This window comes from Chanodichthys erythropterus, chromosome 23 (genome assembly GCF_024489055.1).
Source record: "Chanodichthys erythropterus isolate Z2021 chromosome 23, ASM2448905v1, whole genome shotgun sequence".
NCBI classification, from domain to species: domain Eukaryota; kingdom Metazoa; phylum Chordata; class Actinopteri; order Cypriniformes; family Xenocyprididae; genus Chanodichthys; species Chanodichthys erythropterus.
This window is the reverse complement of record NC_090243.1, coordinates 10,339,361-10,483,539: the sequence shown is the minus strand read 5'-3', so window position 1 is coordinate 10,483,539 and position 144,179 is coordinate 10,339,361. Positions and strand designations below refer to the sequence as shown.

The window sequence follows — 144,179 nt, the reverse complement described above, 5'->3', positions numbered from 1 at the left end:
GCTCTGTTATCATGAGTAATCTCAAGAGTGAACCTGATCTGGAAGATTCTACTTACAAAAGAAAGAATGTGATAGACATATTTCACACAAAATAAAAACAATATGAGGATTAAGCTCAAGCTTAATGCAAAATGTCATAGAAATAAAGGGTAAAGTCAAAATCTTCAAATATCTGACAAAACACTGAACTATACTGATGCTAGTGTTCTTTAAATTGGCTGCAGAGTCTGCAAAATGAATTCTTAAAAGTTTCAATCTTTCTGATATTTTGCCAGAAAGCAGTAGTTCTCTGGTTAATAATGATTTATTGTTTATATACAGAAGATGAAGTGTATTCATTTAATTTTCAAGGCTTAAAAAAGAGAGTGATGGCAGCAGCACATTCTTGGACTTTAAATTTGATATTGGTGTGGATTATTGCTGATACAACTGGGAAAACTCCAGGTAATATTCCCTTAATACATGACTTAACATAACACTTTCACTTCTGTAGGCCAGTGCAGCTTCTCTAGAACATTTTTCACATGATTCCCTGGTTTAATTGAGCAATTCATCGTCTCAGACACCATGAAGTCATTACATGCTTTAAAATAAGACCTCAAGTCAAAAGTGCTGAGCTAAAAGAAACTGAGCACAGCGTTTTTATTAGACAGCATTTTTTATCTGTGTGACTAACATTTGACATATTTAGTAAAAACAACTTTTAAACAGCCTGTAGTCTGTTTAAAAGTCATACAAAACTGTCTGAAAACCAAAACATTGGCCTGATTAATTGCCTGATGTTTATCGGTCACACAAGAAACCAGCATTTCAGCCCTGTTTTTGAACTATGACCTAAATATTTTCAGGTTAATTTGTAGATCTCAAGATGTATCGACTCAAGAAACAAGAACAGATCGTGCCCTCCCATGAAAATGATACTTGCGTATTTGATCCATTTAAACAGATTTATATAGAACTTAAACTTTCAGAGTGACTGAAGATTAGACAAGACAAAATATCTGACATCTTGACTTCTAAAAGCATTTTTGTTCACCTCGGGTGTGAGAGAAATCACTTTTTGCACATGTAAACACTTACATTTTCCTCTTTGCCACAAATCTAGATGTCCAAGTAACCTGCATGTTCTCAGAAGACTGTGTCCTACCATGTGTCTTTGACGCAGTTGGAGATGAGATCGTATACTGGTTCAGACAGGATGTTCTGATCCACAGTTATAAACACGGGAGCGGCCTGTTAGATCGGCCTGATCAACACTACAATGGCAGGACGTCACTATTCACTGAAGTGATTTCCTCTGGTAATGCATCACTTCATATTCAGAAGAGCGGCCCACAGGACAGGGGGAAGTACAGGTGTCTTGTTACCAGCAGTCGAGAAACCAGTGAGCACTTCATCATAGTCAAGGTAGAAGGTAGGCTATCACAAATTTATGGTTAAGAGTTTTGCAATCATAAAGAAACAATATAGCTGCGAGCAGCAGTTATCGGGGTTCAAACACTTTAAAAGTGCCCTAGATTCAAAAATTGAATTTACCTTGGCATAGTTAAATAACAAGAGTTCAGTACATGGAAATGACATACAGTGAGTCTCAAACTCCATTGTTTCCTCCTTCTTATATAAGTCTCATTTGTTTAAAAGACCTCAGAAGAACAGGCGAATCTCAACATAACACCGACTGTTACGTAACAGTCAGGGTGTACGCCCCCAATATTTGCATATGCCAGCCCATGTACCCAACATTATGAAAGGCATTAGACAAGGGCAGCCAGTATTAACGTCTGGATCTGTGCACAGGTGAATCATCAGACTAGGTAAGCAAGCAAGAACAATAGCGAAAAATGGCAGATGGAGCAATAATAACTGACATGATCCATGATATCATGATATTTTTAGTGATATTTGTAAATTGTCTTTCTAAATGTTTCATTAGCATGTTGTTAATGTACTGTTAAATGTGGTTAAAGTTACCATTGTTTCTTACTGTATTCACGGAGACAAGAGCCGTCACTATTTTCATTTTTAAACACTTGCAGTCTGTATAATTCATAAACACAACTTCATTCTTTATAAATCTCTCCAACAGTGTAGCATTAGCCGTTAGCCACGGAGCATAGCCTCAAACTCATTCAGAATCAATGTAAACATCAAAATAAACACTGTACTTACGCGATTAGACATGCTGCATGACGAACACTTTGTAAAGATCCATTAAGGGTTATATTAGCTGTTTGAACTTTTTTTTAAATGTTGTTTAAGGCAAGCGCGAGCTCTTGGGGCGTGGAGCACGAGAATTAAAGGGCCACACACCCTGAATCGGCTCATTTCTAATGATGCCCCAAAATAGGCAGTTCAAAAAATTAATAAAAAAAATCTATGGGGTATTTTGAGCTGAAACTTCACAGACACATTCAGGGGACACCTTAGACTTACATTACATCTTTTAAAAAAAATTCTAGGGCACCTTTAAGGCCTATTAGCACATGCGTAAAAAGGGTATAATGTTTTAATTAGCAAGCCTGTAACCACCTTGATCATAGATGGAAAAGACCAATTACAGCCAATACTGGCAATTTCCCATAGGAAATTAATGGTTTATAAAGATTTTTAATGGTTATCGAGGTTGAGCCAAAAACCTAGGACTAGTTCACCAAAGTTAGTTTTTTAAATAATTTCCAATATTTAACAAATTATTTGATGGACAGCGGCAGTCCTAGAGGCAAAGTTGCTTAGAATGAAGAGTTCTACCATGTGGTCTGAATGTTGTGGGCGTGTTAAAAAAAAAATTTGCGCATGAAAAACGCTGTAGCCGTTTTCTTTCAAATTTCTCACAGGCCTTAGGGCCATGAGTCAAACAGGCCCAGCGAGTTTCGTTCCGATCGGCCTCCGTTCGCCTTGTCTGATAGCTGCTCAATCTTCATAGGCCGATGGTGGCCATGTTTTTTGAGATACGTAGTCAATTGGACTAACAGTTAAGAAGTTACAGCCGTTTTCAAGTTTTTTTCCTGTTACAGCACCACCAAGTGGCCAGTCATCGCGTCCTTTTTCACACGACCACAGAATGAGCTCTTACATAGGTGTGCTGTGAATTGAAATTACAACTTTTTTTGTTAATTGCTGACATTCAAACTCTGGTTTATTTCCAACTGGGCCAAAAACCTAGGACTAGTTCGCAAAAGCAGGTTTTTTAAAAAAAAATCCAAATTACTCCAAAATTTCGACAGAATGGCGGCGATCGAATCCGCACAACACGCTTGAACCCCTAATTATTTTACCATTACTTAACTGTGACAAGTTATAAACAGAACGTAAGTGCAACTTTTCACAACTTTTATCCAAACTGCCATAGACTCCCTGTCAGCTATATTAGACAACATGTGGTCTGTGCCTTTAAAAAAGCTTTAAAAAAAAAAAGCACATCATACGAGACTTAAAAATGATAACGACACCATAAACAACAACAATAGCAACAACAACAAATAACTCTGTCATTCCAGCCCCTATCTGCTCAGTGAGCCTAGAGACGACACGTCTCAGTGGTTTTGAGGAAGTCATATGCTCCACCCGAGACGTCTATCCTGCTCCTCGTGTAACCTTGTTCACAGAGCCAGCCGTTCTGCCTGACGCCCTCAAAACCTTCACACGCAAAACGTCTGACGAACAAGGCCGGTACTCGGTGGAGAGCAAGATCAGGAAGCTGGAAGATCTGACCTACATCTGCCTCGTCCAATCATTCTACAGGTCTCAGACATGGAAGACATCACTGCAGGAGAAAGGTTTGATCTCACCGAGTAAACTCATAATTGTCTGGACAAGTTACATTGCATTTCATCATCATCATTATTACAAGACATTGCATCACCAAATATTTCCATCACCGACCAAACAATTACATGCAGACGAGAGAGCATAGTGTACCACAATGTTTCTCCCACCTTACTGACCTTTCAAATGGCACCTAGTTAGTATTTTAACCAATTTTCAATTGAACAGAAATATTTAGCGTTGAAAGTCAGGACTTCAACATCCCTTGCAAGGCCCCATGGAAACTGCAGAACTTCACACTGACATGGTCCTTCACCAAAGGACACAAGTCCTCAACCATCTACACATATGACAGCCTCACACAGCTGAGCTCCAGCGTTTGGAAGGAGAAGGTGCAACTGGTGACCCCCAGGGGTCAAGGTGGGGACGGCTCACTGCAGCTACGCAACCCGCTGAGCCTGGAGCACACTGGTACCTACACCTGCATCCTCTCTGCTCTCCAAACCAAACATGAGGTCCGTACAAGGGTCAACATCATACCAATGACTGGTGAGAGCATGTTATACCCTGTAAACCACCATCATGAACTTACACCACATTTATAATTTTAATAATTAAATTTCACAAATAACATTATTTTTTCTTTATAAAACATTTATTACAATCTGCTTACTCCCCACTGATGGCAAGGTTTAGGTTTTTTTTTTAAATCATACAAATCATACGAATGAAATCATATGAATTGACATGATATCACCACGTTGTAGTTCAATTTTCCTTATGAGATTGGGTCGTGAAATGTGATTCGGTAAAGAGATAATTCACCCAAAAATGAAAATTCTGTAATTTATAACTACTCACCTTCAAGTTGTTCCAAATCTGTACGAGTTTCCTTCTGTTGAACACAAAAGAAGACATTTTGAAGAATTTCGGAAACCATTGACTTCCATAGTATTTTTTCCATACTATGGACGTATATTATTTTGAAGAAACTAATAGTTTAATGATTTATCACTAAAACATACATTACAAATGCACTGCATAAGAAAAAAAAAAAAACAATGAGCTACTCGAATCTGTAAATAACAATGATTTTACCTCAGCACCATATCTCTTGAACACAGTCTTTGGTGGATGATTATTTCAGCTAACTAAACAGCAAGATGGGATGTTGAAATTTTATTAATCTTTCTTGAAGACTAAATAATCTTTATTTTCAACTAAGAACGTATTTTCTTCCCATTTCCTTGACTATACAAACAAGTTGTTTCTGGCCCGCAGCTAAAAGACTGTCCGAGAGCTCCACCCAGTGGTGGATTCCTGCTGCTGTCATCACAGTCCTTGCAGTCACTATAGTCGCAGCAATCATAGGGACTATAAAATGTAAAGGTAGGCATTACCAGAATCTCCAAAATATTTATTTGAAATATCTGTATTTATACCTAAAATATTTGTCCAACTATTATATCTTATATCTCCGAACCAGTTGGCTGTTCAAAATCAAATCAAACCCAAGTAGAGGCTGCAGAGATGCAACCAATCAGAGGTTTGTTTGTGGTCAGTTACATTGGCCTAATAATAAATATACTCTTTACTGCATCACATTCACAGATCTCTCTATTTTTACAGTGACCGATGCAAACAGTGGAGCTCCATCTGAGGATACCTGCTTAACGGAAGAAATCGCCAACAGACCTGTATGAGAATATATGGAGGAAAAATATGTTTACAGTAGTATAGACGGGACTCTATTGCAATTTGAACCACCTTCCAGGTCTTCCTTTAAATCCTGAAAAGTGATCGATTTGCTGTCAGGATAAAAGAAAAGACAGGAAGTATTTATATTTTATTGTATTTATAACTATTCTTATTCTTCCTATTGTTATTATTATTGTTGTTGTTGTTGTTGTTAGGGAAATACTTGTTAGGGTCCAAATACTTGCAGAAATCATGACATAAAAACAATCCAGTTTTTTTTTGTATTTTTTTTTTTTTTTACTAATTGTATTAACTTGGGGTTTGTTTTAAAATTTGTGCTTCTCTCCAAAAATGTTTCAAATTGCATGCATGCTGTCTGTTGACCATGGTACTTTTAACACAATTTTCTCTCAAATAAAAACTATTTTTGTATGTCTCCATCTGCATGATTGATAAACGCTAACATTCGGCCATGATTTATATACCATTGACCTGTCCTAAAACGTTAGCACGCTGTGATCGATGGTTTGGAGATTGCGTGTTTCTCTGTTCGAGAGCGCATTTTCTGTTCACATCTGCGACAAAACAGTTGATTATTTATGAACAAAAACTCATTGAAAGAAAATATCCCAAGCTAAAAGATGATATATTGTGAAGCAGCCCTTATCAAAAGTGCGGAGGGCGATTTCTGTCTTTTCAAAACTGCAGGGGTCCTGACCCCCCTGTCCCCCGTGCCAACGGCACGCCTGAACCTAATAATAATAAACTCTGACTTGTACCGCCTGACTGCTGCAGATTAATTTCGGTGTTGATAGTGTTGTTGTCATAGATACGCATAATTCTGAGTCCGAGGACGTGAACAGCTCCAAGGTTGCCATCTCTTAATTACGGTAATGGCGAGAAAGCAACATAAGCTCCTTGTTTTGATTCAGGAGGAACTGCTGTTTTTTTGCGGCACACTGTGACTGTCGTCTGTCTACAACTCAGCAACAACATCATGGATCATGCTGATGATGTGTGATGTCTGCTCGAGCAGAGTGCAAAGAGGTATGGAAATAAATATGTTGACAGGCCTATAATTGCATTCAGACCAAATGCATTTTTGACATTTTTTGGTCCTGAGACTTCCACAGAAGAGATATACATTTTTTAATCTTTAGACCACTTCTATTATTGATAGCTATCAGGATGTGAAGAGAGTTTCAACTAGTATAACAAAAAGTGTTTCTGAAAACACTGCCCATCCACTTTAGGCATTCGGACGTAAACACGGAAGTGCTGAACTGCATTCACTGTGTCAGCTGCATCCAAGACTGACATGGTAGAGAAGAAATTGTTGAATAAAGTCATTATTTTTGTTTTGTTTTTCTGCATAAAAAAAGTATTCTCGTCACTTTATAATATTAAGGTTGAACCACTGTAGTCACGTTGACTATTTTAACAATGTCTTTATAACTTTTCTGTAATAAAGACTCTGTACTTTGCTTTCTATGGGGGTTAAAAAAAAACTTGCATTTCATAAAAAATATCTTAATTTGTGTTCTTAAGATGAACGAAGGTCTTACAGGTTTGGAACAACATGAGGGTGAGTAATTAATGACAGATATTTCATTTTTGGGTGAACTAACGCTTTAAGCCTTGTAGTGAATGTTTTAGTGTGCAGTAGGATAACCATATTCATCCGCACAGTCACAGAGCTGAAGCACTACCAAAACTATGTTCTGCAAAATGCATGCAGTTTTGTTTTTTGACTGCTAGAGGGCCTGTTATGGTGTACCTTTATCAACTTTAACTCATTTAAACTTTTATGTGAAAGTCTCTTATGTAAGGAATAATTGACGACGGCCATTGAATTCTTAGAAAATAATGCACACCCAAGGTGGTAATGCAGCCATGACACAAAGCGGACATTTTTCTGGTTTTTGACCTTAAAACACTTTTGTGTGTGGGACTAATTTCTTATATATCTCATCCCAAGCCTCTTTTGCTAATTCTAAAACGTCATTTCAGAGCTACTAACGGAGTCTTAAAGGATTAGTTCACCCAAAAATGAAAATTATGTCATTAATGACTCACCCTCATGTCGTTCCAAACCCGTAAGACCTCCGTTCATCTTCATAACACAGTTTAAGATATTTTAGATTTAGTCCGAGAGCTTTCTGTCCCCCCATTGAAAATAAATGTACGGTATACTGCCCATGTCCAGAAAGGTAATAAAAACAAAGTAGTCCATGTGACATAAGTGGGTTAGTTAGAATTTGTTGAAGCATCGAAAATACATTTTGGTCCAAAAATAACAAAAACTACAACTTTATTCAGCATTGTATTCTCTTCCGGAATCCTTTCCATTGAATTGATTCCATTGAATTGATTCCATTGAATCCTTTCATCTGTCGCCGTTGGTAATGCACTTTTACGTCGCCGTGGTTGTTTTTGGCGATTAGGACATCCGCGACATGCACACTTATGCAACATTTTAAAAAATATAGCAATACCAAAATACAAACAATGTAGAATAGCTTGAATACAACGTGCGTCTCCCTCAGTCTGTAAACGAAGCTCGGACGCACCGGATAACACGTCAGCAGCATCTTACAGAGCAGAAGGGGGCGGTAAACAAGTACCAATAAGCTGGATGCCAACCGCTGTAAAACAGGAAAGAAGAAGAAGCGGAGTCATGAACGCGGATTGACAACAGACCTGGAAGAGAATACAATGCTGAATAAAGTCGTAGTTTTTGTTATTTTTGGACCAAAATGTATTTTCGATGCTTCAAAATGTCGCGGATGTCCTAATCGCCAAAAACAACCACGGCGACATAAAAGTGCATTACCAACACCGACAGATGAAAGGATTCAATGGAATCAATTAAATGGAATCAATTCAATGGAAAGGATTCCGGAAGAGAAGACAATGCTGAATAAAGTCATAGTTTTTGTTATTTTTGGACCAAAATGTATTTTCAATGCTTCAACAAATTCCAACTAACCCACTGATGTCACATGGACTACTTTGATGATGTTTTTATTACCTTTCTGGACATGGACAGTCTACCGTACATACATTTTCAATGGAGGGACAGAAAGCTCTTGGACTACTGGCACAATCCGTCTTTATATTCGGTCTCTTTGTATTCCTCACGTTGTTTGTCATTCAGTGCTTCTGTTTTGTGCTGTAGACGATGTGGATCAACTTGTCATATGGCATTCTGGATTTTTGTGTTCGCGTACGGTGGCTCTGAATTGTCAAAACGTCTCTCAAAATGCGTGCCACAGATGCAAAAAACTCAGAAAATCGAACCTGATCCGAATATTTTTTTTTGACGGACGAAAGTTTCGGAGGCAGTGTGCAAACGTGATTGACATAACGTGAGGTCGAATTTATTTTTTAACGTGCGAAAATTTCGCATGCGAATTTCGGACTCAGTGTGCAAAGGCCTTTATCTAAAATATCTTAAACTGTGTTACGAAGATGAACGGAGGTCTTACGGGTTTGGAGCGACATGAGTGTGAGTCATTAATGACATAATTTTCATTTTTGGGTGAACTAACCCTTTAATAGCAGTATAATACCGTTGAGACGGTAATTAACACATCTGAGAGAGAGAGAGAGAGAGAGAGAGAGAGAGAGAGAGAGAGAAAACAAGCAGCATATGTGAATTAGCCTAACGTTACCTGAGTCTGTTGTGTGTCGATCACGGCAGCACTGTCTCTACTAATAACGAAACTGTTTATATAACACAAACGCACAGTTATTACCTCGCTGTTGAGTCATGTATCTTTTAAGTTGCTAAACTTAAACTTCTGATTAATTCGTCAGAGCAGCGCTGACAAAATGTTTCTGTGCGAGAGTGTGTCCATTTGAAAGAGAGAAAGCGCGCGAGAGAGTATACGCTTTCAGGACACAATAAAACGTATTTTGTGGCAAAAACCATGACAATAATTTATCGTTTTCATCCTGTTCCAATCATTTGGCGAAGTGATATGCAACTGTAATGCGGTTAAGACCTGCTAGAACTACTTCAGCCGTGCGTTTCCCTGAAAATAATAGAGTGCCCCAGGGATGACGCGTTTTTGTTGGCCAACCCGGAAGTTAGCGGCGCACGGGTTCCCTCGATTGAAAGCCTATGCATTTTTCCCATAGACTTTTGGAAAATCGCAGAAAAAAAGCTCTGTGTCTAACAAAGGGTTATGACACTTTCACGTTTTGTCTATCAAGATAATCTTTACAAGTAAACAACAACATTTATAGATTTTGAAGCCTAAATAAAGTCGTCAGATATAAAAGGCTAACAGTAGGCTATAAACGGACTACAGCACACCATGGTCGCGGATCAACGTCGTCACCACCAAACTTCTTCAAACTGTATTTAAAAAACAACGTTATTTAAAAACATGCTCGCTGATTATGATCTGTGCTGTTATGAATACTTTTCCACTTTTTCATGAGAAATGCCGTCCAGATGTCCCGTTTTTAATGATGATGTCTAAAGTCCCCGCCAAAGGAAGTAGTCCCTTTTAGCAATTTGTTAGCAACCGCCGATTTTAAAACACAGTAAAAGTTTTAAAAAACATAAGCGGGTTATAACTGGTGTGTTTTATGTCATAGATCAAAACGTGAAAGTATTTTGAAGCTTTGTTAACCACAGACCTTATTTCAGGCGATTTAGCAAAAACCCATTAAAAAAACCCATAGATTTGACAGCGTTGGAACCGGAAGTCCTGAAATGCTAAGTCGCTTCCGGGTTTTGCCTACAAAAATGCGTCATCCCTGGGGCACTCACTTGTGATTTTTTTAAACTTTTACTGCGTCTTCAAATCGGCGGTTGCTAACAAAGTGCTAAAAGGGACTACTTCCTTTGGCGGGGACTTTAGACGTCATCATTAAAAACGGGACATTTGGACAGCATTTCTCATGAAAAAGTGGATAAGTATTCATACACAGCACAGATCATAATCAGTGAGCATGTTTTCAAATAGTGTTGTTTTCTAAATAAAGTTTGAGGAAGTTTGGTGGTGACTACTTTGATCCGCGACCATGGTGTGCTGTAGTCCGTTTATAGCCTACTGTTATCTTTTTATATCTGACGACTTTATTTAGGCTTCAGAATCTATAAATGTTGTGTTAACTTGTAAAGATTATCTTGATAGAAAAAGCGTGTAAGTGTCATAACCCTTTGTTAAACACAGAGCTTATTTTCTGCGATTTTCCAAAAGTCTATGGGAAAAATGCATAGGCTTTCAGTCGAGGGAACCCGAAAGTATTTTATTTATCTGCAATAAAAAAGTTTCTTGTGCTAATATCTCAAATGCTGAGATGTTTTCAGCAATAAAAAACAAAGTCATTTTAAATTTCTAATTCCATTACCTGTGTATACTGCACCATTATTTAAATAATTTCATTATGCTCTAGCCATCAAGGTAGAGGAATTACAACTTTAATGGGACATAGGCCTCCAGAAGCCAGTAGGAGGCAGCAAATTATTATAATCATGATTGTGGTAGTTTACATTTTATTTAATGTTTCATACATATATTATGCCAGATTCCTCAAATCTTTCCCTGGAAGGCCAAAGCTTAGAGCTCCAGAGTTTAGCTCCAACCCTCATCAAACACACCTGAGCAAGCTAAGCTCTTGTGGAACACTAGAAAATCAGGTATGTGAGTTTGATCAGTCTTTGAGCTAAACACTGCAGGACCGAATTTGAGGAACTCTGCACTACATATATCATTTATTGGTTATAGTGTGTGACATTGCTGGGGTTTTGGGATTTAATGTGTACAGGTCAAAGGTCTAGATTCTTGATCAGGAATCTCTTTTTGAGCGTTTTGGATTAACAAATGGGAGGTAACGTGTGACGTAACTCGTAAACCCTGTTTATCAGCAACTCAGAGAGTTTCTGGCAATGATGTGAAATCAAAAGAAAAAACAAGCGACAGACTATACATGACACACAAATAGTTTTATATTATGTGATTATGAAGCTGGTGATCTTGCTGTGGATTCTGCCTGTAACTTTAGGAGGTAAGAAACTAAAATATCATACATATATACAGATCTATATGTGTCTCATCTCACTAACTCAACTTTGTACGGTCACATTAGCACCTCTGTCAAAGATTAAATATATTTGTAATTAAATGTTTAATTGTAACTTTAATTGTAAATGTTTAACTTTTTATCATATGAATGTAAAGAACTAAACTGGATGATTGTTTTTTTTTTTTTTTTCTCAAAGATAAATGTTTCTAAAGACATTTTAGATTAAATAATTTTTTAATTATACTAATTTTATAATCCTTCATTAAGAACAGTATGTATTAAGTTAGACTTTCAGCTGAAAGTGAACACATCAGTATAGCCTTACTCAGATTTGAACTTTGATACAAAAGTAAATGATTACAGACTTATTGGAACCACATGTTCTGTTGACCCCAAAGGCATTTCGCAAAAGGCTATTTCAGCTTAATTCTCCGTGGCCTTACTGAAGGTTGTTTTATTCATGATTTTATTTACATAAAAGGACTTACAACACACATGACAGTGTTTGAACATACCTACCTCTACCTGTATAGTTTTGACACTTTTCTGACACTGCAATTTGGTGTTTCTACAGACATCTATGTCACCTGTATCTACTCTGAGGAATGTGTGTTACCTTGCACAGCCACCCACCTCGACATTATCCACTGGTACAAGGATAGTAAAGCAGTGCATTCATTCTTCCACGATAAAGACCAGTTGGACCATCAGTCCGAGGACTACAAGGGAAGAACATCCCTGTTCCCGGAATCTGAAATCAAAAATGGAAATGTATCACTCTTACTAAAAAACATCAGTGTTCAAGATGAAGGCAGATACAGGTGCTACGCTGCTGATGAAACAAAAAATGATGAGAAGTATGTGTCTGTGTCTGTAGAAGGTGAGAGTGAGAATTTCTGAAACTCTTAAAAACCTTTACAAATCCATAACTTTTTAAAGAAAGTATATCTCTGACTTTTCTTTCCTATGAGTCTAAATGAGATGCTACCTATATAGTGGAAAAAGCATTCAAATTTGATCTATGAATCAACACTAAAAAATGCTGGGTTAAAAACAACCCAAGTTGGGTTAATGATGGACAAACCCAGCAGGTTAGGTTAAAGGGCATCTATTATGCCCTCTTTCACAAGATGTTATATAACACTCTGGTCTGGTCAAGTTTTGGCTTAAAATACCCCACAAATTTGCCACTATTTGGGGATGCGCAAAAACGTGCCTTTTACTATATTACTATATTGCTGGCTAAAAAAAATGAATCCAAAATTGGTTGAAAAAAATGGCTGAGTGAAAACAACCCAATCCCTGGGTTTGTCCATATTAAACCCAGCCTTTTTTAGAGTGAATATGCTCTTATTTAGAAAGAGAAACTAATACTGTGTTGCTATTTTTTTTTAGCTCCAGCTAAATCAGTGGATATCACTTTAAAAGGTGATACAGTTATCTGTACCACCAGTGGAGTTTATCCAAAACCACTCATCTCGTGGTCCTCAGATCCACCAGCAAAGGAGCCATTGAATACTTTTCAGCAAACAGAAGAAAAACTGTTTAATGTGACAAGCGAACTTAAAGTGGGGAACATCAGTAATACCTACAAATATACCTGCTCGATAACCACTAAAGACATTACACAGACAGCTACTCTGGAAAAGCAAGGTAAATTCTCATTCAAGCATTTGATTGGTCAAAATTCTGTGTAGTGCATGATGAGTCATCAATGTTTACGCTCATTATGCAAGCCTCAGTCACTTCAAGAGGTATAACATTTCTACTCTATAGAAAGCTGTTTATGTAAAGCAAACAAGTCAAGTCACATTTATTTACTGTATATAACGCTTTATGCAATACAGATTGTTTCAAAGCAGCTTTACGGTGATAACAGAAAGATGATTCAATAATGCAAACAGTTCATTTCGGCTGTACAGAAGCTCTAAAAAGAAAATAGTGTCAGTTGAAGTCAGTTCAGTGTTTATTCTGTTGTAGAGATCATCAATTATTACATTAGTTCATTCATCCCTAAAGCAGTTATGCAGAAAACGGTGAGGTCAACGTCCAGCTCAGTTCAGTTCTCATCCAATAGTGTCAGTGCAGTCAAATCAATAATATTGTTGAATGTTAAATTTCAAGCAATCAAACAAACACCAAAGATATAAATATAAACCAGATAATAATGTGTTGAATATGGCCACTTGAGATATCATTCAAAGAGATTTAACCCTAATTTCTTTTCCATACAGCTTCGGAAATTGAAGGTATTAATGGCATTATAATACCCGTTATTGTTATTGTTGCCATTGTTATTGTTATTGGCACTGGCATTGGCATTTTTGTTGTGAGGAAGAAAAAGAAATCACAAAAGGTGAGCTACTTTATCGTGTTCTTCTATTGTTATATTAGGATTTTATTTATACATTTTAAACATTATACATTTTATATATATAAACCATATCCACTGATTTCTTGTCATTCAAATTAAACTGTATTCCTCTTAAAATTTGAAACTCAGAACTGTTAGTGCGAAAACTGAGCTGCCATGTGCCTTCACACAGGAATGTTCCGAGGATTCAGAAGAGATGAAGAACTTGAATAGAATCTCAGAAAATGGTAAAAAAAAAACAGAAATGTGACTTCTCATCAAGTCCAGTGTCCTATGGATTAACAAACTCTTACTTTCGCCACATGAACAGTTTTGTGGATGGCAAAACGACAAGAAATTCCAGCACCTTATCTTTATTGTTCATATGTATTATTCAGGACTTATTACATGAGGACTAGTAAAAGCCTGAAGATAAATAAGACTATTGAAGGCAAATGCCAAGGCATGCCAAAGAGAAACCAGTGAGTGCAATGAGACAGAGAGAAAAAAAAGCTTACGAAACAAGTTTAATTTCCAAGCTTTGGATTTGGTTTCAGTCTGAAGACTGAAAATCATTGAAGCAGTCACTGCCCAGACTCAATGCTCCTTCTAAACTCACTGCCAGCTTGACCTTCAAGCTTAGATTTTTTAGACGATGTTTTCTGTATACTGAAGGACTTTTTCTTCTATCTTTCCCATTTTTAACATATTTTACATCACAGAAGTGGATGGATCAGATTTTAGTCATTCTGTTCTCTCAGGTTCGACTCTGTGACGTGAACACGAAACCAGTTTTAGCAGATTCCACAGGAAAACTTCTGAAACCATTTTCTTAAGAGAACAAAATTTGAAAAACTTTAAAGACAGTCCGTCTATAGCAAGCTATAGTTGCTGTGACTGAAGCAAAAAATATGTAAAGCAAGTTTTTTTTTTTTTTTTGCTTGTTTTTTTTAGGTGCTACTCTTTTACCATGGCAACCATCAACATTCCAACACTACAATGATTGTGATATTTAAGCTGTCTATTCACCTGTTGATTAATGAAGGGGCTTCATGTGGGGCAATGTTTTTCTGTTGCACTTTTACGTGGTGTAAACCTGTTTGTTCAGATTGCATTATTTAATTTAATGAAGATAAACTCCGCTGTGAAGAATGTAAATAAAATTGATGTGTAATGAAATTCTCCATTTGCCTCATTCCATAACAGGGCTCAGCAAGTCACTTTATAAAGCACAAAACTATGAGAAACTATGAGTCACATACACTTAAGACTCAAATGATAAAGGAAATCATACCTTTAACCTGAAACAGAGACACGCCTCTAGCTATAAAGCAACAAAAACACAAAGATAACAACACAGTGTTTCGAACTCTCCATCATACGATTAATGTTAAAAATAAATCAGAATTAGGTGATGGAAAAATTAATCTTCTTAAACTGAATGAAATATTTTTTTTTCAACAAGTCTAGGAAAAAAGTTAAGAGTTTATACCCACAGGAAATTGTTTTACAGAAGCTTTTGACTCTTTAAGAAAATCTGTTGTTTGTGGTTACTGATGTATCAGTATGCACTGAATCACACTGACAAACTGTGAGAATCTAAGAGTATGTTTAAACAGAACTGAAGATTAACACATGTCTATTGAAGAAACGTTCACACTCACATGTCAGAATATCTGTCAAAGAGCCAATGTGTGGCATCTAGAACACAAACACGTGGCTGCTGATTGGCTGACAAAGTATGTAAGTATGTAACAAATCAGGTTCTGCCAAAACAGAAAGTTAAAGGCTACACTGAAACTTGCATTAGTATACCTGCTCTTGTTCTCATTTATGTGCACATTATGTTGTTTTCTACAATGGAAAAGTGCACTTATGAATTATACAGAAATAACCCTTAACCCTAATAAAACACTTACTTTCTGCTGTAAAACATCATTCTTATCAAATTGAAACTTAGAGAATGACCACTAAGCCTTTTCTCTGTTGCCCAAGATGTCTCACCCTTAACCCAATTTTGTAATCAGTGTCAAAACATATTTAGAAACAGAGGAACATGCCCATTTGGTCAGGACACCTCTGATAGACATTCTACGATGATGTGGATAAAGCCATAAGGGGGGACAATCCTTGTTTATTGAAAAACAAAAAGGGGAAAAAGATTAAAATAGTGTCTCAAAATCTTTAAAAAGTTCGTACAGTGCCCTCTGGTGGACAAAGATGGACATTTTTAAAATTCTACACCATGTTAATAGCTGAATAATTCAGTCTAAAATAATTTCAAATGAATGTAATCCAAAATGGAAGCAGATTAATGTTCTGTCCACAGTTAATTCATTCATAAGCACATGAAGGTAAAAAAACATACAAAGTGTACAGATTAAAAGTGACAATACACAGATAAAATAAGTTATTTTCATTTCATTAAGCATGTATTTCATGGTGTGTACATGAGAACGTGTGCATATCACAGAGAGAGGTTGGCGGTGACGTCTCCCTTTAGTTTGCCGCTGCTGAGACTGTGTATCATGGCGATCATTTGCGTGTGTTTGCTCAGCTCTTCCTCCATCTTCTCCAGCTTGGCCCCCAGCTGGGACTTCTGCAGCTCCAGAGAGGAAGCCTACAAAATGAGTGCAAAAACAGAAAACACACTGGATCATTATGTGGCCTACATGATGTTTATATAGCAGGTATAAAATATTTAAAGCTAAATTATGACGGTTTTGTTTAGTAATGACAGTATGAAATCGAGACTGAGAGGAAAGGTTTGAATGAGTGTTGACGGCACCTTGATGCTGCTGTCCTTCCTGGCTTGCTCTGTCTTATTAAGCTCTTTCTTGAGAATGGAAATATTCTCCTCCATCTCATGAATCTGCTCTTCTTGTCTTCTCACCTCATTCTGAAGACCTGATGTAGCACAGCAAGACACTCAACTCTATACTTTACACCAAACACACAAGTGTGTAAAACTGAAACAGCACAAAGTTCATAAAACCCATGTGACAAACTACTGCTGCTCAAACATTTTTTCTCACCTGCTATATTTTTGTCTTTCTCCAACACATCTGTCTTTAGGCCCTTTATCTGCTGTTCTTTTTCTGCAATGTCTGCAAGAGTCCTGAGCAGATAGAAGACCAAAGATTTGAAGGTCATTCAATCATTTTCAAGTTATTCATTTTCTATCAACAGTCAAGTTTCTTATTATTGTTTATTATTATTATGAATAATATTATTTCTGACTAATTCAGGGTTGGCAACCCAACTCCAATAAATAATAATTATTGTTATTAATATAATAATAATAATCAATTATTGTTTTTATTATTGTAAAACTAATTATTATTATTATTATTATTATATTGTTATCATTGTTATTATTATTAATATTTCTGACAGTGTTGGCCTACTCCAACTCCAATAAATAACAACAATTATTATAATTAAAACAATAATAATTGTTATTAATACAATAATAATACATTTTTGTTTTTTATTGTTAATATAATAATAATTACTATTATTATTTGTTTTTTATAGTTAAAACTATAACAACAACTATTAATTATAATAATATTAATTATTATTATATTGTCTAGTATAATAATAATAATAATTATTAATAATTATTATTTATTTATTTATTTATTTATTATTTTTATTATTGGAGTTGGGCTATGCTTCATAATATAATAATTTTACATACTAATAATAATAACATTATTAACTAATTTAAGGGTGGCATAAAGCATAGTCTAACTTTAATAATAATAACTAATAAAACAATAATAACTAATAAAAACTTTTTATTAATAATAATAATAATAATAATAATAGCAATATTAAAAAATATTATTATTAAGATTACGATTATTATTATTATTATTAAATTTGGGTTATGCTTAATGTTTAATGAGTAAAAAATGCCTGACATTCAAACCACCCTTTCAAACACTGACCTCTCCTGTTGGAGTTTTAATCCCTCGTTGGTCTTTCTCAGCCCCTCTGCCTGCTGGGTAAGAGAGATATGGGCACCCTGCAGTTCCTTCAGCATCCCTTCACTCTTGTCATACCTAAAATAAAAAAAAAGGACAAGGACAAGGAGAAAGTAGAAGTTGCTTATCTATAACAAATCATTTGACAGATCCATTCCTGAAGGGCTAAAAAGTATTATTCGAGTGTGAGAGAGAGGGACACTGACCTACTGAGCAGCTGGTTATAGGTGCCCTTCAGCTCCTGATGCTGGTCAGCGACTGCCTGCAGACGGCCGTTGTGCTCCAGGAGCTGCTGGCTGTCAGATTTCAGCCTCTCAACCTCCAACAGCTGATCCTTCAACTCCGTCTGCAGATCCTCTTTCCTCCGCTCTGTGTCTTTCAGAAGAGAGGCTAATTTACGTGCCTAGAATGGGGAAAAAAAGTTAATTAAAAAATTAAATTAAAATGTAAATTTGCTCATACAGTATATTCGGTTAAAATAAACGTGCAACTCAAAAAAACATGCATAATTAAAAGTGGTGTAGAATGTGGTCAGCATTGTAGAAAGAAAAAAAAAAACATCTTTTTGTGAAACCTCAGCTTCCGCCTGAGCTCTCTGACAGCGGTATTGGGCAATAAGTCGATCAGCCTGTGACAGTGCGAGTGCTTTGGCCTCCAAAAGGTCCTGCAGACGGCTCTCTTTACACTACATAGACAACAGTACATACAATTATCTGCATAAGTTACATACTGTATACACAGGAAATTTCTACATAACTTGGTCACTTACCGCTAGTGCAGAGAGCTTCTGCTCATACACATCAATGATCTCTGACATGTGTACATCTTTCACTTTTTCCTGTAACTGTAACACCACATTAGAAACAAAACATGAGTTTGATTCAAATGCCTTTGACGATGTTTGGTTCATTAAATCAAGCAAGCCACCCACTTACTGGCACGTTTCTATTGTCAGTTCGGAAACACATGCAACTAAACCCACGGTGGAACATCTGCGGATATTGTGGTCACAGATCTAATATGTCTTTACCAGTTTCACATATCCAGACAAATGCAGTCACCTCTACTCCGTTCTGAAGCTTCTCAATGAGGCTGTCGATACTGTGGTAAGCAGAATCAGAGGGTTCGGCATGCGTCATGGGAAAACTCTTAACAACGAAGGACACATCTTCACTAGCAGAACTGCTTCGGATCGACAACTCGCCGTCCCTCTGACGATATGCATTATTGGCAGCAATACTATCCCCTAGACTTAAACAAGAGCGACAGAGGAACATTAATATTCCAGAATTTAGTGTCAGTGTTCTAAATACACTACTGCTCAAATTTTATTTTAAGAAAATAAAAATAGCTTTATTCAGGTAGGATGCATTACATTAATCAAAAGCGACTACATATAAACAATGTTACAAAAGTTTCCTATTTCTATTCATCAGTGAATCCTGAAAAAAAATGCATAATGGTTTTCAAATCAGCATATTAGAATGAGTTCTGAAGGATCATGTGACACCACAACCCTATACGGAAACACTGAAGCTCAAGTCGCCATTGGCTAGTTTTTTATTTTACTTGCCAGACTTTTTACATGGAATGCAAGAACAATGCAAGTGAAAAAAATTCTACATAAATATAATATAAATATAAAACATACATTTCAAACACTATTAAAGTCAAGTATACAGTCTAATAAAATAACAAATAATCAAAGTACAATACTGTATCAGTGTATAAATTAAATATAGATGAATCCTTGTTAAAGTAACAAAACTTATTCAGTCAAGAGCATTTAGTGATTTTTTGCAGCGAGTCTGTTGTTTGATTAACATTTAAAAAAAAACACTGTCACTTTAAGACATAATGCAAGGATCCAATATACTGATACTGTACACATGCATTTTCTTTCTTGACTGTTTACGTTTACTTAAGATATAACCGACTATGTTTATTATGATACTCGCCAAGACGGGCATTTTGATAATTTTCATTAAAATTGTCTGTTCACGTGCAAGAATACGAGAAAGAGAGCTCAATTCAGTACTCACCTGCTATCAGATGTAGCTTTCTGGGCGCGTGCTTCGGAAATGCAGTTTGCGTTCGTAAAACTTCTCAAATAGTGTGCACGAGTTATCTTTCGCATCTTCTTGTGCTTCTTTAAATTGCCAAGGCTTAAAAATGCGTGGAAATGATAAACTTTCATGGCGACACAGCACTGGCCCAATCGGGACAATCACAGTTCTGTCACCGAGCCCTGCATGTGCTCTCTTTCACGTTGAGTGTGCGTGTGTGAGAGAAAAGTGACAGAGGGCGCTCTCAGCCAAGCAACGGTGCATAAAGCTCAGCAGGCATTGAGCATAAGAGCCTTCTTTCAAAAACATTAAAATATCTTAATAATCCCACTTTTAACTGATAGTGTACAATTTGGTTGCTAAAGGATCTGAAGATTTACAATAGCAACCTTTGTGTGTAACTTTAATTTAATTTAATTTATTATTTATCTATTATATTCATTTATATAACTTATTCATTATTATTATTCATTTACATCATTTAACTATTTTATTCATCTATATCATTAATTTATTCATTATTATTCATTTACATCATTTATAATTTATTCATATTATTATTATTATTATTATTATTATTCATTTATGTCATTTATGTTTTATTTTTTTATATTTTGTATTACTCATTTCTTTTCTGTTGTTTAAATCTTAAGACTGTGTGGTCTAAAGGGATGTTTGTCATCATAGGAGATAAGAGAATGTCTCCATTTCAAGGTTTTAACGTCACAGGACGATGGTGTGAAGCTGTAATTTTCCATTGTTTTCCCCTTGGTATAACAACACTTGTTGGAAATGTACTGGTCAGACAAAGTCTGAGCATTGATCCATACACAAGACTATTCAATGAACTATGGTCTTTTATCATCATTACTTTGTCTCCTGCTTCTGCTCTTCTCTGGCTTTACAGTCAACTCATAGGCTGATAGAAGGCTATTAATAGAGTTCTTGAGGTACCAGACAAGACTTTCTGTTGACAGGTTTGCTGGGTTGCATACACCAGACAAATAGGTATCATTTGACAAGATCTGGCATCCAGGACTAGATTTTATATTTCTGACATGAAGATTTCATCAAATCTAACATTGCAAAACAACATTAATATATATTCTGATGAAAATATAGTACTTGCACGTGTAAAAACTTCCCACCACAATGCAAGGGGCATCGTCGGCGGTCACCAACGCGTGGTTTGTAAGAACTTCTCAGTGGTTTTTAGCATGTTCCTATGATGTTTTTATCCCAATGACTGCTAGGTGGTTGCTAAGGGGTTCTGGATGGTTGCTAGGGTATTCTCAATTTGTTCAGACTTCTAACCCTAAGTATGAGCGATAGTAATGAAAAATTTAGTAAAATGAAATTTATAAATGAAACTAACATTTTACAATAAGTTTCATTAGTTAACATTAGTACTAACAAGAACAATGAACTGCACTTCTGCAGCATTTTTTAATCTTTGTTAATGTTAATTTCAGCATTTACTAATACATTATTCAAATCAAGTGTTAGTTAATACATTAACTAATGTTAACAAATGAACCTTATTGTAATGAAACTCTTATTATACTTAAGTCGTTAAGGTGGCAGTCACTATATTTTGCACTTCATAAAGTGGACTGATCGTTTTGACAACTCAAAAAGGTTGTTCACACTGTGGCGATGTGTTCTGTTTACTCACATGACAGAGGGGAAGTCAGGGAGTGGGGCCGCTTCAAATAGTATGCGAAGCGCTACCTGCACATGCTCTCTGCGGCTCGAGGTCAGAGCTAATGAGAGAGGTGTCACCATGCGCTTGTCCTGCATGCAATGCCAAAGAGGTTGTGTAAGAAAGAGATATAAAAAATATACAGTGATCAGAAACGAGGGAGGGCAGAATAAGTCTCGCACCTGTAAGATCCTGTAGATGGAAGTTTCCATGTCTGGCATCTGCTGCTTGAGGTGGCTCATCAGTTCCAGAGTCTTCAACACCACCTCAGAGCACAGCTGACTAGAGATACACACGTCGACAACTTTAAAAATCAATAACACCAGAAATATAGTATGTTTAATGAAAAAAAAAAAAGTTTAACATTTTTCACTTTCACTCCAAAAAAGTACACTAGAGTTTAAGAATTTACGAATAAGACTAAGAATAAGATTACTGGTATGAGCACGTACAAAGGCAGGAAGTGCTGACGTCAGAAGTTTTCTTTGGGCCAGTCATAAAGCTTGTTGATTATGTGAACAGCACATTTGCGTACTAAAAAAGTCAATCTGGTACTTTATGGTAATTTACTGGGTTTAATCAAGTGTGCTGCACACATTCAGAAAAGTGAAGTCAAAACATTTCAATCTCCCCTTGTGGCTGGCTGGAGTATAGGTCAAAAACCCCGCCCCTCGCCATGCAATCCAATGGGATACAAGCCAAACTAAAAAACAAAATCCCGATTACACTTAAAATAATTTTTATAAAGATAGTTTCTGTCATTTTAGGTAGTCCTTATCATGCTAACATGTTTTCAAGTGTTAGTTTTTCCATTTAGACTCAGGCTCTAAATGATGTTGCTTAAATATTTTGGCTTCAATTTTCTACAGTGGAAGAAAGTGGAGACGCATCGTGCATCTTTTTTCTTTTAATTATAGTCTGAGTTTCATGTATGAAAGGGGCCATTTTCTTAAAGACCTTTTAATCTTCAAGCTAATGTCTAAAGGCTTGAAATTAAATATATATTCTGCAAAACAAATGTATTTCTTGAAAAAACTAAAAACTAACAATAATGATAAAAACAAAAAAGCGTATTTCACCTTTGACGCAGTATCTTATTTTATTTGGCAAGGATTCATTAAATTGATCAAGTGACAGTAAAGACATTTACAATGATATAAAAAAAATTTGTTTAATCTATTTATCATAGAATCCTGAAAAAAAAAAATTCCACAAAAAAACATCAGCACAATTATTTTTTCAGCATTGGTAATACTAAGAAATGTTTCTTGAGCAGCAAATCAGCATATTAGAATGATTTCTGAAAAATTTAGCGTTGCCAACACACATAAATTACATTTTAAAATATATTAAAACATTATGTCACAATATTACTGTTCTGACTATTTTGATCAAATAAATGCAGCCCTGATGAGCATAGGAGACTTCTTACAAAAATATTTAAAAGATTAAAACATTTTGAACAGTAGTGTAAGTGTCAATATTTTCTCACAAATGGTATTCCTTCTAGAATATTTAATTACCTGAGATGGTGGTTGGATGTAGTGCAGGTGGACCCAGCAAGGTCCTGAAAGTAGGATAGCAGAAGCTCCACCTGCGAGACACACACTTCAGGACTGAGCCGCAGGGATACCAGCATCTTCAGAGCATCATCGCCACAAAGCAGTGAAAGAGTCAAGGATATCTCTACTACTGCATGCAGCACAATCAGACTGTTACAATACAACTATAACATTACTGGTCAATTCATATATAAACCAGGATGATAAATTAGCAGATATCTGCCATTTTAAGATTTTATATTGGTGAATAACTGTCCGCATATTGTTATTTCTGTGTTGACAAGTCCAGATTTTAAGTCCTGACAGCAGATTTTTGGTTGTAATTATTCAGCTGACTACATTTTCTAATTTATTTACAAATTGTCTATACATTTTCATTTAATATCAGTCATTTTTAGCATGTCACATCACAATATTTGCCATTGGCATTGACTACTAATGGAAATAGAAGGCTTGATCTGTGATGTGTGTTGAAGTGTGATTATTTGTGCTTAATAAGTAAGGATATCTAGCAGAAAGTCAACGACACGGCCTGCACGCAGACAGTGTTTCTTTAGCAGGTGGTCTCCTTCAGTGGAGTCTGGAGACTGCAGCAAAACCAACACTTCCTGTAGTAGCAGCTCCACAAACGACTGAGCTGAGCTGCACAGAGCGGAATCAATCGCCTCCTGGACGAACACAAGCAAAAATTAATGGATTAATAAGATGGAAATTCTCTAACATGATAACAGGTCCCAGTCAAACTATTTGAATTATGCATGGAATCCTATTTTATTATAGAAAAATAAGAATGAAATTAATAGAAAAATATCATTTATATACAAAAAATATATAAAAAAATATTTTAATTCTTTTAAATGAATGTCATGCAAAAATGTAATTAAAAATAATGGCTAAATTATATATGTTCCAATTACCATCAGTCTATTCTTTGTATTAGGGATGCACAATTTTTTTATTTATCAGTAATGGTCAAAATTGGATATTTGATTGTGCAAGACATCTAAAGGAGTTTTCTTTGTAAAGGTTCTTTTTAAAGCTGTTTTGTAACAATAAACTGGATTAAAACACCAGCATACTTCAAAAAGCTCAGTCAGCAGGGACAGAGCCTGCATGTAGCACTGATCTGGACCATCCAGAGGTGAAGTGACCCAGTGGACAAGTGCTAAACTTGGTTCAGACCCTCGAGCCTGGACACCTTTTCTAGTACCAGGCTGTATTCGAGGGGCTGGGGGTCGAAGCACCGTCTCACAGACGAGCTTACGCAGGACAGGAACTGAGCACAGAGAAACCAGCAACTCCATAACCTGCAGAGAAAGAACTTATTATTATCTTCACCAATTAGGACTAGAATTTATGACTCTCATTAACCCCTTTCACACATGCAGTCTTTATTGGCAAATTAAATACAAGTTAATCAATTATGGCACTTTGGTGGCAATGGCAGCTGTAACATTACCATTATGGTAATGTACCAGTATGACGCTATGTGTGAACAAAGAATAAGATTACTGGTATGAGCACGTACAAAGGCAGGAAGTGCTGACAACAGAAGTTTTCTTTGGGCCAGTCATAAAGCTTGTTGATTATGTGAACAGCACATTTGTGTAATAAAAAAGTCAATCTTGTACTTTATGCTAATTTACTGGGTTTAATCAAGTGTGCTGCACACATTCTGAAAAATGAAGTCAAAATATTTCAATCTCCCCTGGTGGCTGGCTGGAGAATAGGTCATAAACCCTGCCCCTCGCCGTGTAATCCAATGGGATACAAGCCAAACTAAAAAACAAAATCCAATAATTTTTTATTTTCCAATAAGTTTGATTTGTTGGTTATTTGATTTTATAAAAACAGAGTGTAACATCATGATTGAGAGCTATGCTTGCGATTCAGTCTGCGGGAACGGGACTATGGGTGGGACCTCGATAACGCGGCAGCACCTCAGGCTCACTACTGTGCAGACTCAGGCTCTAAATGATGTTGCTTGGATATTTCGGCTTCAATTTTCTACAGTGGAAGGAAGTGGAGACGTATCATGCATCTTTTTTCTTTTATTTATAGTCTGTGAGTTTAATGTATGAAAGGGGCTATTTTCTTAAAGACCTTTTAATCTTCAAGCTAATGTCTAATGGCTTGAAATTAAATATATATTCTGCAAAACAAATGTATTTCTTGACAAAACTAAAAATTAACAATAATGATAAAAACAAAAAAGCGTATTTCACCTTTGACGCAGTATCAGGATCTTTGCTGTGTAAGAGCCCGAGAACCTCAGACAGACAGACTGATAGGTGTTTATACCTAACATGAGGGAAAAAAAAAAAGTTCAGACAGCGCTACTAGAAAGCCATTTCAAACAGCGCCATCAAACTTAACGCATACTTGGTCAGGTAATCAGCAATTTTGGGGTTTTTCAGGAGATCCACTAACAAGTCCACAGCATAATTCCTGGTTAACGTGCCATCTCCGTTGACTGTGATATTAAAAATTAGCTGAAAGGTCTGATGGATGTTCTCTGCATTGAACAGCTGCAAAAGAAAAAAACACCAAAGTAATACAACCTCAATACCACACATGGAAACAAGTTTCCATCCACAAGACAAGATGACGAAAAAGATAGATGAGCTAACCAACAACAGCTTTCTGTGTCTCGAAGAGTTGAGAATCTTGACCTACCTTCTGCCCAACCTCTTCATTAAGAGTCAAACTTGATAAAATGGAGAGCGCAAAGACAACCACAGTCAAACAGTTATGACCCAGGAAATTAATCAAGGCTCTGTAGAAAGCCTTCACATTACTCTGCAAAAAAAAAAAAGTAGACATAATATTCATCCGCAGGTTAGTTCACTAAAAAAAAAAATATATAAAAGTTCATTTTGAGAGTTTATATGCAGAGCTAATGTCTATTCTTACCTGAGATTTGATGTGTGACTGCACTGAAATGTCGTGTCGACAGAGGTTGGCCATCAGGCCCAGGCATGCCTTTACAATGTCATCATTACTTGACTGGCTAAAGACAACCATAAAAGCATTACATTTCAATAAAATAAAATCATTCTGAAGGATTTCAGTATTTTTTTTTTTTTTTTTGTTAATAAATACTTAAAAACAAGTAAAAAGGAACAACCTGTTTATTTTAGTATAACTGCTCTAGGGTGTCAACCTCACAATTCTGTGAATTTTTGCATGTGTAAACATTTTTGTGCTATAGTTTATTGCATCCTGCACCTCATAAAGGGTGCTACTAGACAGCCCACTGTGATTAAAAGCAAAAACTATGCTTCAGTTCAGGGTTGTGGTTTTCCACTACACAAGCCCTCGCATGCCTGTTTCCTCTTAACAAGACACCAAATAGCGTTTAACAGACAGACTTGTGACCACTTGTCAATATCATAATTTTATTTGTGGCCCTTACTGACAGCACATCACTCAAACATGAATAGCTTGTTGCCTGAAAAAATGATCAAAGTACCAGAGAAAGTATTGGTGTATTATTATAAAAACGCATCGTGCTAAAAATGCATTGCTTTTTTCTGGAATTGTCTATTTCACCACTAGTTTTATTATCCCCAAACTTTTGTAGTGTAGTAATATACACCATCTATACCTTTATAAACATGAAGACTACTATACTAAAAAGTGTCCAAGCCATCTACATAACAAACATCAAAGTACAAAGCAGAAAAGTGAATGTTGTGGTTCTTACACGTGATGCATCAGAAAGCTGATGAGTTCATGGATGTGAGAGGCACAATGCAGAGTCCTCACGTTGTAGGTCAGTCGCTGCAGCACATTCAGACACTGTGGAGACCGTTAAAGACATTATTCACATGACCAAATAATCTACAGTGGGTACGGAAAATATTCAGACCCCCTTAAATTTTTATATATTGCAGCTATTTGCTAAAATCATTTCCTCATTAATGTACACACAGCACCCCATACTGACAGAAAAACATAGAATTTTTGACATTTTTGCAGATTTATTAAAAAAGAAAAATGTAAATATCACATGGTCCTAAGTATTCAGACCCTTTGCTGCGACACTCATATATTTAACTCCGGTGCTGTCGATTTCTTCTGATCATCCTTGAGATGGTTCTACACCTTCATTTGAGTCCAGCTGTGTTTGATTATACTGACTGGACTTGATTCAAGAAAGCCACACACCTGTCTATATAAGACCTTACAGCTCACAGTGCAAGTCAGAGCAAATGAGAATCATGAGGTCAAAGGAACTGCTTAAAGAGCTCAGAGACAGAATTGTGGCAAGGCAAAAAAATTTCTGCTGCACTTAAGGTTCCTAAGAGCACAGTGGCCTCCATAATCCTTAAATGAAAGACGTTTGGGACGACCAGAACCCTTCCTAGAGCTGGCCGTCCGGCCAAACTGAGCTATCGGGGGAGAAGAGCCTTGGTGAGAGAGGTAAAGAAGAACTTAAAGATCCCTGTGGCTGAGCTTCAGAGATGCAGTCGGGAGATGGGAGAAAGTTGTAGAAAGTCAACCATCACTGCAGCCCTCCACCAATCAGGGCTTTATGGCAGAGTGGCCCGACGGAAGCCTCTCCTCAGTGCAAGACACATGAAAGCCCGCATGGAGTTGGCTAAAAAACACCTGAAGGACTCCAAAATGGTGAAAAATAAGATTGTCTATTCTAATGAGACCAAGATAGAACTTTTTGGCCTTAATTCTAAGCGGTATGTGTGGAGAAAACCATCACCTGTCCAATACAGTCTCAACAGTGAAGCATGGTGGTGGCAGCATCATGCTGTGGGGGTGTTTTTCAGCTGCAGGGACAGGACAACTGGTTGCAATCGAGGGAAAGATGAATGCGGCCAAGTACAGGGATATCCTGGACGAAAACCTTCTCCAGAGTGCTCAGGACCTCAGACTGGGCCGAAGGTTTAACTTCCAACAAGACAACGACCCTAAGCACACAGCTAAAATAATGAAGGAGTGGCTTCACAACAACTCTGTGAATGTTCTTGAATGGCCCAGTCAGAACCCTGACTTAAACACAATTGAGCATCTCTGGAGAGACCTAAAAATGGCTGTCCAACAACGTTTACAATCCACCCTGACAGAACTGGAGAGGATCTGCAAGGAGAAATGGCAGAGGATCCCCAAATCCATGTGTGAAAAACTTGTTGCATCTTTCCCAAAAAGACTCATGGCTGTATTAGATCAAAAGGGTGCTTCTACTAAATACTGAGCAAAGGGTCTGAATACTTAGGACCATGTGATATTTCAGTTTTTCTTTTTTAATAAATCTGCAAAAATGTCAACAATTCTGTGTTTTTCAAGTTCAATCTCAAGTCCATTTGGATAACTTCAATTAAACAACATGAAATAAAACCACTTTGGAAAAGATCTGCGCAATTCACCGCTCAAAAGTTTGAGTTTTTGCTGAAAGAAACGAATACTTTTCAATACTATTCTGCAAGGATGCATTAAACTGATCAAAAGTGAAATCAATGATATTTACATTGTTACAAAAGATTTCTATTTAACATTTTATTTATCAAAAAAAAAACTTGTTTTCAACATTTATAACGATAAGAAATATTTCTTGAGCAGCAAATCAACATATTAAAATGATTTCTGAAGGATCATGTGACACTGATGACTGGAGAAATGATGCTGAAAATTGAGCTTTGACATAACAGGAATAAACAACATTTTAAAATGTATTAAAATAGAGAAAACCGTTATTTTAAATTATAACACCATTTATAATAACATATTACAGTTTTTACTGTCTGTACTTTGATCAAATAAATTCAGCCATGGTGAGCATAAGAGACTTATTTCAAAAACATTTTAAAAAAATCTTACTGACCCCAAATTTTTGAATGGTAGTGCAAGTCACATTAAATAAGTTTTTATTGACCCTTTATAAAAATTTGCACATCAAAAGTCATGATTGGTCTTCACCAGACCTCATCAGTACTCTCACCTGCAGCACAAGAGGCTCTTCTGGTGTGGTTCTGTTGCAGTGAATTATGGCTGCCAGAGTGCCAGTGAAGTTGTAACTGCTGTGAAGAGCCTCTTTGGCCTCACCATCAGAAGCTACTGGGCCATTAAAAAAGTACATGCACAGGTAAACAGTGGTGATGTGTTTGTGACTATCTACCAACTGTATAACTATGTTAAAGAGTTTAGTACCAAACTGTGCCAGCAGGGATATAATGGTCCCCGTCAGTGTGTGATTGGTGTTGGGGTCTCCAGCTACCTCCATGAGTCCACTCAGACACTCGCTGGGCAGCACCTGACCTGAAAACAGCACTCCACTACATTTCAGCCCACAAACATCCTGCAAAATTAAAAAGAGAGCAATCAAAATATACATGCCCTTTTTCAGTTATTTGTTATTACAGAATTGAGACTGCATTCACACAGAGCAATCTATAGAAAATCAAATATCTTTTTAGAGCACGGGTTTTAAAACTGTGGCCACAAGAAACTGCTAGGGTCTGTGGGCGTATAAAAAAAAAATTAACTAACAGTACAGTACTAAAATGAGCACAATAGAAACTAATATATATATATAATTAAACTAGAAGCAAATTATATTATTAAAATAATAATTTGTGTCCTTCCAAAACACTAAAGGTGATTAATGACAGCCTCAGCCGCCATTCACTTTCATTGTATGGAAATCATGAATGAAAGTGAATGTTGTCTGAGACTGTCATTCCCTATTATCTCCTTTTGTGAATTAAAAGGAGAATTCATGTGGTTGAACATAATGTGGGTGACTAATTGATGACAAAATTGGATAGATTACACAAATAAAAAATATTTGTTTTGAATAATAGCATAGAAAAATGTTCTCACTCACTTCAATGTGTTTCTGCAGCTGTGATGCATTTAAAGCGCTTTTGTTATTTCTGTACTGACGGATGGCCAACAGAAGAGACTTCAAACAAGTCGAAACATCCATCTTTATCCACAAGGACGGTCAGTGGCGGCCTTAAACAAAAATTACCAAATAACTACGTTATCTGAATTGTTTAGGTTTTGTAAACATACAGTAGGCTATGCTAGTTGATAACAGACGATGTTACTGAGATTAAATAACGGATTTATCTTAATCTCTCCCATACAGCATTTTCATCAAACATTAACGTATCTTATATTTTAAAATGACATTTTATAGTATTTTATTTTTGGTAGTATTTACTCAAAAGTTTAGTTCCTCACAGCACCTTCCACTTCAACAGTAACTTCCTCCCGCTAACACTTCGAATCGCCGGAAGAGTTCATTCTCCGAAAGGGGTAGGGGGGAATGCTGGCGACATTTACAAATGTCTAAATATTTACGTTTAAAATATAGGGTTAAACATTTCACGAATTAGCACAAAGCTAAATAAATAAACTATTGGCTTATTTTTCTCTTAATGTTTATATTAATCTCGTTTTCAAAAGTTCTTAGGAAAGCTTTCAACCCCCCAATCAAGAAAGAATGGTTAAGTCGCACTGACGCAACTACGTTCATTGACCCGTGTACGTCATATTTGGATATTGAATTTACAGTGGTTGAACAATGAAACTGAAACGCCTGGTTTTAGACCACAACAATTTATTAGTATTGTATAGAGCCTCTTTTTGAGGCCAGTACAGCATCAATTCGGTTTGGGAACGACAGATACAAGTCCTTTACAGTGGCCAGAGGGATTTTGAGCCATTCCACAACAGTGGCCAGGGGTGCGTTTCAGAAAGGAGGTTAAGTGAACCATGGTAACTTACTCTGTGAATCTAACCTGGTCGCGAGCAGGGTTTCTTCGGTAAACCCAGAGTTTCTTTCGGTCTCCTTCCTCTTTTTAAAGCGCAAGCGATGTTTAAATAACGTCACTTCATTCATTCACGCTTTATTTTTGTCTTATTTAAAGTACAAATATCGTAAAACCCTTAAATCAAGATGAATGTTTTATTTCATACTATGAAAATGTTATTTAGTCTTGTTTCCTGGGGTAGGGTCTAAATTTAGTTCATTTTACTTAAAACAAGATTATTAGGAGTGTCTATTACTAAGTACGAATTTACAGTAGCTCCGCCCACCTATGTCACATTAGGTTGAAAATAATAGAAATAGAGAAAGTGGAAGTAAATTGCATAAAGAGTAGTTTAATAATGATAAAATAATTTATACTCTGTTATTATTGCATTCTGTTAATGTACAAGAATACTGAGGTGCAAATAGTATAGGAATGACAAATAGTATGGGAATGTAGTATAAAGTATAAATAGCATCTAATTACTATTTACACTTATTGCAAAGAACTACTATTTTTAGCTTGCATGGTAAATAGAACATAATTTGCAAAATAAAAAAATGCACTTAAATTATTTTATTTTTATTATTATTGTTTATTATTTATATATTAATTTATTTGCATGTGGGATACTAAATGAATAGTAGTTCAATAACTTACCGTTCTGCCAGTTTCCACCTCTGATATTATAACAGTGATAAGAATTAAACTTGCATTGTCTCGGAAGTATGCAGATGTCTTTTTGTCGGGTGCTGTTGTCATGGTGAATCATAAAGTCAGAACTCTGTTGATCATGGCTTTTCATAGTCGTGGTGCACACGCTTAACTCATGCTGCGTTCCACTCTACTTTTAGACACGCACTCACAAACTTCCCTTATCACTTCCCCTCGGGTAATTTCTGCCACCATTTTGAAGTGCGTTCCACTTCGTGAAGTTTATATGGACAGACCCTCACTCCATTCATTTTGACAGAGTCTACTTCATACACTATACTGCCAAAATAGACGCCTGCCTTTACGTGCACATGATATAATGACATCCCATTCTTACTGCGTAAGGTTTAATATGGGGTTGGCCCACCCTTTGCAGCTACTACAGCTTCAACTGTAATAGTCAGACAGTAATGTTGACGAGAAGGCCTGGCTCACAGTCTCCGCTCTAATTCATCCCAAAGGTGTTCTGTTGGTTTGAGGTCAGGACTCTGTGCAGGCCAATCAAGTTCCTCCACACCAAACTCGCTCATCCATGTCTTTATGGACCTTGCTTTGTGCACTGGTGCGCAGTCAGAGTTGATTGAACCTCCTTATTGTAACGGGCCCCAGGTCACTATGATGCTGGTGGTGGACAACGTTTTATGACTTGCTCCCCTTTTGGCTCAAAATTTGTCCACAAGTTATGAGATAATATTGAAAATATCTAAATAAAAGACATCTCCATGGTATTGATGTCAAAATTGTGGCCAGTGAAAATACTGAGTGGCTAGGAACTTTGGAAAACCACTAGCCACAGTGGATGGTGAGCACAAAAAGTTAATGTCAACTACTACTACTAGCCTACTCCAGTTGGTTGTGGTTCATCCTACATGGCGGTATGCCGACATTACCCTGGATACCGTCAGTACACCACAAAGACTTGCTGTCCAGGTAACAGTCCTCTTTTGAACTCCTGGCTACACATATAGGTGTGAAACCCTAAATTTACACTATGTTTCAGTTTCATTGTCCAACCCCTGTATTTGGATGCTACATTTGCAGTCATCAGTATTTGAGATCCTCAAACAAACTTGACTTTAAGAAAGACAACTGTCTACAAATGAGAGCCAGGCACAACCAAACACTTTTTTGACTTTCTCAGTTTGTGTAAATTCATTTGGGGTTCAGAGTATTTATTTTGTCCCACATTCATTTCCCACATCTAGTACAATTATGTTGTTTTGTTTCATTAATACAGTGTATATATTTTTCTTCATTTACCATGAAAGAACGGAATTGAAATGTGACAACATGCAATATTTGTCAATATAATACAATTATTAATTATTATCCATTCAACTTTCGAAATGGGAAGGCATTCATTTGCAATTTAAGTTGAACTTAATTTAGGCCTAAATGTGCTTCTCATTTTCATGCATGTTTCTGTTAGATGCATTTTAAATTATATTTGAAAATCTAGCTGGCCATCAGCATTGTCATTGTTAGATTGCCTGCTTAGATAGGCATTTAGATAGGTTGGTTGTTTCACATATGCATTTGTTGGAATTGTGGTACATGTAGATAGTGGCTTCATACACTCTTTAGATTAGTTTACTGCCTGTGAGTCATGTAACATTTGCAGGTGCTATTTGAGGTGGCATTGAGTATTGGGAAACTTAACCTTATTTTCCTTTGTCTTTCCCTTTAGAAATCATACACTCACATAAATAAATGTTTGGATGTGCAATAAATACTATGAAACCTGATCTGACTAGACTGGATCTGTTCTCACTGACAGTTGCCAGCTGCTTACTCATTCCTGACCTCTCTCTCTCTCATTTTCACTATGGTTAAATAAACGTTCAGTGCTATATTTCAAAGATTTTTGAATTTTGGCACAATTTTTCTCTATATAGTGTTGATATGGCAACTAGTAAATACACTAAGGCCTGATTTCACAGACAGGGCTTAGATTAAGTCAGGATTAGGCCTTAGTTCATTTAGGATATTTAAGTATATTTTATAAATGTACACTAGAAAAAAATATTACTGGTGTACACAACAATGGCACTGACATATTTTAATATATGTCAGTGTAAGTTGCTTTCAGTTAAAACAGCTCAAACATGCATTTTAGTCTAGGACTAGTTTAAGCCGGAGGTAAGTTTGTCATGCTGACATGTGTGAAAACTTTTAAACCACGTGAGTTACAACTGGCCCTGCGTTAGGATGTATGTTCACCAGGCACGTGCACACATAGACAAAAAAGGGGCTTGAGCACCTGCCCTTTTTCTTTCTCGAGAGAAAGTGCCCTTTTTTTTCTAGGGTGCTTTTTTTTTAATAAATTAATATTCCTCTTTGCGCACAGCTTCCCTGTCAAACAAATATATTTACTGAATAAAACAAATTAAAAAAATACTATATCAGGTCGGCATTGTCGAGTTCAGATGCCCTCACTCCGCGACGCGCCATTCATGCCCGCACGCTCGCGCGCCCCGCCCTTCCTCACCCCACCTCGAGTTTGCTGCTGGCTGAAAACTTGTGACAGCTATTCCCGTGAAAATGCAACTGCTGTCTGGCGATGAGAAGCGAAAAAGAAAAAAAGCTCTAGATGGATGCATCCCGTGCATTTCTTTCAGGTAGGCTAGCCTATGTTCACAAACCTGAAATTTTGGCTATTTATGGTTATTTTTACATGTAACGCTGCATTAATAGTTTGACCACCATCAACGCATCTGCCTGATTTGATACTAATTTATGTTATATTATAATTTCAATTATTTTACTGTGCTATGCATTGCGTTTTGAACCATGGTGAAGATAACTGTAGGGCTGTCAATACCAGAAGAGGATCATTCCATGGACGCACATGAACCGCATTATTAGACAGTTTTCTAAGGATGCATGGTTTATTAAAACTATTTAAAAATCATAATACAGCATTAGCTACATAATTATATTCTTAAATCTACGCACATGATAATACATCAACAAAAGTTTAAACCCTCGCTCTGTCTTTGCATGTTTGGTGTCCACATATTCTTGTTGAAGAAATTACAGTGGCTGTAGCATTTCTATCACAAAGAAGTGGCCGAATATTATTTTTTGCTAATAACATATTTTGAATCATGGTTGGCTTTGATCGTGTATTTGATTGTGCTGTGCTGTCTAACAACAAAAATCAGCACGCTTTTGGTGCCCTCTGCCGGCATTTGTTATAATATATAATGCATTAACAGTTCAGGAAAACAAATTATTGACGTGTTTAAATATGCAGATTAGCTTGTTTTGGTTAATTTAGAATAAATCTACAGATGCAAACAGATGGAGGGTAGTAGGCTTAAAACAAACACCATCTAAATGTGTAGGTTAGGGTTGAGTTTTCTTTCCATTAGAGTAAAAGACATGGCAGCAAAAATGGACCACAATCTTAAAACTGTCCACTTCATGAAAGAAGTATTAATACCAAAAAAAAAAAAAAATTAAAATGATTTATTGATTTAAACAAATTATTAGTGAAACTATGTCCCTCTCCTAGATGCAGTCATTTATTCTAAATATATAGCTTGAAAATAGTTGCTGTTGCCTTCTCTTGTGATAAACCTAGTGAATACTAAAGAAGACCATGGTCTCTATATGTGAATTAATTATTTTGTAGAAATCTGTGGAGTATAAAACAATTGCATGAGTGTAAGGGAAGTCAGGAGTTGTCTTAATATATTTAAGGGTTTATTTTTTTTTTTTAATAAATATAAGTGCCCTTTTTTTTCCACTTGAGCCCCTGCCCCCCAAAATGTCTGTGCACGTCCCTGATGTTCACCAATACATGAGGGTGTGGTTTCTACACACTGTCAGTAAATAAATTTGTGTTCATTAATAGCAGTGTTATTGTGCTTGGTTTTAGTTGGTTAAATATAAGCATTTAGATCATACCCACACCAACAAATATTATGCCCTATAATTATCTAATCTCAGATCAATTAAATAAAACTGAAGTTATCTGTGGCTAGTAGCATTTTTTTCTTTAATATTGGTTGTAAACTTAAGTCAGTTATGGTTTCATAAAATGTTATCAGTTAAATAAAATCTGAAAAGCTCAGACTAGTTCTTAAGACAGTCTTAACATGGCCGTGCTTATGTAACTGGCCCTTGCTCTTTTTAAATAAAGTCTTTTTTAATTTATGATAAATTAAGCACTATGAGAAATATATGGCAAACAAGTTGAGATATTTAAACTTATTTATTAAGACACCAACCAAACTTAACATTAGGATGTAACATCAGTTAACACTTTATACGGAACAGTGCAGTGGAAACTGTTCTTATGTGGGCCTATCTATTTTAAGTGGTAAAGATATATTTACATGTGAAAACCTCAAGACAGCACATTCATTTGGAACAAAACATTTACACAGCATTATAGACTGTTCGACAAAAATAACGATTTTACTTATAACCTGTACATATAATAAACATAAATATCTAACAAACATTAGATGTTTATCTTACAAACATTTTTACAAGATTTCTTTACAAAAAAAAAAAAAAAAACATTTTCATAATCAAAAATCTCCTTCTTATGGAAGCCCGTTTCCACCACTAAATAAAAAAAATAACAGTAATTACTTTTTATCTCCAAATTCAGACTTTTTATATCGCAATTGCTAATTTATATCTCACAATTCTGACTTTTTTCTCACAACTGCAAGTTATAGTCACAATTCTGAGAAATAAACTTGCAATTGCGTGATAAAAAGTCAGAATTCTGACTTTATGACTCGTAATTGTGAGAAAAAAAGTCCGAATTCTGACTTTATATCATGCAATTGCATGTTTATATCTCAGAATTCTGACTTTTTTCTCACAATTGCAAGTTTTAAAGTCAGAATTGTGAGGAAAAAAGTCAGAATTCGGACTTTATAACTCACAATTCTGAGATAAAAAAAGTCACAATTACTGTTTTTATTTTTTTATTTAGTGGCGGAAATGGGCTTCCATACCTTCTTGTGCTATTATCAGGTCATCAAACACAAAATATGAACCAAATATTTCTCTCCCAACCAGATTAGTATTACAGTATAAATATCAAGACTTTATTGGCCAAGAACATTAACTTAAGTCTGTGGCTACATTGAAAATTTGAGTTTAAAAACTAAACAAGCTTTAGAATTTCTACAATGTTGTGAAATAAATAATATTTAATATTTTGCAACATTTCTAGATGTTGTAACACCGTGTGAAATCCTCAATATACAGTATATTAAAACTTTATTAAATTAAAACAAAATTTAGCACATAAGACATTCTGGAAACAATGTTAATTTTTCAATTCAACTTTTCACTCAAATTATTATGATCCAAAATCCACAACATAACAGCACTGAAATTCACATCCAGCGTTTTAGGCATTTACCATGCAGAAAATCATACGGTAAAGTGGGATCCATGTAATGCGAATGTTAAGAAAGTTCTTAGCTATAGCTTTTGTTTTGGCTGATCCAGTTATCCAGTCCATATGTCACATTGTGACTAAATCAGTCTGGCAGAACAACAACATAGTCCGCTGAGCACTCAACATCTGAGAGAGAGAAAAGGTTTACAGTTAGTTTGGGTAAGGGAACAGTTTTGGTCCTAATTCAAAGATGATTCCTGATTCCTAAAATATCTTAATGTAATTATCTGATGAGGTTTTGACATTGTAATGACCAGTGTTGGAGAAAGATCATTTTAAAAGTAATGCAATACAATATTGCGTTACTCCCTAAAACAACTTGCATTACTTATTTGAAAGAGTAACTTAGATATTTTGTTGTAAATGTAAAAGTAATGCATTACTTTACTAGTTACTTGAGAGAAAGTAATCTGATTACCTAACTCATGTTACTTGTAATGCGTTACCCCAACACTTGACATTAATGACAAGGTAATGTCTCATGATTGCCAATCTCTTATATTGTAATCTCGAAACTCACTTTCATAATCATTTTCCTCATCAGGCACTAGTGGTTCTGGACATCGCAAAGGCTGTTCTTGCAGTGTTTTTCTTTTCAGCGAACGGTGTAAGTGTGTTGCAAGTCCTTGATTCTTTTTCTTGTAATGGCGAATAAGATCCTTCAGCGTTACGAAAAACTTCTCCTCTACACCTGAGCTAGCCTGAAACAAATTTTTATATTTAATGGCTTGTACATTTTTTTTTATTTACATATTTCTTCTTATCATTTGATGCTAAATTTGTTATGCCAATTATTAGTTTAGTTTGTATTGTTTCAAAGTGTAAAGTGAAAAGGATCCTACCTGTAAAGTGAAGGATCCAGAGTGGGTTTGAAGGATCCTATATGTATAGACCACTTTTTGCTTGCTGTAAAAATGCATAAATAAAGTAATTAAAGTCACAATGAAATCAAAATTGACCATTCTTTTTATAAATATCATTTAACCATGCACATCATTAAAAAAAATTCATGTGCCCTGGGGGGTATTCAAGAAAGCAAGGTTAATTTACCATCATATATACCCTGAACTCTCAGTTGATTAACCCAAAACTTGTTTACTTGAGGTATGCCAGTTCCAAAACCACGGTTTGGAGTTCAGTCAACCCAGAGTGGAACAGTGACCACACCGAGACATTCTCATACAAGCACGGAAACAGATGCTAAGAAGAAGCGCACCATTCTTTCTTCTTCTTTTGTTTAATTCCGATTTACATTCTTAGAGCTTATCACCATGCACCTACAGGGCAGTTGTGCAATCATTTATATCTTATATTTAAACTTTTTTTTTTAACTGTGAACAATAATTATATTGTTTGTTGTATGCTAATTATTAATTTAAAACGAAAGATTGATTGAACTAAAAAAAACAGTCTGTGCTTGCAAAATTAATACGGCTGTATACGTTGTCATTTTGCTTCCACATTCCTTGTAAGGTGAGATGTATCACATATGTATTTTTATTATAGAAATCGATATTATATATAAAACATCCCATTGCAAAACAAATAAGCAATCATTCTTACATGCTGATTTGATAGTCAGTTATTATCAATGTTGAAAACAGTTGTGTTGCTTACTATTTTTTTGGAACCTGTGATACTTTTTTCAGGATTCATTGATGAATAAAAGGTTAAAAAGAAAAGCATTTATTCAAAATATAAATCTTTTTTAACAATATAAATCTTTACTATCACTTTTTATCAAGTTAACACAATTGTGATGAATAAAAGTATTAATTTATTTAAAAAAAAGAAAAGAAAAAAATTACTGACCCCAAACTTTTGAACGCTAGTGTATATTTTTACCAAAGATTTCTATTTTAAATAAGTGCTGACATTTTTAAACTTTTTATTTAAAAAATCCTGAAAAAGTATCACAGGTTATAAAATAATATGAAAGCAGCACAACTTTCTGAAGGATCATGTGACACTGAAGACTGGAGTAATGATGCGGACAATTCAGCTTTGCATCACAGAAATAAAGTATATTTTAAAGTATATTAAAATAGAAAACCATAATTTTAAATTGTAATAATATTCCACAATATTATTGTTTTTCTGTATTTATTATGAAGCAGCCTTAATTAGCATAAGAGACTTCATTCAAAAACATTAAAAATAGAAATGTTTCCAAACCTTTGACTGGTAGTGTATATATATATATATATATATATATATATACACACACACACACACATATATATATATATATGACCCGGACCACAAAACCACAAGCGCACAGGTATATTTTACATTTGAAGCAATAGCTAACAATACATTGTATGGGTCAAAATTATCCACTTTTATTTTATGCCAAAAATCATTAGGATATTAATTAAAGATCATATTCCAAGAACATATTTTGTAAATTGTAAATATATCAAAATTTATTTTTGTGAGTGGATATGCATTGCTAAGGACTTCATTTGGACAACTTTAAAGGCCATTTTCTCAATAATTAGATTTTTTTGCACCCTCAGATTCCAGATTTTCAAATAGTTGTATCTCAGCCAAATACTGTAGTAGCCTAACAAACCATACATCATTGGAAAGCTTATTTATAAATATTAATTTCAAAACGTTGACCATTATGACTATTATATGGCTATTTACATGCCCTGAAAGTTACCTCAGGTTTTGGAAAGGAAAGGTAAGGTTATCCATTTACAATCTATCACTAACATAACACAGCAATAACAAGCCACAACAACTAGCCAACATATTTCCTGACAGACAAAATCAAGTCTCGCTCTTTATTTATTCTTGTTCATAAAGCTGGTTTACTCGGATAGGCTACACATCACAAGATTTTATATGACCACAGGGTTTTGATTTATGAAAACACAGTAGGGCTGAGTAAATATGGGTAGAACTCTTTACTTCAGAAATCCCTATAAAAGTATACCAAAATGTATTCAGACAACGTCAACATTTCACACATTTTCACAGCTTATTCACTCTATATTGGTCCCAATTGTTTAACAATTTTATTGGTAGTCCACTGTACGAAGAATTTTTGGGTATAACGTGTCACAGTTTACTTTATTTTGCTATCCTCACTTACATGAGTGTCCTGCACCCACTCGTAAAAAAAATATAAAAAATTATATCTGGTGTCTGAATAATTTTTAGTTTGACTGTACATGTGAATTGAACGTGACACAATGGCCTTCATCATCACAGTATGTTAATGCCTATCTGGTGCAAGGGATTCATTATCTGATTAAGGACTGTTGGGACACTCCAGGCGCAATGATGGTACTGTCTGGGGAGACAGAGCCGTTTACACCTCAATGACACATCTGTCATTTGCTTCACAGGACACATGTGCTTAAGGTCCCACTTTATATTAAGTGGCCTTAACTACTATGTACTATATATGTGACGGTAGCAAATTTTCACGTTGCGATTAATTGATGAAGCTTTTATCACGGTATACGGTATTATCACGATATTAAAATAAGTTGCAAAACAATTTTTGTCAGTTTAACAGGTTTAAGAACTTTTTGTAATAAAACAAAAACAACTGACTGAAATTTTCAAACTGATTAAAATGCAAAAGAATTAGGCTATAAAGAACAACAGATAACACTTTTTTTGAGCAATAGCTACATTTGTTACAGAAAGTGTTATTTTTTGTTAATGTTAGTTTAGAAACACAACTAATCATTGTTAGTTTTATCTCAGGTCCATTAAATAAGTTATTTTGATTTTAGTAATGTTATTAAACATTAACTAAGAAATTAACATTAATTAATAAATACTTTATAAGAATTTTTATTGTCAGTTTAGTGATAATGAATTAACATGTTAACTAATGAAGCTGTATGTTTTCAGAGTTTTACTGAACGATAACAAATAATCAGAACATTTCTAATCATTAGGGCATGTTGTAGTCCAGATTAAAATATAAAAATGTTTAGGTTTGAAAATAAATATCCTTTAAGTCTTTTTTTGGTGCTGTGATGAACAACACTGAGATTACAAAAAAATGAATGGCTGTTTGAAGCACTTTAAAAACTTCACTAGCGCAGTTACTTTGTTTGCACGGTTTCCGTGGTAACCGATGCACGCTGCTGTTCCATCAGCGCCCTCTGCTGTCAGAGAGTGAACGTGCACTTTCATTCAGCTCGTCTCCTACGCTGGTTCCGCCATGTGCTTCTCGTGCACATTGGGATTGTTTACATCTGAGCACGTGTCCTTTTGACGCAGAATACAGCGGTGTTGTGCATTTTATACGATTGATGGCTAAAGTATTCTTAATTGCCTTATAAAAAATTAATAATTTGTAATAAATTATTATTTACGGTATTCTGAAGTGCCCACGATTACAATATCGTGCATATTCATTATCGCAATATATCGCATTACCGAATATCGGCACAAGTCTACTATGTACTTATATTTAAATTAATCATTTAATACAATGCACTTATTGTATACATACATGTTTTTACATTGTACTTATATTTTAAAAACACCTGCAAGAAATTACATCTGTAAATAATTTCTGTAATTACATTTATAATTACACTGTTGACCCATCCCTTACACCTTACCCCTACCCTTAAACCTACCCATACCACCAAAGCTTTCCCTAACCTTACCCGAATCCCACCTCAATAGCTGCAAAAGTGTTTTGCAATTCAATATGAACCCAATAAGTACACTGTACTTATTTTTTGATCTAAGTACATAGTAGTTAAGGCCACTTAATATAAAGTGGGACCGTGCTTTCCGCTACATACAATTTATGTAATAGTATGTTCTTACATGTAACTATGGTCTAGTGTTGTCAAAAGTACCAACCGCCAAAAATTTCAGTAACAACTTTTGACAACACTACTATGGTCTCATCTGACTGAACTGAACTGAATGGTGATGAACTAAATAGAAGTATAGTGTACAATCTAGGTACTATTGCTTAAATGTGCATTTAGGAGAATATCTCCTAGATATATTGATCTAGGAGAAAGGCTTCAACCCTGCCACCGTTGCATAATCCCATACTACAAGAAAGGCTTTTTTACGAGCTCTTCTACTCAGTAGTGCATTATTTGTTACAGCTAGGTTTTTATATACAGTATGTTGTTCCATTCTACTATCTGTATATTTAAAAATAGAACTTAAAAATAACTTTGCACACTTTGCTTAAATTTCGATGTACCAATGACGATAGTGAAACGAAAGTTATAATGACTTTAGCTTATCTAAGCGTTCAAGTTAAATCCTGTTTTTCTATCAGTTCTAGGAAAGACTTTTACCTTTAAAGAATAACAACAACTTTTATGTGGCGAGATTAATTATATTGGAGTCAGATAAATAACTGAATTAAGCACATCATACTTCAACTGCTTTTTGTTTAATTATTGGTTCAAAATATCAACATAAGCTTCCAGCCTTACAACAGTGAAAATATCATTGAATTTTTTTTATTTTTTTTTTGCTCCATTTTTACAGCTTTTTAGAAGAAAAGACAACATAGGTATGGTAACTTTGACGTCATAACTTCTTGAGTAGGTGTGTATTTTCTTGACATACACTTTCTTAGTAAATAATCTCCAGGAAATGTCATACTCCATTTGGGTTGCTAGAATCACTGATAAGCATTTCCGTTCTCACGTCGCTACGTTTTTTATTAGCTTTTAAAAAGCTTCTTTCCAATTGTTCTATCTGTCTACAGTACATTCTGTACACTGTCATATATAAATGATCACTCAATAAATAAGCAGACAGCTAAGATGTTGCCAACAAGAAATGTCAACATGCAAGGCTACTTTACCATCACTACTTTACTGCTGTGTTACCAACATTTATTCACCATTCAAAGACTTCAGAGCAATTATGTTTGAAGCTAATTCCAGTCTTGGCATATACTGTCATTTAAAACATTCAGAACACACTCAAATTAGAAATGGTAACCATTAGATTTCTGTTATGCAACTGATATATAATAGCACAAGATGCATTCTTTTAAGCGAAAGAAAAAGAAAATTAGGGTTCTTGAGACACATTTTTCTAACTTGATTAAATAAGTGGCATTCACTGCATGAAGCGATAGAAGAAAAATGGTCAAAGACGTCCATTTGATTCAATATGCCCAACTTCAGCAATTAAACATTAGTGTAAGCAGGATTTAAGATTTTTTGGAAACGGTCAGGGACAAATGTATTCCGGGGCCCCTGACTATACAGTATATTGCTATGGGCCCCTTAGATTTTTATACCGAAAATTTAGAAGTTTAGAATTCATTCCCAGTTTTAACATCACAAGACACAGCCCTCTGAATGGCCCCAAAATGTGCAGTACTATTAGCCACTTTAAGATCCCTCTTTACAGTCTAAATTTTATATTTTGCAGTGTAAAGTCTCTATACTGTGACTGATTACATCTAACACTTCTCTTTTACCACTGATGTCTAAAGAGCTGCTCATTTCATTTCCCCTTTTTATGGATGTGAATTTGTTGAATGTTGCACTGAACCCCACCAAAAGCTTCTATACATGTTATTTATTTCAATATCTTTCTTTTTTAGGAAGTTGTGCAAAATTCTGAGGAAGAAACATCTAAATATTTATTGTACATGTGTCTTTCCACTAAGACAACTTCTCATAATGATTCGGTCATTATTTTCCACTTAATTTATTAAACTAGCCCTTAAAATGTTTCAAAATGTTGGTACAATTATTATGGAGGGGGGTCAAACTGACCCTAAATGGATTCAATAGGACCATAAATCACATGATGACAAACAAACAAAATTCAAATAAAAACTGCACATCTTTAACAAACGTCTCACACATTTAAAACAAATACATGACAACATGTTATTTTTAAAACTGCATTTAACTATTTAAAAAACGTTTTGATAGCAAGATATTAGGTTGTTTGCAATCACATGGTTCTGGTGTTGCGCAAAATTGATGTGGAGGGCAAGCAGTGAAAATCAGAATGGAAGAGATGGAGAAAAGTCCAAACACTCTAAAAAATGCTGGGTTAAAAACAACCCAAGTTAGGTTGAAAATGGACAAACCCAGCAATTGGGTTGTTTTGCCCAACGTGCTGGGTAGTTTTATTTAACTCAACTGTTGTATAAAAATTACTGTATTGCTTGCTTAAAATGAACCCAAAATATGCTGGAAATTAACATTTATTAATATGTTTAATAAATGAGCATTTATTAATAAGATAATGAATAATAAACAATAAACATTTATTAAATTGCTTGAGTCTGATTTTTAATTTCTCACCTATTTTGGATTCATTTTAAGCCAGCCATATAGTCATTTTTAATCAGTAGTTGGGTTAAATAAAACTACCCAGTAGGTTGGGCAAACATTTAACCCAACCACTGGGTTAAAACAACCCAATTGCTGGGTTTGTCCATTTTCAACCCAACTTGGGTTGTTTTTAACCAAACATTTTTTAGAGTGTATAAACAGAAAATCACAACATATTTTGGTCGTGAACCTTATGTTATGAAAAAGAGCGATTTTTCTATTGAATTGAAAGACTTGACTGCCATCGAGGAGGTAGATATAGAGAATGCAAAGCTGCCGTCACGCCCTGTTCAGTTCTAGTCTGGTTTGTTTATATCGCACTGCCTTTCTGCAAGTGAATTTAGGGCAGTATTTTTGATTTTCTGTCGTGATTGTGAAAAATGTTGCCATTGTAGGTCATTTATGCTGAATCGAGAATTGCAACAGGAGCTCACATCAGAAAAAACTGGACAGTGTAATACAATTTTCGCCTTTTCTATATGTAAAAACACTAAGGGAAGCAGGTTGAGGTGGTGACGAGGAGACGCCGTATAGCAAATCACTGAATGTCACTGACTGAACCCAATCCCTATCACTCAATAAAATAATCACAGAGCTGAGTGTTTTTGAAAGTGTTGTATTTTGTTTGGTTTAATAATTTGCGAGTATGACTATAACTTGCACGCAGCCACTTCAATGTGTCTTTGTCGGTCATAGACTGTAAAAAGGGTGTCAAAACGCTATAAAAGGTGACAAATTAAAACTTTAAAAAGTTAAAAAGCGATATAAGTTACGTAAACGATAAAAGCTCATTGTGGTTTCTCGGTTTGATATTGAGCAACCATAAACAACGCAAAACATAGGAATTTTGAGTTTGTGAAAGGATTCCTATATAGAAAAATCACTCCTTGACCTCCAGCTGCATTTAAGCGTGCAACAATGACGTCATTGGTTTGATTCCCAGAGAACTAAACTGGCTTGAACTGATAAAAATTTGACTTCAGTGCAGTGGCTTCAAAGTTTCATTGATCATTGTCGCCAATCACAGAAATATCTGATGAGAGCGTGAACACAAAGGCCAAACAGAGGCGTTTACGAATCCACTCAACAGCACTCAAAGCTTCACATTTTAAAAATTTCAGTAACAACTTTTGACAACACTACTATGGTCTCATCTGACAGCTTATGAACTGAACTGAATGGTGATAAACTAAATAGAACTATAGCTTAAATGTGCATTTAGGAGAATATCTCCTAGATATATTGATCTAGGAGAAAGGCTTCAACCCTGCCACCGTTGCATAATCCCATAGTACAAGAAAGGCTTTTTTACGAGCTCTTCTGCTCAGTAGTGCATTATTTGTTACAGCTAGGTTTTTATATACAGTATGTTGTTCCATTCTACTATCTGTATATTTAAAAATAGAACTTAAAAATAACTTTGCCTACTTTGCTTAAATTTAGATGTACCAATGACGATAGTGAAACGAAAGTTATAATGACTTTAGCTTATCTAAGCGTTCAAGTTAAATCCTGTTTTTCTATCAGTTCTAGGAGACTTTTACCTTTAAAGAATAACAACAACTTTTATGTGGTGAGATTAATTATATTGGAGTCAGATAAATAACTGAATTAAGCACATCATCCTTCAACTGCTTTTTTGTTTAATTATTGGTTCAAAATATCAACGTAAGCTTCCAGCCTTACAACAGTGAAAATATCATTGAATTTTTTTTTTTTTTTTTTTTTTTTTATTGCTCCATTTTTACAGCTTTTTAGAAGAAAATCAGAATGGAAGAGATGGATAAAAGTCCATACTGTACTGCTTTAGAAAAGGTACACTCTAAAAAATGCTGGGTTAAAAACAACCCAAGTTGGGTTGAAAATGGACAAACCCAGCAATTGGGTTGTTTTAACCCAGTGGTTGGGTTAAATGTTTGCCCAACGTGCTGGGTAGTTTTATTTAACTCAACTGTTGTATAAAATTGACTGTATTGCTTGCTTAAAACGAACCCAAAATATGCTGGAAATTAACATTTATTAATATGTTTAATAAATGCGCATTTATTAATAAGATAATGAATAATAAAAAATAAACATTTATTAAATTGCTTACAAAGTTTCTGTAGATAAAAGTGTCTGCCAAATGTATAAATGTCAATGTAAATACCCTCAGAGGATATGAGAAACTCTGTGAAAAAATCTGTGATCTGTGCAGCTCCCTAAAATATGAAAAATATCATATTGACCCACAAACATCGTAACCGTAATAGACATTTTGTGTGCACGTTCCACAAAATATCAATATCACCTTAAATGACAAAAATTGACAAAATTATTTCCGTATTACAATATTTTAATGCATCAAATTGGTCGACTGGACCAGTTTAAAAATAAAAACTGGGGTGAAAAATACACTTCTATATATATTAAAGAACAACAAATACTTGTATACAAATTACACATAGATTCACTGCTTAATTATCCATACATATTCAACTTATAAGAGGATATAAGCTAACATATTTAAAACAAAATATATTCCAATTTACAAGATATATTACAAATTGCATACCCTTAGTTTTGAAAATAACATTTCCACTTTGAATTTAATCAGTATAATCAGTATAATATTCATAATATATCCAACCTTGTACTTTGATTTTCTCATTATTTTATAAAAATATATATGAATTTACATTATATTATCACTCACTTCTGCTAAAACATATCACTATACAAGGTCACATTAAACTGAAGTTCCCAAAATACCCTCACAGTTTTTCAGCTCTGTCAGATATTATTAACATTTTTTTAAAAAAAAAAAAGGAAATATCAAAGTCAGCCTTCATTCTAGAAGACTTTGTTCCGTATTTGACCAGCTACAAATAAAAAGCACACAGACTGTAGTGAACTTTATGATGTTCTTCTTTGTTTTGTTGTTGTTTTTAAAATAATTTTAGCTAATCATGCTTATATTTTCAATCACAACCATATATCATCTCAGTCCAAAAATGTATATTATTTCCATAATAAGTAGGTATCTTAGTAGTGAGCAACACACATAGCTACTGCATTTGTAAAAATAAAGCAATTTTTGTCAACACTATTGGTGACAACACAACTTATCAGAAAATCAGTTTGAACCATCCAGCAGTCTCAATTCATTCATTCATTGTGATTATACCCAAAACTATTCCTTGATAAAGTACTCAATAACTAGCCAGTTCCTTAAAAAAGTGAAAAAAAACAATATACTCACTATACACAGAGACAGAGAGCTCCCTGAATGGTCTCACTGTCACGAATGAGGTATGTTCCGTCCTTTCCTTTCTTGCCAAGCAGCTCCTCACATCTCTGTTTGCTTATCGGCCCATGATACGCTGGATGGTCCATGTTTCACATCGCACGTGTGAGGACCCTGTTCCCAGTGCAAAGTCACTGCTGTTTGCTCAAAGGATACTGAGACGTCACGTCTTCTCCCGCAAGTCCACAATTAACTTAGTGGAGGGAATATTCCTTGATGCCCACACTCAGAAATGATGATACACCACGATACAGTTAGCATCTTTCCATTAGAGGGTATGCATAACGCAGACGTTGACGCGAGCCTAATGTCACACAGGAAGTCGGTTTTTTTGTTTCTGCGTGAGCTAGTAGTGGTCAAAGGAAGTGTAATATGTGAAAAAGAAACAAGTAACCGTTAGATCACGACTGTAAAGCGCTGCAAAATTATTTTAATCGAACTTCCATCACGTTATTCGTCTTTTCTACTTATAAATATTCGGATGCATAATTAAAATGTTCACTTCATTCGCTTAAGGGGAGTTTCACGCTTTTCAAATTAGGTTTTCAGTCACATAATCATGTGATATAGCTTTTTTTTCAATTCCAGCTTATTTACAAATAATTTTTATTTCCTTTTACCCCTTAAAACGCATTTAAAAGAAAGGGACTGCCTGTCTGCACCTGAACCTTCAGTCTCATAGCAGGGAACCAATCGGTGAATTTGAACGAATATTTTAAAGGTGCAATATGTAAGAATTTTGCAGTAAAATATCCAAAAACCACTAGTGTTATATATTTTATTCACTTAAGTACTTACAATATCCCAAATGTGTCCAACTATTTGTAAATCGTGAAAATTTTGCAATTTTAACCAGTGCCCAAGGAAGTCGACCGGAAGTTGAAGTCGGCCGGGTGCCGCCATCTTGTAGCAGAACTTCACTTGCGTTAGCATCCCATTGACTCCCATTCATTTTGGCGTCACTTTGACAGCGTATAACTTTACATCTGAGGCGTTTAAAGACTCCATTTGTCCATTATTTATTTCTAAACATACACGACAATGTATAAAGGGCTCCATTACCTTCTATGTTACATTATGGCCCCGTAGAAACAGTTTTTGTAAAAATAGGCTAACGATTGCGTCATAACCACTCGACTCTCTGTCGCACAGTAGAGAAATTACCGTACAGACAGGAGGAGAAGCTCGCAGGCAATAGTATGCATTAACTTAATATGGCGTACTGGCGTTACATTTTAAAATACTATACAAAATAATTAATCAGAATACTTACTCCTGCTCACTCACGCCAAAGAACTCCCCGCTCAAGCTCGCCGTCTCTGCAAGATTAACGATGGCAGTTTGCACGCACAGCTACTAGAAGATTTACATCTGTCAGACAGGTTGCTGAAGTCATCAAGCTTAGTGTGAGTCTGCGCGTCAGAAACGGAAGTGCTAAAAATCGCTAAAAATGGGCTTCACTTGTCTCAATTGAGTTCCAATGGGGTCGCTGTGTCCATTTCTTTTTCTGTCTATGATTTTAACCAAGGCTCCGGGACATGTGAGGAGTCGCCTGTCAATTGTGTCATACCCGCGTTACCCTCGGTTTCCGGTTTAATTTTGAAGAAACCATGGAAACACCGAAGATGCTTTAATATATTACACGTTTTAATAGACAAGGGAACAACTGTTTTGATATATTTATAGACAGAAAATAAAGTATTGTTATATAGCTCAACACATTTAGTCTTATTGTTTAAATCTAAATTTCTTGATTTTTTGCGAGTACCATGCTTTACCATGCCTCAGAGAAAAACACTATTTTGTGAAGTAGCTAACATAGCATAATCAGATGCAGATTCACAAAACTGACAGTTTTGATTCCCAAACTGTTAGATCAAAATCTCAGTAATAGGTAGAATATTTGTAATTCCAGTCATCAGTTAAGAAACAGGCGCCTCAACCCCTGTGATGTGTGGCAGCAGCAGCGCGAGGCCTCGGGAGAATGACCAAGCAGACACAGATCAAGTGTGGTACAAAGCATTCTCCTTTTTGTCTATCTCTCCCTGTCTGCGTCTTTGCTCATCATATTTTCGTTTTCTGCACTCTTGTGCCCAATGACCAGGTTTGCCACAATAATGACATTTCCCTTACCTTCGTGGGGCTTCTTCCCCTCTTGTCTGAAAAAATGCAGGTTCAGTTTTAACTGTCAATACACTATTTCCTGAAAATCCTCCAGCAGCATCTAACTCTCTCACTCGTGCACAGAATTCCTCCACATTTGAATCAGTAATTCTTGATGTGGTTACTCTAATCAGCTGGGCCTGTTTTGGATTCATATTGTTCAAACATGTATTAATGAACAGTATGCTATGATCTCGTGTGGTTGGCAATTTAGAATCCTCCTCCCATGACTTTTTGAATCGATTTACGAAAGCTGCAGCGGATTCTTTTGGCCCTTGTTTAGTGTTAGCGGCATATGATATATCTCTTTTTGAAATCACCCGTTTTTCTAACATCCTTTGCAGCTCCTCATAAAAAGTCTCTAAATGCTCTTCCTCCTCCCATAAGAGTTTATTAGGATTATCCGCAGTCCCTTTTCCTGTCATTTTATCATTTTCTGTTTTCAGAGAAGGACACGCATCAATTATCTCTGTCTCTGTCACATCATCCCCCAAAGTTCTGAGGAGTATTACTCTAAAATCTGGACCCGTCAGTTGTGCGTAACGGGTATGACTTTTCAGGATCTGCACAAATTTCACCGGATGAGAGGGAGAAGGTTGATTGTTACATATGCTTTTGATGTCACTTGCCTTAGCAGGACGTATGGAAATTTGATTTCCCTGTCTCACAAACATAAAAGCAGGCTCTGATTTTTGTTCATCTTTTGGCTTCTCGCACTTCTCACCGTCTGCCTGTTTACTTGCAGCTGCAGCTGCCACTGCACACTGTTTTGTCTCACTCATCATTGACTCTTTCATGTACTTATAATTCCACTCTGGGTCTCCCCAGCCCCCATTCATCATTGAATTTGCACTTTCCATATCCCCTGGCTTAAAAGAGCCTTCTTTGGGGAAAGGATCCAATTGTACTTTTCTTTGAGTCCACCCACTTAAATTTGATAAATAGGGTTCAGTCCAATATCCACAATTATTTCTAAACATCCAATTTCGGGGTGTCTCATCTTGTATTGGTCTTGATATCTTTTGACCCATCCTTCACTTAATTTGATTTTTAATTTGCCACACCACACAAAAGGGGTCTTTTTATAATTCTTTAATTATAATTATTCCAATTTTATTAATTCATCAACCGGAATATTCCCATCAACACTTTATTTTCCGTCAAAGCGGATCTAAACGGATATCCGTCAGAGCGGATCTGCACGGATCTTCCTCGCACCGGAGGGATTACCAAAATATTTGCCAGGTAGCTGTGCGTTTAAACAGTACCCTTACAGACAAATCTTCCTGGACTAACTCTTAGAGCTGCATTCAAGGATAACATGGGATGAGTTCAATCAATCCTACCACCACAGGAAATTATTAAAAAACAACTTACCTGTGATGAAGGATGACCTCTCAGTCCCCCAGTCCCGTGTTTCTTGGGAATATCCCGGACGAGCCCCCAAACTGTTAGATCATGATTTCTTTCCGAGCCCTATCCCGATTCTTTTCAACCGACTGTGAAGTGAAGACCACATGTCCCAAGATTCCGTGTTCAAAATTGGCGTCATCAAGCTACACCTTTGTTTTGAATTGGCCTCTAGCGGACAGAATTGCACCTTTAAGTGAACTTATTCGTTTTTGTTCACTTAAGTCCTCCATATGAAGCACCTGAAGGCTTTGGCTATTTATGTTTATCTCTTTTTTCTGTAACTTAATAAAGTCATGTTCAACAGTGGAAGGAAATCTAGATATATGGCAGGGTATATAGAGACTGCCATGGCTGCCTGGTCATTGACACTTTATATAATTTTATTCATTGCATGCAGGATTAACAGAGTTATATTACAATGTGTAAAATATAATTTCTATTTTTAAACAAAACAGAAAAGTAAGTAAATTAAAGTGATCTGTTTGTTATATTCATGTCTAGGGCTGCAACGATTAATCACGATTAATCGTTTGCAAAATAAAAGTCTGTGTTTGCGTAATATATATGTGTGTGTTCTGTGTATAATAATTATGTATCTATAAATACACACACATACAGGTAAAGTTTAGAAATATATGCATGTATTATAAATATATATATTTATATATATTTTATATTACATATAAACATAAATATTTTATACATAAATATAATTTTTTTCTTAAATATATACATGAATGTGTGTGTATTTATATATACATTATTATTATACACAGAACACACACATATATATTACATAAACACAAACTTTTAGGTCCCACTTTATATTAAGTGGCCTTAACTACTATGTACTTACATCAAAAAATAAGTACAATGTACTTATTGGGTTCATATTGAATTGCAAAACCCATTTGCAGCTATTGAGGTGGGTACGGGTAAGGTTAGGGGAAGCTTTGGTGGTATGGGTAGGTTTAAGGGTAGGGGTAAAGGTTAAGGAATGGGTCAACAGTGTAATTATAAATGTAATTACAGAAATTAATTACAGATTTAATTACATGCAGTTGTTTTTAAAATATAAGTACAATGTAAAAACAACTGCATGTACACAATAAGTGCATTGTATCAAATTATAAATTTAAATGTAATTACATAGTAGTTAAGGCCACTTAATATAAAGTGGGTCCAACTTTTATTTTGCAAACGATTAATCGCGATTAATCGTTGCAGCCCTATTCATGTCATAAGATCAATGGCGCTGCCTATGTGTTTTGTAGCGTTGAGTATTGTAGCCAATCACAGGGATTTCTGGAACAACAACACAAAGTATTGCAATGTTAATCCAAGGTAATGTTTATGTGCTTTATTTGATGTTAAGTGTAACGTGACTTTGTATATCATTTAGTGCTCCCAGCTATGTAGTCGTAGTAAAAGCAACAATGGGTAATTGATTCACCTCAGATCTTGAAATTAAACAAATGGAAGCAACGTTCAAACTGTGAACTGTGACAAAGATTGTTTTAGTAGCTCAGTATGTATTTTAATAATGTGTAAATGGTGTAATATTTGTGAATTTGATTATCAACGTTGCGAGTGCCACCAAATTTAATCTCTGGTGCAGTGCAAATAGTGCTTTGTGGTTTTTGATTGATTGACTTTTAGTTTTGCAATCTTTGTAGGATGAATAAACATATTTTTGGTCATCATATTAAAAATAACACTTAAAGGATTAGTCCACTTTAAATAAACTTTTCCTGATAATTTACTCACCCCCATGTCATCCAATATGTTCATGTCTTTCTTTCTTCAGTCGAAAAGAAATTAAGGTTTTTGATGAAAACATTCCAGGATTATTCTCCTTAAAGTAGACTTCAGTGGTCTCCAGACTGTTGAAGGTCAAAATTGCAGTTTCAGTGCAGCTTCAAAGGGCTTTAAACGATACCAGACAAGGAATAAGGGACTTATCTAGCGAAACGAATATCTTTGATGACATGGGAGTGAGTAAATTATCAGGAAAAGTTTATTTGAAAGTGGACTAATCCTTTAAATTGGATAATATTCAGACTTTTGAGCTTTGAAGTGCTGGAAAAAGTTGTGTGAATAAGGTGGGACTATCACGCCAAGGGAGTAAGATTGGATGCCGCCATCAGGGTCTGACATACCCTGGCTTTTGTTGAAATGACGGCACTGTTCCTAGCTCTTCACTGCTGCAAATGCTGAAATTGATCATACTCATTGGTGTGGTCAATAAGTCAAAAATATCCATGCTCTTCAAACATTACAATAGAGATATCCACTTGCAGTACTGGAGGTTAAGTGCCCCATCTGTTACCTGTCTAATGGAGAGAGAGAGGGCGGGGATAATCAGCCCTGACCAAGACGTTAACTCCAACAGGGAAGCAGGGAGGAGGATAAGGATTGTAATTTCGGTCTAAGAAGATTAACTTAGTAGAAGAGCTCGCTCTCTACCTGCAGTTTGCCTCACACACAGTGATGTTATAATGAGTAAATCATTGTTAGCTTGATTTAAATCGCGCGTTGATGTCGAATGATTGTAATGATTTCACTTGGAGTAACGATGATTGTTGGACTGGCTTGGCCTGGATCGGTGTTGAATTGGCATTGTGCATGTTAGGGCTGAAACGCTTTACTAGCGGAAATGAAGACACGACCCACAGGCAGCACCTCCAATGCCGACTGGATGGGCTCTCTGTGCCCTGCCCTCACATCAATGCCCCTCAAGTACCTGGCGGTTCCTGGTGAGAGAACTTCTCTGACCTTTGACATTTAATTTAAAAAGGGAATTCAAAAGTGAAACGAGGTATTATTTTCCATTAATAGCTGTTTAATTGGTGAGGCGAATTGGCCCATCCTATCAAAAGTTGGTCATTTTTCAAATAGATGTATGAAATATTTTAATAAATAATAATAATTAGGACTATAATAATCATCTTATTACACTATAACTTTGTTTATTTAGTTAAAAGAGTAATTAAATGTACGTTTTCATGGTCAATTGTAGGCAGTTTCCTAGTTCAAAAGATGTGAGATATCAGTTTTGTCTTGTCCAAGACCAGTTAAACCTGTCAACAGCAAATATTGTCTGGTTCCCAAAACTCTATGAACACAGTCTTCCATCAATCTGAGAGCTTGACTGAGAAAACTAGGGAAGAGCAGAAGCAGGAGATGAAGTGATCACAATAAAAAAGAGCAGTTTATTAATATATATAATAATCTTGCATATTTTTCCATTTTTCAGTACAAATCCAACAAGTTTTATTATTTTATCAATGTATAATATATATAAGTGTACTAAAAATGGAAAATTACTCCTTCACAACATCATCCTGTGATGTTAAAAACCTTGAAATGGATCTGTTACTCATGTAAATAAATATCCATTGAAACCATAAAATCATAAGATTAAACTACAATAGCCAGCATTGTAAAAGCAAGTAAATAAGTAAAATAATTAGTATTATAAAACCGTTAGTTCCTGTCCTTGATTGATAGCTGTGTTTTATTCACGATAAAACACGGCTATGACCGCTTCACCCAACGGTTCTGTGTATCACAACACCCATAGCAACCACTCTTAGCAAAGTAAACTGTATGTTCTCAATTTATATTGTTCATTGAAGCTTACTGTATTAGAAGAGTATTGTGAGAAAGTATTACCTTCATGCAGATTTAGCATTTTCCTTCAGGTCAGTCCTATGCTCATAATAAAAAATTATGCTTAAATGTCCGCTGCAATATCTTGTCCTTTTAACAGTTAAAGGGATACTCCACCGTTTTTCATATTAAACTATGTTATTCCCTTAACTAAGACGAGTTGATACATACCTCGTCTCAGTGCGTGCACTAAATCGCTCTGTCTTGCGGCGAAACTTTGTTAGCACTTAGCTTAGCCCAGTTCATTCAATAGGGGCCAAGCAGAGAAGCAACCAAACACCTCCACGTTTTCCCTATTTAAATAGAGTTACTCGAGTAGTGTAACTCGACCTAGGACGGTGACACAAAAAAACGTTGCGCTTTTCTAAGCGTGTAAAATGTATAACTATATTGTATGGCGGAATACCATAGCAAGTGCTCGGGAGCACTTTGACTTGGCGCAGTAATATCTTCACTCGTGAAAAGTCCACTCACCGGCCCCCGCTACCTCTCCTATGAGAGGGAGGAGGAGAGAGAGCGGGGGCCGGTGAGAGGACTTTTCACGAGTGAAGATATTACTGCGCCAAGTCAAAGTGCTTGGCGCAACGTTTTGTTTTGTGTCACCGTCCTAGGTCGAGTTACACTACTCGAGTAACTGTATTTAAATAGGGAAAACGTGGAGGTGTTTGGTAGCTTCTCTGAACTGGGCTAAGCTAAGTGCTAACAAAGTTTCGTCGCAAGACAGAGCGATTTAGTGCACGCACTGAGACGAGAGGTATGTATCAACTCGTCTTAGTTAAGGGAATAACATAGTTTAATATGAAAAAACGGTGGAGTATCCCTTTAAGGGGTTTTCCGTGACTGACAGCTCTAGTCAAAGCATTTGTCAGTTGCGTCTTGTTCAGTGTTCACAACAATTCAGTCTTTTCAATGTAAAGGTCTTTGCTACTGAATGATACGCTCATAAAGACAGTCTTTGCGCCATCTAATGGTGTAATAATGTAACTTCTGTTGCTGTTCACATCAGGGGCTATTTTTTTCCCGCGGAAGGAAGGCTTTTGGTGATTTTACTTCATGAATCATGAAAGTTGCATTGAAACATATTTTTTTGGTTTAATATTTGTATTGTGTGGTAAATAAAAGTTTTATAAAAGCAATAAGGTACTTGAGGCTAGTTTTGTATCGTGAATAAGTCATAGCGGAAGGGGTTGCAGGCCTTACAACGCCCTTCAGACTTCACGATACGGCACAGCCTCTCGTACCTTATTGCTTACATATAAAAGCACAAATATTGAATAATAATAATAAAATTATGAATAAATTATTAAATGATAAATAAAATAAATCTAATAATGACTAAATGATAAATCAAATAAAATACTGATTATAAATTATAAAATTAAATTGAATAAAAAACAGATGTATGGTTGCTTTCTTGAAGTAACATACACACAGGTTGCTGTAAAGGATCAAAGAATTCTTAATATTAATTGTTCATTTTAATAAAATTATACATTTAAATATACTTGTTTCATTTATATATTTTATGTATTTCTACTTCCTAATAATCTCTCCCTACTCTCTATTATTTCTATTCCTTTTTTATATATACATTTAATATTAATATATTAATAACATATTACATATTGAAATATATTACATAATTTAGTTATTTTATGTTTTATTTTACTTTAAAGATTTAAAATCCTCTTTTTAGTCAGCAAATGATTATTGAAAGCTGTATTTAAAACTATTTTAAATGCATCCATATATATATATATATATATATATATATATATATATATATATATATATATATATATATATATATATTTATATATATATATAAAATGTTTGAATTTGTCTTGATGCTGCCTTTGTGTTCATGTTTTAGGGTCTCATGATTCCTTCAGCTTCTGGGTGGATGAGCAAGCTCCAGTCGGTCCAGACCAGAAAGCATATGTGAAGCATCTAGTTGCGATATTCCGCTTTCTTGCCAAGAAGGTGATGAAGAAGTGGTCCATGACTCAGAACCTCACCTTCAGGGAACAGCTCGAGGGAGGAATACGCTATTTCGACCTGCGTGTGTCCACCAAACCAGGAGAACCAGGCCACGAGATATACTTTATACATGGGCTGTTTGGACACAAAGTACGTGATGGCCTTAATGACATTAACAATTTTCTGAACGCGCACAAGAAAGAGGTTGTTTTTTTAGACTTTAATCATCATTATGCAATGAGCGAGGAGCATCATCATTACTTAATCAAAATGCTGAAGGATGTGTTTGGCCACAAGCTCTGCAAGATTGATGTGGTGGAGGAGATCACTCTAAACTATCTGTGGGAGAACAGGTACCAGGTGAGCAAAGGATGCCACGTTGTGGACATTAGACCTATCTGATGATAACAATGAAGTCGAAATCCTAAAATGTGATTTTACGAGAGGAAAAAAGCAAATCTGACAGTAAATGTTTTACGCTTTATAATAGAGCGGATCTGTTACTATCTTTCATATATTTTCAGATCTGCTAATGTCAGTACTGTGGGTTCGATCCTCAATACCGACAGGAAAATGTAGGTGGGGGAGTGAATAGCTTTCTCTTCCACCATCAATACCCACAACTGAGGTACCCCCATTCGCTCCCCAGGAGGCGCAGCAAATGACTGCCCACTGTTTTGGGTGTGTGTGTCCACAGTTTGCAGTGTATGTGTGTTCACTACTCACTACTCCTAATGTGTGTGCGCGCACTAACTTGGATGGGTTAAAGGAGCATCCGATTCAATTAACGATGCTAAGCTATGCTAAAAGTGATACTGCCAGACCCGGTGATCGGCTGAATGGATTCAAAATGGTAAAACTCAACTGTTCAACTCTAGGGGAGTTGGAAAATGAGCCTATTTTCAAAAAAGTGGAGTGTTCCTTTAAATGCCATACTTGGCCTTCACATCAAGTCATTTTCACTTTCACATTTTCTCAATGATGCTAGTGTGATGGTATATAATAATAAACAACAACTATATAGATACTTTTGATAACAGTTAGGGCCCTTTAGATTAGGGGAAAAACAGTGACACTAATAAGAAGAGGCTGACTTTTTAACACTTTAAAAAGACACAAGACTTCGTCATAGAGATTGGCAATGTAGTCATACTGAAACTGACCTAAAATGAGTTGAAAAACAGCTGTAAAAAAAAATTAAATGCTTTTCCTGTTACTGATACAAATGCCAACACATGAAATGACTGGAAATAAGTGGAAATTGTGTGGGTTTGCAATTTGCTGTAATACCAAATTTGCAGTTCAGACTGTTTTGTTACCAACTTGTGCCTGAATTAGTGCGAACGACTCTTTGTGCGTCTATGGTGTGCTGCACCAGAGGTCAGCAGCTATTCCTGCTGTGTACTGACCCTAATCACTTTAGGATTAATGTCTCACTTCCACTCTGATGGAGACAGACAGGTGTACAAGTGGCAAAAACTGGATACCCTTGTAAGCACTATGCTATTTGTGAACACCTTCAGATTAGCACATTTTCATGATAGTCTTTGTGGAAATAACTGATTCTGCTCAGTAACAGAGAAGGTGGTGAACTAAGATCTTAAAAGTTCTGTTAATATTTGCTGTAGCTGTTGTTTTGCTGAGTTGCTGGTTACATCTGCCTGTGTGCGGTATTAACCACCATAAATGAGGGAAGTGGTTCTCAACAACTAAATACTGTGAATGTAACAACAACAGACGCATGCATTGACAAGCGCTTGTTATGAGATAGCGCAACTTTAGTTTAAAAGAATACAAAGACATTTTTATTGGTCATAACTTTCTAAAGCACATGTGACAGAAAAGTCATAGGACCGTTGGGTGAAGTCAAATGGTGTTGGAGTCAAAAAGGTTGAGAAACACTGCCCTGGGGTGTTGTTGTGGATAGTTGCTATATGATTGCTAAGCTGGTTTTACCAAGTGGTTTCTGGGTTTTGGGCGGTTACTAAGTGCTTACTTGCTAGAACCCAGAAGTCTCTAATTCTGGGGCCGGTTGCATAAACTGCTAAATCTAAGTCTTACAAATTAGCCATATAAGGTTTTTTTTGAGTCAGTTACATAAAAAAACATAAATTGGTCGCATTTGATACCGAAAAGTTAGACTGATTGTTGGTCATACTAGTTCTTAAGACAGACTATGTTTCTGGCCCCTGGTCCCTAGGTAAGTGTTTCCCATACATTAACTAGACTGTGGCGGCCCGCCACATTCTAATTTGTCCCGCCACTGTCTCAAAAAGAACCGGAAATATAATGTTCGTAATATATGAATATGTGAGAACCGGAAATATAGGCTGCGTCCGAAAACTGAAAAATGCTTCCTTCCGAGGACACATTTCAAGGTAAGAAGGCATCAAGGCACGTCCGAATCCAATGTTAGCTTCACTTCCTGTCTCATGAGATACCTTCATCTGATCGATTTTTGAAGGAAGCATAGATGTATCCTTAGCTGCCTTTGATATCCCACAATCCTGTACTTTCCATTCTGTGACAGTTGAGCTAGAAAAATAAAGATTGCGTCCGAAGGTTGCGTTTGCTGCTCCGTTTGTGTATAAATGTACGATTTTGATCAACATATTTAAATTTTGATATCATTTTAATCGAGAAATTACTACTGTAGTAATTAAATATTTGTTTAGTTCTCACCAAAGCTCGCCCTATATTGCTGTAGATCATTAAACTTTTAAACTGCAGAAGTCTGTCCGAAATCAGTTTCGTGAGGTACCTTCATGCACAAACGCTGCCATACAAGTCATTCACTTATAAGATAGCGAGGCAGCAAGACAGCTACCTAGGTTTTTGGACGCAGCCACTGTGTTTCTTAATACCCCATAGAAGACGAAAGGAAGCTATTTCCGCAGGGGCGCGGGGAGATTAGGTTGGGGGTGCTGTGCGTGAGAACACTGCATAGACCATACACCCGGACACTGACTGCACACGGGAAATGCATTCAAAATAAAAAGTATAAAACGTTTTTTTTTCTCAGTACATACGAGATTTCCATGTTCCACTTTTATGTTAGGCTACATGTCGCCTAGCCCTAGCCACAACCTACAGATCCCAGCATAAACGGTGATACATTATATACATAATATTTGTTTTTAAAGTATCAATAACATCCAGAAACATAAAAGCATAAAAGCAGGCATAGGCAGTGCTGCGTATGATATGGTGCGGCAGAATGCGCGCAACGAGATGAAAGCTCGTCGCGATCTCACAATGCTTCAATAACTAAACAATGATTCTTTAATAATAACGTCTAGTCGTCTACACTTTATCACGGAAAAGGGTTAGGGCCAAAATAATAAAATAAAATCAATAATAATAAAACCATCTTGAGATTAAAGTTGTTAAATTTCGAGAAAAAAAGTCGAGATAAAATGTTGAGAATAAACTCGTTAAATTACGAGAAAAAACTCGTTAAATTTCAAGAAAAAAGTCGAGATAAAATGTTGAGAATAAACTCGTTAAATTACAAGAAAAAAGTCGAGATAAAATGTTGAGAATAAAGTCATTAAATAACGAGAAAAAAGTAGTTAAATTATGAGAACAAATTCATAATTTAACGAATTTGTTCTCGTAATTTAACAACATTTTTGTGCTTGTAGTTTGATTTTTTGTTCTTTTTTTTTTTTTTTTTTTTTGACAGTCCTTTTCCCCAGAACATAGCACATACCGAACCATACCGAATCTGTAACCTTAAAACTGTAATAAAAACTGAACCATGAGTAATCTGAACCATTACACACCAATAGGAAATAATAACTGTACATAATAAATATGTATTACCGGCCCCCACTAATTATTCTAGAGGTAGATAACCTTCAAAGGTAACCTCTTTTGCTACATATTTTAATGGTTCAAACGTATGTTTGACCACTTATGAAACTTATCATTTACTATTTGTTGTTTATGTGACTAATGTTGCCGACCATCACCATTCATGTCTATAAGCAACCAATAACTAAATTAACCTACTATTAGAGCACAAAATTGTTTACAAAGGACAATATTCTTCATTGCTGTAGTCAATTATGCTTACAAAATGCACCAGATTTATGCATTTAAATGTAAAATGTCCAAATTTTCTTCCGGACCCCCCTAGAAGGGCTGATGTCCACCCACCACAGTCTCACTAAATTCTGTGGGAAACACTGCAAAAGGTATAGTTCACCCCAAAATGAAAATTCTGTCATCATCCCAACAGGCATTCTACTGACCATAAGTAACTTTGCAATTAGACTACATGTCAACTTATTCTACTAACCCTAACGGTCTACTAATACCAAAGTCCCTTTTAGACAAGTCATTTCACTCGGCGGCCATCTTTGAAACGCCTCTCGGGCATCCTGGGTATCATGCAGCTCTTATCTCTTTGAATGGGGAAACATCAAATTCTCCAAAACTGTTTGCCAACCTTACGATTAAATTTCATATTTGAAATCACCAATGAAATCTTACAACAACCGGCTCATAAATTTAGTTTCTAAACGCTCGAATCATGACAAAAAAGTGTATTTTTCAGGCTGGATCAAGCTAATGCGCATGCGCAGACCTAAATGCGCGTCTCTTCGGAGGCACGCGTCTGACTGTTTCTATAGAAACCGGTGATTCTAACGGCCGCTGAAGTGACGCGATGACTTTACCAGTCGGCGATTGGCTCTTATTTAGAAGGCGGGACTTATTCCGCCATATTGCACGTTACACTTTCTCCCATTCAAAACAATACGAGTGACACGTCTTGTGTTATTCTATATAGTCTTTGCTAATACTCTAATGAGAGTTAGTTGACATTTAGGTGTAAGTGCAACATTACTTATAGGTAACAGTATAATTAAAGGGCACCATCAAAATAAAGTGTAACCCAGAATTTTCATTTTTGGGTGAACTATCCCTTTAAGTCCCTGAGTTAAGTTTGGTCCATTTTTATAATCACACTTCTCCTTGATAATTAAGATCATTTACTTTAAAGGGATAGTTCATGAATGTTTGTAACATTCTTCCAAATAACTTCCTTTGTGTACAGCAGAACAAAGAAATTTATACAGGTTTGAAACAACTTGAGGGTGAGTAAATGATGACAGAATTTCCATTTTTGGGTGAACAATCCCTTTAACATAGATTGTTCTCTAAGCTTAAATATGAGTCGTAGCAAGCCTTTTGGAAACACCACTAATAATATTATCATCATCAGAGCTCGTCATGTCATTTTGACTTCAGAATAATGGCTCGTTCAGTTTCTCACGTTTGTGTTTGGTTTCACAGGTCCTAGTGTTCTACCATCATCCATCTGCCGAGGGCTGCCCTGTGATGTGGCCTGGTAGTAAAATTCCGGCTCCCTGGGCCAATACCACAGACACCACCAAGCTCATCCAGTTCCTGGAGACCACACTGGGTGAACGAGCCAAATACGGCAGCTTTCATGTATCTCAGGCCATTTTAACCCCACGTGTCAAGACCATCGCCAAGGGCCTGGTACGAGGGCTAAGAAACTACCTGGTGGAGAAGTGAGTATTTAGGTGGAGGAAACATTTTCATTTCATTTAAGCATAAGAGTGCTCACACTTGTAGTTCAGTTCTCCTGGTTCTTTTGGTCTGAATCAAAAAAAGAAAATAATACATTTATTTCTGGTTTGCTTAACATTCACACTGTCATTTTTTTAGACCAAATCTAAAAAAAACATTTTGCAACAGAACTTAACGAACATCCAAAACAATGGATATTTATTTATTTATTTTACTGTGTATATATGTTGGTATAATTTTAAAATCATCCACTAGGTGGCAGCCCCACATTTGGTAAATCCAGATTTAGCAAAAACATAATCTGTCATCACAATGATGGGGTCCTTTAAGGTCCTACTCATTGGACCCAGGCTGAAGGGGGCCCCTCATAAATTTTTGATTTATGCATACAGAATACAGTATTTGCATATTATGTACCATACATATAGTATATAAGCTACATAATGTATGCTATTTCGACACAGAAGTATGGATCCTCGTGCTGTGTCTTAGCGGACATCCTATTGAGACAGCCGTCTCGGAGGAAGCTGTTTAATTCTGCCTGAGTGTGGATGTTGGATTGTTTATTATTCCAGGAAAAACACAGTCTGAGCTTCCCATTTCCTGGTTTTGTCCTGGCTGCTGCTGTAGATGACTGTGGTGCTTGGGAAGTTTATTTCTAGTTGGAGCTGACTTGGCTGACCTAGAACTAACTCTGTGAATAAAACAACTTGAACAGCTACTTGTATACAAGTGCAATTGTGTTGATTATACATGCATGCGTATTTATAGAAAACTACACATATACAACTACAAAAGTGTTCGGTCGGTATAAGAAGTCTCTACCAAGGCTGCATTTATTTGATTGAAAATTCAGTAAAACAGTAATATTGCAAAATATTATCACAATTTCAAATAACTGTTTTCTATCGTAATATATTTTCACATGTAATTTATTCCCGTGATGGCAAAGCTGAATTTTCAGCATCATTACTCCAGTCTTCATACTGCCACCAAACTTTTGAAAGGTAGTGCACATGCTGTTTTCGACCATTATTGAAGAGATAAAGTTGAAAATAAGTGTAAATGCAGGTTAATTTGTGCATGAGCACCATAAATCAGTATGTTTATTAGAATATGCACTATTCAGTGCATCCTTCACGTCTGTTCTTACATGCATTTCTGTCACAGGAACCTTCCAACCATAATGACGTGGGTGGAGGCACAAAAGCCAGGCATAGATGGGGTCAATATCATCACCTCAGACTTCGTAGAACTTGTGGACTTCGCAAGCACTGTTATTAGTTTAAATAACCTCCTCCTTCAAGATCGACAGGGCACATGACCTTTTCTTTGACTGAAGATGTGCTGACCACAAAGAACTGGGGACACATGGAGGTCACTGCATGTGATATCAAGAGGTGACGGATACCATATAAGTGCCATTAGTCTGATACCCATGTTTTGCTAATTACACTGTAAGGTTTTTTCTTTCTTTTTAACAGCACTTGTTCATGTACGTTGTGTATTGAAAAAAACTAATGTGTGTAATTATTTATGATTAATTATAATATTTTAGGACATATTTTAATAAATATTAAATGTTTAGTCTGTCATATAGAAAATATATGAATTTCAGAATATTGGGGCGAGAACAAACAGGCTCAGTGATTTTTGTGTTATATCATGAAAAATAAAGTGTCGTGTATTTTGTACGAGTAGTTTAAATGTGGCTCATATGTGTACTTGATGTGAACCACAGTTTGTGGTCTTCATTTGCATTTTATTCAGTGGAAGATGTGGACCACGGTCATGGCAGGAACATCTTTTCTTTTACAGCTGGTGCAGTAAATAAATATTTTTTCTATTTTCTGTTGCCTTGATTTTCTCAGACATTTGGCTATAATAAATACTGGCATGATGGATAATTATTTATAATTTAATTAACACATCATTTTTTTCTCATTAAAAGTTATGAAAATAGGGTGTTTTTTACCAATAAATAAATTCTGTGAATTCATATTGGTACAAAAAATGTAATTTATAATTGTCTTGATTTTCTTAGAAATTTGGCACTACAATGAATATTGCCATGATGAATTATAATTTATAATTTAATTAATATATCTTTTTTCTTTTCATTAAAGTTATAAAAATGGTGTTTTTACCAATAAATACATTCTGTAAATTCTTATTGGTACAAAAAAGTAATTTATAATTTTATTATTTGCCTTTATAGTATATAAAAATAAATGACTATAACAAATATTGATGGATACTTTATAATTTAATTATTATTTTTGTCATTAAAGTTATGAGTTGTACCAACTTCTTATTGGCACAAAAAATAATTTATAATTAAAAATAAAATGTTAAAATTTTCCATTGTGACATTATAAATATAAAAATATAATTTTGATTTTAGTGTGAAATATGACACAAGCATGACAGGCTTTGTGAGATTGCCTTTAAAATGGAATGCTGGTATTCTTTTTTTTTTTCTTCTTTTTTTTTACTTTTTCAATAATCATCTTTAGCTAATTTCAGTTTATTTTATTGCTCTTCAGTATTTCTTAAGAGTATTCACAGAAATTATGCTCCACATCCAGGACCCTGCAGAGCACAAGAGGTTCATCCACACCTGCATTTCTATGTGACCATATCCACATTCCAGTGACTGTTTTCTGTGGACTCTAGGATGGGAAAGCCATCAGATAATGATCAGTACCATGTGAACTAGTCCACACAGAGCATTTGAATCCAATGAAGGAACAATTATGTGCTCAAAGCATGGAGGTATTTAGGAAGAGAGAAAGAAAGCGGAGACAGATCTAATCAGCACAGCTGTTCTCCTTCTTTTTGGCTTTAAAATCACAGGTTTTGTTCACCGCCGTTATCGCGAAGGGAATGTTTCCCCTGAGTTGTATATTCATAATGAATTTTTAAGAGAGAAATGCAAAAGTTTGAATCAGAAAACATACCATAGGGCCTATAGTGAAAATACTGCATTCTATGCAATTTTTTCATTACAAATTAGCATAACAATCAGAGTGAAGAGTTACACTGGGTGTCTCTGAACTGAAATAACACCTGATGATCATGATCTGCAGCATGATTTGAGATGTTTTTAAAGAGCATAATCTTCAGTGGAGGCAAGAACATCTGACTGTCTGTACAAAGGTGTCACATGATCAGTTTCATAAATTTGCTAGTTTGATTAGTGACCTAGAAATAGTGCAGAATGTTCCATATTTCTTATTTATTTTCATCATATACTCTTAAAAACAAAAGTTCTTTACTGACTTCTGTGGGTCCAAGAATAACCTTTTACATCCATGGAAACTTTCCATTCCACAAAAGGTCCTTTACAGTGGTTTCTTTAGATTAAAGTGTTGTTCACAACAGAAAAAAAATTTCTTTTAAGTACTGTTCATTGAAAGGTTCTTTGAGGAACTAAAATGGTTCTTCTATGGCATTTATGGGTTTTGTTCTGCCATGAGATTTCGAAGATGGTCGTTTTTTTACGTTACGAGATTTCAATCATGGTCGGTTTTGTTCTTTTAGGAGATTTCAATCAAGGTCGGTTTTGTTCTTTTACGAGATTTCAATGATGGTCAGTTTTGTTCGGTTACGAGATCTCAATGACAGTTGGTTTTTGGTGTCAGTCGGTTTTGTTCTGTCATGAGATTTCAAAGACAGTCCGTTTTTTTGTTCTTTTACGAGATTTCAATGATGGTCAGTATTGTTTGGTAATCAGATCTCAATGATGGTCAGTTTTCAGGATGATGGTCGGTTTTGTTTCTTTACAAGATTTCAGACAGTCTGTTTTGTTTCGTTACGAGATTTCAAAGACGATCGGTTTTGTGCTTTTGTTCTTTTATGAGATTTTAAAGACAGTCGGTTTTGTTTTGATATGAGATTTCAATGATGTGTGGTCTTGTTCGGTTATGAGATCTCATATCAATGATGGTCGGTTTTGTTCTTTCACAAGATCTCAATGACAGTTGGTTTTTGGTGTCAGTCAGTTTTGTTCTGTCATGAAATTTCAATGATGGTCAGTTTTGTTTGGTTATGAGATCTCAATAGCCCTTTTTCCACTATCGGGCCAGTGCGAGCCAGAGCTTTCAGCGGGCCAGGCTAGGCTAATAGCCCCGGACTTGTAGCACCGAGCCCAAAAATCACACTACATTTCCACCGTTGGGCCAGAAGCTCCGCAGCGCTTCACTAAAACCTGCCGTAACACGCCTCTCTGGAACAATGTCACACAAACCTGTCATTTCACAAACAAATGGAAGTTTTATCAGAAAAATATTCGGAAAAAATTACTGGAAACTAGTGAGATTGTATAAAGTGAACATGATAAAAGCAGGCGTTTGTTGGCATTTTGTTGTTTACTTAAGTTAAAAACCCAAGCATCGATGTTTTACCAAACAAATTAATCATAATGAATTAATTTGTGTCAAAATTAAACATTAGTCACAGAAATAAAGTGGTATTTACTGTTGTTTCACAAAAGAAAGACGACACATGTACTTATTCAGTCGCGTCTGTTTCTGTTTATTTGTAGTCATAGGACAGTATTTACATCACATTTACAAAGAATAATAATTTCTACAACCCGAGGAGCTTTAGCACTCTCTCCAGGGACAAAGAAATGGAATCCCGAAAAAATGGAGTTGCTTTATTTTATGAAATATGCGGAGCTAAATATGGATATCAGTCCGTTGAGAGACGAGACGTGCTGGCAGTTAAAATAAATACATGATTGTGATAGCCTACGTATATTTGTCTGATTTCTTCAAGCCGTCGTATTTACCATCTTTACTACGGTAATAGCGCGCATAGTCTTGGTGATCAAAATCCACATTGATCGGATCACAAACAGAAGTTATTTCAAACACTTGCTGCTGTCTGAAAGTGAGTTTTGAGCTAAAATGATTTTAAAAGTCTTTAATGCTGATGTTAGCTGGTAACCTACATGTAATCATCCATGGCGCCTCCGTCTCCACATACAAATAAACTCCGCCTTTGTTCATAACCACTCCCTCAAGCCCGAGCTGGCCCGCTTTGGACCAAGGTATTAGGCGGCCCGAAAAACCCGGGCCGTCGGCCCCGAGGAAGCCCTGACGAGGCATGATCAAGCCCCGGAAGTGACAGTGGAAACACGACTGGTCCTGGCAGGCACTAGCAGGCCCGCTTTAGGCCCGACAGTGGAAACACGGCTAATGATGGTCAGTTTTTCAGAATAACAGTCGGTTTTGTTTCTTTACAAGATTTCAAAGACGGTCATTTTTGTTTCATTACAAGATTTCAATGACGGTCAGTTTTGTTCCTTTACGAGATTTCAATGATAGTCAGTTTTGTTCGGGAACGAGATCTCAATGACGGTCAGTGTTCGGTGTCAGTCGGTTTTGTTTTGTCATGAGATTTCAAAGAGGATCGGTTTTGTGCTTTTGTTTTTTTATGAGATTTAAAAGACAGTCGGTTTTGTTTCATTACAAGATTTCAATGATGGTCGGTTTTGTTCTTTTACGAGATTTCAATGATGGACGGTTTTGTTCAGTTACGAGATCTCAATTACGGTCAATTTTGTTTCTTCACAAGATTTCAATGATGGTAGGTTTTGTTAGGTTACAAAAACTCGATGGTCAGTTTTCGGCATCACTCGGTTTTGTTCGGTTAAGAGATCTCACTGATGGTTGGTTTTCAGTGTCAGTCGGTTTTGTTCCTTTTCAAGATTTCAATGATGGTCGGTTTTGTACAGTTACAAGATTTCAATGACGGTCAGTTGTGTTCCTTTGTTCTTTTACCAGATTTCAAAGACAGTTGGTTTTGCTTCATTACAAGATTTCAATGACAGTCGGTTTTAATTGGTAATGAGATTTCAATGACATCTTTTTTATTCGGTTACGAGATCTCAAAGATGGTCAATTTTGTTCCTTTATGAGATTTCAATGATGGTCGGTTTTGTTCGGTTACAAGATCTCAATGATGGTCGGTTTTCAGAATGACGGTCAGTTTTGTTTCTTTATGAGATTTCAATGATGGTCAGTTTTGTTCGGTAATATGATCTCAATGATGGTCAGTTTTCAGAATAACATTTGGATTTGTTGGCGTTTTGGAAGCTTTATTTGTGATGTAGCCAGTGTTTTTTTTTTTTTTAATGTTCCAAACTTTAAATTACATTTTGAATACCTGAATTTTAGTGGTCAAACTTTTAGACCCTTCTATCTCAATGGTTTTATATGTAATTCCAAACCTTAAAAAACATCTTGCCAAAATTTTGATGAGCTCAAAACATAGTGACCTGGCCAGCTGCATTTTTAAACTATGACATTCTTTGTTCTTTCAATGAAAGTGTGCACCAGTGGTCTTTTAAAGGCCTTGACAAACAAAATTCCTTCTCTCCATCCTCTCTTTCACACTTTAGACTCTCCCTTTCTTCACTCCCACTTTATTTCTTTCCAGATCATGAAAGAATGTCAGGGGTTGTTTTTTTCATGTCGGCAGCAATGCAGTAACTTAAATAAAGGGACACTAACTGCAGTGTAATTACACGCCGATGTGGCCTTGTGGGTAACGACTGTTACAGTGGACATGCTGCAATGTTTTCTCTAACTCACTGAATGCTCGTAGCTTCTGCCTTTTTGTTTGAGGGTTCTGCTGGGTTCTCCTGGGCTCCAAGGTGAAGGGAGACTGTATGGGCACCACTGACCATCTATGAACTGACCAAAGGTAATCCAGTTCTCCATTCCCTCTGTTTGTGCAGCTCATTTGGGGACTGTAAAGAGTAATGATGCATTTTTTGATGGAGTTTTAGGCAAATATACATACCTAGAGCAGTTGATTCCAAGCATAACAGCATCTGAAACTATATAAAACAAAGCTATTATTCTACAATTGCTGACAACCTTCACATAGAGAGCTTACTTATTTAGTAAAAGGCATTTGTCCTGTTTCTGAGATAAGAAAACCATGGATGAGCATGTGCTGGAGCATCCTGTTTACTAAAGAATTCAGCCACATGTGACCTCTAATCACAAACTGGATGTAGGGTGTGAACGACGGTGGGTGAGAATTTATGACACACATTGTAAACTCTGTATGTTAATTAAACAAATAGTTTGTCAGTGGATATTTTGAGTTGACAGCTGTAATTTAATTTTAGATAATTGTGAGAGGAGGAAGCTGGTTGATTTTATCATTGTTTATATCTTATCTTGTGTGTGTTTGTGTGTATATATATACAGTGGGTACGGAAAGTATTCAGACCCCCTTAAATTTTTCACTCTTTGTTATATTGCAGCCATTTGCTAAAATCATTTAAGTTCATTTTTTTCCTCATTAAACACAGAATTGTTGAAATTTTTGCAGATTTATTAAAAAAGAAAAACTGAAATATCACATGGTCCTAAGTATTCAGACCCTTTGCTTTGACACTCATATATTTAACTCAGATGCTGTCCATTTCTTCTGATCATCCTTGAGATGGTTCTACACATTCATTTGAGTCCAGCTGTGTTTGATTATACTGATTCGGACTTGATTAGGAAAGCCACACACCTGTCTATATAAGACCTTACAGCTCACAGTGCATGTCAGAGCAAATGAGAATCATGAGGTCAAAGGAACTGCCTGAAGAGCTCAGAGACAGAATTGTGGCAAAGCACAGATCTGGCCAAAGTTACAAAAAAAGAATTCTGCTGCACTTAAGGTTCCTAAGAGCACAGTGGCCTCCATAATCCTTAAATGGAAGATGTTTGGGACGACCAGAACCCTTCCTAGAGCTGGCCGTCTGGCCAAACTGAGCTATCGGGGGAGAAGAGCCTTGGTGAGAGAGGTAAAGAAGAACCCAAAGATCACTGTGGCTGAGCTCCAGAGATGCAGTCGGGAGATGGGAGAAAGTTGTAGAAAGTCAACCATCACTGCAGCCCTCCACCAGTCGGGGCTTTATGGCAGAGTGGCCCGACGGAAGCGTCTCCTCAGTGCAAGACACATGAAATTCCACATGGAGTTTGCCAAGTTGGTGAGAAATAAGATTCCCTGGTCTGATGAGACCAAGATAGAACTTTTTGGCCTTAATTCTAAGCGGTATGTGTGGAGAAAATCAGGTACTGCTCATCACCTGTCCAATACAGTCCCAACAGTGAAGCATGGTGGCAGCAGCATCATGCTGTGGGGGTGTTTTTCAGCTGCAGGAACAGAACGACTGCAATCGAGGGAAAGATGAATGTGGCCAAGTACAGGGATATCCTGGACAAAAACGTTCTCCAGAGTGCTCAGGACCTCAGACTGGGCCGAAGGTTTACCTTCCAACAAGACAATGACCCTAAGCACACAGCTAAAATAATGAAGGAGTGGCTTCACAACAACTCTGTGACTGTTCTTGAATGGCCCAGCCAGAGCCCTGACTTAAACCAAATTGAGCATCTCTGGAGAGACCTAAAAATGGCTGTCCATCAACGTTTACCATCCAACCTGACAGAACTGGAGAGGATCTGCAAGGAGAAATGGCAGAAGATCCCCAAATCCAGGTGTGAAAAACTTGTTGCATCTTTCCCAAAAAGACTCATGGCTGTATTAGATCAAAATGGTGCTTCTACTAAATACTGAGCAAAGGGTCTGAATATTTAAGACCATGAGATATTTCAGTTTTTCTTTTTTAATAAATCTGCAAAAATGTCAACAATTCTGTGTTTTTCTGTCAAAAAAAAAAGAACTTAAATGATTTTAGCAAATGGCTGCAATGTAACAAAGAGTGAAAAGTTTAAGGGGGTCTGAATACTTTCCGTACCCACTGTATATATATATATATATATATATATATATATATTTTTTTTTTTTTTTTTTTTTTTTCCTCAGGAATACCCTACATCATGGGAATAAAATGTACCCACAAAGATGGCTATATCCAAAATCCTTGTCCTTGTGGGGACATTTTTTTGGTCCCCATGAGGAAAACGTATAAATCAGTGATGCTTTTTTGAAAATGTAAAAATACTGAACGTTTTCCATGATGAGGGGATAGAATATACAGTTTGTACAATGATAAAAATGATCATGTCTTTGGAATGTCCCCACAAAACCCATGTGGGTGTGTGTGTGTGTGTGTGTGTGTGTGAGAGAGAGAGAAGTATATAGTATATAATATAACATAATTATGGTCAGAGGGCAGGTGGGATTGGGGTTAGTAGCGAGTGTTAACATATTAATAAATTAAACAGAAAACATTAAATTGCATTACATTTGTATTAAGAACATACTATCAATAATCTCTGTTCAATTCCATACTTGTTTTTTAAAGGCAGGTGAATGTTTTATCCTTTCTATAAACAAACAGTACACTATCAGTGCTAGCTGAACTGCACGCGCCGGGGGATCAAATGCGCACGCGCACATCAGAGTACGGTCTAGTTCCAGCTGTTGCGCATTCCACAGTACAGCGGAGTCGCCGCTGGCCAAGAGCGACAGGACAGCGCCTTTAAGTCACCAAAGAGCCACAGGACTTGTTTAATATCTTTGGAAATTAATTATTAGGATCAGATTGTTTCACTTGTTTTCGTTTTTATCAATAACTTTCGGCGGAGAGTTGGAGTTTTTAAAGAAGGGGAAATATTGGATAGGCTATCTTTTCTTTCTGTCATTTGGAAGCGCGCAGGATATTTGACGAAGAGCGCTGCGCACCTTCAGTAGTAAGTGTCTTTGGAGTTGCCTTTCAGGATGACAGACATCGTTAAGACAATGGTAAGACTTCTTATCATTACACACATAAACCTTGAAATAAACCTTTATTTAATGGAAGGTGGCATTTTATTATAAGTGTAATAACTCAAAATAAGTGCACACTGTCTCTAGTTCTTAAATTAGGGACATTTACTTGAAATATTGGAAGATGAAACTTCTTTAGTCTATATTATCCATCTATGTGAATACATTTATGGTATTTGTGATGGATTTTTGTTATTGCAGTGATAGTGATAGTGACTAGTTCGGTAATCAACGAATATATCAACGATAATATTTAAAATATTGTGAATCAACTTAAAATAATGTATACCAACAAAATTATCTTCATTTAACTTCTTCATCTTTCATTTCCACCATAAACTTTAAAAAAAAATACTGTCTGAAAAACTGATTGGTGTGATGGTAAAGACAGCAGTATTCTGAGTCAGTCTTCTCTATAAAAAATATACAGGTAAATGTCAAATGAATTTAAAATATTTTCTTTTTCAAGTGTCCCTAACTGAAGAATCACTCAGTACCTGTTTGCTTATGCCTAATGGTTAAATAAACTATAAATATGATAATATTTATTTTGGCTGCAGTCTCTAACTTAATCTATGATCGACTCTTGGCACAAGCCATTGGCATGTGTTTTGTCTTTTGAATTCAAGATGGGCACTGAATCGTGACTCTGAACTGAGAGATTGGCATCATATAAACATCAAACACCAGAGGCAATGAAATAGCCCACTTCTGAAACATCCTGAAAGAAAACAAAGAACTTGTGCCATGAGATGTCTCTGACAATGAAATTGAATCAATGAACGATGAAAAAATAATCAACCAGATTGAACAAACTCAACAAACAATTGAAAGTTTATAGTTATTTTTGTACATTTTTGTATACTTAAATTACCCATCTAGTGTGTAAAAACAATAGTGTTAGAACCCTCAAACCAGATGTTATGGTTGTAAAAACACTATGACACTATGTGTCTATGACACTCAGCACACAGTTATTACATGCATAAGAGGAGCAATTATTTCATGAGTCACTGCGAGAGGATGAAAAGAATTAAACATGCAAACAGACAGAGAGAGGGATTCTAGATGCTATAAGTGAACCAGATGCTGGACCTATCACTCGACATTTTTACAGTTGGGCTCAGGTGTGTTAACCTGTGATCTAGCTGACTCACAGAGCTCTCACTGGTGGACAGGTGTGAAATCATTGTTGAGTATGGTGCAGATGTTATAAAGACAGTAATTGCATGTGCTAAGTGATGATTCTGTCAATCGGTGTAACCCTTGCAACAAGACAAACACATGCACGAGGTCTGTTTGAATTCAAAAACATCAGAGTCAGGTGATTCACTATGGTTCCAAAACAAGGTTTTCACAACAATGCCATAAAAGAACCACGTTGGGTTCCTCAAAGAATAGGTCCTTTGGGTTCTAATTCTTGGGTTCCTTTTACTGTGAAGAGAATTTTAATGATCAAAATAAACTTTTGTACAGTGGAAATGTCCCATGGTTATTAAAGGTTCTTTATGAAACCATATGCCAGTAAGGAAACCGGTTTCACAGACAAGGCTTAATTCTAGTGTTTTGTCTTAAGATGCACATCAGTAATGTTTTTTTTTTCTAGGGCACGTTTATAAAAGGTACTTAAATGCCCTAATTGAACTTAGGCCTAATTCTAGCTTAGTCTAAGCCCTGTCTGTGAAACCAGGCCTTACTATTTTTTTTTTTTTATCCCTAAAAAGTCTTTTAAACAAAAATGTTTACAATTTTTACATTTTTACTTCAACTGAATGGTACGAATCTTGGTGACTTTTACAGCAATTGCTTTATAAACACACACACTCAATATCTGGACATGAAAGGCTAAATGGTCTTACAATGAAGTACTCTTTGATAATGTCTAAATATATATCCAAATGCAAAACCTATTAAAAGTAAGTAATTATGTCTGAAAATACTCTTATATGCAACTAGGGAATACACAACCCTATTCATATTTATTTATGTAGGGCTATGTTATTTAAATTTGATTAATTTTCAACTTAATTACTGCTTAATTGAAATAATATTTTTTTTTAATATTTGTATTTTATATAGAAATAAATAGTGCATAATTTAATAATATAGTACCAAGAAATCCCCTCAAAATACAAAATATTAAAGAATAAATATTATTGAAACAAAATATAGAACATTAATTTCAATATATTTTAATAAGAAGTAGGCTACTGAATTATGGTCATGAGGGTAGGTGGATTTAGTGAGTGTTAATTTATTGTCAAACTTTATAAAAAAATTAAAAAAAATAAAAAACATGCACTCGTACAGTGTTAGTTTTAATTTGTACTCTAGTCAAGTAAACTGACCTATTAAAGTGGCTTTACATGTAAAAAGCTCTTCATATATAATAGTAATGGCTTCTTCAAAGAAATCTGTGCTTGAGACGAACAGTGTTAGGATAATATTACGTAAGGTTTTGCAGCCTAATGTGGATTTCCTTATGGTTCTTATCCCGGCAGCCAGATGCAGCTGTAACAACATTCCACACTCTTTCATTTGTTAACTTTGGAATTTGGGGCTAATGACTTAAAAAGTCTTAATATGTTTTTTCAGACAAATTTAAAAAATCTTGCATTATAATGGTGCAGGCGAATTATTTATTCAGTTCCTCAAGCTGTTAATTAAAAAACAATATCTGCAAGTCATGTTCACCCTACTGCCACAAACTGCTCCAAATAGCTGTTGTAATTACAGTCTTTATAGCTAATTACTGTTATTTTTAAACATAACAGCATTAATATCACCCTGCTGCAACATAATGATTTTCAGTGGCCTGATAGTCAGTGAAAGACTAGAAGGGGAGGAAACTCAGAACAGAGAGTGGTTTGTCTACCTAACAGATCTCGCATCATTGAGTGTGTCCAGGGGAAGCAAGGGGGCTGCTTCAACCCTTCGTAAATGAGCTGCATGCCATGAAGGGAATCCCATATTAAGCTGAGATCCAGGCACAATGAGATCATTGTCACATGTGACAGACTGGACTATACAAGCAGCGCTGCTTCATCACCTTTGAGTGATCAGATGAGCTTTCTATGCTGATATTGTTAAAGAGGCGAGTGCATGACCTTTAATCAAAAGATAATGACCTCTAATAAAAGGTAAGCATGTCATGGCATCTCTTTAACATGACACTATAAATTCAGAGCCAGCACAAAGCCTGCATTCATGCTGTATCTTGTATCTAAAGCTATATGTTCAGAATGGATATGAATATCCCTTAATTTATTCTCTGTTAAACAAGTTATAATCAAATCGAATTTCGAAAAAAAACTTTAGTGTAATAGAAACGCTCCATGGATGTTAAAGGTTCTTCATGGAACCATCAATGTCAGCAAAGAAATTTTAAGAGTGGCAGTACACAGAAAGTAGTTAGTATTCTGAACATAGCCCCTTTACGTAGGACAAAAAGATGAACCCAGCTATCACAACCAAGATCAGCCTACGCCAAACACATTTGGAAATGACCTGGAAAGCGACCATGTTTCTGCCAGAGATCGTGTTAGATCTGATGAGGGAAAGGAATGAAAACAGACAGAGGCTGACAGACAATTTCCCTTTTTAAATCTCCCACCCGTCCGCCGAAACGCTAAACTTGTGTGTGGCTGACACCACCCGTCCTGCAGCTCTGGGTGAGACTTTGAAATGTGTGATCCCTCTTTGATCGTCCCATGTGCGTTACAGCTGAGCCGATGGAGTCGTCAGGAATGTCCTCCCACATCATGTCTTGCGTAAAGCACCAGGACTCAAAAAGCCCTTTGTGTCAAGCCTTGCCTGCTCCTTCTGTTTCTTCATCATAGATCTGACTTCTCAATGATCTCGTAACACTTTTGTCTTTCTCTCCGCAGTCTTATCTTTCATCCTCTCTCAGTGGCTCATAAAACAAATGTTGTTTTCAAATTAACACTCTCCCCCTTTTCCTTCCCCCATTTGATTTCTTTCCTGCATGTTAATAACCCATCGCAGTCTTTATGAAAGTTCTGGCTTCTTTGTTTGTTGTAGATGTCTGAACATGCCTGAACATTGCAGCTTTTACCTGCATCGAGAGGTCTTGACGATTAAAGCCATAGTCAGGGTCATCTAACAAAGATCCACCTGTGTGTAAACAGCAAACCTGCCCTTATCGCCCCACAGCAGCCCACATCTTTAATCCTAAGAGCTGATTGGACAGAAAGGTGCTAGAGAGGAATGTAGCTGGTATTTTCATCCTGGGGTGACATACCTAAGTTGTTCTCAAAAGCAAAACACTGGGACATTCCTGCAGGAACACGTCTGTCTACCTGTCTGGAAAGAGGGCAAAGAAAGTTAAGGAAGGGGTTTATGGTTCATGTTCAGTTGTAGTTGAGCTATAAAATAGGTCATGTTATTATCAAGTGCCCTCTTGGGATGTGGCCAAAGGTGAACTTAGGGTCTTAAAGTTCTTAAAGGACTTAAAGGTTGAGCTTTTTTTTTCAAGGGAATTAACCTTAATTTGAATGCAGTGAATGCAGTACTGTTTCATTTTGGTTTACTTTAAATCAAGAGAGTTTATAGTATAAATAACCTTATCTACATTTCGTTCTGTAAAAGAAATTAATACTTTTATTCAGCAAGGAATAATTGAAAAATTGACAGTATAGACATTTATAATGTTACAAAATATTTCTTTGTAAAAAATAAAGGCTGTTGAACTATCTATTCATCAAAGAATCCTGAAATATACATATAAATAAAATGGTTTCAACAAAAACATTAAGAAGCACCTGTGTTAACACTGATAAAATGTTTCTTGAGCAACAAATCAGAATGATTTCTGAAGGATCATGTGATACTGAAGATGTGTGATGAAAGTTACAACATTTTGAAATATATTGCGACAGAAAATATATTTATTCAGGGCTCGACAATAGAGTGCCCCAGGGATGACGCGTTTTTGTAGGCCAACCCGGACGTTAGCATCGCACGGGTTCCCTCGATCGAAAGCCTATGCATTTTTCCCATAGACTTTTGGAAAATCGCAGAAAATAAGCTCTGTGTTTAACAAAGGGTTATGACACTTACACGTTTTTTCTATCAAGATAATCTTTACAATAATCTTCCGCCAAAGGAAGTAGTCCCTTTTAGCAATTTGTTAGCAACCGCCGATTTGAAGACGCAGTAAAAGTTTAAAAACTCACAAGTTGGTTATATCTGGTGTGTTTTATGTCATAGATCAAAACGTGAAAGTATTTAGAGGCTTTGTTAACCACAGACCTTATTTCAGGCGATTTACAAAAACCCATTCAAAAAACCCATAGACTTTACGGCATTGGAACCGGAAATCCTAAAATGCTAACTCGCTTCCGGGTTTTGCCTACAAAAACGCGTCATCCCTGGGGCACTCTATAAGGTCTGCCCGAAGGCCCGGGGCCAGTATGAACGACGCAGTAGACGATCTACCCGATCGGGCCAGTGCTGTTGGGTGTGCGTTATATATCGTCTATGATATCGTACTTGTTGATTTAACGATCTGATATTATCGAGTATGTCCCTCACTTTACTCAAAACAAACAAAAACACACCCATTGAGTGCACGCATCGCATGCATTACGTGATGTAGTCTAGTAGGTTAGACTAGTGCGCGTGCATATAGTGTACGCATTCACTGCGTGATTTAGTCTATTAAAATGCCTTTAGAATGGCCCAGTATTCAAGATAAGGGGCAAAAATGCCACTGTATATATTTTATATTTATGTAATTGAATATGGTTAACCAATATTACACACAGAGCGCCATTTTTCTCCATATATTAGCATGATTACAAATGTGATTTTCAGCGAGTTATTCAGCGTACAGTTTAATGAACAAGAAGTTAATATCAAGTGACTTACATTTTAGACACCAAATCGTCTGTTTCGCTGTATTTCGAAAATAGTTCTAAAGTCCACAGAATTGTTTTGCGTCTCTGAGCAACACTTCCTGAATGAATCAGCTGTTTGAATGAATCGGTTGAATCTCAATGATTCGCTCATTTACAGTGATTCGCTGCCACCTACTGGCGGGTTTTATTTCACATTTAAAGTGTCTTTTTTTTTAATATAATTTCAAATAGTATTTAACGTTTTATATTTTTGACATTAAAAACATTTTTATGCATCTGTAACTGCTCTTGACTGATTAACTTTAATAAAGTTTAATCTATAGTTATATAGTTAGCTATACATTAGATTACAATTTCTGTACCTGGAAATCTCCTGTTTAAACCTACATGAAAAACTTGAAAAGCACCATTTATTTCATTTATATGTTTGTTCTGTTGTATTTATTTGTGCTATTACTCGTAATTTGATTATTTGTTACTATTTTATTACTTACTGTTTATTTGTCTAACAATATTTAAAATTTAAGTCAATCTAGTAGCTTTTGGTGTCATAACCCTATTTATTGAGGTTATATGTAACAAAGACAACAAAAACAATAACTATGCTTCTTTTATAGACCCATTTTCTTGTCTTTTACTTTTATTATTATTTGTTGTGGGGCCAGTGAAAATTTTGGCGGGGCAAGTAAAAATTTGAAAAAATCCTTAGCGTTGAGCCCTGTTATTTGTATTTTCAATTGCAATAATATTTCACAATATTACTGTTTTACTGTATTTTTGATCAAATAAATGTAGGGTTGTAAAGCATAAGAGACTTCTTTCGATAACAATATAAAAATCTTACAGACCTCAAACTTTGAACATTATAGTGTACACAGTTTACACATTTCCCATTCCTTATTTGTTTGATAAATATTTTATTGAGGCAAACTTAAATGACTATTTTATAAAGTAGCTTTATTAGTGTGCTAAATAAAAAAAAAAAGTAAAATGCAATTTTATGATCACTTTAAAAAAAAAAAACATGACAAATCTAACAGATTCTGCAAGGGGTGTGTAAACTTATAGCAGGACTGTACTGCTAATATGTTGGTTAATATGATAAACACAAGTAGTATAGACGTATGGTTGTAGGTTCAATCTGATTGGACCCTGGCATGTGGATTGGAAATGAGGGTTGTTGAACAGCAGTGACCTCATTCAGGATGTCAGTTTTGTATCTGAGGAAACGGAAACAGCATGAGGCGGTAATGGTCAGATGTTCCTCTCAGGCTGAGGGGATTGGCACATCAAACAGAGTATGGTGAGAATGCAATGGCTGTTTTCAGTATATGGGCACTTAAGGAACACTTAAATGTATTGCAAAATATAATATAAATATAATATATATAATATAAATAAGCTCCTGCTCATGTTTTTAATGCATTGTAAGTAATACATTAAGTGTGTCTTCAGTGTCCAAATACATTTTGGGGCATCTGTATACATGTGTATGTGTCTGTGTGTGTGAGTAGGGTTAGTATCTAGGCCCCTCTCTATGGTAACTGCAACTCTAGGCTGTCAGCACCAAGGCAAGGACCATTTCTCACTACATCTCCAGTGGCATGGTATGCCAAACACGCCCAATGGCTCGTGGGAAATAGTACACATGGAACATTCCTGCCTTTTCCTCCCACTTTCTTTTTTGCCCCTTTGGAATTGTTTTTCACAGACATTCCAACCTATGTTACGTGTGGTGGCTGGATTAGAGAGTGTGAATATGTTCAATCTGATGTTTATGGCCCTCAGGGGCTGTTTGTGAGTGTCTTTGTGGTATCTATCTTGTTACTGGAGTGCCATTTAACATAATAGCCTTTTCCTTACCTGGATACACTCAGTGGTGTTTAAACTAGAACTGAAAGATAACCAGCAATTGTTTGCTAAACCATCATGTTGCAGTATTACTTAAAGGGGCAGTTCACCCAAAAATGAAAATTCAGTCATTAATTACTCACCCTCATGTCGTTCTACACCCGTAAGACCTTCGATCATCTTCGAAACACAAATTAAGATATTTTTGATGAAATCCGAGAGGTGAGATTGAACCACTGCAGTCACTGCAGACTTTTCTTAACACTGCTTTAGTATCTTTCTGGATCTTGAAAGTGGTGGTTAAATTGCTGTCTATGGACGAGTCATATACCTTTCGGGTTTCATCAAAAATATCTTAATTTGTGTTCCGAAGATGAACGAAGGTCTTCCGGGTGTGGAACGACATGAGGGTGAGTAATTAATGACAGAATTTTCATTTTTTGGTGAACTAACCCTTTAAGTAAAATTCTCTAAACATTACAGATAAGTATAGTGGACCAAAAAAGGAAAGAAAAAAAAAAAGATAATTTTGTCATTATTTGCTCACCTTCATGCTTTTCCAAACCTGTATTTTATTCTTCCACCCATGGAATGCAAACAAATTCTATAGAATGTTCATGTTGCTCTTCTCCATATATGAAAGTTTAAGGTTGCCATGCACTTATGAGCTCTAAGAAAGACCAAAAAAGAGCACAATATACAAATATTAATCAAATATATAAATCTATAAAAGTACTCATGCACTATATTCCAGGACTTCTGAATCCACAGGTCTAAATTGAAGTCCATATTGACAGAAAAACTCTTTCAGATTTTTATTCATAAATTTCTATTCAGATATGCCGTATTGGTTATCACATGGAATATAGAAGAAATTTTGGGGTCAGTTTGGGTATTTTAATGAAATTAATACTTAATATCCTAATCAACATACACTACCATTCAAACGTATGGAACAGTATGGAAAAGAGTAGTATTTGTGTTCCACTTATGAAACAAATCAAGTCTCTGAAGTAGGATTTAAGTCTATAAAGCAACTGACAATTATCTTCAAAGTTATACAACAAGTATGTGTATATTTAAACATATCACACCTTTGTTCTCCTTGTGTGGTACAGGATACAGAGCCAAACTCCCCAGTGAGTGTCCTCGAGTCAGATCAGAGCCTTGGTTCTCCTAAGGTTAGTGGACCATTTGTTCAGCTTTTCTTTGAGGTCAGGACTGTTAATGTTCTAATGCTCTGTTTTAGAGTCCGCCACTGGACCTGATTGACACAGGAAAAGGACTGAAGGTACAAACGGCGACCCCTCACCTAGTCAGCCTGGGTAGCGGAAGGCTAAGTGTGGCCATTACTCTCCTACCTCTAAAGGAGGGTATGTGCTTTTCTCTCTATTTGATTTTACCTATCTCTCGATCTCCCTCTCTCTCACACACAAACCCAAATAACCATGAACAATGGCCTGCAAAGAATAGATCTGTAAATAATACCCTCTGTCTGCGCATGCCTTCATGAAACAGTGGATGCATGTGGCTTTTATTGTTAGTGCTCTTCGGTTAGGGAAGAGGGTGGAAGGATGGGGATTTTCTGATGCAAATATTCCCAAAACCAGAACCCAGTAACATCTTATTTAATCTTTACTTTAAAGAAACATATGAAGGCAGGAAGACTGATCCACCTGTCTCCAATAACACACAGGTATCAGGCTTCTTTTAATGACGCCCCATCTGCAAGCATAAAGCTCCCGCTCATTCCTCACCCCTCTTATCATGGTCTCCATGGTAAACGCTGGAATGCAATCTCAGAATGGCGCAGGAAATTAAGTGTGCAATAGAGTCAGGACAAGGAGTCAAGCTGACTTCCTCCCAGTGGGACTGAGTAATAAATTCACAAGTATTACAGTACCGCCATAGTGCTGGACACACACAAAGCCTGATTTAAACTTGCTATTTTAAGGCAGTCTAATTATGTTTGATATAAAAAGAGCAAATATTTGACCATATTCGTTAGTAATAGACTGTGAGGTGTTGAAGTAAAACTGAATGGGGGCGATTTGCGTCACTGGTTGAGTATGCAAGCCAGCAGAGGTCAGAGAAGAGTGGAAATGTAAAACAAAAACACACACATCATTCACTGGAATAGTATCTCCTTGCCAGCAACATGACACCAGACTAAAATTGGCACAAATGTGACAAATAAAACATAATTTACATTATAATTTGAAATTTAGTAGGCACTTGTGAAAGTGCAAAAGATTTTGTATGAGTCTGTATGCATTCCAGTCAGTGAATTCATGAGGTGGCATAGTTACTTACAATTTTAGACTCGGACAAGTGTATCCTGCACTGTAAAACTCAATAAGTTCAGAATACTCAAAACATTTAAGTTAACTAACTTATTTTTTTTAAGTTAGTAGAACTTAATTTTTTTGTGACAAGTGGGGCGGGGCTGAGAGCCATGGAAGTGGAGCAATGCTAGTGTGGTGCAATCACATCACTGGCATTCCTTCGCTCCCATAGTTCTCAGCCTCGCCCTACTCAAGTACATATAGTTAATTTACATAAACATCACATATCACAAATCTTGGTTAAATGTTAGTTAGCAAAAAACACATGCTATTATAATTATCAAAGAGACTGTCAATATATACTTGCATGTATATAATCAAACAACATACAGTATATGTGGTCTTAAAAGTTTTGCAGCCCATCCTCAACCTAACCACACGGTCTACTCTTCACCAGAATGGTAACCCTACAAAACTAACATAACAGAACCCCCTGTCAATCCCAACATAACACAACATTAAACACTAACTTATGTCTGCCTATGTTAATCTTATGCAAAAACACACAAAATAACACTTTATTTCAACATTTAGACAGTCTGATGCAAAGCATGCTGGGAATTAGAAATCTGCTGCAACTAAAACAGTTTAGTTTACTTGAAATATGTCAGTGCTGTGAACTCAAAAGTAAAAGAAAGTTTTAATAACTCATAACTGTTAATTTAACTGAACTAATTTGTTTAATTTAAGTTTGTCCTACTCAAACGAATTAAGTATTTTGAGCATTAGGGTTTACAGTGTGCATATTAGAGGAAAAAATAATATTTCAATCCTTTCGCGTTAGCTTGACAAACTTTTTTTCAGTTTTTCAGGGAAATGCAAAAAGTTTGTGAGCAATAATTTTTCTTCCCATGTCATAATTTTTCCATCATAATGTCCCCTTAAGGGCTCCTGTAATATGTTCTTAAAGGGATAGTTCACCCAAAAATTAAAATTATCCCATGATTTACTTACCCTCAAGCCACCCTAGGTGTCTATGACTATCTTCTTTCAGACAAACACAATCAGAGATATATTTTAAAATATCCAGGCTCTTTCAAACTTTATAATGGTACAGAATAGGGGGCGAGATTTTGAAAAAAAATTAATCCACCCATCATAAAAATAATCCATACAGCTCCAGGGGGTTAATAAAGGCCTTCTGAAGTGAAATGATGGGTTTTTGTAAGAAAAAATATCCAATTTTAAAACTTCATTAACGATAATAACTAGCTTCCGGCACACGTCGATTTGTTATGGAACAAACCTGTAACCCCTGAGCTGACACATGATGCAATGACCAATGTGGAAGCACACAGGATAGAGCAAAACAAAACACCGGTAATGAATTAGAAGTTTAAAATGAGAAATTTTAAAGAGAAATGTTGGAGGATTTTGATATAAGAGGAGCTTCAGCCATATTTGTTTAAACCATGAGAGGCGTCTAAGCTTACGATACTCCTACAACCACCGTCATACATCGCGTCAGGAGTTACTCATTTGGTGTAAGTCGACTTGCGCAGTATGCGTACAGTCGTCTGCCAGATGTTAGTTATTTTAATTTATAAAGTTTTAAATATGGATATTTTCCTTTTAAAAGCCGCTTCAGAAGGCCTTTGGAACCATAGACAGACCATACTGCATAACTACAAATGCATGTCTTTACACTTAAGATATTACTTTAAATCAATCTCACAGAAGCACTAAATGCTTCAAACTCCATATTTATATGATTTTTATTACAGGAGTGACACTCATAGGCCGTGACGATGCCCCTGTACCTCAGGACATCACTATCGAGGGTCCCGGCATTGAAGCAGAACACTGCAGGATTGAGAACAGAGGAGGGGTTGTCACTCTTGACCCATGCGGACACCTTTGTTCACTCGATGGAGTCCCCGTTACCAGACCCACACAACTCACGCAAGGTAACCACAACAGAATTATGACTGCATTTGAAAAAAAGTGCAAAATGCATTTACGGCAAAGAACCATCATGCATTGCATGCATGTTTTTGTTTCTTTGCTTTGGAAAACACAGGGTCTGAGTAAATGAAAAGGGGAAGAGGTTTATGACCTGGGAATGAAATGTGTTAGATATTGGAAATGTGTCTTTGCAGCAGGGTTTTGGTTTTGGACGTCACTCAGAGTTTAATTGGTGTGGTTTGGATCTTTTCTTAATGCGACACTGTGACTCAGAGCTTCCAGAAGCGTTAGAGTAAGCTACCGAGCTCAGCTTTTCAACCCAAGGTTGTATTTTCCCTTAATTCCTGCATTCTTTATCCTCACCGAGTTCCTCAACAAACGATCCATCATTCTCTATGCGCTTATTTTCTTTCACATCTCAGTGAGAGCAAGTCAGATAAACATTTACCAGACTTATTCTGACACTCTTCAGTCATGAACTGCAAATATTGACAGCATTGCGAGATGTGTCCTCAACTTCTGTCTTTGTTTCTGTTGGAGGGAATGTCAACAGGCACGACTGTGATGCAAATGAAGACAAATTTCTTTTCGTTTTTGAATGTTTTTAGAAAAGAGACCAGTTGTGGAGGAACTCATATTATACATCTGCAATGCAACAAGCAGCCACATGCTAGTTAAAAGGATGCTCTGTCAATGCGAATAAGAAGCATATTTGAGGTAAACCTCCCCTAACTACATGCTTTGAACACAGAAGTTGTAGGGCTGGTAATAATCAGCAGAGCTCAGTTAGAGGTCTATTCCACCTCCAGCACTCACTGTGACGCAACAAGTGCCGTCATGTCTGACTGGGCAATTGCAAAACTTCATTTGATTGGCAAATCCTTGATTGGTGTCAGACTCAATCTATTATTAGACTGTTCCAGACTATGTAAATCTGTTGGGTAGTTATCTAATCCTGACTAAGGTGTCTGGTATGTAAACAGCAGAAACACTATTATTGAAAACAGACCGCTGAGTGGTCTTACTTTTAAGAGTTTAAAAATATATATCGAATATATAGCCATATACTTTGTAGAAAAAAGTTTGATTTATTCAAAATGTTACTTGTAGTCAATCATATGCTCAAAAAACATTTTTATTTGTGTTGTAGCTTTCTAGAAAGATTTTCTTCATCACTATCTTCTTAAGTTTGCACGCTGGTTGTATGGAATTACTTTCTAAGAATGATATTTATTACCAAAAGTGCTATACAAATACATTTTTTAAAATGTTTCTGTTGTATTCTAGTAATATTTTTTATTAATAATTCCAACCTGATCTTCTGGGAAAATGTTACTATGTTACAAGGAGGCAATTTCATATTAATTCGTAAAATGTATGATTATTATGAAAAAATTAAGCATGAAGGTCAACCTTTAACCCTACCCCTAAACATAGGGCGTAAGAAGATCATTCAAAAAATTAAAAGTACGAATTCATACCAACTATAGCCACCAATTCACCAAAACATAAAATAGTAATGAATTACCATGAGATTATGTCGATAATTACAAATTTCAGAAACAATATATTATCTTACACTTTTTTTATACAGTATAAATATATCTGTATACTGTTTGTGAAAACATATAATGCATTTACATTTTAGAAAGGGTGTTTCTCATCTCATATTTTGGAAGTTCTTGTCATTAAAAGTCTATTTAATACATAATTTTATACATACATCATACATTTTGTGCAGTTGACCTGAGCCAGACTGAAATCAGATTTCTCATTGTCTACACCATCATGATTGATGAAGGCTGGGAGTTTTGTACTGACATCCCCATGATGATGATGTGGAGAGGTCAGAAAATTAAACAAGATTATGTTCAGTCTTGAGCAAGAGGAACAATTGATTTCTGTTTCAGTCAGAGTTGCACAAATGATTACTCAACAAGCAAATCCTGCAGAAGGCAGGAAAAATATCTTGGAGAAAGTGTTTTGATAAACATTTTTGATTCTATAATTTAGATTTTATATAGTGTTTCTTCTCTAAACGTTCCACGGTGTTTCTCTCAGGTAACTTTATCTCTGAGTAGGTAGACAAAGAAAATGGAGGGGGTGGGGTTAAGTCAAACCTTTCACTAACATTTCATGCGTTTGCTTTTGCAAACTTCAAACAAATTTCAAGATTATCAATGTTCATGTTATGCATCTTTGAAACGCTTAATTATAAGCATTGACTTACTTTGAAATACGAGTTACAACTTAAGTGAAATAGCTGGACTTCCCTCTTATGTTGTACTTGAGTATGTAAAGAGCACCTCCCCTTTAGGTTGGGTTTGGAGCGTTTGCTTTATTCTGACTGACCTCAAGAGGAAAGTGAAGCGGTCGCGTGAGACGCGCGCGTTTGTCACAGTGAAACGCACGCGGGTCATGGTTTTCGGCGTGAAGCACTAATTGACTGCAGAACTCCGCTCATGCTTCGAGGTACTAGCTCAATGTGACTTCCTGAAAGGTTTGTTTTCCTTTCTTATGTCGTTATCTTTCAGCAAATTGGTTGGATATGTGGTTTAGACTTTTACATTGAATCTACACTGCCGGTCAGGGACGCGAACGCTGATCAACGAAGCCGCATACGTGCTAGTTCACGGCAATAGTGTCACGTCATGGTGTCACTTATTTTTTAATTAGTAAAACTTTGTTTTTGGATCTGCTTGTAAGCGTAAGCCTACTAATATTTATGTTTTATGATGTCATAATTAAAAAATATATATACATGTAAATATTTAACCTGTTAATTTATTTTCATGCGTGACCATGGAGCGCTATGTGTATCTAGCTTTTATAATATTCCCACATTACAAATAAAAGTAGTTTAGAAATCCACAGGTTATCTCTTTATGTAAATGATTGTCATGTATAATGAGTACTGTTGCTACAGCCTGTCAGCCTGACACACTGTCAGTCAGGGTTGTTTTTTGAATGAATTTGTGATAATCAAATAAAAAAAAAAATTAAATATGTAGCTATTTTTAAATAATTATACCACCCCCGTTTCATTTTAATTCAAAATGGGAAATATGTAGGTGGTATTATTTTACATTAATGAAGTTTTTGATGCCATTCAAGTTTGATTAGGCCTACATGCATACATTAAATTTACAGTATCATATGGTTGTGTGCTGTTATATTGTTGCTTTCTCTTAGTGATATTTGCATGCCAGCACTTGAACTGTGACCCTTATGTTTCCTGAGCAAAAGGCCAGATATGGTTTCCTCCTTCTTAATTATCAAATAACATTTACCTAATATCCATACTATGATCTTAACTGTTTCTCCCCTCTAATTTATAGCGATAAACAGATGTATTAAATGTTTTATTGTACCAGAAGATTGTTTCCTTGTGGTGCTGGGCTAATCCAATAATTTGAGCAGGGAAGTGTTCATAAAGTAACATGCACATTTGATTATACGATCAAAGGGATCTTATTTTTAATCCAAGCCTGACTTTAAAAGAGAGAGTTTATAAGATAAAGCAGCTGTGTTTGTGGATTCATTTGTGGGGCAGAAGGGCAGGAAAGGACTTGCTATAAACTACAAGTGTAAACTTTCATGAAAGTCTTGAAAACATTTTTATGAACCTACACAAATGTATTCTGCATGGAAGTAGATGAAACAGATTTGCAATACAGTCACCTTGGCTGCCAAGCTTAGATGTGTACATCTTTATTCTTTTGAAAGTGTATTTATTTAGCTTTAGGAGCACAGCTGTGTAGACTAAACACTTACGAGTGTGTGCGCACGCACACGTGTGCCTGTTTATGTTTCTTTTTCATGACTGCAGAGTGTTGCTCTGGACGTGTTATGCCTATGGAAGTGACTGACTCAGGGTTTTATTTTCCTGCACCTTGTGTCCATCTGTTGTTATGAAATCAGTGCATCCCGCAGCTCAAGCTGTATTAGTCCATTCTGTGACACATTAAAGAGAAGGCCAGAGAAATCTTTGAAGAAATGTTCTGCCAGTGTACCAAACCCTGGAATGTGTGAGGCAGATTTAGAAGACTGAATGTCAGGGGTTTGGCATGTTAATGACACAAAAGCCTGGATATTTGTAGCATCAGTGAGTAAAAAAGTGCTGGACAAACACATGCACTGTAAAGAAATTTCCACCAACTTCAACTTAAAATCTTAAGTTCAGTTGCTGCCTTATTTTTAAGTGCAGTCAAATTGGCTGTACAAGTAATTTCAACTTTTTTTTTTTTTTAGTTGAATCTTGTATATCTTAAATTTTGAAATGGGTTACTTTAGTTGGATTTGTTAAAGTAATGGAAAAACATGTCGCCATGACGTATTGATCTTATGTTTAACAGTGAGGAGACATTTTGTGCACAACTGGGCTGAAACTTACTTTCATAAGGCTTCTGCAAAGCTTCTCATGCATTGAAATCCATTGATAATTTACAGACAGTTCCCATTCAAAATCCTTGTTTTGATGGAATTGTGGAATTTCTTCTTAAGCTCACACAAGTTCAGTCAGCTTTTACATCCTCACATCCAGCAAAAAAAAAAAAAAGGAAAAAAAAAAGACCACTGAGGCAAATATTTTGGGGTTTCACTGAGGAGGAAAAAGAGGTCCTACATATTTTCCATGAGCTGTTATTCCTCTTTCTATGACTTTTTTCCGGGCTCGCATCCATCTGCTATTCTGTGGTCTCTGATTTCAGATTAGTGGAAAGAACAGATCCAGACCCTCAGGATGTAGTACTGTATACTAAAACAAAATGAGGAAAAAATGTATGTATAAGTCAGTTTGTATGATGAAACAAGCTTTTCAAATTCAGTATGTGTAGCCATGTTGAGTAACAACGTGAATAATTGAATTATGTAGTTGAAAGATTCATTTAAAGTGGTTTAATGTTTTGAAGATTTCAGTGTTATTTCACATTTCAGTTTCCCCTTGTCTTATAGTGCTGACGTTTTCAATGGACTGTGGATTTGAGTGACATGAACACTAATCTTGTCTTTCTCAGATTGATCTGTGTGTTTATTTTCCTTTCTCTGCAGGTTACACACTCTGTCTGGGTAAATCCTATATCTTTCGCTTTAACCATCCCGAGGAGGCCAACCGTATGAAAAGCATGCTTCCTCAGAAGAGTCCCGTCTCTCCGCTTGTGTACAGCACAGGTATCCTCTCCTTCTTCCAAGTGTTTCAACTTATACCATCTATATCATATTTCTTTAACTATCCAACTTTTGCAGCTAAATCCCCTCAGGAACTGAAACCACTGATCTTTTGTACACACACAGCCTGTAATGTATCCCATATCACAACATGCCAGCTCATCATCCATGGAGAATCTTCTCTGTCTGTGTGTGTGTAATACATGGTTTCAGTTACCTGTCACAGCTCTTTTTTTTACAGTCTGCAATAGGATCCTCTAAACCTTTGATGTAGCACAACTCTTTTAAGAGTGCTAAACGTCTATTCCACAGACAAGGCATCTTTACACAGCCGAGTTAAGGCTGCTCGGAGCAATCTCTGCTCCAATTTCTGTGTAAATATGCACTTGTAAAAGCAGTAGTAAAATATACCATCTCTGACCCACCTCAGCCCCTAGTATCAGATTAAAAAAAATAGATTTTTTTACTATTTCACGTTTTCTGAAAAAAAATTGTGTAAATTCCTTTAAGCCTGTAAATTTAAATCTGTAATTATCTTTAATTTATTTGTTAATTTCCTGTTTTTTTTTATAATCATATATTAATATTTAAAACTATTTCAAAAACAATATTTGAAATATTTTTCTGTAAATGCATTTGATTTGTGAATGCATTTGTATAATTTTATTTATATGATTTATTTACAGATTTTTAGTTTATTTAATTTTTATTTAATTTTTTTAAATTAATTTAATTGCTGGATTAAACTCTAAGCGAAACACTGAACAAGAATTTATATTCATTTATGGATGACTTTTACCGTTAAGTATATCCCCAAGGAAAATTTTGCCAGATTTAGCTAACTAACTCTAGTATATCTAAGTAAAACCAGGGAGCCAGTCTGTCTCGTGGAATGTGTGATCTGTACACAGATGTGGTTTGGATTCACCCTGTTGATTGATTGATCGTTTTGAGTGAGGTGTAGAGAGTGACATAAATCATACCACCTCCTCTCAGTCTTTCTCTCGCTCTCACACTGTGTTGCTAGACAGCAGGAATGAATCTTTACATAAACAAATGTGCACCCACTCACTCAAAGTGCATCGTACATAGTAAACCTGGGAAAAACAAACACTCTAGGACTCACTTTGCTCACTATAGTGGTATAAGGTAAACTTTAACCCTTATGTTGCTGTCTAGTTAGTTTATAGTGATTAGGGTTTACCATTGTGATTATACATCAGCATGCATCGGTTTCTTAAGGTAGCTATAAAAAGTGAAGCTTGTTGCTCAATGGTGAGCCAGAACCTCCCCATGTATGGTCAAAGTTTGTGTGATCTTGCATGCCTTTCCTTTAACCCTGTCATCCTTGTGATTTCTGGTCTGTTTCCTTCGTTACCTTCACGTGAGAGATTCTTCCATGATTTAAGCTCTGCTCCAGCCAAATGTACGCACGCGCACCTTAAAGAGATAAAGGGATTTTTCTTGGCATGTGCAGGTTTGTGTGTTTTATGAGCATTCACGTCAGTCATTTGAAGCAAGATTTCTTTGATCTTCACTCACTTGGCACGTGGCGGATTGAACCTTACCTCTCGTCCAGAAAGCAGATGAGAAAAGTGTGTCTGTGAAGGAGGGTGATAGAATAGCAAACCTAGAGGCCAAATCAAACAATGCCGTCTTTGCACTCCTGGCTTAACTCATTGTGCAATATTTTGTATGGAGTGACTTTGGTCAGTTTCTAGAAGATTTTAGTCAGTATCTGTTTTTAGAAAATGTCTTAACTGCTAGTCAAGTTTATGTTAGTTTAAGCAGTAGAACCAATAAGAATAGTTTGACAGCAAGGCGGACAGGCTTAATTTTTTTTTTTTTTTTTTATCCCTGAAGGAGAACTGAAGATCTTTTTGTTCCAAGTCATTGCAGGTCAAATGAGTCTCAGGTACAACAGTCAGAGCTCCCTATACTCCTGCAAACAATTAAAGCAATTCCAGGAGTTAACAATGGCCAAGCAGACAGTTATATAACTCCTCATAACCACTTTCTCATGCTTGTAATAGTCTGGCCTTTTCAAAAATGAAGCTGCTAGTAATAAACTCTTGTTTATTCTTCTGAAGAACCTTTCTTGTGTTTATTTTTAGATTATCTGAAGTTCAGCAGTGACTTCAGTCACTGTCTGGGTGGCTCTGGCTCTAGAGGGATGCGCTCAGTCTCTGAGCTGCGGGATTTGATGGACACTTTACAAAAAAAGAAGCAGGCATTGGAGAACAGCTTGCGAGCCAATGGGGACTCAAGCCCCTCTTACTTCAGCATGACGCAGTCTCCACCTACCACACCCAATTTGCTGTCACCCATCACTTCATCCTCCCCAATATCATATCAGGAGCAAGCCCGCCGATTGTACAGCCCTGAACGACCACCGCTTGTGGCCAGAGTGCCAATGCATTCATCCAGCAGCATGCCTCCGTCTCCTCGCTGTTCTGACCCTCGAGATCGTGATACATCACTTCCTTACTCTCGACCCATGAGCCGGAACCAATCTCAGGATAGTCTGCTCCTAAATTCGTCAGATAGTCGCCATGCTGCAACCTCAGTCTCAGGGCTCTCAATGTGGAATGGCTCGTCCACCAGCGCAACTGATTCCCTCCCTCCAGCACCAGGGGGCGGTAGTGGTGCAGCTAGCATGCCTTCCAGTCCCCGACTGGCTCGTCGATTCCACACCCCAGATGCAGGACGTAACGGTGGACTCGAGCCCGTTCCACGGCAACGAAAGTATTCCGCTGGGTCACTTACAGGAATGAGCTCGCACAGTCGCTCCCTACCACGCCTCTATCGACCTGCCGACACCCAGCTCACTCTTCACCCAAGCTATCGGTCTCCCGACGGCCATCTTTCACGCCCAACTGGCGCCTCTGATCCCAACCACCAGAATGGTCATTCTGAAGTAGTCTCCATCTCACTGTCCACCAGACCTGGTACAAAACCCACGGTAGCCCCTCCGGATGTCACCATGACATCAGGAGAAGCCACCAGCCCCCGCCAGGCCAAGAAGGTGAGTTTGACTTCCACCAGCTCCTACTCAGAACTGGACAGGCAAGCCATGCGTGGTCCCTCACCAGCTATGGAGATCGGTCTTGGGGAAAGGAGGCAGTCTTTCGGAAAGGCAGGGCTGGGTCCACCGACTGGCTTCAGGGAGAGAAAGGGCAGCATCAGCTCTCTCAGTGGAAAGGAAGAGCTTCAAGACTACCATCAGAGACAGAGGGATGAAAGACTACGGGAACAGGAAGTGGAAAGACTGGTGAGAATTTTTTTTCACTTTGTTGTTTGTTTATGTATTGCTTTAAATCTTTTTTTATAAATTAGAGTTGTCAAAAGTACCGACTTCGGTAGCAATCGGTACTGAAATTTTAAAGATGTGACGCTTTGAGTGCTGTTGAGCGGATTCGTAAACACCTCTGATTGGCCTTTGTGTTCACGCGCTCATTAGATATGTCTGTGATTGCCTACAATGATCAACGCATGGCAGTGTTTGAATTTGCAGACTGGTCCATGATAGGCGCCTGCTTTCAAACACTCCTGTGTGTATCTGTGTAAGCGCTTGGTGAAGAGTGCCATTGATGACTATTTACAACATTTTTATAGCATTGATCATTGAAGCCAATCACAGACCTATTCAATGAGCTGTGAACACAATGGCCAATCAGAGGTGTTTTTACGAATCAGCTTAACACCGTTCAAAGCATCACATTTTTAAAAATTAATTACCGACTAGGTATCGAAGATGGTACTTTTGACAACTCTGTTCTTAATGCATTGTTATTGATCTTATTGTGAATGATTTATCCATGCATTTGGTTTTGTCGAGCTCATAATTTTTAACCAGTGTCATAACACAACCTTTGAGTGAAAAAACAGACTTCACTTTGGTGACATATGCAGGACTTGTGTATGTATCCACTTAAACCCCACCCCTTGCTTACAATCGACGGAAAGCTTTCATTCAGATCTACCTCCATCCAATCAATTGGATTGAACCAAGACCTCACCCTACATTTGTTTTCTTTTCGGTAATCTGTTTCACTTGGATGTACGTCACAATACGGAAGAAAATATCTATTGCTACTTCCATTAAATCACAACAAGTCAACATAAATGGCAATTAACGCTTATCTAATGAATTACTGACTGTCAGTCCAATCAATTCCTGATGACATAAATCCCACCCTACTTCTTTTCTTAAAAATCTTGCTTAACTCACAAATGTCACATTACGCAAGTAAAATGAGCTTTAGATTCTGTTTCATGTTGACTTTAACACAAAATACACATTAATTATAGAAGAATTCAAACATCTGCTTGTCCAATCATCTGTTTCCTTTTTATTCTTTATAAGCATATATCATTCTTCTTAAGACTCACCCAATATAAAGAGCATATGACTTCAATGATTGATTTCATCTAAAATATTTAACATTCCTCCTCCATGACTCTGTTTTCTTTACTCATTGTTAGGGGTATCAAGTAAAAAGCTGGTGATATTTCAAATTTTATTGCAATATGGGATCTTGAGGGAGCTTCGATACAGGAGATCCCACCTGCAGCATAATTAATCTTCCCACCAAACTTGCGCTCTGGCATTCCTCTCGGTTATAACAAACAGACCATGTGCAGGAAGGCCCCTCTCGTTCTTTGTAGTGGATGTGGTGGAAGACCCAAGCAGAGGTGTGGCTGCATAAACCTCCTATTAATAGACAGCTCGACAGCCCAGAACCACATCCACTTTCATTGAACCCGGCCTCCTAAACACACTCTTTCTGGGAGGCCGCCCACAGCTGCAGATGATCCTGGCAAATTGCCAATGCTAACATGCTCCATTCTTGCTTCTCAGCTGCTCTCAGTGGGGTTCAAATGAAAGGCATCAGAGTTTTTGTACTCTGTGGTAAAGGCAGGCCACCTGTGGCGCCGCCCTGCTGGGCAGAGGCCAAACCATCAGCGTAGACCGCCCACTCATTAGTTAGCTCCACAACTACAGGCTGGTGATATTTACAAGGCCAGAACTGAGTGAAAACAAGGCCGCTACAGGTGCAGATGTATATCCACACATAGACTTTCACATGGTTTCTTTGAAAAACATACTCTTTCTGAGGAATGTAATATTACGACTTTAACCCTGGTCGTACATGATAAAAAAAAAAACAAAACAAAAAAAACATTAATTTAATGATTGCACACAGTTGCATAGCATGTGTGGTTGTGTTTTTTCCCCCTTTTCAGAACCCAACGAGGTCTAAAATATTAGGAGAAAACTATCCGTTAGCATCTCCAATGGCAACAGCACTGGTAAAATACATATATAATATTTTTAATATATACAATGACTTTGAATGGCTAGTGAACAAAGATGCCTTTTGCCTGCTTTTAGAACATGCCAGCTTCACAAATGTAAGTGTGCAATGGATAGAGCCACTGACCTTGAATTGATAGAGATTTTATGTAAATTGTTTAGGATTATTTAGATTGCCCATCATCCATGGTAGGGGATCCAGTGAAGTTTTGCCCCTCGCTCATGCATTAGGGCTGATGGTGTGTCATGAGTAAAAGTGAACGGATTGAATCACACTGCTGCTATTTGTATATCTTTTCCCATCTAGTGCCAGCAGTTTTTATTGGGTCCAGTTTCACTCCCTGCCCAGTTCCTGAGAGCACCATCTCCGTCTCTCTTTCTCTTTCCCCTTCGCAATCTCCCTTCCCACCGGCTCATCGACCTCCCATCAGAGGGTTTGTGTTTCTGACACTTGCTTAGTGTTGAGTTCATGTCTCTCTGTAATTTGTGCATACTGTGCTGAGGAACTTAACTGAACCTTGCATCTTTTTGATGAGGGCATGATCTCCTGTGAGGTGGAGGTCACCATGTGCCCTCTTACTTCTTGAAATGTTGACATGGTAAGTAGAGCTGTCTGATAAATAGGACCATTCTTAAATGCGTTAAAATGCTGGGCTTGTTTTGTGGATCAGGTTTCAATTTACAAGGAAATGTCTTCTTTATGTATTTTAATAACTGTTAATATGGCTATGATGCAGGTCGGGTTGTTCATTCACAGTTATATGAACCTGTGTGATCATTTTTCCTGGCTCTGGAAATGCTCGCCTGAACTTGCTGTTTGCATTTCCATATTAGTTGATAAATACAGGGTTTTTTTAAGCCAAGTCCTCATAAGCCAGGGTTGTTTTTGGATGTATATGCCTGCTTGTCTCCATCTGGTCTTTCTCTGACCACAGCTTGGGGCTGTCAGAAGTGCTTTTCCGCCTTTTTCATGTAAATAGAATTTAATCAAAGATGCTTGGATATTGGACCTTCTTGAAGATGTTTGAAGGAATAGCAGTAATGTTCTTCCTTACATTGACCATTGGCTATTAGTGTGAAATGTTTATTATTTGGAGAAAAATCTCAAGCAGACATGTTCAGAACTGCTGCAGGTAAATCTGTGTGCATCTCAAAGGTGAGAAATATTTCCAAACTTATTCCCTCCAGCTGTCTGGTTGCATTTTTTTTCATTTTGAGTTTGATGCTTTTTGATGCATTTTGTCAAACTGTTTTTTTTAATTATTATTATTCTCTTTCTGTCTTATCGATAGGAACGTCAGCGTCTGGAGACTATCCTCAATCTGTGTTCTGGGCTGGGTCGCGCAGAGCAGGACAAAACTGGTTTGGCTGTCGCAGACTTGCAGAAGATCAACAAGGAGCTGGAGAAATTACAGGTGTCAGATGATGAGTCTACATTCTCAGACTCTGCAAGTCTCTCAGCCAGCATTTCTGCTGAAAACGACTACGGGCTCAAAGCCCGGGAGACCCAGGTCAGCGAGGAGAGACGGGTACGTCAGTACAAGAACAGTGGACACAGAGAACTTAGGGCGGAGACAACAGCTGTCCTTGGTTCTGCCCCCACCCCTTCTCCTCGGATGACACGGATAAACAAGGTAATTGGTAAAGCCACTTAGACTTAAAAATGTATGAATGAGAGGAACTGACTTCATGCATCTATCAAAAACCACCTTAATTGGGACCATTTGGCAGTCATTGCATTTGAATTGCATCAAGACATTTTAAATGTCCAAATATACATTACATTACTTTACATTGACCATGGACTCAAGGTCATATCAAGCCTCTACAATCATACTCTGAGAGGACCTGAAGTCATGTGTTTGTGCTGATCAGATGACCTTCAGCTTTACTCCGACAGATTGTTTTCCACTATGGCTTCATGCATGAAGTCTTTTCTGCATACAGTGTGTGTTTTAATCTCATTAGGTAATTGAATCGTTTGTGAAGCTATGCCGTTTCCTTACTGCTAATTCCTGTGACCTTTTGGAGAGGTTGTAAGAGTTTCCCACCCTTCCTTGGCATGCACACAACCTCATGCACACTTTAATCCATGAAGGAATGTGCGGGTGTCTTCCCTTCAACTCCCGTATAGACTAATCTAATTAGTCTTCCACGCAGGAGTAGCAGTCATGCGTTGGTTCTGTTATTTATCCATCAACGGATACACAATATGACTTTAGAAACCAGCTTATAGAAACTATAAATCTGTATTAGCCTTTCTCTCCCTTCTAGACCTCACAGAAAGAGCCGAAGCAGCTCAGAGACGTGCCCTCCATAGTATAAACTGTAATGAGAAGATATAAACATCACTGTCCAAATATAGCAGGGTCATGCGCATTGTGTTTGGTTGATCTCTGCCTCACAGAATGGAAGAATGGCAGTCTCTTCACCCATATGTTCTGTCCTGATCTTACATGCATGTGCATGTGGATCCTTCCCAGTCACAGGTCAACTTGTTGCTTATAAAACTCAAAATAAGCAGATCGCCTTTCACGGATATTGAAAACTTAGATAAATAATTGGTTTAGGAAATCGAGTATGTCCTTAGCATATCCTCAAAGTTTCCGTTGGACCCATTCATCATTGGTGTTCATTCAGTGAATCCTGTTTCTCAGAGCTAAAGACCAGTGCAGCTGCCAGAAGGGGGCATGTCCATACTATAGATGGACTGCATTAAAGGGCTTTACACTACTTGCATTGACATCTAGCCCAGAATACAGTTCTAAATGTAGCGTTAGGGATCAATACAAAACCCAGCATTAATAAAAAATGTAGTTTGGAAGGTTAAACATTCATTAATAGCTGCTGAAAAATTTGTACATACCTGAAAAAAGGAGAAATGCATATGATAGCTCTGTTCTAAAGCATAATGAGCTGCCTTGGTGTGTGCTGTCTACATATCTTCTAAGATATTTACGATTTATATTAAGTCTATATTAAGGGAACCCCCAAAAAATAAATAAAACACTGATCAGAATGAAGAATGACAAATTTAAACTCCTACCTTCAGGTAAATGGTTAAGAATTCCATACTTGAAATCAAACTGATGTTGTTCTCCCAACATCAGTCAGACATTTCCAAAATCTGTGAAGAACACATGTGATACTACCTTTAGAAGTTGTCCAAAATTAGTTATCTTAGAACACTGTATGGAACTGAGCTAAATTCTTTTATAATATATTTTAGTTCTTACTGCATTGTACAGTATGAGGTTGCTTACAGTATCATGTCTTCAACAGGTTTCTGAGGATGACACACAGCTGAAGCTGGACGTAAGACGTATAGAGGAGGAGAGGATCCAGGTTCTGAACAATATGGAAGAGTTGGAGCTGAAGATCAAAGACCTGGACAACCAGATGGAGGAGTCCATCAGAGAGGTACAGTTGGTCATAGTGGGCATAGATCAGGGATGGTGGGTGTAATGGAAGAAGAGTGTCTATGTGGGAGAATTGTGCATGTGGTGAAGTAATCAGGAGCCGTGATGAGGACTGCAGCTAGACAAGGAGCTCTGACCTGCCAAGCCTAAACCTGTTTTACTTTCTCTCACTTCAAGCCTCACTTTCTCTGTTTTTCCCTTTAAACTACATATGTCATTCCTGATTTGATTTCAATATTTTTAATGCTTCTCCATCTTTCCGACCCTCCACTGTAATGCACTTTCCCTTCCTGTCATCTTCATTTCTCCTATTTGCTTCTTTCTCTTCGTGATGTTCTAGTGAGGTTTGAAGGCCTAGGCAAATTTGCTCGTACTGTTCTTGCGGTTTGTCTACACAATTTTTCAATTCTTGTTCCATGTACAAATGTGTCAGAGGCCTTTAGCTGTTGCAGTCAGTCTAAAAACAACGGACCAATCAGAAGAAGTTTATGACGTTTGGGACGGGACAAGCAACTTTAGATGTCAGAGAATGGATGTTAAAATCATGCACTGAAGTGAACAACACTGGATTAGGAGTATCTTGAAAGTAGTGTAGCCTACTTTCACATCTTGAGACACATGCATAATGATTCTGTTCTGTTTTTCAATGTCAATTGGTTTTTTGAATGTACATCAGAATAATTTCTGAAGGATCATGTGACATTGAAGACTGGAGTAATGGCTGCTAAAAATACAGCTTTGCCAGAAATCTTTTGACAGATAGTGTTAGAAAGTATCCTGTTTCTATGCACCCTTAGACACTGCAAAATTATTCATAAAATCCAAGGTCAGAAGCACAAGAGAAAGCAATTGCCATGTTGGCCTTGAAGCAGAAACACTCATCTCTTGATTAATGATACATAGGTAGCCTAGTTCCTGCTAAGTCAGCTGTTCCATTAGACTTCCATTCAGAAAACCCATAATGTCAGTTATGTGTTCTAGTTTTATGAGGTTGGGCTTTTATGAGCTCAGAATGTGGGCCTCTTTTTATTTGTGTGAAATGAGGCACCTTCTAGGTGGTCCTGAACGTAGTGACATCACAATTTGCCACAAAAAACAAAACAAAAAAAACATCAAAACAATTTAAGTTATTGACAGTAACTCAGCATTGTATTCAGTAATCATTGTTGTAGTTACTGTCAGCGACTTCAATTGTTTTTATGTTTTTTTTTTAATGTAGAACTTTAGGTTGAGAAAAAAAAACATTAAGTCTGAGTGTGTGTGTGTTTAGTTGGAAATGGAGCGGGCTCTATTGGAAGGCGAGCAGGATTCGGAGACGGCTCAGCTACAGCAGGAGAAAAATACTTTGGAGCAACTTAAAGAAAAGATGGCTGACATCGAGAACAAAGCGCAGACGGAAAAATCTCAGGTATGTGGCCATGAAGTCTTCATCAGTGTTGAGGAATAGTTATCTAACAGTAGTGACACTGCTCATTTTACAGTGTTCTCCTAAACTGTCCTTTCTTTTGGTATATACAGTATTGGCAAATCAGATTTGGGTTCAGTAAGATTGTTTTTGTTTTTTGGAGAGAGAAAAAAAACTTTTGATCAATTTAATCTGTCCTTTCTGAATGAAAAAAATTATAGTTAAGTCATTAAGGCCCGGTTTCATAGACAGGGTTTAGATTAAGCCAGGATTAGGCCTTAGTTCAATTAGGGCATTTATGTAGCTTTTATAAACATGAAAACATTACTGGTGTGCGTCTTGAGACAAAACAATGACACTGGCATATTTTAAGAAATGTCAGTGAAGTTGCTTTCAGTTAAAATGGCTAAAATATGCATTTTAGCCTAGGACTAGCTTAAGCCTTGTCTGTGAAACTGGGGGAAAGACTTCTAATTGCTGGGTTTTTTTTTTTATATATATACTTCTTACTCATCAACTAATCCTGAAAATGTATCACAGGTTCCACAAACATATTAAACAGCACAACTGTTTTCAGTATTGATAATAAGCAATGTTTCTTGAGCACAAAATCAGCATATTATAATGATTTCTGAAGGATCATGTGACACTGAAGACTGGAGTCACAGGAATGGATGATATTTTAGAATATATTGAAACAAAAAACAGTTCTTTTATTGTAATATTTCACAATACTATTTGTAATATTTCAAATAAATGCAGCTTTGGTGAGAAAGACTTGCAACAAAAACTTCAAAAACAAAAACTGACCCCTGAACAAGTCTATATGAACCATCCAAATGTACAATTTTCCAAAATGAATCACTGATTCATTTGATGCCCTATATGTGGATGTCCCTATGAGGATTTTTGTAGTCAAATGCCGTAGTTCATCACTGTTTTTGATGATATAGAATTTAGTTACGTTTTATTAATAGTTTTTATTGCAAGTTTATTGATGTCACCCTAATTGAAATTCTCATTGGTTGTGTGCCAGATAAAATGCATTGTATTATCTGATATTATCTGATTAAGTTGTATTATCTGATTGAAAGCTTTAGGGAAGTTGGCTGCTACTAGTGTTGCTAATGAAGGTAGTTTAATTTAAAGTTTTGCGAAGATGCAGTTTCAAAGTATCTTTTCCTGCACAAAATGTATATAAAATTTTAAGTTTACAATACATATTACTTCTGAAATATCAGTTGTAGAGCCTCACACTCATTTGCATTTCTCCCTCTCTCACACACCCACACACACATATATACACTTGCACTTCCTGGCAGCCTCTCAGTCCATGTCACAGTTGATAATCCCAGGCCTGCTCTAAATACACCTCTGCTAAACTGAGTGACACCCCACATATTGATGTGAGGGATTTCCAAGCTAGGAGGTGGTGGAAACCCTGGCACCTGCGTCTCAAGTTCAGCCTGACTTCCGGCTCATTTAATTTAGCCTGGCAGCTGCAGAGACACTCGATATACGAACCCTTCAGCTGAAGGTTCGTTTTATCTGTTGGAGGATGGTTGATTTAAGTTTAATTCTTGCTAGGATGCTGCCTATGTAGGCAATGGAGCAAGAAAGCTAACAAGGTTTTGAAACAGAACTATCAAGTGAATACTAAATTGTGTTTTGTTGCTTGGCAAACATAAATTGCCTACAGTTAGACAATATTACTTGGCACAAGTAAGTTATTGAACATTGGTGTCTGTTATCTTATTGCTATTGTTGCCACTTGAGGCCATTCTTTGCAGTGAGTGTTGTTTGCATGCAAAGTGGCCATTTGTCAACTGCAGTTCAGTTTGAACTGATTGCAGAGGTATTTTTTCAGTATTTCTGTTGATTACATCAGCATTATCCCATTCTAAATGATTGTTTTCCTGCATTTTCATGTTCTCCATTTAATTCAACCCTTCCACATCCATCATGCCCCACTTGTGCTGTTGCTGACTTTATGTAGTAACTAACCCTGCCCACCCCACCTACCCCAGCACTAACCCTTCTCTCCTCTCTCCCTGCATCCTTTGCGCGTACATGCAGGACAAAGCCAAGCTAGATGCGGAGCGCGTAAAGTTAGAGCGACTGGCGCATCTGCTTGCAGAGCAGAAGACTCAGTTGGACACCTGCCCCGAAGCCTTGAAAGAGCAACTTCAGCTGCAGCTCTGCAGGGTCAGTACTCACACACAGCCTTCATCCTCTTCTTCCTCATAACCGGGTCCTTCTCCTCTTCATCACTAGTGCTTGCATCTGTCTCACTTCCCTGAAAGACATTTGGGCTGTCTTGCATGCGCTTCCTGTATGCAATAATTGAATGTATCGCGTAATGATCTTTGAATTAATATTTGATTTTATATAATCAAAATGTAGTTGCTGGCACCAGTGGGTACAGTCAGGGTTATATTTCACCCCAAAATCAAACGTGAAAAAAATTAATATATTTTAATCATATTAAAATATTAATTATTAAATAAAACACTTATGTTTTATTACATTTTATGTTTGAATTTAATAAATTAACAATTTTAAGCCAACATTTTTAAATATTTTTTTTGCATGTGACAATATTAGGCACAAATTCACATTACTATAATCCCCCCCCCCCCCCCCAAAAAAAAAAACTTTTTTAATGTTATATTTTTGCATTATAATATGAGATGCAAAAAAAAATCTTCATTAATTAAGTGTGTGTATACATATATTTTATATATATATATATATATATATATATATATATATATATATATATATATATATATATATATATATATATATATATAATATGTGTGTGTGCATGCAATATAAGATATGTATATCTCATTGTAATGCAGAAAAACATTACTTTAAAGATGATTTTAATTCACTAATATGAGAGAGATATGCATAAATTACTTTGCAAATAAGCAATTTACTGAATTAAATTATTAAAATGTTAAATTACAATATTGAGAGGTGGTAGTGGGGAGCTTAATTGTCATGAAGATAATGTAACAATGCTAAAAATCTACAAATACAATTTCCTATTTGTCACAAATATGTTATTACTGACAAGTTTCATTTGATTTACCCTGATTGGCTGGTGCACAATCCCTGATAGTGACTACATAAGCTGTTAATTAAGTTAAAGGAAGGAACAGGTTTATTTAAAGCTGGTGAGCCTTGAATGAAAGTGTGGAATAAGGTATCTGTTTCTGTAACCGAGTGGAATGGCTGCTGAGTTTCTTTGTCGCAGAAAGTCATGTTATGTGAGTGTTGACGTGATTGATCTCTAAGGGTCAGTGGTCATGGGTGAAAGTTGTGGCAGGTCCTCTGTTCACTGGCATGTGGCGGCTGAAGGCTTGTTTATAGCTGTGATTGGCCTGATTCCAGCAGGGTGAAACTTTAACCCCTGTCTCCATCCCTGGGGAGGGTGGTGGAGCAGAGGGGATTTGGTGTGAACTGCTGTTGGTTTCTTTCAGGCTGGTTGAACTGTGAGAGTATGACAACTTCAGTTCCTTTCCACTTTAAAGATATGGATCTAGCACAAATGCAGACGGTCATATATTTTTGTGTATCAGGATGCCGAGACACTAGAGGTGGAGACCAAGCGTTTTGAAGACCTAGAGTTTCAACAGCTGGAACGAGAGAGCCGTCAGGATGAGGAGAAAGAGACTCAGACTCAACACATTCTCAGGGAGATTGCAGAATTCCAGCGGAGCACCGTCACACGGAAGGTGAGTTTCCTGGACGTGCATTCATCAGCTTATTGGTGCATTCAAGTCATCTGGGGAAGTTCTTACTTGTGAGTTACTTATAAGAATAAGAGCTTATGTGCATTCACAAGATTTTAAGCAGTAGTCCAGCAAAATAAATAGCAAAAGATGTGTATTAGGTGTGTAATTGCGGTTTTAAAAGTTGTGTTGTAAATATGATCATTCCAACAAGTCTATATGTGTGTTACCTTTAGGAGAGGCTCCTGGCCCTGAAGAAGCAGTGTACCCAGATTTCCCAGCAGGCTCAGAGGGACAAGGACAACTTTGTGAAGGAAAAGAACAATCTTCAGATGATGCTACAGAGGGTATGTCTTTGTAATATGACCATATAAACATGCTGCAGTGCCTTTTTTGCACCCTTTATTGAAAGTCATTTTTGGTTCTTCTTTTTTTTTCCTAGGAAAAGGAGAATCTTGTCAATTTGGAGAAGAAATATTCCGAGCTCACTGGGGCATTGGGTTTCCCTCTTAGTCCCATCAGTATGAAGGAGGTAAGCCTGACAGGATTGTGTCTTCTCAGTGTATTTAAGGCAAATCTTCTTCATCTTGACATGGACTATAGCATCCTCTCTTGGACTACACATGTGTTATGGGCCTGAGCACTTTAACCATGTGTGGCTGCCCCAAAAGGTTACTGTAACACCATGAACTACAGTAAATAAGGAAGTCTTCACTTTTTCGCCCATGCCCTTATCACAAACCTTGCAACCTGGAAATCTTTAGTTGCAGAGGGTTGTTTGTGTTTCCTCACCGTGGAAACAGGGTCTTTTTCCCGTTTTCCAGGACTGCTTCCAGTTGGCCGACGTATGTCCACCTCATAGTGAATTTTGCCATGCCCACAAAACCCTGTCTCCACTTCCTGCTGACCTCCTGATGTTTTCTTCTATTCTTTCCTCTTTGTCTATCAAAAACGCTGAGGTAACGCACTTGCAATGTGCATGCAAGATAACGTTTGGTGCTCATTTCCTGCTTTCTAAAATACCTCCTAACATGCTACTTCTCGGGGTAGTTAAGATTAATAATGCTCTTGATACTGAAAATAACATCCTAATTATTTCCTCTTTTGCTGTTTGGGGGTTTTTGTTTGGATCCTTTAAAGGGGTTGTTCATCCAAAATTTCTGTCATTATGAACTCACACTCATGTCTTTCCAAACCTGTATGACTTTTTTTTTTTTCTTTTTTTTTTTCTACTGTGGAACATTAAAGAAGTTATTTTGAGTAGATATCTTGAAAAACAATTTTGGTTACCATTGACTTCCATTGAATGAACATAAACACTTTTTCTCAAAATATCTTTTATGTTCCACAGTAGAAAGAAAGTCAGGTTTGGACCAACATGAGAGTGAATAATGACAGAATTTTCATTTTTTGGGTGAACTATCTTTTTAAACATTAACTGGATTTATTTATCTAATTACTTTTTTAATTTAATCGTTTTTTTTTTTATTTTATTTTAGATTCATCTGTTATTAATTTGCTTATTAATAATTTTAACCTACTTAAATGTCTTTTCCTTTTCAACCCCTTACCTCTCCCCTCATTTTCCGAATGGTTTGTTCCACAGGGCTATGTTACAGTCAATGAGATCAATGAACTGTACTCTCAGCTGGGGGTAGACCCCACCCCAGCCCCCCTCCCCACCCAAGCCCAGTCCTCCCCTGATGCCCCTGCAACAGGGTCTGACCCCAGCCCTGATCCCAGTCCTGCAGAGAGCACTGTCCCACCAGGAGAGGGTGAGGTGTGTGATCAGGATGGTTTATATGTGTTCGGAATTAAGCATGTCCAGGATTTAGTTGCACATGCCAAGTACTGGAAAAATTGAGTATAAGGTCATGTGACATAGTCTCTATGGGTGTTTGTGTGTGTGTTTTCGTGATTTTAAAGAGGTCATATCATACTACTATATAATGTGTATTATAGTACTATGTACTATATAATGTATTTATAGTATCATTTATTTATATAATATATATATATATATATATATATATATATATATATATATATATATATATATATATATATATATATATATATATATATATATATATATATATATATATATATATATATATATATATAATATAATATAATATAATATATATATATATATATATATATATATAATATAATATAATATAATATATATATATATATATAATATAATATAATATAATATAATATAATATAATATATATAATATATATAATATATATATATATATATATATATATATATATATATAATATAATATATATAATATATATAATATATATATATATATATATATATAATATATATATATATATAATTCATCCTGATTTCAATGACTATATTTTTGCTCTTTTATTGTAAAAACATCAATCAAATATGACCCCTTTAATGGGTTTTTAAACCAACTATCCTATCAGCATACCTTCTGGCATCCTTATTTTCTGATTTTCTCTTTTTTTCTCTTTGTCAAAGCTCTCTCCCTCTTCCTGTCCACTGTCCTCCTCCATCCCTTCTTCCTCTTTCACTGCATGCTCTCGTCCCAACTCTAAACCTCCCTCTGTGCACTGGCCTGAAGACATGGTCACTTTTCTCAACCCTTCTCCTCCACCTCCTCCTCTACCTGCCAAAAAACAGCGCCGCCACAGGCAGGTAAACCTTGTGAGTGCATATGTACATATGAGTGCAATTATCAGTGACATTTCTTACCTTTAACCTTCTGTTCCTCAGCATTTCCGCAACCTAGAGGAAAGAAAACGGTATGGTAAGGAAGCCGGAGCTCATCTGAGTGACACTCTCCCTCGGAAGAAGACCCAGCCCACCATAACCCCACAGTTCACCTGTGCCACCCTGGGTCGTAACATACCCTCTAAAGTAAGAATATGTTATACATTTACATACATACATACATAGAAGTCTCTAATGTGCATTTTAGGGCATTTACATGCTGTATGTTTTAGTCTTAAAGGTACAGTAGCCAAAAACAACCCATTTAATTCCATAGAATTCATCATAACAAACGAAATATATACTTATAAGAGGGCTGAGTGATATACTGAATATTTACTATATATTCAGTATTTTGTTTGCAATTATAAAATGTACCCAATATTTGTGAGTGTCGCATTGATTTTGCTCTTTATTTGGCCATTAAGTTTATCAAAGACCGTCTAGTTTTCTAACAAATGTGTAGTAACTTTTAAGTTCCTGACATTTTTTAAAATGTTTTATTAAAAATGTATTCTAGGTAATTGTTGCTGTTTATTACTATATTTTATTGTTATATTGTTGCATTTAAGTAAAAAGGATTACATACTTCTTCCTTGTTTATTTCATAAAAAAATGGGAAAATATGCTTTGTTTTAAAATGTATTTTTTATTTTATTTCGTTTTTTTTTTTTTTTTCTTAGCTGTTTTTTTTTTTTACCCTTTAAATATAAAATATCTACTTGGCAACAATGGTTGATTATATTATATTAAAATTTACTATGTTATGTTATGTTATGTTATATTATAATCAACCATTGTTGCCAAGTAGATATTAAGTAATAATTGGGGTGAGTAAGAAATTAATACTTTTACTCAGCAAGGATGCATTAAATTTATTAAAAGTGACTGTAAAGACCTTTTATAATGTTACCAAAGATCAAATAAATAAAAGAGAATTCTTTAAAAAACTATTAAAAAAAAATCTTACAGACCTCAAGCTTTTGAATGGTAATGTATGTATGAAATAAATGCTGGCACTAACATCACTCCCTGTGTTTAGTCTCATCCACCTTTAGCTCAAAGCTCCAGCTGTGGGAGTGTGTTGAATCGAGCACTTGCCATCTCCCCTAAAGAGACACACATGGATACACACCGCCTGCACAAGGGTAGGGCTCTCCACCATAAACACACACTGTTTAAAATATACAGTGTTATTATGTAACATTACATCATACTCATCAAAAGTGGTGCTATATAAGTCAAATGTTACCTAATTTTGGATACCTTTCTCTATCCTGCAGGCAAATCTAAGAAAGGTACAGTAGTCTAGATGTGTCTGTTTTAATTTCCATTCCAATAATGTCAGTCTTTTAGCATGTCCTCTCTGGCGAAGAATGTCCTCCTTTGGGGGACATTCATTGCCTCAGCCATTGGCTGATGTCAGCCCCACTCTCAACACTTTTTAATAACTCTGTTCTTACTGGAATGGAGAAACCTGTAGCATTTTTTCATTATTATTATTAACCAGCGCCTTTTATGGGTCTTAAGGGATAAGGTTGAATCTTGTATGAAATAATGCTGCTATTTTATACGTATTACAAAGGCAAGAAATGATTTATTTCATACAATGGTATGATGTTATTTTAGTAATTCAGTTCTGCATGATTAGGTGTGTGTCTTCAGTCATTTGTTTTCATTTTATTCCTATTCATAGACTCTAATTGTTATGTCACCCCGCCGTTTATGGACTAGAGGGTTGATGGTGGGTGTTTATGGGTATTTTGGCTGGTATGAGGCTTCTCTAAAATTCTTCAGAGTTCCTCTGCAGAATGCTACGGAAGAGGATTAGGGCCAAGCAATAATAAAAAAATAAAACCATCTCGAGATTAAAGTTGTTAAATTTCGAGAAAAATCATTAAATTTCGAGAAAAAAGTGTAGATAAAATGTTGAGAATAAACTTGTTAAATTATGAGAAAAATTTTGTTAAATTTCGAGAAAAAAGTCTAGATAAAATGTTGAAAATAAAGTCATTAAATTATGAGAAAAAAGTTGTTAAATTACGAGAACAAATTCGTTAAATTACGAACTTTGTTCTCGTAATTTAATGACTTTATTCTCATAATGTAATGACTTTATTCTCAACATTTTATCTCGACTTTTTTCTTGAAATTTAACGACATTTTTCTCATAATTTAACGAATTTGTTCTCGTAATTTAACGACTTTTTTTCTCATAATGTAATGACTTTATTCTCAACATTTTATTTAGACTTTTTTCTCGAAATTTAACGATTTTTTTCTCGAAATTTAACAACTTTAATCTCGAGATGGTTTTATTTTTTTATTATTGCTTGGCCCTACTCCTCTTCCGTAGAATGCACATCGGCCATGGTCACATTAGCAACATTTCTGTGAAGTTTTGCAGGCAAATAAATGCACATTGTCTATTGTCAATAGTGTAGCATCGTATGAAGCACAGCTCTCTGTTGGTCAGTGCTGGAAATCCATTTGATTGACTTGAACCCATTGCAAAATCTGTACAGCGAAATCTTTCGTCCTCGCATGAAATTCCCCATCGTGTGGAATCCTATTAAAATGACTGGATTTTTGCCTGCAGAAATTCGCTAAACAATGGTAAATGTGACCGCACCTTTAGGTTTCTGAAATGAATAACTTTTGGGTTCCATCAAATACCCAGCATGCAATAACACCATGATCACTCGCAGTGTTGTGTAGTAACTGTAACCAAATTAAGACTCTCTGGACCATCGAAACAAGCAAATCAAAGCTTAAGCTTAATTAAAGTGAATCTGCCTTAAAAGGCCTTGATGTCCTAAAATAGGAGGTTTTTATTGGAACTGGGTGGAAACGTTTTGTATTTATTTATTTTTTTTGTGAAGATAGTGAAAGAATGTTGGGAAGATGAAGAACAGGAAATGCTTCCATTTTGCTTCCAACAAATATCTGCATTCCTTTTCAACCTGACAAGTTTAATCATGACCGTTTTCTTTTTAATATGATAATGTTAATACACTAAAGCTTTTTGAATATGTGAGAATTATGACTTTACTAATGTAGGTGGAAAAGCTTGACTTTGTTGTGTTCTTGGATGGTTTATTGGAAGGTCTCCTGGGTAGGATCATCAGAGAGGCGGGTCTCTGCTCTTTCTCATTGTGGTTGATGTTATCAAGTTGTAGTGAAGTTGAGTCTCATCCGCTGCACTAATTCTAGTAGTACTTGATGTTCTACTTACAAGTTAAGCTGTGCATCTACATGAGACGGCAACTAAATGGATATCGAGTGCAAATATATCATTCCATCTTTTAATTCCGGACTTATAGCTGAAGAAGGACGTCATTAGGGGCTTGGGATCCAATCTGTGAATCTGAGTAAGGTCACATACACAACTGTTCAAAAATTTGGGGTCATTAAGGTTTTATGTTTTTGAAAGAAGTCTGTTATGATCAACAAAGCTACATTTATTTGATCAAAAATACAGAAGACCAGGAATATAGTGAAATATTATTACAATTTCAAGTAACTTGCATGGGAACATAGCATTTTCAATTTGAATATATTTTAAAACATAATTTATTCCTTTGGCAAAGCTGAATCAGCCATTAATCAACCATTAATCAGCCATCACTCCAGTTTTCAGTGTCACATGATCCTTCAGAAATCATTCTAATGTGCTGATTTGGTCCTCAAGAAACTTTTCTTATTATTATCAATCTTGAAATCAGTTAAGATTTTTATGGAAATTGTGATAATTCTTTGACGAATAGAAAGTTCAAAAGAACAGCATTTATTTGAAATTTTGTAGCGTTATAAATGTCTTTACTGTCACTTTTGATCAATTTAATGCATTCTTGCTGAAATTTTTTTTTTTTTTAAATCTTACCCCAAATTTTTGAACAGTAGTGTAGGGTGTCAGGATATTATTGCACGGTGGCTGGTCTTTGTGAGTACAGTAAAGGGCCCCAGGGTGCCCTGGGCATTGCCCAGCCAGAGGACACTGAGCTAGGCAGCAGGAATGGAGAATCTGCTCCTGGGAGTGATGCTGCTTTCTCAGGTAAAGCAGAGTTAGCCCTGGAAACAGGCAGGAGGACTCATGGGATGCTTAATATTAAATGGTGCTACTTCAAAGTGTTCATTATTGCTGAATAAATTCTTGTTTTCTTTCATTGGTTGGTATGTTTCTTAGGGCACAGTCAGCAGCACATTGGCGAGGAGCACAGAACGAGGTTGAGTGATCTCGGAGGCCGCGCGTCCTCGCAGAACAACGTCTACCTAGACTCCTATGGTTACCAAGACAACGGCCGTGCCTTCGACACGCTGAGTATGGACAGCTCGGACAGCATGGAAACCAGCATTTCCGCCTGTTCACCCGACAATGTCTCCAGGTGAGGGAGTAATTCAAGTATTTTTTTTTTTTGTTACTGATTCTATCTGGGTATATGTGTGCCCTCTAAAGTTAGATAAATCTGACAAAATTTGTGTTTGGTGGCTTCTGGGGTTTTTTGTTGTTATATTTTATATATTTTTTGGAGTTGTAAATAAAACAAAGATTATTGGAGTACATTTTTCTACCTTAAAAGTTCGTTTAATTCAATGCGTTACATAACATTTCTTTTTAATTGTTTGAGCTTTATAAGCAACTTCTGAGTGAAAACTATATACGGCAACAACAAAAAAAATTATAATAATATCAAAATAGGAAACAGTTATTTTAAATTGTAATAACGTTTCACAATATTACTGTTCTTACTGTAGTTTTGATCAAATAGATGCAGCCTTGGTGAGCAGAAGAACATAACTTACCGACTACAAACTTTTGAATGTTAGTTTGTGTTTAGTTATAAACAGAGTAATAAACATAAAAATATAAAAAGAGTATTTATTTCTAAGAGCCAGTTTAGATTGTATTGTGCTTCCAGACCTACAGACGGATCATATAAACTCCTGACACATACCATGTCTTTGTAATCGAAAACATCCCATAGCTCCTATTGTAGTTCAAGCCAAAAGTTCTGTCTGGGGTAAAAGGAATGAAATATTGAGGACAAGGGCAATGTGTGAGGAAAGAATAAAGAGAAAGAGGAACTGAAATCCAGGAACTGTATTTAAATGGGTGGATGTTCTTGTGTAGGTTACCATAAACCTCACATCTGTTTGAGAGTGACTAGTTAAAGACTTTAGAGAGAACACTTTGACAGATGAGACCTCACAAGGTCATTTCTCAAAATGATGTGTGTTTATGCTGTATGCATATGTGCTGGAGGCAGTGGATCGGTGCTTGTGTAATTTGAGTGGTTTGCTTGAATAATGTGAGTTCTGAGGGGCCCGACAAGGACCGTTGGTACCCCCTCCTCTGCTGTGGGGATGGATCCACTCAGGTTACAGCAGGAACAGTTAGAGGAAACAGATTCAGGGTTTTTTCTCCCCAGTTTGAATGTAATCAGACGCAGAGCGCGGGTTCGGGCTGTTCTTGAGTCTTTGTGTAGTATGTTCCACTTCTCTCTGCTGGATCTTTGGGTTCTAAAGCAAGAATGACCTCTGTACATCTCCGGCATCACTGGTAAGATACCAAAAAGATGAAAGAACTCTTTGATGAAGGACATGAGAGGAATACAATGTGTGCAAGGGAATAGAAAAGATGGAAATAAGGTGGCCAGATGTTACCGCTTGGTGATCAGAAAGAATTTTATTTGTTTTATTTGAAATGCACATAATGCATGGGTTTGATGTTTGCATGATGGGTTTGTCATGATTTGCATTTTGGATCGTCTTTGAATTGTCTTTTAAATGTAAATTAACCAATAAAAAGACTTTAAAAGAAGACTCAATAAGACAAAATTAATTTTTTGATACTATAAGAACAAGAAAGACGTCTCAGTCATGCATGCAGAGACATCTTATTAATGACTGACAGCTGTCCGTCATCGTATTCCAAGACCAAACCAATCAATTTCAGCTTTAGACTCACCATGCATAGCATGTTCACAGAAAGATCTAGAAAGATTGTACATGCAAGACTGGCACTGTAATATAGAAATTTATCTGACAGCTATGATGTCATCAGTATTCATTAAGTGAATTCCAATTGGTCTTCCTTATGTTCATTTGCATACAATATTGATTGGTCTTATTTTTTCTTAAATCTGCCTAACCATCTATAGCCACAAATGCAACTCCTAAACAGAGTTATGTTGATTTTTATGCACATCTAACAGAAAATAATATTTTATTTGCACAAAACAAATTAAGCCTTAAAGGAACACTCCACTTTTTTTGAAAATAGGCTCATTTTCCAACTCCCCTAGAGTTAAACAGTTGAGTTTTACTGTTTTCGAATCCATTCAGCCGATCTCCGGTTCTGGCGGTACCACTTTTAGCATAGCTTAGCATAGTTCATTGAATCTGATTAGATCGTTAGCATCGCGCTTATACATGACCAAAGAGTTTTGATATTTTTCCTATTTAAAACTTGACTCTTCTGTAGTTAAATCGTGTACTAAGACCGACGGAAAATGAAAAGTTGTGATTTTCTAGGCTGATATGGCTAGGAACTATACTCTCATTCCGGCGTAATAATCAAGGAACTTTGCTGCCGTATCATGGCTGCAGCAGTGCAATGATATTACGCAGTAATATGCTAACGGTCTAATCAGATTCAATGAACTATGCTAAGCTATGCTAAAAGTGGTACCGCCAGAACCGGAGATCGGCTGAATGGATTCGAAAACGGTAAAACTCAACTGTTTAACTCTAGGGGAGTTGGAAAATGAGCCTATTTTCAAAAAAAGTGGAGTGTTCCTTTAACTTTGCTCTTTTCTTTTGTGGTTTGCATTGCAAGCATAGCCATTGTCTTCGTGCAGACATATTTAGAAACATCACAAAAGCATCTGTTAGTGGAAAGCTTATTATTGGAGGGTATGTTTTATAGACAGTTGTTGTTTTGGGAATGCCAGTGACGACAAATGGGGCAATAATAATCGATGATTCCCATATATTCTTTAGAGGTGAAGATTTTAGGGATAATATTGAGGAGCCAAGCAGTGAGGTGAAGGTTGTAGGGGAAAATTTGAAGTTTTACAGAAAGGAGGGGCTGGTCAGATCTATTCCACGTGTTCTTTTTGAAGTCTAAATGGAAAGCATCAGACGTCAGACTGTGGGCCGCACTCTCAAGCTCTCTATGCCTGGATTGTTAATGTGTTCCATTGCTGACCAGCTTTATTGGTTCCTTCTGTGTTCTTCAGCATATGTACATACATGTCAGTGCACATATGACATGTTTACATTTGCAAGTGTATGCATTCTTCTCGCCATAGCTAAAATGTAAAGTTTTAGTGCCCAGTTTGGATTGTTTTGTTGTTGTTGTTGTTGAGGCATTCACTCTGAGAAGTGAAAATTAATGGCATATCTCATATTTTTTCGGTAGCGCCAGCACCTCCAACGTTTCGAGGATGGAGGAGATGGAGCGTCTTCTACGAGAGGCTCAGGCAGAGAAGCACCAGCTCCTGGAACACAGGGTAATGAAACGGCCACACAAACCTGCCACTTCTTGCTAGAGTTGACATCAAGTTCACAGTCCAGGCTTTCAGCATGCCATAAACCCACATGAACTCCATTTGGCTTCACGGATCTTAAACCGTAAGCTTGTTTGCTCTGTTAGAAGTTTTCCATTCAGCCATGAACAGCAACAAATTCAGCTTGAAATGCAGAAACACTGTGGGAATCGAGTCGTTCTTCCCGTTTCTGATGTTGTTCATGGGAGTTTGTGCTGGAACAGAGAGTGCTAATTGTGTGCAGCTTTAAAAAGAAACTTGTTTTGGTGCGTATCTGTGCAGTACAGTGTTATTTGCGTTTCAGGAGAGAGAGATGGAGAGCAAGAGCAGGGCCCTTGAAGAGGAGAGGAGACGGCGAGAAGAGCTAGAAAAACGGCTGCAGGAAGAAACCACCAGGAGGCAGAAACTCATTGAGAGAGAAGTGAAACTGCGTGAGAAACAGCGAGCACAGGTGAGTGCTGTACTAAGACATGCATCGCTATAGAGTGCAACAGTTGGGTTCTGCAAGTAAAAACTCTATTCATTTTCTCCATATGGAAATTGATTTTGAATGATAACTAAAGACTGACCTACTGTGAACTACGAGGTTGTTAATCCATGTTATTTGCTTCTGATAATGCATTATTTCAGCTTTTTTTTTTTTTAGATAATTTAAATTATAGTGGAATTCCTGGTGAAAAACTACATTACCCATTATGCTGTGTAGAAAATTAACCAATCAGAGTTGAAAAAAGCAACATGCTCCAAAATAGCTCTTTAGCTCCACCTACTCCCATGAAGCGACTTAATCAAGTCGATCTCTCTACGCTTTCAAAATATTTAAAAGTTACTGTTGCTTTGTCTGTGTGTGGCGTGACAGCACCACGGCTTGTCAGTGATAAATGCATCGCGGAGCAAAGAGGACACTGACACCATGTCGACAGACAAGACAGAGCAGGTTACTTATGATATTTAACAAAGTCCCAGCTTTAAAACTGTGTATTTTTTTTTTTAAGAAATTCAAACAATAAAAACCGTTTTGTTGCTCTTTAATGTGTCGTGACCATGGTCGTGACAGATTTCTGTAGCGCGTCAGCTCAAGCGGCTCGTAAACCGGTCATCTCTTACTACGAGTCCATTTATAGCATCAAATAAACATGAATGAACATGAGAACGAATGTTGTTTCAAACGTGGAAAGATGTCAATATACACAATTTTTCAAGTTTAACTCCACAAAGGTTAATCTTCTAACTCCTGACTGCTTTGTCGGACAAAATGGCAGATTACTTTTAGTCATTATTTGGGTTGCACACATATTCTGAATGTTTTCGGCAGAATTCAAATGAGCCATTTTAATCTAGATTAATCTTGATTAATTCCAAGATTACAGTGAGATTAATCTAGATTAAAAAAAAATAACCTATGCCCACCACTATTTTTTTATACATATAATCAACATTTGTAAATTAGTAGTTTTATATTTCTCCATCGTTTTTAATTTGACTATGTTGTTTGCAATGCTTCATGGGATTGTAGCTCTTTTCCTCACTAAAGCCTTTAAGTAAACAGTCTTGTACCTTTTGTATTTTTGTCTGATTTTCAAAAACTTTTTTGCTTTTAAATCAAAGTGTTGTGATTTGTAGTGTTGTGATTCACCTTGTAGCTGATTGGCTTAGTTCATGGCTTTTAACAGATTATATTAAAATCCCTATGGGAAAAATGAATGAAAAAAATACCTCTGGAACCAGCGCTGCTAAAAAAGGGGCAGGCACTGTTGCACTCTAGTACTAATGCTCATATTTAGGGTTAGAGATTAAACAAATGCCTAACCTTAAATATTAACTTAGTTTTGTAATTTGCCTTATTACATTTCAGACACGATGCCTAAAACCACATAAGAATACGCTAACAACATCATAGTAAAACGTTAAAACACTCAGAACACATTAGCAACCACATAAAAATGCCCTAGCAACAACAAAGAAACATGCTACACACATTATCAGCTACTTCAAAATATGCTAGCAAATGCTTAACTTGCTAAAAACACAGTAGCAACCACATAAGAACAATCACAACACATTAGGAGCTACTTAACACGTAGCAATTGCGCACAAACATGCTAAAACACACATTTGCAACCACATAAAACATTCTAGCAACTGCATAGCAACATGCTAAACATCAGAAACCACATGAAACACCTTAGAAACTGCATGACAACATGCTAAAGCACTCAAGAACAGATAAGAACATTTAAAAATTATTCACAAATACTTTCATTTAAAAAAAAAATGGCTTCCCTGTAACGTCCTACATGTCACCCTGTCGCAGTCTCGTCCTCTGACACGCTACCTACCTGTAAGAAAGGACGACTTCGACCTTCGTGGCCACATAGACTCGGCCGGCCACAACACAGAGACTTGTTACCACGTCTCCATCACAGAGAAAACCTGCAGGGGCTTCCTCATTAAGATGGGAGGCAAAATCAAAACCTGGAAGAAGCGCTGGTTTGTCTTCGACCGTAACCGCAGGACCCTAAGCTACTATGCAGGTCAGATGATTATTCACTTATGAAGTTGGTCGATTCAAATGACATAAGTATTGACTTTTTGTACTTTTTGTGGTTTCAGATAAACACGAGGCCAAACTGAAAGGAGTGATTTATTTCCAGGCCATAGAGGAAGTGTATTACGACCACTTAAAGAGCGCCCACAAGGTACTTTTCCTCTGGTGCTAATAATTATGAATATAATAAGCTTTATATTTATAGTAATAACTGACTTTGATTTTAATTAATAAATTATATAATTGACTAATTTGAAGCTTTACTAACTTCAAGTCTGTAATAAGACAATTGTATGTTGTGGTGCTGCCCCCTAGAGGCCAAATTGTAATCTTCCATGTCTCTCTCGCTCTCTCTCAGAGTCCAAACCCTTCCCTAACATTCAGTGTGAAGACTCACGATCGGGTGTACTACATGGTGGCGCCCTCTCCTGAAGCTATGAGAATATGGATGGATGTTATTGTAACAGGGGCAGAAGGATACACTCAGTTCATGATTTAGATGTTGTCTGCCTGCAGAGGAATAATATGTGCAGTGTGTGGATTTAAAAACCACCGGACTTGATCTGCACTCTTTCACATGCTGGTTTCAGTATTGACTCCTGGACTGAACTTATGTTATTATTTTGCGTTCGTGTCTGTTTTTCAATCTCAATCCACAGTATTGAAGCGTTTATCTTTGCTGCATTTATATTTTTTTATACAACATGATGGAATGGAGCACATATCCTATAATTGTGTGTGTGTGTGTGTGTATGTATGTCCTTGTGTGTGTTTTTTTTTTTTTTTTTTTTGTCAGTCCGTTTGTGTGAAGAGAGAAAGACATGTTAAATGATATTCAGTGCCAGTGTGCCATGTTGTGTGTGGTCTGTTTGCTACTTTGTGTGCAGGGCCTCAGGGACACACACATTACAATATAAACAGCTGTTCTGCCAAAGATGAAATTCACATTTACCACACTCTATAGAGTTTATGCGTGTGTTGGTATTTGCCACGGTGCCTTCAGTTCTATATTATGCTGAAATGCCTTTATACTCAACATTCAGATTATTAGAAGGTGCTGTAAGACATGCATTTGTGGTTAAAAGCGATTTTAACACTACAGTTATTCATTATAAAAAGTCTCACAACTTTCAAAACAATAAAGCTGCTTGCCATTCAGGTATTACACAGATTCCAAAGGATAAAACGTCCTTTGTTTTGAATTATGCCACATAGAAACTAGGTTTTTAGTATGTTTTATAACACTTGATCATTTTATCGCAATTTATATGTAAGATTTGCATTTTATGGTCTGTATTCAATGCTTTCGGTCCATTTTTAGACTATGATTACTTTATATTTGGGTTTGGCCACAAATAAGACATCAGAAAAAATTTGATTTGGCTTATTTGTGGCTACAACATAACATATGCTTAATTTCATACAGATTGTGTATTTTTATTAGTACAAGTCCAATCTGATACGGAAATGTAATTTCACTACCACTGACTAGCAGAAGGCGACAGCCATCCGACATATTCACATGTGCTGAATATGTTAGCCATAAGCTTGCATCTGTGAATTAGACAGCAAGTAGTCTGTTTTGGATATTGTTAATTCTCATTTGAGATGAATATTTATACTTTTGTTTACCATGCATGCACCTTTATTTTTGCATATGCCAAAATAAAGCAGATGTATATTGTTTATGATCTCTGTGTGCTTAATAATCATGCTAAACCTTAGGTCCTGTCAATATCAGGGTTGCCAGTATTTCACAACAAAACCCGCCCAATTGCTACTCAAATCTAGCCCAATTGCGTTTCAGGTGGGGCCCCCTGGTAAAAATCGCCTGATCGTAACACTTTTAAAAAGAAAAGAGCTAAATTTCAAATTTCTTTTTGCGGTTTCAGATAAACACGAGGCCAAACTAAAAGTGATTTATTTTGAAATTAATAAGCCTCATATTTATAGAAATATTTACCTTTCATTTTAATAAATAAAATAACTTATAGTTGTAATGGTAATAATAATATTTCTATATTCAATCAATTATAATTTAAATATTTCAATATTAACTTAAACTTTTCATATGTATTTTGGTTTTAATATATATGTATATATAACATTTACTGACTTTTAAAATAAAATGAAGTCTGTGACAATTGTTTTTATTAAATGATTAAAGAATAAAGATGCTGCCCCCTAGAGGCCAAATAAATCTGTTTTATTCTGCTCCTCCTGAAAGTACAGTAAAGGTCACATGTAAAAGAGGTTGCGCAAGAAACCCTAGTTCATATATTCATGAATAAATGCATATATATAGAAAATTAAAATTATTTCTATCTATACGCTGCCATTTACAAGCCATTTCACCCCTGGCTCTTAATACATCATGTTTCCTTCTGGAGCATCAGTGAATGTTTGAACCTTTTTTAATAGTTGAGTTTGAGTCCCTCAGTTGTCCTCAGTGTGAAAACAAAATCTCAAAATCATACAGTCACTGCTGGAAAGGGTTAAAATATGCAAAAGATGCTTGAAAACTGATGAATCTGCAGGACCTGGAGGATTTTTCTGAAGAACAGAGCTCAGTTTAACTGCTCAAGACAAACAAGGGACTCATGAACAACCATCACAAAACATAAAAACAGTTGTAGATCATCAGTTAACCACACACAGTATTAAGATCCAAGAGTTCCCAAACTTTTGAATGGGGTTATTTTAATAAATTCAGCTATTTTTTTGTCTTGTGGACTATATGTAAACATCTTTTTCGTAAAATATCTTACTCGGGACAGTACTAAACAAAAAATAACATGCATTTTGTATGATCTCTCTTGTTTTGTTAAAAATTTTCACAGATTCTGAAAGTCTACTATATATCTACTACTATATATCCGCCATGTTGTTACTGTCCTACCAGCGTCAACTCCATTCACAAATCCTCTCCCGTGGCCTCATGGGATAGTAAAGTGTTCATCGTATGCGCACTTCAGAATCTCGCCGGAAGTAGTAAGTCATCCGAGTACTTTTCATCTACTGTTTTTCGAAAACTATGATAACAGGCTTGTTAAGGCTGAGATGACTCTATATTTAATATAGACAGTTTTTTTTTGGCTCAGATAAGGTCAAGTTTAGGTTTGTTTCTTTGCTCTCGGCTGACATGTGGCATTGCTGTGGCCTGCTTGTGGCCCATATCTGGCAAACAGAAGTGGCCCACACAAGGACTGTCATTCCACGCAGGATGTGGGCCAGATCTGGGCCGACACAATGTTGCAATCTGGGATTTGTTTCATTACGAGATTTCAATAACGGTCAGTTTTGTTCCTTTATTCTTTTACGAGATTTTAAAGACAGTCGGTTTTGTTTCATTACGAGGTTTCAATGGTGGTCTGTTTTGGTCTGTTATAAGATTTCAATGACGGTTACTTTTAATCGGTTATGAGATTTCAATTACTTTAGATTTCAGTGATGGTCGGTTTTGTTCCATTACGATATTTCCTGTTGACGTTCGAAATGTTGCCAAACAAAACAGAGGCTAGCTAGACCCTCCCTCCTCCCCCTCCCCTCCCCTCCGTGCTTCCTGAAACAGTCATGAATGCGCATTTAAAATCATTCTTGTCGGTTATTGGCTGGAGCATGTTTATTATGTTTTGTGGTCCAGGCTGCACCAGTTTGTTTTTATTGCCGTTTTCGGAGATTGTGGCGACTACAGAGACCGCGTTTTTTACAGTGTGTTCAGGGGACAGGCAGCTAGCAGATAGTGAGGAGATGTTTGCTGTATGTGACAAAAAATGTTTTGGCCTAAAAACATGTGACATCACTTAAGTAATTTTTTTGTATAAAAGAAATAAAGTCAGGGTGGTTTGTAATAAGTGGAGATGCTGAGATCTGTTAGTGTTTAATGTTCTGTTTCTGTTATCTGAGTTTTGTGAGGTCACCATTGTGTGGAGAGTAGCGCCTGTGCTTCAGTCAGTGATGATCCAGAAACACTGATGTTCTGCTGCATGTTGCTTTATTTAAAGACAGTAACTGTGTAGTTACTGATGCTGTGATACAGTAGTTACATTAGCTCATGCTATCAGCTAATAACTTACTGCAAGAGATTTGTTATTTACAGAAAAGGTTTCATAATAATAATCCAGGAAATACCTGTGAAGTGCATTTTTTTGTAGGACATTAAAGAAAATTGTGATTTTTTTTGTAGGACATTAAAAAAAGTTAGAATTTCTTACCTTAATTTTACAGTTTTTGTTTGAACAGCCACTTTTGTTAACCAATTTAGCTCTAATTTCTAGCGGGGTTTGCCACATTGTGTGTGGTCTATTTGCTATTTTGTGTGCAGGGCCTCAGGGACACACACATTATGATATAAACAGCTGTTAGTGGCAAGTGGTGCTCACTGCAGAGCCAAATGACATCCAGCTCCCCCTCTCTAGATTGGATTAAAGTGTGGCTGGACTGTCAAGCTCCACCCATTACATCCAGAGAGGGAAATATATAAGAATCATCAGAAGAAAACCAAAGAGAGAGAGATTTTCTTGATCCCAAGACTTTAGCTTCAGGTTCAGCCAGTGCTACAACACAACAGGTTTTTAATAATTTCTCACAGTTTGTGCAGTTTTACTAGTCCAAGTGTAATTTCACTACCACCAGCAGGGGGCGACAGCCATCCGACACATTCACCTGTACTGAACACAGCCATAATCAGTAGTGTGTTTTGAATATTAACACTTATTTGAGATGATTATTTATACTTTTGTTTACCATGAATTCTCATTTATTTTAGCATATACAAAATAAGACATATATATACATGTTTATGATATCCTGTGTACTTGATAAGACCTAATGTCTTGTGAGTATGTGGTCGTCCATCTAGACGTCTTACCACGCTCCCCGCCGACAAACAAGACACGCTGGACTGAAAACAAATTAAGGATTTGAGCAATAACAGGGTGGTGAGTAGATTAGTCGGGTTGTTTAGGATTACTCCACAGACTGAGTGTTCTTCCAGGTCTAATTATTAAACTTTCTTCTCCATGTTACGACAGATAAACAGACGTTCTTCAATTAGAATATAGGCCTATGTGCATTATCATTTAACATCCTCTGAGCAGGAGTGTGCGTGAGTGTTGAGCCCTGAAGGGCTGCTCTCATTTTTCATGTACAGCCTTGTTAGGATGTGAATGTTGGGTTTAGACTGTCTGACATCATCCATGCTATGATTAATGTCCTATATTTGGTTTTTTTTGTGGGAATACTGTCCTTTACATGTCCTTCTTTTTGAGAGTATAATGCATGCACAGGATTCTCCAAGGAGGAGGTGCAAACTCGAGCCAAGCAAATCGTTTGTCAGTTTCCTTTAAAAGTGTACTTTCTTATAAAGGTGTCTGGGCCACGGCGTTCCCAATAAAACATCCTGTTTCCATCTACGTCCTTTGTGTAGTCCATCATCTCACTCTTTCATTTCCCCCAGTTTCTCACCATCTCCCTCCCATTGTTTGGGAACTGTCGGTCTTGAGAGCACTTATTTCGTTTCTTCCCTCACTTTCAAGAGTGGTGTTTGGCATCTCAAACGTGCCTAATGTATTGAACGCATCCTCATATATTAGCAGGGGAAGGCGCGATTGGGCCCCATGTTGTCAAGCGTTGTCCTGTCTTTTTCAAGATAATTGATGCTAGAGAGATTCTGATTCAAATGCACTTACGTCTGTCCTCAGAGAATACACATATGGACATGTCATTTTCCTCAGGGTTGATCCCGAGGGAGTTTCCACATGCATTTTAGACCCCCATCTGCAGGTTTGAGGGACATGGAGTGCATCTTAAAGGGTTAGTTCACCCAAAAATGAAAATAATGTCATTAATTACTCACCCTCATGTCGTTCCACACCTGTAAGACCTTTGTTGATCTTCAGAACACAAATTAAGATATTTTTGATGAAATCCGATGGCTCAGTGAGGCCTCCATAGCCAGCAATGACATTTCCTCTCTCAAGATCCATAAAGGTACTAAAAACATATTTAAATCAGTTCGTGTGAGTACAGTGGTTCAATATTAATATTATAAAGCGACGAGAATATTTTTTGTGCTTCAAAAAAAAACAAAATAACAACTTATATAGTGATGGCCGATTTCAAAACACTGCTTCAGGAAGCTTCGGAGCGTAATGAAGCTTTTGTGTCAGAATTTGTTGTATTTGTAAAACATAGGTGAAAAGTATTTACTACTGACTGACAATGAAGTGACACAACTGATGCTGCAGGTCACATGACAAATGAAAACATGGCTAATGTAGTACATCGAGATTTTAAATATCTTAATTTGTGTTCCGAAGATGAACGAAGGTCTTACGGGTGTGTAACGACATGAGGGTGAGTAATAAATTACATTATTTTCATAATTACTTTGTGACTGTTAAAAGTATGTTCGATATAATATGAATGTGTGTAGTGTAGTATGAATGCAATCCAGATGTACTAGGTTGATTCATGTCTTTATTACCAGTGTATGAAAGGAGCATGTGTGAGCTGAGCGTGCAGAGTAAGCGCGGTTAGAAAATTTGACTATGATGATTCAAATTTACATCATGTGTACTGTACACATACCCTATTGTTCATGTAAAACCAAAGTATACTTTGAGCTTTAAAAAAAGCTATTTTAAAGAGATGTACCCTTCAATTCTTCCCACATTAACTTCCTGTTTCAACTGGAATTGTCAATACAAGAAAAAACTGCAAATCAAACCATTTCATGAGGTTTTTAACCCTTGTGCAACCTTATGGACATTTTTGTCCATTTCAGTTTTGTTTTTTTGTTATAAGTGTGCCTTTGTTAATGCCAACTACATGAATATTGGCTCAGGTGTTTATTTTTATTGGAATTTTAACTCAGGACCTTAAGGATAAAAATGTTCACATTGAAACCCTTTAAACTGCAATTTTTTAACCCAGGGCCATTTGTCTATAAAATGATACAATATTTGCAAATAGGGATTCATTCTATCGGCAAGGCTTCAAATTTTACATTTTTACAATTTTCTTACTAGATTGTGCCATATTTTCAAATTTGGTACATAAAAGAAATACTAATTTTATTTGTGTTTTCTGCTTATGCATATTATAGAGTCAATTTGAAAAATAATGCAGCTATAATTGTGTGGGTATGTTGGTAAAGATGTCAGAGTCTAATTTGCATGTGTTTACTGAAAATTAAAAAAAAAGTTTGAAAGAAATTATATTGTACTGGCAATCAAAAATCCCACTCCATGTATGAGTCACACCAGGGTCATAGGGCCATTTGAAAACTATGAAAAAGGTCAAAGAAGGTTAATGAGCTTTGAGGTTTTTCTTTTTCACCCAAACACGCATCTTAACCCTTGATTGCACTTTTTCACTTGTTATTGTTTTTGTACGGAGATAAAAGGTGCGCTTGAATTTGAAGTAGAAGTTCAGAAGCCCCTAAACACATTATTTTAGTTTTCACCACAAGAAAATGCTGATTGTATAAAATCTACCAGACTAAACAAAGTTTAAGTACACACAGGTGTCCTCACAGCCAAACCTATAAATATGTGGTGCTTGAGGGGTTGATCATTTCATTGTTCGCAAGATGAAGAGACGTTACTCAGCAGAGGAAGCTCTGAAGCTAGTGTTGCCCACTGACAGTGGGCACACGGGCGCATTAGAAGCTGAGGATGTAAAGAAACTGATTTCTAAAGCGTTAAAATTCTGAAAATTAATGAATGTTTGGTAATTATGAACAGAAGAGATGCTGATAAAAAAAAGTCAGTCAGTGAAAGTGGAAAAAAATATTAATATATAATATTTCTATGACAGTTTTTTGGCATATACATTTTTGTCCATTATGGACCTAAGTGTTAGTTTTTGTAAAAAATCTGACACTACATAAAAAATATAAATGCCTCAGAATTAATGTTGTTGTTCTTCATTGACCCACCCAAGAATCTAATAAGCAAAGAAAAAAAAATCTGCTTAGCATTCAGTTTAAGAAAATAAACTACTTTTTTAGAAAATTTTTTAAAATTTTTAATTTTTTCATAAAAAAACACCTATGGCATTATGTAAGCAAACCAGCATTTAAAGGGTTACAGTTCTTAAAATTAATGAATGTTTGGTATCTATGGATAGAACAGAAGCTGGTTAAAAAATTGACATCAGTGAAAGTGAAAAATATATTAATAAATCATATTTTTATGACAGTTTTTGGACATGGACATTTTTGTCCATTTTGCACCTATGTGTACCTTTTTTTTTTTTTCTTTTTTTTTTTGAAGGGTTAAGGTCAGATACCTGTACAGTACATGAATCTTGCCATTTTATATGTTTATAGCTAGCTATAGCATTGCTGAATGGTACAGACATTTAAAGGTATACTCTATCGTCTCCTTGATTATTGGAGTCTACAGTAACACACTGACCGAATTTGTAATGTTTGTACACTTTTGTAATTTGAGTATGCTGATGTAATGAGCTCTTGAGTGACATTCACACAAATCATGAATATTTAATCTGGCTATTTTTAGTTAATGGGTGAAGACACTTTACACTTTAGCTGGTGAAATTACAGGTTAGAGACTTGCGCTTGGTAATGACTCAATGTCAAAGGTGTCACAGCTGCTGTTTTGTGTTCTTTGCTCAGTAGGACTATCATGTGTTCTAACTTCAGGCAGTTCATCTGCAAGTGAACATGACCTCAAGCCTTTGTATGTGGCAGTCGTTTTTTGAGGGGTTGACTTAGTGGGGGAGGGTCCACGGTTAGTAAATGTATGGATGGAAGGAGTGTAGACCTAATTTAGCCCCACCCTCATTTTTTTTGCATGTTCGTGGTGGTCCACATATATGGTGGGGGGCCCAGCTGGTGTCCAGCTGCAGTGTCAGATAAGCCTTTCCCTGTCCTGTCTTGTGTGGGATCATGATTGTGTTTGATTGGTGTCTGCTGAGTCGGTATTTTCTGTAGACAGTGATTAAGCAACTACGACACCAGCAGACAAGCAGCACTTTTCCCTCAAACACACACAAAAGCTACGTTAAGCCAACGTGCAAAATTCAGATTTTCACATGATTTAGTCACATAGTCATCCAATGTCACAAGGGGGAAAAGAAATTGGCATATAAATAAATGTGAACATAAGCTTCGATTTCTGATCCTTTCTAACTTTTATTTCTTGAGATCATGTGACCTTGAGCCTCCATGTCAGTGGCAGTGATAGGAAAAACAATGCTGACCAATCTTGAGTGAATTACTGTTCCATGGTTCATTTATGTTCATTGAACCATGACAGGAATCCATCAGTGACACTACTGAGGGATCTTTTGTCAAAAGAACATCACATTAATGTCTGCGATGGTGCTGTAAATTGACGGTGCAGCACAATCAGGTTAGAGATGAATCGTTTGCCCTTTCATTATTTCCCTGCTCTCTCTTTCCAGAATGACGGATGTAACGATGTTAAGGTGACAGAGCAGATGAGGCTAATTGATAGTGTATTGATTATATGGATTTTTAAAAAATGTATCCACCTCCGGAGGCTTTCCTCCTCAACTTCACGCTTGAGTTCAGACTGCGCTTGAGTGACTACGGTGTATATTAATGGCTCACACCACAGACAAGGCATAATTCACAAGACTTTTCACTTGCAAACTCGTGGAAAAGCGTCATTTTGTTCCTGCTGTTTCAGAGATGGAAGACACAGCTCAGATAGAATGAATTATACATGTAAAGTTTGTGAAGTGGATTTATTATTGATGCTGATAGAAGCTTGGGAAGAAACAACGACTGTAAGGAAAGGAAATGACATCATCCACTGGGTAGAGAATGCCAGAATTGGTGTATGTGAATATGAAGAAACCAAAAGTATTGTTTTCAAAGCATGAAACTGAAGAGAAACTAAAGGGTGTGTTATTCTCAGGAGGTTGCAGCAAATCAAAGAGTGTGAGTGTGAGAAATGAGATTTGAGTTTCCCAAGTGTGTGAATTTGCACAAACTCACACTGCACCATTCTCACTCCAATCAGTGTCCTCAAAACTCTCCGTCAGCCACGCGTACCCCCCACCCCCCCGGCCCCACCTCCACCTCTCATTGGATGACCTACTGAGGTTGCCATGGAGATTTGTGTAGTAGGGCAAGCGTGTGAAATGAAGGGTGCAGATTTTGAATGGCCAAACCCCCTGTGATATAATTTCATATGCACAAAAACACAGATTTCTGATCACGCAATCCTATTATGTGCAGTGATGCAGCCAAACCAACAAATCTCACTCTTAGGGGTTTTTTTGTTTTGGTTTTTTTGTCCAGTCCTGGTGGCCCGACGGTGTCGTCTGATCTTTACTGAGAGGGTGGTCTTGCCGCTTACTTGGTTACAAGGCATCAAAAATAAATAAATAAAATATATATATATATATATATATAGATATAGATATATATATATATATATATAGATATAGATATATATATATCAAAAATATATTTACATACATATCACTGTTTAGAATTTTAATGTAGTTTAAATAATATATATTTTTTAATTTTTTAATTTAGTAATTTTCTTGGATTGTTAAAATAATTATTTCTTAAATTACTTTTTAAAATGGCAAAGCTGATTAGCATATTACTCAACTATGTTAGGGGCCGTTTACACAAAAGTTTTTAACTAAAAATGGAAAAAAATGAATGCATTTTGGCTGTTCATTTACCTGACAGTGGTGTTTTGGGGGCCAGAAAATGGCAAATTTTTAAAACTTTTGAAAACGGGTTTTAAAGTTTTTGAAAATGATACCGTTATCGTCTATAAAAGTAGCCAACAAAAATGAAAATTTGTGAAAACGGTGACAACATGCGTATGCGTATTATGAATTCAGTCTAAAGGCGTATAGTTTTTTTTTTATTTTTTAACAAAGTGACATTGCCAACTACTGGCCTGTAAGGCATTATACAGCATTTTTAGTCGTTTTCGTGGATCCATGTGAACGGGGATTGTTTTGACAACATTGTCGTCTGTACACGGAAAACTTCCATTTTTAGTACATCTTTGTCGTGTTATTGTACCCTTAGGCCACATCCACATGAAGCCAGTGCTTTCCCTAGCCGATTGCTTTTCCTTGTTCTAAAAAAAAAAATCCGTATACATGGCGTTGTCACAAGAATATATTGTCATAAGAATATCTCCATACACACAAAACCACTCAAAATGATGTGGTATACATGCCAGACCAGTATGTGGCGTTGTAATTCTGCCACAGAGATGCACTAAAAACAGAGAAGAACCCTGCGCCCTAATCCCTTAAAAGGGTTTACCCTCCGGAGTGAGAGCTTCGAAGGGATGAAGGGTGAAGGGGTAAAAAAAAATCTTTCTTTGGAACTGACTTCTGCGTCATCTTAACGAGACAATTAAAGAGGAGTAGATTGTGCAAGCTGCACCCTTTAGTTTATTTATTTATTTATTTTAGGTTTATCGCATGTAGGCTATATTCAATTAAACATTTAAACATTTGAATGGACTGATAAAGGGAGCTGTAAAGTATTTTTGTTTAAGTACAATGTCGTTTTGACCACAATAATGTACCAAAACTAACTCGTATAAATATTACAGTAGTATAGAATAATATTATCTATACATTTATAGGTAAAATTGAACTCCGAGCCCCCTGTACCCATTTTGTGACGTCAAACAACTTCCCTGTGCAAAGGATCATGGGGGCCCGAAGTGTCCATCAGTTGTACCCTTTGAAATCCTTCATTCCGAAGGGCCTTTTGAAGTGGCCAGTTTTGAGCACTTAGGTTTGGAACGACCCTTAAATATGGCGGCCATGATTATTTTCACTCCGAAGTGCCCTTCGAAGGGCGATATATCCCGTTTGGAACGCACCGCATGACTTGGATAAACGTGCATAAACCTTGCGCACTGTATACAAACTTTAGCAAAGCTTAGTAATAAAGCTTCACTTTAGTAAAGCTAACAGGCTCGGTAGCTTCTGCAGCACGAACACAAGCATGTAGTCCTCAGTTGCTGTTGTCGTTTCACAAAATATACGGATTGGCTGTACACACGGAAATACAAGGATGTCATTTTCAGATTTATTCACTCTGGGAGTGTTTCAAAAAATAGCAGACAAAACGCCGATATGATACAAAATTTGTATGTATACAGCTAAGCACGTCTCCGTGTGGACGGGCTCTGAGATAAGCCAAATTTAGGCATGTGAATGAGTGATTTCAGCTATAGCATTTTATACAAATGCTTTTTACCTCAGCATTCAGCTTGAGGATATAAATAATTTTCTCTGGAAGTTGTATTTAGAATCCTCTTGGCTTGGAATTTTCTCTGTGTGACTGGATTTTAGCAGGGAAATAGAACGGAAAAGAGGAGAAAGAAAGGAAACAGAGAAAGCAAAAGATATTAGAGTTCTAATGTTACGTTCACTCCGTATCAGGTTATGTGTCAACTAAAAGCAGTCAAACAGGAAAAACAGGGAGCATTTCACTTACAGCACTTCAAGTTCAAAACAAAAGTTCAGTCTTGGATAGCAGGCAAACCCTTGAGAAGTTTTAAGCAACCGCTTCCAGTTTCCCCTGGAGATGAAGGAAAGAGTGTTTCTGAGAAAAGAGGGGCGTGAGTGAAACTATCCATGGACTTTCAACTCGAGCTGTTCAGAGAAATGTTGTCCTATTTGTCCTATGTTGCTACATTGTGTATTTCTGAATTATTTAGCTTTTAGGATCATAACAGCCCACAAATGTAGTATAGTGAGATGGCTTTTTTCACCCCTAAGAGCCATTTGACATTTGGGGTTTACTTCAGACAATCCTCACTCAGTCTTGAATATACAGCACTCTTTCTCTTCTTCTCTTTCACTTGTTTGTGTAAATGCACTCGTATGTATCTTCTCTCTGTTCATTGTAATCAAATTCAGTTTAATTCCACCCAAGCAAAGCGTCTTCTAAATAGACCCCCTTGCTTTCACTCCATAACAGAGTTTTTTTTGTCTCCGCTTCCTCTCTCTCTCTCTCTCTCTCTCTCTCTCTCTTCTGTCCTCTCTCACATTAGCACATGGCTAAACAAAAGCCACAGGATACAGGATGCAAGGACAGAGAACAAGGAGATGTCGTAACTACAATTATGTGGGCAAATAGCAACATGTACAGTAATTCACAGATATTTAATTATATTATTGTAGATTTTTTTAGACAATTTGCCAGATTTATGGCTCTTAAAACTATGAAATGTACATATTTTTACTGTCTACTAAAAAAGGAAATAACATAATTTATACACTACTGTTTAAAAATCATTAAAATGTATCATGTTTCCACAAAAACGTTAAATAGCACAACTGATACAACATTGATAATAATGATGGTGCGTTCAAGTCATGACGGAAAGATCATATTTATGAGTTGAACACACCACCACAATGTTGTAATTACGAGTAGGAAACTCCGAACTTTCTTTAAGCTCAGAGTTTCTGAGTTGGCGGTGTGTCACTTAAAAAATATCGGGGATGCAATAGATGCAGCATTGATGATAAATTTGTTGAAATTAATGAAATTATTATTTTTTATTTACAATAAATGTAAATAAGTTGCATGTACAAAATATGATGGCATTGTACAATTACCAGTATAGATTCAATTTACAGCACCTTTAGAATTTGAATAAAAACATAAAGCAAAAACACGCATGCGCATTTTCTTATTCAGCATTTTGTAGAAGTAGAATTTTTTTTTGCTTCGACCAAAGTGACTTAACACACCTGACATGATAATTACGATTTACCAACTCGTAAATACAAACTTCGAAGTACTTGAACATACCATAAGAACAATTTCTTAAGCATTTTAGAATTATATCTGAAGAATCGTGTTGCATGGATGCTGGAAATTAAGCTTTGGAATAAATTACATTTTCAAATATATTATAAAACCGTTAGTTCCTGTCCTTGATTCTGGTTGGTCAATAGCTGTGTTTTATTCACGATAAAACACGGCTATGACTGCTTCACCCAATGGCTCTATGTATCACAACACCCTTAGCAACCACTCTTAGCAACGTAAACTGTATGTTCTCAATTAATATTTTTCATTGAAGCTTACTGTATTATGTAGAAGAAAGCGTTTTCTTTCAGGTCAGTCCTATGTTCATAGCAAAAAACTGTTTAAATGTCCAATGTATTATCGTGTCCTTTTAACATTTAGGGGTTTTCCCGTGACTGACAGCTCTAGTCAAAGCATTTGTCAGTTGCATCTTGTTCCGTGTTCACAACAATTCAGTCTTTTCAATGTAAAAGTTTTGCTATACTGACTGACACACTCATAAAGACAGTCTTTGCCGCCATCTAATCTTCTGTTGCTGTTCACTGTCAGGGACTATTTTTTCCAGTGGAAGGAAGGCTTTTAGTGAAAGTTTACTTCATGAAAGTTGCATTGATACATATTTTTGGATTGTGTGGTAACCGTTGTGTGGTAACGCTTCGCGTCGTGCCTAACAACACCCTTCAGCCGTGAATTATTCATGATACAGCACTAGCCTCGAGTACCTTATTACTTACTTAAAATAGAAAAAAGTGTATTTTTGATCAAATAAAAGCAGCTTTAGTGAACATAAGAGTTTTCCAAACACCCAGGGTATACCATGAGCATGGCTACCGAATTGCCACACTAATGATTATGCCTCTGGTCCTGGTTTTGGAACAGATTCTGAGCTTAATAAACAGGCCCTGTAAGCCCCTGCGGGTGTCAAACCGAGGATAGAGCCCTGGGGTATCCCATCCGGCTCCCAGGTGCGATGAGAGCTAATGAGAATATGATCTCAGGGATCATCAGGTTAAACCACCCCCTTCCGTCAGCCACATGCTGTATTACTGAGCATTGATACACCAACACATTATGCCACAACTGCCAGATCTGCTATCTAATTCGAGCATGTATATGCATTTATTCTACTGTAAGCACTGTTTACATATCATCACCATGTTTTTTTGGACATGCCGGTAATACAATGGTATTCTTTGAAGTAAACAAAAATACTGTTTAAAAATTGTGATTTATGAATATAAAATATCATGGTATACCAAAAGTATCATAGTTTTACCATCACTGTAGCATAGTAACGCCAGTGTTTTTTTTTTGTTGTTGTTTTGGGGGGTTTTTTTGTAAAAAAAAACAAAAATAAAAAACATGTTTCTCTCCATTTGACCCTGTTCCCTATCTCTCTCATTCAGAGAATCAGGTCTTGAAAACTAGGCCATCCAACCATTAGTCACACATACACACTCACAGTCAGCTCTGCTTATGCATACAGCCATAATGTTTAATTTTCTGCTCACACACACACACACACACACACAGATAAAACACATTTTAAAGGGTAAATCCAGATGACCCAATTACAGCGCCATCATAGCTAATGCTAACTAATTCTTTAGACCATGGCAGTTAATAGCTGTGCACACATAAACATACACACATTCCAGCAGTTTTCTCATGTGAAGGGATGATATCAGAGGGATATGTTGTTACATAAGACTTTTACATAAGAAGCCACACTGCAGTGAGAGCTGTTCAGGAGTGAATGTTTTTCGCTGCACCATTACTGTTGGGACTGCACCAAATCCCCCCTTCAGAAACACAAACACACACACATATCCATGTCTTCATCCACTTGGCCTTAATGAACAAGCACTAAATCGAGCATAGCTCTTTCTTATCTGTATTCACTCCACACGCACTTCCTTCTTTCACCTCGCTCTCCCAAAACCACATCAATAACAGATCCATGACAATAGAAGCCCATAATTTTCCCCCATTACCCACAGTAAACACCTCCCTTTGTCAACCGGATTCACACCGACAGCTGAACCCAGACCAACTTTCTTCTTCCTTCCTAACGGGTGAAATTGAAATCCCAGCAGACTGTGGCTGGCTGCAAAAAAGACAACCGTGATGCTCTTTACATCTCTGCGATTAAAATTGATAACATCTAAGCTGCCCACATGGCCCTGTTATGTGTGTGGAAAATGATGCATGTAATCGCACTTGAATAGATGTCCACTTCCTGAATGTACACAGAGAGTTGTTTTATTTATTAAATAATGAACAATTTAAAGAAAGGTAGCATATCATAAAAGAAAGGGAGCATATCATAAAAGAAAGAAGGAATGGGCCTTCTGAAGAGAAAATGTTTTACAGCTTACAAATAAAATGTCCCAGTGGTGAAGAGTTTTTAAAAAACGGTAAAAAATCGTACTGATTGAGACTGAAGTCAAATACTGCAAAAAATTATTTTGTTAATCACTATTTTTTTCTTGTAAAATATTAAAAAAATGTAAATGTAAATTTCATCCATTGTAAGGATTTTTTTATATACTGGAAAACCAGAAAAAAACACTGATTAAGCAAATGATTTCTGCAGTGATTGCTCACAAATCTGAGAGCCAAAGGTTGATGACATCTCCAGGAAAACAACCACATGACGGAAGACAGTTAACTCTTGATACATATGGGCTTCTCCATATCTTTCTCTCCTTTATTCATTGAGCAGTGAGCAGGCAAAAAAACAGACCTGTGTGTAGAGTGATGTCATGCTACATTCAGAAATATCCGCTCAGTATGTCCAGGTTAGCAAGAGTAGTACAAATCACTGTGAATATGATCCGGAGAGATTTATTTTTTGCAAGTCGTGTTTTCCAAAAGACAAAACAAGCAGTGCACACATATCCACAGTGAGGTCACAGGGAGGTCCTTGTCCAATATAAAAGAGTTACAAAAGTGGAGATTCGGTAAAAAGAACGATTTTCTTTTCATCATTATCAATAGGAAGTCACGTTGTGTGATACGAAAGTGTGTCTCGAACAAAAGGCTGTGTTCCCTGATCCAGTTTGAGTGTACAAGACTCCATGCAGCTTTATTTAGGAGTGTCAAGTGCTTGGTTTCATCTCACACAGTTCTAAAATTTATTACGTGTAAAATACTGGAGAGATGAAGATCGCAGCTGCGTTTTACACAGTGCCTATGGGATGACAAAGCAAGAAATTAACACAGTTTCACATATTCCATTGGAAGAGAATGAGAAGTTTTTTGATATTAAACATTCTTCTTAGGATCTCACCGTATTATTCCTCTTTGAAAGGCTGGTAAGGTAAATAAAAAACCCTCAAGCTTACATTATTATGAATCTCATGTGTTACATATTGCAGTGCATTCTACAAAACTCTTAATAATATTAGGGTAATATGCAACATCACAATTCATTTTAAAGATGTAAAAACAGTTAAGATATAGTCCTCAGTAGACGGGTGAAATCAAAAAAGTGGAGGTTGATTGCTTCATATCAAAAAACATTGTTTTGGCCTAAAGCTCTTGTGATAGATTTCTATTTTCAGAAACATCTGATGGGCCTCCAAGCTTTCTACTTCCTGCTTTGTGAGGTGGGGGTGCTTTTGTTGCCAGAACGACGGACAGGAACCTTCGAGACAGGGATTCGAGTGCGTGGTGGGGCATCAGTCTTTTTAGGAGGAGTGGTTGAAGTGGGGCTAAGATTAGAAGACAGCGCTCCTTGGCTGGAAGAGTGGGATGGTGGTGTTTGCCTCACACTAATGGGGATCTTGGAATCGCGAGGCAGGCTGGTGCTGCCTTTCATGGATCGGAATGAGGAAGTGACGGAAGACGAGCATTTCGGAGAAGGTAAGTTCATTTTTAGGTCACCTGCAGATTTTGTTGGTGAACTCACGTCATCGTCTGAGCCAGCAGCACTAGGGCTGTCGGGGTCATAGAGGTCGTAGAGCGCATCACCAGAACAGCTGTCCTTCAGCAGGCTGTCCCGACGGAGGAAGGTGCTGTCCTCATCCTCTGGGCCAGGTGTGGGAGAGTCCCAGTAGCCTTCATCACTTGGTGGGGCATCCTGGAGTTCTTTATCAAAAGGGGGAGGTGAGGGACGAGAGGATTGCTGCTTTCCCATCTTGCTAACTCCGCTCACTGGGATCTTACTGAGCCCAAGTGCCTTCACTTGAGGTGGCCTCTTCTCAAGCCGGGTTGGTGCATGATGCAGAACAGGCTCTGTACGTCGCAGCACTGGGGAGTCTTCAACCTTCTGGGGCAACATATGCCATAGACCCTGCATGTCAGCATCATCAACACCCTCAGGACTAGCCATCTCCTCCCCTCCGCCCATGTAAGCAACAACTCCACTACCCTGTGGCTTTTTGGGGGCTGCACGTGGTCTTTGGTGGGCTGGAATGTAGCAAGAAGCATGGATAGATGTAAGACTACTGACCTGGGGAGGAAGTGGAGGCTTGGCAGGAGAGCATCTCTCAGAGTTTGTCCCGGCTCCACTTAATCTGCGACCCATGCAGCCCCCGCTACTGCTACCGGTTCCACTGCTCGTGGCACTTCCCCCATTCCCAGAATCCTCTTCTGGGTCAGCAATGATGTCACCACAGCCTGTTAAAGAATCAAAGCTTTTTAGTGAAGTAACATCGGTGAACATGGAGCATAAGCGATCCACAGATTGCTCGGATTGTGGGTCAGCTGTGCTGTGCTCCATTGGAGGGGTCAAAGCACAGGTCGGAATGGAGGACAAAAGTTCTGAACCAATGTTTTTATCATGTTGGAGCCCTCCTGTCTGAATTCGGACTGGAGAAGGAGCAGGAGACTCTTCAGTGACTGTATGTTGTTGGGAAAGAGGAGGACCAGAGTAACCACACTCCACTTCATTAGTACCCTGAAATTCTTGCATAGATGTTGCCTTCCATTTCTCAGCATCCCCTGGGAGAGGAGTCTTCTCAAACACTTGTGGCAGGGGCTCAAGGGTCAGTGTCATGTCCTTCTCTGTTTCCACACTGCCAGAGCTAGGGGAAAGTATTAGTTCTCCCTCCTTCACCTCTTTGGCTACCTCCACAGAGTCCTCTTGAACCTGGGGCTTCCGCCGCCAACGCATGCTGCTGAATAGCCCCTTAAGTCCTCGTCCTCGTCGTCCCACCGTAGTAGTTCCATCCCCTGCACGGCTGCTGCTCCGGCGCAGTAACGAGAAGAAGCTGAAAGACTTGGTGATGGAGCTGCGGAGGGGGGCGTTGGATACACCATCTGGTGTGCCGGCGTGGAGCTGGTCACTACTGGAAGATTCCTCTTTCCGGTGGCCGTCAAGCTCCGAAGGAGTGTCCGTTATTAAGCCATCATGGGTTTTGCTCCTAACGAGCTCTAGCGTCTTGCCAGCGGCTTTACCGGTGGACTCCCCTTTGTTCCTGACAGAGAAAATACTCGGCATGCTGCTGCCGGACTTGCGCTTGCTGAACAGCTTGAAGGCGGCTTTGTTGAGCTTTCCTGGTGGCTGTGGGTCACATGGAGGCGGTTCACTGCATTCGTTTTGAACCTCCATCTCTGCCACTGTCTACTGCACCCTCTGTTTTTCTTTCTTTCTTCTTCTCCCTTTATTTCACCTTGTCTCTAACTGCTTCTTTCCTTTTCCTCTCCCTTTCCACTTCTATCCGCTGCCTTTGCTTGTTGGTGTTCTCCCCGCCTCGCTCTCTTTCTCTCTCACTGGTGGCTGCGCCTGACAGTCTCTATGGTAACTGGGAGGGTTAAGCAGCTTTCGTCAGCGCTGGAGGCGAGCCAGCACTTTTTTCTCCGCCCCCACAGCTCGCCCCCTCCGTACACACAAACACACCCTCATCCCCCACACTGCAAACATCAGATATCCTTCTCCTCTTTCTTCCCTCAATTATTCTCTTATTATCTCACTGAAGACGCATGATATGCATCTATGTGCGGGCTTTAAAGAATGGGTGTGTTGCTTTTTAACATCACGATTGTCGTCATGTGCATGTGAGTGCAACTGTGTACAAATATGTATGTGCGTGTGTACATAATAGACAGAAAGTTTTGGCATTCTATACTTGTGTTTTTATAGGGGTTATAATGGAATTAGTGTTGCTTTGTTGATTTGTTTTGAAATGCAATTATGTCTGGAACGTTTCCAGAAATGCTATAATGATCAGGAGCATTAGAGGAAATAAATGGAGTGAGGACAAACCTCTCAGTGTAAATGAAAATAAGCCACTGAAAATCCCCCTCAGATGAAAAGGCTCAGGAAAACATTCGAGCTGTGTGGTTGCTGTAGAGTCTTTACTTAGGATTTAAGCAAAAGCTGCTGATTTGAGAAATTACAAGTATGAAGACATGAGGCAGATTTAGATAAACATTTCACTCACTTATAATGAATGCATGCACAACACACTTGAAATGGTTTGGAGAAATGGCTGATGAAATTTAAATGAGATTAGAGCAGCTCACGCTGGTGGTCCTCACCTGTTATGGGCCGTCTGGAGTGGTTGATCATATTCAACGTATCCTTCAATAACCCGCAGTCCATCTGCCCTCAGCATATGGGCCCAGGGGGACTCCTGTTACCACACTCTCTTACACAACAGCAATTAGTTAGTCCAATTGTGTGCAAACGTATTTAACAACTGAAAGCTTTTGGGTTTTCTTTTTTCAGTAGTTGAAATATATACATGGAGACATTTGGTGAGAAACATTATACTTTATAAATGATGTGGCAGAGCTAATAGACAAGGTTCCCACACTTTTAGACCACCGAATTTCCATGACTTTTCTAGTCTTTCATATATACTGGAGGGACATGTCACCCCTACTTTTTGTGAAATAATCACCATACAAATAAAAGATTATACACGGCCACATAAAACCTTATCTTTAAGACCAAGCAAAGTCTTTACCAGTCGCTTTGGACTGAATGGACGTGCAATTAGTAAGTGGTAATTTACTATGGTTAGCCCTCACTTACTTGCCTTTCAGTTAGGACTACTGGGTGGACATTACATCACCTAATTAATATTCATGAGCCAAGCTGATAAGGTCTACAGTATGGATTTATTTCTAATAATAATAATAATAATTTTATAAAGATTGCACTTGCAAAGAGAAATTATTTAACAATGAAAAAAAATATTTGAGCAACTAGAAAAAAATGGTAACACTTTAAAATAAGACTCAATTCATCACAGTAAAATCCCCAAAGTTAAATCAACTCTGCTCAGAGTACATATGGTCCCTCTCTAAATAGTCTTAAAGTAACACTGAACCAGATTTAAAGTTAATGAGATAATTAAGCGATTAATATGGCTGTGACTGAAGTCAGTTGTAGTTCTTGTGTTTTTTTTTTCTTCAGTGCTTGTTAACAGCAGGTGTTCATCACTAACGCACAATCATCACTTAATTAATTGCTTAATTATCTCATTAACTTTAACTCTGCCTCAGTGTTATTTTAACACTATTTAGAGACGGACCATATGTACTCTGAACAGAGTTGATTTAACTCTGGAGATTTTGCTGTGGCATTAATGCATAATAACCAACATTTTCACAACAGTTATTAGGTAAGTGTTAATTTATATACCATCATTCACTGTTCATTCATTATGTTCATTCATTTATGCAAAATCAGTTTACTCTAAAAATTGTCTGACTTCTTTAAGATTTTATTAATTACTATGCTTTTTCCAGGCCTAGAAATCACATTATATATTTTCATTTCCATTTTTTCCCATGATTGTGAGAACCCTGAATAGAATACAAGCGACATCAGGGCTAAATAATGATACCTACATCCTTCGATCGGCCTCTTCCCTTATTTTCAACATTCTCTTAAGACATCTTGAATAAATCCCCATGAAACTGATGTGCCCACCCATCCACCCCTATCTGTACACAGGCCTCCTCTTCCACCTCACTGGTATGAAACAATGTCTACATTCACACAATGTACAGGGGCGGCCGAAGCATACAGTGTGTGTATGTGTGAAGCGAAGCCACTGTGCAGCAGTTTCAGCGAGGTCAAGTCTTCCTGGCTTCTGATTCAGCTTTGGCTCCAGGTCTGCGCTGGACCAAAACTCCCCACCTGTGTTTGCCATTTCTGTCAGCAGCCCCTGAGGCATGGCGGCTGGAATTTGCCACCACACCCCTTGTTTCTTCGGGTCAGTTTGGGTCTGTATACTCATTCTCCACTCTCTGGGCCACAGGAGGCCTGTCTGCTTGCGGGTATACAGGGAGAAAAATTAACTAGAACCACAAGTTGAGAGACCAACACAAAGAAATCGAAAGAAAAAAGAAAGAGACCTTAAACGATCTAAAACAGTTTGCAGTCCATTTTTTTTTAAGGATCCACCTCGGTGGATAAACACAGTTCTCACATCACTGACATGTCGCTGCCAACGACAAAACTCTCCTGAGAAACAAACTAGGACATTTGGAAGAGAATAAAGCTAGACTATTTGCTATTAAGGGCGTGTTAGCTGGATTTTACAATACCATTATCTTTAGCTGAAAAGGACAAAGGTGTGCACAGATTCTTCAAAGCTCTTATTGGGGAGTTTGTCAAGGCCAGACTGGATCAGTGACATCAATAATGGCAGTGTTTTAAACAAAAAGACAAATCTTCTCATGAACTGAGGCATAATGCAGTTGGCACTCAAATAGAAGACAAAGGGAACCATTTTAACCTCACTGCTTAACCTTCCCACAGACAAGCTGAACATATTCAATTGAAAAAGAGATTGTTCAAACATTGTTGTCATGTCAGATATATCATCGTCATCATCTGAAACCACATCTGTTCACTGTGTTAACAGTTTCTGTTTACTATGGAAGCGCATGGATGGAATTCCATAAATCCCAAAAGGGATTCCATAGTTTACACTATATATATATATATATATATATATATATATATATATATATATATATATATATATATATATAATCAAATCAAAATAGGGTCTGTGAATAACACTGCATGATTGCATGAAAAGATGTTCTACAATATGAACAGACTAAATATGACAAAAAGAAAAAAATCCATTCCGCTCACTCCAGAATTCCCTTATTCCTGTACTTAGCGTTGAGCGGCTTTGCGTCTTATTAATACAGCCTGACCTGCGGATGTATTTCATGCGCGTCCCGTCACTGGTTCTCAGATTTGCAAACCAAACACAGCTTACGGAGTCACATGACACAGCTTTACACCCTATTGTGACCTCTGGTAGAAGGTTTACAATAAAGCTTATAATTACCTGAATAAGAAAAAAACCTGATATAGCTTTTACCTCATAAACGATTCAAAACTGAACATGAAATTTGGTTATTGAAGGGGGAAACATAGGCAGTGACCTGCCTGAAGTTTGTTTCTTGGAGACACAGTATCACATCTACATCCATAACCACCAACATTGATGGAGACAGTGAAGAATAAGTGATTACATCATTCTATGGGTTGTTTGGGTGAATCTGAGTGCTTATTACTTGGACACATTTGACTTATGCACATATCAGAAAACACAATTGTTACTTGCTGTATTTATTTTTAAGATGTACTTATCAAGTTCAATGACTTATGTTTAGATGAAAGATAAAAGACTTGAATGTACACGCATTTCACCTTTGTGTGCATATCTTTACAGACATACAGCAGACTAGACTATCGTCTAGGGCCGCGTTCGCAGGGATTAGTGCTAATTCCCATTCCGTCTAGTGATCCTCTTCCAGTCAGTAATACGGGTCCCAAGGGTTTGGGCACAAATACCACTTTTATGATGTGCTTCCAAACGCAAGATGGATGACGGACGGGTACTTATAGAAGTGTGTTAAGATACAAACAGCCTCTCAACCATTTTGGGATGATTCTCAATGAGTTACTTATTTGACCCTCATTGGACTACATATGAAAAATAAGACACTTTTGTAATCAGCTTAATTTGAGCTCTGTATAATTCACATACTGTACTATATGTTCTAAATATTATGTCAGATTAGATTTAGTACGTCCTAAATCATAATATGATGAAAAAAAGTTAATTGGGATGAGCTTATAGTCTTGTTTGACCTAGAAAAATAACCATATAATATCCTATATATTAATTTAATAGACATTTAGGCCACTATTTACTATATTTCTTTGTTTTATGATTATATAGCCTACTACCAGTCAAAAGTGTGGAACAATTAAGATTTTTTTTGTGTGTTTTTGAAAGAAGTCTTATGTTCACTAAGGCTGCATTTATTGGATAGAAAATTGTGAAATGTTATTACACCGTTTTCTTTTTAAATATATTTATAATCAAAGTAATCAAATGTTTTACTGTGATCTTTTTTTTTTTTCATAATTCTTTGATGAATAGATTTATTTGAAATAGAAATCTTTTGTAACATTACTGTAACTTTCGATCAATGTAATGCATCCTTGCTAAATAAAAATAAAGTCTTAAACTGTTTTCAACATAATATTAAGAAATGTTTCTTGAGCAGCATAAGAATGATTTCTGAAGGATCACGTGACACTGAGGACTGGAGTAATAATGCTGAAAATTCAGCTTTTAAAATATAAGAACTGTAAACAGTTTTTAAATTATAATATTTCAGAATATTACCGTTTTTGCTGTATACTTGATCAAATAAATGCAGCCTTGGTGAACAAACGATTTCTTTCAAAAATATTAAACAAATCACAATTACACAACAAAATTTCGAGGTAATGTATATCTGCAATTGCTTATTTTGTATGTGACAAAGACAGATTGCTGTAGATTCATTCAGATTAGTAGCCGTAATGATTTATTGTTAGCTCTTATAATCACCTTTGAGTAAATATGACCTTTGACCTGCTCTGACATCACATTAACCTTTTGAGTTCCTAACTAACCCCCGACATTCGACCAGACTGCACATGGGTCACTTGTGTGCAGGGCATCTCTGCAGTCATCCTTCATTCTGGACTGCATCAATCTTTTCACCCTTCAAGATAACAGCGAGTGACATGGAACGAATGAAGTTTTGAGTCTGAACACATGAAAAAAAGAATGATTTGAGTCACAAGTCCATCAGCTCTTTGTTTAATCTTTTCTTTTTAGGGCTACTGACATCCTTTAAAAAATGAGCAAACAAAAAAAAACAAGTGGTTTTTTTAATGTAGATGATGACGACAGAAATAACATCTGAACTGACAGATATAACAATGAATTTATTAAGGGATCCACCTCTGAATTCCTTCTTCTATTTATCTCTTTGTCTATCGTACATGAGTGCAGTGCCATCACGTAGAGTAAACAAATGCGCACATGGGCGCTCTCACACACACACATACACGCACACACACACGCACGCACATCAGCAAACATACTTCATCTTTCTTAGTACAGAATATACAAATAGTATTTTTTTCCGATCCTGCTCAATTCCTTAATTCTCAAAAATCAAGTCCTCAAGTGTCTTTAGCAGGTCATTCTGGCCACTCCAAACTCCAAGGTGACCACGGCCGGCTCATTCTTGGAACCGAACGATCCTGGCAGCTCTCCGTAACCGTTTTCAGTGGCACTGCTGCCCTCTACAGTCCGTTCTCCTCCAGTACTGGCCGGAGGATCCTCTGTAGCCTCCTCTCCAAACACCTCCTCGTCTTCTTCCTGCTGTACTTCCTTTCGACTGAGAAGAGGAGCTCCCAGGATAAGAGACTGAGGTCTGGGAGGGAGACTGCGCTCTATTGAGGGTGTTTTGGGCTTCATCGGGGACGTGCTCACCCCGAACTTCTGCAGCTTCTGTGGAAACACAGAGACACAGGAGTGCATGTGTGATTTTAGATGAATGAAGGAAACAAATGGGGGATATCAGTGAAAGCAATGAGGATAGAGCAATGAAAGGTGCAAGATTACTTTATACACCTGAAATCTTCTTCATACCAAAAGCAAAATGAGTTGCTCACAAATGCAAAGATAACAGCATTGATTATTTTTGTTCCTTTGGTACTTAATGGCAGTTGTAAAAAAAAAAAAAAATAATAAATAAATAATAATAAATAAATATAAATATATTATATATATATATATATATATATATGACAATTATAGAATTATAAATTAATTATAAATTACATTTTAAAAATAAAAATAAAAACATTTTAAACTACATTATTACTTTTAATAATAGTATATATTATGAATACAAAATATTTATTTATTATAATTATTATATTATTGTTGTTGTAATAATAAATTAAACATTAACATTAAATTAAAACACTTAATATATTATAACAATTTTTAATAATAATTATTATACATTAAGTTATATATATATATTCTTATTAAAATATATATATTATAATTATATAATTATATTTAAATTGTGTGTGTGTATATATATATATATATATATATATATATATTTATTTATTGTGTGTGTATATATATATATCATGGGATCTTTTGATGGATTTAGTTTTAATTTTAATATTAAATACATTTTAAGAATTAAACAGCTCGTAAACATACTTTAATCTGAGAAAAAACCTAACATGAAAGTATTATGCAACAATTTAAGACATTTTGCTCTACATAGCACCTTTTTATTATGAATGGTTCTTTAAAACCCCAGGGTTCTATATAGAACCTTTTCTTCTAAGAGTGTAGGATGTTATGTCATATTGAGCAAACTGTACTTCACTCCTTCCCAGCCTCATTTTGTTCTAAATAATGTCTTTTGATCTCTCAGAGGAAACTTGGTATTGCAACACACAAATCCTAATTCTTTTTCATGGGAAGTGAGCATTCAAAGCTTAATTTTTATCCGATAACCAAATTCCTGAGGTGAACTCACAGTCTTCAGGGCTTGCACTGTGGCCTCAAGCTCTCGGTTGCTTTCTTTTAAGGTGAGGACTTGTTTGAGAATGGACTGCCGAGGGTGCATGGAACGGTCATACTGATGGTACATGTTTCTCCAGAACCTGCAAAACAAACCGGTTACTGATTAAACAGAGTCTAAATAAAGGAGGAGTCCTTAATAAATAGAAGTGGTTAGCCATTTGTACTTGAAGTGGTAGGCTTGGGTGGATGGTTCCAAAACCGGGTGTGATTCTGCAAAGCTCGGGCTGTACAGGGGGTTCAAGTAGTTCTGCTTTTCACTCAGCAGGTGAGCCCATAACGAATATGTCCTCTCCTTCAACCTATAATGATATACAAATGAATTAAGGCCTTTGAGATGATGGGACGGAAGCGAACGCATGTTTGTTTTACTCACTGAAGGTCCTCTCTCTGTCGTTGGCTGTTGCCCAGGAAGTTGCCGAACTGGCAGGAATGGATATGCTCATGGATTTGAATGAGGAACCACTCACTGAACTCGAAAGCCTGAGGAAACTGTTCAGTCAGCTGCCATACGCACTCCAGGAACTGCGTGAATATGGGCGACACCTCTTTAGGGTCGGTGTCCAATTGATCGCACCTGCGGGGAAATGGGTTATTTCAGGCCCTGTTTACACCTGGTATTAAGATGTGTTTTGGTCGATCGAATCACAAGTGGATGAGAGACACATACCCGTTTACACCTGGTGTTTTAATCCACCTCTTTTGTCCACTTTCAACCACTTCTGTTCTGATTTCTTCGAGGGGAGGGTCTATGGGGGGGGTAAATGTATGTTTTTTTTTTTCTTCAGATCTTTCAATCGAATGGACAAAATAAACTTGCGCAATTTCCATATGAACATGCCCAGAGACCACGGAAAAACATGGAAAGCATCAGCTATCTTCTCTGCTCTGACAGCCACAAGGCCACACCAAACGCTGTGAATGCGTCTTAGAAATCAGGAATGGTGAGAAAACATTGTTCTTGGTACGTTTTTTTGTGGGTCTTCAGCCGACAAATTTTAAATCACATCTGGCTAACAAGCTTGCCATAATGTTTACGCATTAGGTCAGTAGGCGGAGAGTAGGAGGTCTTTAGCGGCTGTTCGAACACATTCAACCACATTACCGTCTACACTACGGAAAAAATCCGGTTTGGAATACCTCTGGAAGTGGTTGAAAGTGGACAAGCTCAAAACTTTTTACATTCTGTTTACATCTGTATTTAGCGTCATCCACTTGTGATCCGACTGACCAAAACGCATCTTCATACCAGGTGGAAACAGGGCCGTAGACTCTTCAACTAACTTGAGTCAAGAACCAAAAAGAGAATCATGCTAACCTGTCTGCAAACTTATGTCCAAAGGAAATCC

The 144,179-nt window shown here is 36.7% G+C and overlaps 8 protein-coding genes across 12 annotated transcripts in view; 4 read left to right on the top strand and 4 right to left on the bottom strand.

Annotated features, from left to right (window-relative positions):
• Nucleotides 1-368: 368 nt before the first annotated feature.
• On the top strand, nucleotides 369-5,468 carry hhla2b.1 (HERV-H LTR-associating 2b, tandem duplicate 1). The gene is made up of 7 exons (XM_067378747.1): nucleotides 369-444; nucleotides 1,106-1,414; nucleotides 3,498-3,776; nucleotides 3,994-4,314; nucleotides 5,047-5,154; nucleotides 5,252-5,311; nucleotides 5,395-5,468. The coding sequence occupies exons 1-7, from the start codon at nucleotides 369-371 to the stop codon at nucleotides 5,466-5,468; spliced, it is 1,227 nt and encodes a 408-aa protein (XP_067234848.1).
• A 5,685-nt stretch (nucleotides 5,469-11,153) lies between these two features.
• On the top strand, nucleotides 11,154-15,028 carry hhla2b.2 (HERV-H LTR-associating 2b, tandem duplicate 2). The gene is made up of 6 exons (XM_067378058.1): nucleotides 11,154-11,487; nucleotides 12,080-12,385; nucleotides 12,901-13,158; nucleotides 13,740-13,861; nucleotides 14,052-14,106; nucleotides 14,813-15,028. Exons 1-6 carry the CDS (start codon nucleotides 11,442-11,444, stop codon nucleotides 14,872-14,874), a joined length of 849 nt encoding a protein of 282 aa, XP_067234159.1. The 5' UTR covers nucleotides 11,154-11,441; the 3' UTR covers nucleotides 14,875-15,028.
• A 198-nt stretch (nucleotides 15,029-15,226) lies between these two features.
• cip2a (cellular inhibitor of PP2A) lies at nucleotides 15,227-30,427 on the bottom strand. Of its 3 annotated transcripts, none has more exons than XM_067378055.1 (22): nucleotides 30,389-30,427; nucleotides 30,022-30,152; nucleotides 29,346-29,493; nucleotides 29,137-29,252; nucleotides 26,887-26,981; nucleotides 26,094-26,190; nucleotides 25,857-25,979; nucleotides 25,563-25,708; nucleotides 25,406-25,481; nucleotides 24,260-24,487; nucleotides 23,689-23,848; nucleotides 23,142-23,283; nucleotides 21,801-21,900; nucleotides 21,592-21,710; nucleotides 18,912-19,101; nucleotides 18,620-18,694; nucleotides 18,425-18,535; nucleotides 18,057-18,253; nucleotides 17,815-17,928; nucleotides 16,894-16,976; nucleotides 16,647-16,765; nucleotides 15,227-16,478 (listed from the first exon to the last, which is right to left on the bottom strand). In XM_067378055.1, exons 2-22 carry the CDS (start codon nucleotides 30,121-30,123, stop codon nucleotides 16,326-16,328), a joined length of 2,694 nt encoding a protein of 897 aa, XP_067234156.1. In that variant the 5' UTR covers nucleotides 30,124-30,152; nucleotides 30,389-30,427; the 3' UTR covers nucleotides 15,227-16,325. The 3 variants fall into 3 exon arrangements, with proteins under 3 accessions (XP_067234156.1, XP_067234155.1, XP_067234157.1); XM_067378054.1 differs by having other exon boundaries at nucleotides 30,364-30,420; XM_067378056.1 differs by having other exon boundaries at nucleotides 29,137-29,249; nucleotides 30,364-30,420.
• Nucleotides 30,428-36,633: 6,206 nt separating this feature from the next.
• si:ch73-264p11.1 (uncharacterized protein LOC100000923 homolog) lies at nucleotides 36,634-47,967 on the bottom strand. The gene is made up of 4 exons (XM_067378499.1): nucleotides 47,661-47,967; nucleotides 37,943-38,006; nucleotides 37,621-37,801; nucleotides 36,634-37,226 (listed from the first exon to the last, which is right to left on the bottom strand). Exons 1-4 carry the CDS (start codon nucleotides 47,792-47,794, stop codon nucleotides 37,183-37,185), a joined length of 423 nt encoding a protein of 140 aa, XP_067234600.1. The 5' UTR covers nucleotides 47,795-47,967; the 3' UTR covers nucleotides 36,634-37,182.
• A 5,970-nt stretch (nucleotides 47,968-53,937) lies between these two features.
• On the top strand, nucleotides 53,938-63,819 carry plcxd2 (phosphatidylinositol-specific phospholipase C, X domain containing 2). The gene is made up of 4 exons (XM_067378746.1): nucleotides 53,938-54,037; nucleotides 56,827-57,293; nucleotides 62,235-62,476; nucleotides 63,666-63,819. The coding sequence occupies exons 1-4, from the start codon at nucleotides 53,938-53,940 to the stop codon at nucleotides 63,817-63,819; spliced, it is 963 nt and encodes a 320-aa protein (XP_067234847.1).
• Nucleotides 63,820-71,890: 8,071 nt separating this feature from the next.
• phldb2b (pleckstrin homology-like domain, family B, member 2b) lies at nucleotides 71,891-117,764 on the top strand. 3 transcript variants are annotated; one of them, XM_067377903.1, is made up of 21 exons: nucleotides 71,891-72,218; nucleotides 81,091-81,153; nucleotides 81,222-81,345; nucleotides 84,042-84,224; nucleotides 89,272-89,391; nucleotides 91,503-92,659; nucleotides 95,998-96,339; nucleotides 97,988-98,125; nucleotides 99,395-99,532; nucleotides 101,606-101,734; nucleotides 103,120-103,275; nucleotides 103,509-103,619; nucleotides 103,715-103,804; nucleotides 106,036-106,179; nucleotides 107,075-107,180; nucleotides 110,219-110,417; nucleotides 113,456-113,546; nucleotides 113,887-114,033; nucleotides 115,897-116,116; nucleotides 116,196-116,281; nucleotides 116,489-117,764. In XM_067377903.1, exons 1-21 carry the CDS (start codon nucleotides 72,195-72,197, stop codon nucleotides 116,627-116,629), a joined length of 3,909 nt encoding a protein of 1,302 aa, XP_067234004.1. In that variant the 5' UTR covers nucleotides 71,891-72,194; the 3' UTR covers nucleotides 116,630-117,764. The 3 variants fall into 3 exon arrangements, with proteins under 3 accessions (XP_067234004.1, XP_067234005.1, XP_067234006.1); XM_067377904.1 differs by lacking the exon at nucleotides 101,606-101,734 and having other exon boundaries at nucleotides 71,892-72,218; XM_067377905.1 differs by lacking the exons at nucleotides 71,891-72,218; nucleotides 81,091-81,153; nucleotides 81,222-81,345; nucleotides 84,042-84,224 and adding an exon at nucleotides 86,623-86,722.
• A 14,361-nt stretch (nucleotides 117,765-132,125) lies between these two features.
• amer2 (APC membrane recruitment protein 2) lies at nucleotides 132,126-135,586 on the bottom strand. Its single transcript, XM_067378090.1, has one exon. It carries the CDS (start codon nucleotides 135,501-135,503, stop codon nucleotides 133,539-133,541), a length of 1,965 nt encoding a protein of 654 aa, XP_067234191.1. The 5' UTR covers nucleotides 135,504-135,586; the 3' UTR covers nucleotides 132,126-133,538.
• Nucleotides 135,587-141,021: 5,435 nt separating this feature from the next.
• mtmr6 (myotubularin related protein 6) overlaps nucleotides 141,022-144,179 on the bottom strand; it is a 12,556-nt gene continuing 9,398 nt past the window's right edge. The window contains exons 10-14 of the mRNA XM_067378245.1: nucleotides 144,149-144,179; nucleotides 143,207-143,407; nucleotides 142,998-143,132; nucleotides 142,787-142,913; nucleotides 141,022-141,729 (exon numbers count right to left, since the gene is read on the bottom strand). The exon at nucleotides 144,149-144,179 is cut by the window's right edge and continues 19 nt beyond it. Of these exons, the coding sequence (XP_067234346.1) occupies nucleotides 141,409-141,729; nucleotides 142,787-142,913; nucleotides 142,998-143,132; nucleotides 143,207-143,407; nucleotides 144,149-144,179 (815 nt within the window). The 3' untranslated portion in view covers nucleotides 141,022-141,408. The remainder of the gene's footprint in view (nucleotides 141,730-142,786; nucleotides 142,914-142,997; nucleotides 143,133-143,206; nucleotides 143,408-144,148) is intronic.

Excerpts from the sequence above, each read along its gene's own strand:
- hhla2b.1 (XM_067378747.1), top strand. The coding sequence starts at position 369 with ATGGCAGCAGCACATTCTTGGACTTTAAATTTGATATTGGTGTGGATT. Across the intron at positions 3,777-3,993 it reads GACATCACTGCAGGAGAAAG|AAATATTTAGCGTTGAAAGT; the intron begins GTTTGATCTCAC and ends TCAATTGAACAG. Across the intron at positions 5,312-5,394 it reads AGAGATGCAACCAATCAGAG|TGACCGATGCAAACAGTGGA; the intron begins GTTTGTTTGTGG and ends CTATTTTTACAG.
- hhla2b.2 (XM_067378058.1), top strand. The coding sequence starts at position 11,442 with ATGAAGCTGGTGATCTTGCTGTGGATTCTGCCTGTAACTTTAGGAG. Across the intron at positions 11,488-12,079 it reads TCTGCCTGTAACTTTAGGAG|ACATCTATGTCACCTGTATC; the intron begins GTAAGAAACTAA and ends GTGTTTCTACAG. Across the intron at positions 13,862-14,051 it reads AGAAAAAGAAATCACAAAAG|GAATGTTCCGAGGATTCAGA; the intron begins GTGAGCTACTTT and ends GCCTTCACACAG.
- cip2a (XM_067378055.1), bottom strand. The coding sequence starts at position 30,123 with ATGGATGTTTCGACTTGTTTGAAGTCTCTTCTGTTGGCCATCCGTCAG. Across the intron at positions 29,494-30,021 it reads AGCTGCAGAAACACATTGAA|GATGTTTGTGGGCTGAAATG; the intron begins GTGAGTGAGAAC and ends TTAATTTTGCAG. Across the intron at positions 23,849-24,259 it reads TGCTGACTGAGCTTTTTGAA|GAGGCGATTGATTCCGCTCT; the intron begins GTATGCTGGTGT and ends GTGTTCGTCCAG.
- si:ch73-264p11.1 (XM_067378499.1), bottom strand. The coding sequence starts at position 47,794 with ATGGACCATCCAGCGTATCATGGGCCGATAAGCAAACAGAGATGTGAG. Across the intron at positions 37,802-37,942 it reads CTGGATCCTTCACTTTACAG|GCTAGCTCAGGTGTAGAGGA; the intron begins GTAGGATCCTTT and ends AATTTGTTTCAG. Across the intron at positions 37,227-37,620 it reads TGAGGAAAATGATTATGAAA|ATGTTGAGTGCTCAGCGGAC; the intron begins GTGAGTTTCGAG and ends TCTCTCTCTCAG.
- plcxd2 (XM_067378746.1), top strand. The coding sequence starts at position 53,938 with ATGAAGACACGACCCACAGGCAGCACCTCCAATGCCGACTGGATGGGC. Across the intron at positions 54,038-56,826 it reads CAAGTACCTGGCGGTTCCTG|GGTCTCATGATTCCTTCAGC; the intron begins GTGAGAGAACTT and ends TTCATGTTTTAG. Across the intron at positions 62,477-63,665 it reads AGAAACTACCTGGTGGAGAA|GAACCTTCCAACCATAATGA; the intron begins GTGAGTATTTAG and ends TTTCTGTCACAG.
- phldb2b (XM_067377903.1), top strand. The coding sequence starts at position 72,195 with ATGACAGACATCGTTAAGACAATG. Across the intron at positions 89,392-91,502 it reads TCCGCTTGTGTACAGCACAG|ATTATCTGAAGTTCAGCAGT; the intron begins GTATCCTCTCCT and ends GTTTATTTTTAG. Across the intron at positions 99,533-101,605 it reads CGCAGACGGAAAAATCTCAG|GACAAAGCCAAGCTAGATGC; the intron begins GTATGTGGCCAT and ends GCGTACATGCAG.
- amer2 (XM_067378090.1), bottom strand. The coding sequence starts at position 135,503 with ATGGAGGTTCAAAACGAATGCAGTGAACCGCCTCCATGTGACCCACAG.